The 144179-nt window shown below is 38.2% G+C and overlaps 1 protein-coding gene across 2 annotated transcripts; it reads right to left on the bottom strand.

Annotated features, from left to right (window-relative positions):
* Positions 1-31287: 31287 nt before the first annotated feature.
* MDFIC2 (MyoD family inhibitor domain containing 2) lies at positions 31288-130159 on the bottom strand (the record flags this gene model as incomplete). 2 transcript variants are annotated; one of them, XM_082637791.1, is made up of 4 exons in its annotated part: positions 31288-31679; positions 43938-44159; positions 74587-74625; positions 130072-130159. In XM_082637791.1, 4 exons carry the CDS (start codon positions 130157-130159, stop codon positions 31420-31422), a joined length of 609 nt encoding a protein of 202 aa, XP_082493917.1. In that variant the 3' UTR covers positions 31288-31419. The 2 variants fall into 2 exon arrangements, with proteins under 2 accessions (XP_082493917.1, XP_082493918.1); XM_082637792.1 differs by lacking the exon at positions 74587-74625.
* Between the last annotated feature and the right edge of the window lie 14020 nt (positions 130160-144179).

The raw sequence follows: 144179 nt of genomic DNA, 5'->3' as shown, positions 1-144179 counted from the left end.
TCCTTTGATAAAGACAAGTCTTTTGGTTGAAATTCTGATGTCTAAATTCCTGGAAAATGTCTGATTTTTTTTGTTTCAAAGAACTATAGGAGGTAAAATAAGGGGAAAATTTTCTACAATGTATGTTTCTATTTTCGGAAATCAAGAGTTGCTAAGTTGTTAATAAGGAAGACTAATTGTGATGACAGTGATGCATTGCTTCATTCATAAAAATGCTGCTGAATATTTGCAGTATATTGAGGGAGTTTGAGAACAGAGTGCTTGGCGTTTCTTTATAAGTTAGGTATTTAACACACCTAAACTCCTGTGCTTGCCTGTTCCTACTGAGTTCATTTCTTGGGTGTTGAACATTTTAGAAAGCAGGGTAGGAAGAAATAGGCTTGGGTCTCTGTCTAGCAGCCAAAGAAGATAGAACAATAACCTAGTTAAATTTTTGGAATGTATTTTGTAGGACTTTTATCTTTTGTTAAACGTATTTATTTATTCTGCAATCATTGAGCATTTCTTGGTGCAAATGTATTCTCGTAAAGATTTAATCGAGATGCAAGGATAGGAAATAATATCAGACAACATTCCACTCTGGCTATCTAGAATGGTGGTAAAGAAAGATTGACATTACATCTCAACTTGCCAGGCAAGAGTCCCATGATTTGATCATCTCCATGGCCTCAGGCACTGGGGGAGTATGGTAGCACAGGAGTGAAATTATACACTCAAGAAAAGGTAGGTGGCAATCATGTGATTGTGTGCTTCTGAATCACATGAGTGATATGTATGTAGTAAAATAGACAGAGGAGATACATATATATATATATATAAAGAGAGAGGAGTTTAAGTGAGAATCATCCCTAGTGGAATGGAATGCTCTACAGGGATTAGTGGAGCTAGAAGAATAGGTACTTTTGCGTGGCAGGGGGGCAGCGACCTGTGGTGAAGAAAATGATAATAGTGCAATATGCCAAATTAGGAATGCATAGGGACAGTTCCTTAACCAAAGGAGCTTGAAGCCAAGCTCATTTTGGAAGATCCTGGAAGTAATTTGGAGAGGTAGCTAATACTTCTAGCTACCAATCAGTGAGCACTTACTCTGTGCCTAACTTTGCTCAGTGCTTTACATGCCTTGCCTCTAATGGTCACCATGATCTCACAGGGAGACACCATTATTAATTCTGTTTTATAGACAAAAAGTGTAAGTCTTAGAGAGGTGAAATCGCTCACTGAAGTCACACAGCTGGTAAGTGGTAGAGTCAGATTTGAAGCATATCAGATAGTTCACCTTTCTCCAGGGTACTATTCCAAAATTTTTTAGTAAAATTATGCAACCATCACTGTTCTAAACCAGGTTTAGAACATGTTTTAGTATCCCCGTATGGTCACTTAATTTACTGTTAATTCCTCCTCTCTGCTCCCCCTCCCATCCCTAGGGACCACTAATCTACTTTCTGTTTTTATAGTTTTGTCTTTTCTGGACATTTCACATAAATGGAATCATAATTTAATCATATCCTATAATATGTGGCCTTTTGTAGCAGATTTCTTTGATTGAGCATAATGTTTTTGAGGTTTGTCAGTGTTGTGACTTGTTTCCATGGTTCATTCCTTTCTATTGCTGAATCATTTTCCATTGTAAGGATAAACCACATTTCGCTTATTTATTCACCAGTTGATGAACATTTAGGTTATTTCCAAGTTTTGCCTATTAGGAATAATGCTGCTGAGAACTTTCATGTATAAGCTTTTGTGTGGATATATGTTGTTGTCATTTCTCTTGGGTATATACTTAGGAGTGGAATTGCTGGGTTATCGGGTAACTCTATGTTGCCATATTGAGGAAGTTCTAAACTGTTTTCCAAAGTGACTGTCCCATTTTACATTTATGTCAGCAGTGTATGAGGGTTCCAGCTTCTCCACACTTTTGCCAGTGTTTATTATTGTCTATTTTTATTATGGCCATTCTAGTGAGTATCTAGAATTATATCTCAGTATGGTTTCTATTTGTGTTTTTCTAATGACTAATAATGTTGAGCATTTTTTCATGTGCTTATTAGCCATCTGTATATCTTCTTTGATGAAATGTCTATTTAAATCTTTTGCCCACTTTTGATAGAATTGTTTGTCTTATTTTTGAGTTCAAGAGTTCTTTGTATAAGTATGTTCCGGATATAAGTCCTTGGTCAGATACATATTTTGCAGATATTTTATCCCAGTCTGTTTCTTGTCTTTTCATTTTCTTAATGAAATCTCATGAAATGCAAACATTTTGAATTTTGGTGAAGTCCAATGTATCATTTTTTTTCTTTTACAGATTATGCTTCTGATGTAGTATCTAAGAATTTTTGCCTAATTCAAGGTCTTGAAGATATTCTCTTTTCTTCTAAAAATTGTATTGTTTTAGCTCTTAAAGTTTCTGATACATTTGGACATTTAAAGTTAATTTTTGTATATGTCATGAAATAAAAGGTCTGCGTTCTTTGCCCCTCCCCCTTTTTTTGTAGGTGGATAGTTTATTGTACTAGCACCATTTGTTTAAAAGGCTATTATTTCCCCAGTGCACTTCCTTGGTATGTTTGATGAGTATCCGTTATCCATAAATATAAAGATTCATTTCTGGATTCAACTGTGTTACTTTGATCTATATGTCCATCCTTATGCCAATTCCACAGTATCTTGATAACTGTAGTTATCAAGTTATAGTAAACTTCCAAATTGTGAAGTGAAAGCCCTCCAACTTTGTTTTTCTATTTCAAAATTGCTTTGGCTATTCTAGGTCTTCCCCATTTCCACATAGATTTTAGTATCAGCTTGTCGATTTTGGAAATCTGATGATAATTTGAGAGTGGTTGCATTGAATCTATAGATCACTTTGTGGATAATTACCATCTTAACAGTGTTGAGTATCATAGTCCATGAACATGGAATGTCCTTCCATTTATTTAGATTTTCTTCGATTTCTCTCAGCAGTATTTTGTAATTTTTAGTGTACAACTGTGGAACTTATTTTTGTTAAATTTATTCCTAAGCATTTTATTCTTTTTCATGCTGCAAAAAGAATAAAATTTATTGTGAAAGGTATTCTTAATTTTATTTTTGGACTGTTCATTGTATATGGAAATATAATTAATTTTTGTATATTGATCTTATATCTTGTGACCTTGCTGTATGTGTTTGTTAGCTCTAAAAATATTTTTTGTGTGTGTGGATTCCTTCAGATTTTCTGTATACAGGGCATATCATCTGCAAATACAGACATTTTACTTCTTCTTTCTAATCTGGAGGGTTTTAATTTCTTTTTCTTGACTGATTGCACTGGCTAGAACGTCTAGTAAAAGAAATGATGAGAAGGCATTTGAACCTTGTTCCCAGTCTTAGGGCACTTCCTTCATTTGTTCACAATCAGGTATGATATTCATTGTAAGTTTTTCATACATGTTAAGGAAGTTTCCTTCCATTCCAAACTTGTCAAAATCAGCTGTGGCAATTTAAGAAGTGGCAATTTTCTTTTTGAATCTTCAACACTGAATATTCACCTAGAGCAAAAATTTAGTAAATTCTAGATCATTGAGGTCCAAAGGTTGTACAATAAATGTCTTAACAGATTTTCTCTTCCTTTTCCTCCAGGGAAAGAGAATATTGGAAATACGTAAGGCTAGAAATTATTGTATTTTATGGATATTACTTGCTTTAGTTGATCTCTGAACTAGCCTTATCTTCTATATAAGCCCTGTCCAACAGAAATACAAGGTTAGCCTCAAATGTGAACTATATATGTAGTGTAAAATTTTCTAGTAGTTACGTTATAAAGGTGAAAAAAGTGCAGATAACATTATTTTTAATAATGTATTTTATTTAACCCAATATATCCAAAATATTATCAAATTTACATGTAAAAAAATTCTTTGTTTTTGTATTTAGCCTTTGAAATCTGGTGTATATTTTATACTTACAGCATATCTCAAGTTGGAACCGCCACATTTCAAGTGCTCTGTAGTTACATGCGGCTATTGGCTATGGTATTGGAGAGTGCAGTTCCATATACTTGCATATAAAACTGTAGTTAGGTAACAATATTAAATAAACATATTGGTGGAAACATAAATGGCTTGTTATTTGCTACAGAGTAATAGGTATGGAATATATAGTTGTTGATTTTTGCATTTAAATAACACATGAGCAGAATTTTAGCATCGTCTAATAGATAATCTTGTGACATGTTATACCTGAAAATAAAGACCATGCCTTAATACAGGATTTTCCAAAGTGCATTTGAGTCTATATTTTCACAGTGTTTGGACATGGTGAGCAATACACTGTCTTTTGAACAATATAAATCTAGTAAGATGCCTATAAGAACATGGTGACCGAGAGATTGACCTGAGAAAAATATGGCCAGTGTACTCCCTTCAACTTCCTCTTAGGAAACTCTGGATTTTCTCCTACTAGGAGATCTATATCTCTTGGATATTTGGTCAACGAAATGTGTCAGCTTTCTTGCCAGCATAAAGAGCATCAGAGGAACAAATGGGCATCACAAAACCAGATGAACATCAGCACTGACTGCATTATGACACTCTAGCTGCTAAATCTTTCATGGTAATGGGCCATGCTGGAGATGGCTGCCGTGATAGACTTCATTCTGGAAGAAGCCTGTGGTCATTGCAGGTGGTGCTAATGTCATCTTATCACTGAATTCAAAGGATCACTTGCACGGCCTGTAATGAGTATGGCTAAAGCTATTGATTTTGAACTCCATATGAATGTGAAAAAGACAATGGCTTTGAATCTTCGAGAGCCGCCCTCCTGGGAAACAGTACCACCTTCACAGAAGCAGTTTTAAGTAGTAAAAAATAAAGCTTTGTTTCTGTGCTCAACGCTATGTTCCATGAAAGACTCATATATTCTGAACTGAGGGCAAAGAGCATTCTCCTCATGCTTCCCTTTTCCATCTTTGGGTATCTTGGTTAGAGCATTCGATAGCAGGCTTAAAAGGTTCAAGGGCACAGGTTCAATCATCATACAGACTAGTGAACTTCAATATTTCCCAGCCACAGATCACCTTCCTTCCTCTAGCTGCTGTCTTGAATGAGTGTGTACTTGGTCCCAAGGGAATTGGTCTAGTAATGGAAACTTTATAACAACAAGGTGGAGATATCAGGGCCCCGTCCAGAAAGAGCTCAGCATCTAGCTGGGGAGAAAGATTCATTAAATAACTAAAATATAAAAGGAAAATTGCTATCACGAAAAGGGTTTTTGCACACATGTGTTTAATGTCACAGATCTGGGGGAGAAAAGAAAATTTGGATAAACTTTTGGTTTTGCTTATGTTGCTACCTATGAATAATCTTTCAAGGCAAAAATCCTTCTCACTTTTTAACATGGAAAATATCATTTGAAGAAGCTTAAAATAAACATGAGTATCGGATACACTATGAAGTCATTGAGTGAAGGCTATTCAGCCACAGCTTACAGGATATCAAAAAAAAAACATATGATGTTTTATACAAGGAGAATTTGTGGCTTAGACTTCAAAACTTCGTGGATTTAGGAAAATGTTTGTATTCTTATTTGGTTTGATTTAGGGAAATATTTCTTTAACATCTCCTTTTCATATTGTGCAATTCACAGTAGAGACATGTCTGTGAAATATTTACACATGATTTTTATTTGAAAAGAAGTAGCTGCTTGCTGCATGAAAGCTTCATGGCGAAGATTCCTTGCTCTCAAAAGAAAATTGAAGCAACATAAAAAGATTTCAAGGAGAGTTTAGAGAGGTCTTTTCTTTCTTCCTTTTTTTTTCTTTTCAAGAGGTAATTGATTTGCTCCCCAAAAGGGTCTTTCTAGAAGTCTAGGTAGACAATGCTCTAACCTTGTCAGAAGAGGATAATAAATTTAACGTTAGACTGGTTTGGAAGGAAAGACTTAGAATGAACTACATTTTATAGGAACAGAGCGCTGAGGGCCTGTTGTTAGTTTATAGGGCCTTGATTAGATAGGTTATTGATTTTGGCTGCTGGTGATATGGTTCATGTTCAGAAGGTATCAAACTCATGCTGAATAAAATAGAAGCAAACGCTTAAAAAAAAAAAAACAACAGAAAGTAGTGAGACACTGGCTAGCAGTCTAGTTTTTCTTCAAATGGAATGGGCAGCTGTGCCTTATTGCCTTTAGCCCCTCTGGAAGCAGTTATGTGTATTAAATACTGGAATAACTTGATATTTTAAAAGCTTATATGCTCATCCAAGTAAAATGGTTTTAGAAGACTACCGGGAGTTTCATGAGTTTATAGTTAAATCAATACCCAGATTTATGCCTTTTGGACAGAGAAACTTGAATTTAATTGAAAAAATGGATCTAATGAGGATAGACATATTTGGTGCAGATGTAGGAGAGGTTTTTTCTCCCCCTTATTATCTGAAAAATGAAACAGGTACTTTTGGTATGATAGATGAATATAGCTTTATAGGAAAATGACAAATGTTCAGAAACTTTAAAAGAAGATTTGTGATATTATATACAGGTTCCTGAATGTATGGAATCTGGTGGAATAATTTTTTGCCTCTTTTAAATTCTTGAATTTAAGATTCATTAATTATACAGAAAAGCACATAGTATTTTACTTTATACCGCACAGTTAATGGCCATATGGTATTAAATTGGCAGCCATACTGTGAAAAATAACAATTTTAAGCAGAATCACTTGCAGTCTAGATTTTCCTTTTTCTTGTTTTGCATTGACGATGCGTTACATAGAAATTTGTATTTTATTCACTAGCTAAATGGAGATAAAAACATTTTTAGAGAAAATTGTAAGGGACATTGTTAATTTTTTTTAGAGATACCTATAAATAAAAATTCTCTAGATATTCCTTTCTGTGTTCTCAGACGTCTTCCTGGCATTTTCCAAGTAAAAGGAGAAATCTTGTAAGAAAAATTAGCCAGTTCAGAGATGTTTTGATGATCTGCAGTTTATTTTCTACTAACCCTAATTCTTCACAGTCTTTGCCCACATTTTGCTTCGGGAAATATTCAAATACACTCTTCTTACACAAACAAAAATTCAATTTCATGGAGATTCTGTCTGTGTAATAACAGCAAGGTTAGACCTTGAAATGCAATGAAGCAAATTCAGCTTTTAGAAACATATGGACTCAAGTAAGTTTAAGAAAAATCATTTGAGGGCAGAATTTGGCTCTGTGATATTTTAATGCAGTGAAAGAGTTCCAGAAATAACTGCTTGCTTGCCTGCTGTCCAGAAAACACATGTTAAAAAAAATTCCCTTGTTACCTTTTCTCTCTTCTCTACTTCTCAGAAATGAAAAAGTCTTTTCTTTCAGGCAGCTCTATGAACATCGTAATTTTAAAAGTGGAATTTGTATATCAAAGTGTCAAAGACTATCCTAGGTTTTTCACAAGTGTGCAGAATTGATCACTAGTAAATCTGGGAGTACCTAAGAGTTATGTCTAGAAGGTTAGCTGAAGTTTAACTTCATTGCCATATATTTCTCCTGGAAGATATTGTGAATATAAGTTAAAAAAAAAAAACTTTCAGACATATCAAACCCATACTGTTCAGAGCATTTATAGGTTTTATGTATAATGCTATAAATAAAAATACATTTTCAAAATGTGCACTGTGGAAAATGGAAAATCTGAGTATTATTTTTGGCTGAAATAATTTTGAAAAAGCACAAAAAAACCGGACATTGGTGTAGGTTAAAAGGCACAGTCTTTTGGAAGAGTTTTACTCCCAGGTTTTTACTCAAATATGAATGATCTTCATTTAAAAAAAAAAAAAAAGTATGAGGGATGTTTATATTCCTCTACTGTAACCTCATGTAGTGTGTTTAGAAATTTGTTCCGTAGTCCTTTAAACCTTATCTACTTTTTTCAAAGTACATAATCATTATCCCAGAAAATCAAAATACTAATGAATGGATATTCAAAATGAACAAATCCTCTAATGCCCACCATGGATTCAGGAAGACACCTGGCAGATTAGACAAAGAGAGATACAGAATTAAGTTGAAGAAGCTTCAAGTTGCAGGTTTCTGTATTTTAAGGCTGTGTTGGAAGTGATTTAGTTGTGCTCATAAGTGATTTGAAAAGAAAGCAGTGACTTAGTTATTTTGTCGCTGGAATGTCATCTGACAAGGAGATACTATCTAAATGACAATAATTTAATCTAGACAGCTGATCTAATCCATTAGACATACGCTTCCCATTACAGAAAACTTTCTATTAAGCTTTGTTCAATTGTTTCATTTTTAAACATATTTTGCCTTTATCCAATAAGTAACCACAGGCCAGGTAAAATATTCTTAAATTCCCTACAGGCTGGTTAGTTATTGGAAACCAGACATATACCCCACCTCCCCAAGTTGTTAGTTTGCTTCATGAGTAGTCTTCTTTTCTTTCTTTCATTTTTTTTTTTTTTTTTAGGTGATAGTCTTGTTTTGGCTAGGGGAGTTCTCTGCATCAGACTAGAAAGAGGTTATGGTCCCACCTGCATCTGTGAGAAAGAGAAAACAAAGCTTCATTTTTAAGTCCTTGGAAATTCTGTGTCATTAAGATACTGCTACTGCCAGTTTTTTCGTGTTATTTAAAGGGGTAAAAAGTTTATTGCACTAGTTTGCTTATACGTGCTGGTTTATTTTCATGTAATTTGAAGAGACATCCTATTTCATAATAATAAATTACTTTTAATATGTCAGACCCCTGTTTGGGTTTGGGATGGCTTTTGGCTGCAGGTAAGAAAACTCAAAAAAGAATGGCTTGAACACAGTGGAGGGCTCAGGGCAAAGGCAGTACCTGTAAGACCTGCTCCTTTTAAAGATAACCATATTTTCCCCAAAAGCTCATTGAACAGAACGATTTCTCATGGCCCATTACAGCCAAATGTGAGGCTGGGAAATTCAGGATTTTAGCTGGGCACAAAATCTGAGTTCTTGATTTAAAATGGGAACAATATTAGGGAGATATATTTTCCATAATAGTTATTTGTTTAATAAACATCAGTTCAGGTCACATCTGAGATTTACAACTAAATTATTTTTTCTTTATTAGAAATTTTATTCTCTATGAATGTTCTACCTTAGTTAAGTTTGTCTCATAGCATCTTTATAAATTAATCTCATATTGGTCCTTTCCTACGTAGGGTGTTGAAACCGTCCCCATAAGATGATCCAGTTCTTTGCGGGGATTAGGGATACGTATGAATTATTGCTTGCAAACTTAACCACCAACAGCCTACTGCACTTTTCTTCTCAGATAAATATAAGAGGCCTAAATTTGTACTGATAGACATGTTATTACCCTATCGTATTAATACATTTAATAGATTGTAATACAAGCTACTGTTTCTTCAACTGTTTATTTTTCAGCATGAATTACCTTTCAAATAGCCTCTGTTCTCTTTGTTACCTGGCCTGTGTAGTGCTGCATTGATCAATTCAGTTTAATTCTTAAAAACATTTGTTGAATGCCTACTCTTTGCTGTGGTTTTTCAAAATCCATTTTTTAAAATGGTTTTTGAATATTTTGAGAAATGGTGTAAAATTTGCCCCAATTTTTCACAGCAGTGAAAAGCAAACTCCACTTTAACTAAAAAAGCAAGTGTGTATCATAACTTGTAAGTCACCTGTTTAGGCATTATATTATCCTGGACACTCCTCCCTCCACCACTACTGTTATATGTGCTTTTAATAAATACTAACATTTGTATATGCTCACACTGGATTATTCTTGCAAAAACTTTAAAAAATACTTTTCTCTGCAATGATTACTTGCAGTGACCATCCATCAAGATGACAAAACTTGATACTTCTTAAAATTTTGCCTACTTTGTTTTCACTATCTTGTTAATCACATTAGCCAAGTTAAAAACTGTATCTCTGTTTAATTTTGTTCTCTGAGGATAATAAAAGGTGTGTTCCCCCCACCCCAACACTCATAAAATTTTCTCCTGGAAGTGGTATTTTCTTTTCAGTATAAAAATAATTTTATACATTGAAATTTATAGGGGAATGATCCAGCTGTATCATAACATGTTATCAAGTTTCACATTTCTGTATCTGGGGAATGCAGAATGGCTGGCAATCAGAATGGCTGATTAAAAAAAAAAAAAAAAGACAAAAAGTACGAAACAAAAACAAACTGCCCAGGAAAGTGACTCAGTGTGGGGACTCCTAAATTATACCCTCTCTGTAGTTATTTGGGTGTCTTTTTGAAGAGGCATCCTGTCCCGTTTAATTTCTTACACCTTAACTAGGTGCTGAATGAGGTGCTCTTTTTTTGACTGATTTTCCTATTTTTTGGATGATTGTATTGGTTTGTATTTGTTCTCAGGCTTAAACCCAGGACCCCTACACCCAAGTGTTTAATAAGATGGTTTGGAGCACAGTGAGAATAGAAATTGTTTATGCTAGGAAACTACTGTTTCACCTTTTGGAAAAACTCTAAATGGTACATGTAATCATGTTTTGATCTCTTTTTAAGTCTGTTTTAAAGAGCTTAAGTAGCTGAGTAGAGAAAGAAAGGTGTCAGTTGCTTTATGAAGTGGTTGTATCTGAAACTCAGGCTCAGAGTTGAGCCAAAATAGAATAAACATGAAGGCATGTAGAGGAGAGGCACTGAACAAGATATAATAGTGGAGATAGAGGATCCTGGAAGTGGCCAAAGATATTTATTAACTCTAGATTTAGGTAAATAGCCTAAATCTAAATAGCCATTAATTATAAGAAGAACAATTATGTGAGTTAGAAGTATTCATGATATCTAAAAAGAATTTTCTTTTCAACTCTTCTCAGTAGTCTATTTTTCTTAAAGGATCTAGTTTTATTGTGTTCATATGCGTACAAATGAAAAATCTAGAAAAGGTTAATCTTCTGTCCTTTCAATTATCTACTCAATTAATATCAACACGGTCTAAGATCTTTTAGGCTGCTGTCTATGAAGGGGCCGCCACTGTCCTGGAACCACTTCTAATTATAGACCATAAAGTGGACATTCTAATTTCAGAATCATGAATCAAGCCAATTCCAACATATTTTTGTCTTATAGCTTGTCTCCAAAATTTTAATAAGTACTGCCCCTCACACTCCCATACATATTTTAATGTTTTCAAATTGAACTACATCTTAAAATCAATATGGACAGTTGATGCAGTGGTTTTCCTTTTATATCACAAAAGCGGGTATTTAATTGGCTTAAGTGTAAGGAAATTTATCACACTTAACAGAAGGTCTAGAGTTGAACAGGTTTGCTTTTTAATTGTCATAGTGGTTTAACAATATTAGGGAGCTTAGTTCTTAGTTCTTAGTTCTTTTCATCTCTTCTCTTCATCTCTTCTCTATGAATATAGATACAGCCTTGATTTAATCATGGCCATCAGTTGGCCATCAATAGCAACCAAGACACTTTAGTTCCTTATTTATGCCAAATGAGAATGACAAAGGGCACCTCTCCCCTTAGCCTAATATTTAAGTCTTCCTTTCAATCAGATTGGGTCAGTTTAGGTCACCTGGCCATCCTCGAACCAGTCAGATTCGTTTATTCTCATCAGGCTCTACCCGTGAAGCTTCACCTGTGTCCCATGAATTACATGAGCTATATGAGAGACAGGAGGTGCATGACTAAAATTAGAGGGGTTTTTTTGGTGAGAGAAAGAATAGATCTGGGTAGACAATTCATAGTGTCCGTCTTAGGGAAGTGGATATGTATGAGCTGAGCCCAGTCCAGAAATCTGTGCTAAAAAAAGAAAAAAATAATGATGATGGTCTGTATTGAGACTTCATAGATATCATCCAAGGATTTGGATTTATCCTTCCCATTCCCTCTGCAGTCTCCTCCAGAAACTCTGCCAAATGACTGGATAATAAATTCCTGATGAGATGATAATGGCTTAGAATAACTTCATTTGGTCAGCTTCTCAGGAGTATTGCATTATAACAAGGAACTCTTAGATAAAACTCTCTTTTGATGATGGTAAAAAGTTGGGCTCTGTGACTCCCTAAGAGAAAGCTAGCGGAAAGGTGGGGTATCCTGACCACTCATGGTTGCTCTTTTCACTGGGCCACCAAAACACTTTTCCACATAGTCATTACACTTAATTTTTTATTGTTTGCCATTCAAGAGCACATTTCATCCAGAGATATTTCTGTCCACGCTCCAAGACTTAAATTTACCACACACATAGTATCTCCATGCATTTGGGATTCACAGGTTAGATAAGAATTTGAATTCACCAAATTTACTAAGATACAAGATATAATGTCTGGAAGAGTTCTTCACACAGGTTTTTAAAGAGAGTCTATATGATCTTCGCTTTAAGATCTAAGGCTGAAATTTTAGGCTGTGCATTAAGGAGGTGGTATGTGCAAGAAAAATGATGCAGGTCTTTATCAAACATCCACTTGTCCTTCGGCGTTATCCGAAAAGATGAGAGAAAATATGTACATTCATGTATTCTCAGTGAAAGAAAATATCTGAAGAAAATAGTCTTTTTTTTTTTTTTTAACACTCCTTTGCTTTATCTGGACTTCTTTGTTTAAGAGATCAGCTTTTACTGTGATAATTTACATTTGTACACCTCCCTGATGGGCCAAATCTGATACTTCCCAGTTGCAGATCTTTCTGCATAGGATGTGTCATCTATGAATAATAGTTTGTTCAATCAGTATTTATTGAGTACCTACCATGAACTGTCTCTGATCCACAGGCTGAGAAAACAAAGATGAAAAACACACAGTTCCTGATTTCAAGATGGCCATAGGCTAGTGAGGGGAGAGAGTTGCCATAGGGTAAGTACAATGACAGGCGCGTGCCTGGGATATAGTGAGAAACAGACAAGAGACGTCAAGTTGTTGAAGGCCCTAGATGGGCACTGTATAGTATCTTGCCATTTGTTTTGACTTCTCTTGATTCTAAAAGAAGTTTGGTGAGCACAACCTGGCTTGGTATCTAGAAGTAATACTGCCAACCTTTGTTGAGAATTTACCTGACACTGGATGATGCGCTAAGTGTTTTACATGCATCATCTCGACTAGTCCTTACAGTTATCCTATGGGGAAGATCCCAGTATTATTCCCATTTTATAGAAGAGGTCAGGTCACATACGTGGCGAAGGTCAGGCTGGAGTTCAAGTCCACTTTTTTCATCTCCAGAATACATGCTCCAAAGTGTTCACTGTGGTACCTTTTGCAACTTTTTGTGTAAAGAGATCTTTATTTGTTCATGATATAGCTTAAAAATTGTTTGAACATATGGACAATATATGTGCGTGTTTGTATATCTGCAAAATATACAGTTGGATGGTCTCTATATGTACTTGCTGTGAAAAATGTATGGTGTATGTATATATCTATAAACACTCCCGCCCCATATGCTGAGCGTTATAGTTAGCAAGATGAACCAGTTGGCCGTTACACATGCTGGCAGGGCCATCCTAGGAGCAGTTGCTGGGGATGGATAGCACCCCATTCTCCAGGCCGCTTGTCTTATTGTCTTACGAGGGCTCTTCAAAACGGTTCCAGCCTCTTCTCCAATGCCAGCATTTCTGTAGCCAGTGGATATTTTCTGCTCCTCTCTTATGCTGGAGACGTGTGGAGGGGAGGCAGGGGCATTAAAATAATTCTCTGGTCGAGGCTCTGATACACTTAAGACGGCCCTCTTCCTGGAATATATAAATGCCTGCAAATCAGCGTTTCTTAAGATGCAGGATCCTTCCTGGAAATCCTGTTAAAGGACATACCCTGGCTACTTGTCTCAGACTGAATGAGAATATAGTGAGGCTCATGATTTTCACTGCTGAGATATTAGCATAAATCTCCCACTAATGCCCCTCTGCCTGTTAGTGGACAAATTGCTGCAAGAAAATACGTTAAACTGAGAAGGGACGAATGTTTTGCAACTGGGGTGTGGTAGTGGGAAGCCAGCACGTGTGGGGCATTTGCAGCTCGGCAAATACCGCTGGGGAGGCACTGAGGGTCTTCCCGTGTGGGTTATGAGAAATGATTAGATGCTTCTTGAGGAAAAAGGGTTTTTTTTGTGGCTCATGGAGCAATCATAGGACCTTTATAATGGATAGAGCAGTTTTGTCTTATGTTTTTTTCTCTGACATCATACAGCACAACTATCTCATGAAGCCTGAGGCAGGGTAACTGTCCCCGTTTTAAAGATGGGGAAATTGAGACCCAAGAGGTTAAGTGAGTGTGAAACTTAGAATGCCAAGGCTGGAAGGACTGCCGTGGTGCTCTGTCTTGTGGGTGCTGTCTGTCTTTTTTCCTTGTTCTTTCTCCTCCTCCCTTCTGAAGCCCCTGCTCCTCCTCTTTTTAGAAGTGAAATTTGTAGCCACTTAAACATTGACGAGAGCATAGTGCTCAATGAATGTATTTTTGGTGTGTGTTGAATGAATGTTCGATGGGTGTCAATGACATCATATATAGGACCAAAATACCTAAGAGTTACAGTGGCTGCAGGGCAAGAGCAGGCCAGCATCTTGTCCAGTCATCTTCTCTTGGCTGCCACCCTGTCTCCATTGACCCCCCAAAGCAACATATCAAATATACCCATAATGGTGTCCAATATCTCATTTTACTGGGAGTCTTGCTTGCTGAAGGCCAGTATCACTAGGATCTTTATTGACAAGCCCCGAGCTTTGCTTCTAAGCAGGTCTTTACTTGTTGATGAGAATGACTGTGTCTAGGGGTTGGAAGAAAATTTAGAGTTTACTTAAGCACCTACTGCGTGTTAGGATACTTCCTGTTATAGCTGAATGGAGCCAGTAAACTTCTATGTGAGATCTTGGATTATAATGTCAGGCTTGCTATGTCCAGAAGTCTTTAGGGAAAAGTTCAACTCAAAAGGAAGATGTCCTTGTTGAGCAGGTGGATGGATGTGGTAGCAGGTTGTTCATGCACAGTTTCAACTATCCTGTGGCCTTCATTTTCCTGCTGTTTCTTTTTTTCTCTTATCATGCGATGGGTTTTTGTTGTTCACTTAAGCTTGGGATGTGTGTGTTTGTGTGTGTGTGAAAAAAGAGAAAAATGGATAAAGGGGAGGGAGTTCTGATTTTTTTACTTTGAGTTTTCGAGTGATGAAATTATGAATTGGAAGTCGATTGTCCTTGAGGATAAATGGCTTTGAATAAACTTAGCTTTCAATCTTAGCTCTAAAAGAATCTTGGTCAGATGTCTTAACTGTTCTAAGCCGTAATTCTTCATATGTAAAATGAAGGTATTAATACCTTTGTATGGGTTTTTTTTATGAAGCTTGAACTAAATAATACGTATAAATTGTTTAGGCCAGTATCTACCACGTAGCAAGTTCTCGGGCCTGTGGGAGCTACTCTAATAATAACAATAATAACAAAATTATAACAATGACAAAATAGTAATCATGTTGATAGTTACTAATATACATGTATATTATATGTAATATACGTACAGTATATATAACACCCATATACATACTAGCATATACGTGTATGGGTGTCATATATATTTATTTATAACACCTAGGCATTAGAAAATAGATATCTAAGACCTGAAACCTTTTTACAAAGCCAGTGTCGCTTTTATATACCTACGTAGGCAAGAATCTCCTTTAATTGCGTCAGTGTCCAATCAAGCACATGTTCAAGTCCTTGGCTGAACTTTTAGCTGTGCTATTCCTCATAGAACAGTCAGGGAGTACCAAGGTAGATTGTGCTACCCTGTATCCATTCATTCTTCCACGAAATATTAAATCCGTGCCAACCGTGTACCAGGGAATATACTAGTTATGGGGTGTACAGGGGTATATAAAAGACATACTCCTCCTGTTCTTACTGTGGAGTTACAAATTTAATTATGTAGCATGAAGGAAAAGAAAAGTGCTAAGGGATGATGAAACAAAGGCCTCCTAATTTAAATCTAGGTTTCAGAGGGAAACGGTAAAAACCTGTGACCTGGAGGGCTGACTGAAGCTAGTCAGATGAAGGAACAGCCCACGCAAATGGCCTGAGGTAGAAAAGAGCCCCTTAAGTTGGGGAACTGACTGTTTTTCTGCTAAGGCTGGAAGCTTTGTGCAAGGATCATGGTGGGGAGCTTGGAATTAATCAGAGAACAATGGGAGATCACTGGAGGAGCAAGGAAGTGACAAGTTTTAGTCCCCGTTCCATTTTTAAGAGACTTCTTTTCACTGTCTCCCTACCAGCAGCTGCCCTCTTCTTGCTCCTTTCCCATCTACAGCAGCCCAGTGATGTTTCTGCCCTCTCTATCTAGTAAAACATGCCCAGAGAAAAGGATCTAATTTTCTCACTCCTGATAAGTTAAAGTGGCTGATGAAGCTGTATATTTTGTCTTGAGAGAACACTTAGATCTTAACAGAGATCCAAGTTTAAGCCAAAGGAATGAATCTCTGTGTGTGATTTTCTTTGCATCAACAACTCGATAAGCTGAAAGGGCTTCTTTTTCAGAGGAATGTGGCCTGCCTAACAGTGAGAGCTCAGAGATAAAGAGACCAGGGATCAAGTCCAAGCCCTGCTTCCTAGGAGTGTGACGGGTGACTTAATCTTCTTAACCCTCTGTTTCCTTAACTGTAAATGGGGAAAATAATTCATAGGGTTGTTGAATGAACTGAAAAAATGCATGGGAATCAGTACACCATTGTGGAACTTTTTATCTTTAACACTACTGTGCAGGGTCCGAGAAGCACCTCCCTTCCCCTGAATTCTCCTTCTTTTGAAAACATTATCACAACGTTTCAGGATAATTTCAAATTGACTTTCTCATGATCTGTATCATGTCATCTATGTTTAGACATTTTCACACTTTCATCCGAAAACATTTTGGGTGTTCTTCCTTTAAGAAACATATACTTTCTTCCACACACATTTTTGCATATTACAAACTGTCTCAACGTGTAAATTATTTCCTTGAAATAATTGGCAATTTGGTGTCGGTGATGGGCAGGGGTAATTCAACTGAGAGCTCAAGAGAGAGATTTCAGGGAGGGGGCTGGGGAGGAGGTGGTCTTCGGAGTCCATGGTGATATATGATAGGCTGAAATAAATGTCAAGTAGGCTCAAATGTTCAGAATTCCAGTACTAAGATTGGCTGGAGGTCCTCATTTTGCCTTCAGAGAAGGGACTGGGCAGGAAACAAGTGTCCAATGGTGGTAACAAGTTTTTCAATTCCCATGGCGTATGCCCTCCGAAAGCTTGCTTATCTCCCCAACCCCGCCCCATTCCACCAGCCCCCCTTCCAAAGAAAGGGGTAGGGGAGCTGCAAAACACTTGGCACAGGTGCAAGAAAGCTGAAAACGCCTGGCAGAGCTCTCAGGCGTCTTTTTCCACTCCGCACCAAATGTTTTACAGTCTTCGTGAGCCCATATAGATCCTGGCTTCTGCCCAGTCGTTTGTTTGAAACTGTAGGCTCCGAGAAAAGGCTCCACACTGCAGCTGGCCTTTAAACTGTATTTTATGGGGGAGAGCGTTCAGGGTACAGTTGGAATGAGGAGAGCTCGCCTTTGACGTTGGACGTAAAACTAACAGATTGGAGTGGGGTGGAGCTAACGCCCAGGAATTGTTGGTCTGTTCATTTTCCCAGAGAAGATTAAGCTTTTGGAAAGTTCACCTCAATCTCAGGGATTTCACGGGCTAATTTATAGGGAGGCCCCCCAAATGTGACTTGAGCCCAGTTTAGCTCAATTTTACCCAAACATGAATCTAATAGTTCCAAGTAATGGAGATGGCAGAATCATTCTTAGGGATGTAAATTTCTCGCTAATTTAGGGCAACTGTGGCTTCGCTCCCACCTACATACAAGTTCATTATGAATGAACAGTTACTAGTTAACGATTCATCTTTCTCCTTCTCTGTAGCCTTTTTTGCCTCCTTATCATGCTTATGGCTCATGATTTCAAAGGATTAATGACTAATTAGATTTTTTGGTCACTATATTTTAACGATGCAAAAGAAAAAGACTCCAACAGAAGGGTTAATTCAAAGTGAAATTTGAACATAAAAAGTCCCTCTTACTTAACAATTTAGGGAAAAGTAGGCATTTGCGTCCTCCTCAGACCTTTGGATTTACGTAACTATTCTTTGTTGAATACTTGCTGTGTCAACCACTCTCTTAAAGACAGGTAATGTACTTTTTCACTATATCTTCACTCTGAGGTCTGAGTTTGATCTCCCTGTTCTAGGTGAGGAAACTGAGGCATAGGAAATTTAAGTGACTTGCCCAAAGAAATGACTATGAATGTACATTATGGACTTATTTGTCTGGTCCTTTTGAAAAGTTTTCAGTAACTATGACGAACATAATATTCCCAGAATAAATGTTGCACCCACTTCGCTATTGTCAGTGGCTTGTGTGAAATGACTTACCCTGGAATGGAGTTAAAGAAAAATCCAATACTGCAGGAGCAGGGAGTTTCTCAGAGGTCATGACATTTCTTTCTCAAACAGAGGAATCATGGAGTATGCAGCTGAATCTCCGAGTTAACTAATTAGTTAATCTGGAAGTTACAGTTTCTTTATTTTTGGGGGAGCAGCTTTCTCTGAAAGCCAGCAGATACCCCATGTCCCCTGGGGTGCCAGAATTGTGACAAAAAGGTAGACCCTTCTTGAAGTAAGCTCGTCATCACATACATGGCGTAATGTGAGTCAGGGCCCCTGACGTTGTGATTCTATCCTGTTCTTATGAACGACATCAATAAATAAAGGAGTGTTTTCCCAGTTCTCAAACTGAGAGCAGGTAAAGAAAAAATAATAAGAAGAGCATGGATATCTATTTAGAGGGATGGTTAGACAGGGAAGGAGAGAGCACGTCGCATACCGTGAAACAAAGAGGAAGATAAGAAGAGAGAGTGTGTCACTGCTTCCCCGTGGCAGAATCAAAATCTTCTTTTGGATGTCATGTTGAAAAGAATCCCAAATCTCAGTTCTGTAAAGCAGATGGATATTCCATGTTGGTGCAGATTCCTGTCTGAAGCAGTGTGGTTACAAAGATGGGGTGGGTCATTTGATTTTCTCTGAAGAAGTCTTATGCAGCTATCTAAAAGAATTATAATACCCCACGAAGTGCACCATCCATGATGCTTTTAAAAGTGTTAAATAAAGGCTTCAACCAATGTCTCAAATCTATTTGCCCTTATTAATAGACATGATTCTTTGGCTAATATATGTTTGGGAAATGCTGAGTTCAACACATATGTATAGGTGTTTTAACTGCAGGACTTCTCAGAGCCTTTAATCTGCCCTATGAGTCTCCAAGAAGGAGTAATATTATACCCCTTGATCTTAGAATGCTTAGTCCACGAAGTATCTGCTTGAAACCACTGTGGTGCCCAACAGCCTTAGGGAAATGCTGGGATACTGTCACTTCGCTAAAGAAGGGTCTGACTTTTTCATTTTTAGGGTAATTGAGGCTAAGCCCCCATCTACCTAGACATTCATTGTGAATGAGTTTTTCACAGTTAAGTCTTCTTTCTCCCTCTCTTTAGTCCTTTTTGGTTTCTTATCATGCTTGGAGCACATAATTCCTAAGGATTAATAACTAATTAGATTTTCGACAACCATAAATTGAAGATGTAAAAGAAATGAAAGCAGTAGGGTAAGTCAGAACTGAAATTTGGAGTCTTGGCTTTCACTGAATAATTTAGCTGTAAGCCCTTGCTGGAATAACTATGTGTGTTTGTGTCAGCTTTGTGGGGAATCCTCGGGAAGAATCCTGAAATGGAGCCCGGGGTACCTCTTGGCACACTGTATTTTACTTCTCAAGTTGTCAGGTGAGACTAATGCATTGTGTACTGAGCTGAAGCATGATGGGCTGTTTGCTTTGCCCTTTTCCTGTAAGAAAGGACTGTCTACACCCAAAGAGAATGCTAGCGTATGCAAATCCCCTGCTGAGGCCCTTTCCCATTAGGTGTGAAGTTGCTTGCCCTGTTGATGTCTAGACCTCCATCGTAGATTGCAGAAACACTTATTCTATTGGATCCCAAACAGAAGCAAATTTTATCTTGAAGCTAATGAAACATACGCTTCCAGGGTCCTCTCTTGTGTGGAGCCCCTTTCAACACATGACTGTGTTTTTATAAAATTGCCCAAGCAAGATATGTTTGCAGTCTTGAGTCTTAAAATGATTCTCCCTAGTATTGAGCACCAAGCCACACAAAACGTGAATTTGCCTCCATTCCAAAGAAAGCCTTAATTGGATTTTCCCACACAAGGAAGGGCCGTATTAAAATTTCATCCATGGTCACATCTAACCTCAGGCATCATAATAAAAAGGCTCAAAACACCCCTTCCGTGTGCTGGAGTGTTCACCTGAAACTTTTGTGCAGGTGCTCAGCTGTAGCTGTGAGTGTCCATTCTGTCTTTTCTCCCCCCAGTTATGGGACTACAGCAGCTTCAGGGCCTAGAACTCTTCAGTGATCGAAGTTTCCCACCAACCTCTGGGCAGAGCGTTGAAAACCTTGCAGAGAATATCTGGACATTGTATAAACTTTACAGGACAGCAGAGAGCATGACTAACCCTTGAGTTGCCTCTGATACTTTTGGAAACTCGTTTTCATGATGAGTAAAAGAATCCAGTTTGCCAGATCCAGAACATACCACCTAAAGCCATCTAACTTCTATTTTAAACTCTTCTGTGGACATTCAAATAGGTCATGCTATAGTCCTGACCCAGCGCTGCCACGAGCTTGCAGTGTGACCTGCAAGACCCCTTCACTCCATCAGCACCTCAATACTCCCACCTGAAACACAGAAAGATCATTTCCTCATCACGTTGTATATTACCCAGAGCATGATAGGCTCTAATAACCAGAGGATTTCTTAAAAGTAGTTTCCCCTACCTTGTGTGACCATATATTCATCCATTGGAAGAGAAAATCAAAGCCTGAAAATGTTCTCCTCATATCCAGTGATGGAATTTTTATTTTGGAAAATAATAACAGTGTTATTTTGGAAAAAATTAACAGTTTTGTAATAGTTGGAAGGGGTTTGATTGCAATAGCGAGTTGGAGGGTGGTTATGCAGAGGATCAGAAACCTAACTGTGTAGACCATTCTTGGGTGAAATATGACATGATCAACACAGAAGAGCCCCCAGGAAGCTATCATGTTGTGACTCTGTTCCATGGGGTGATGAGAAATAAATGTTAACAGTATGTGTTGACCAAGCAGTACTCATGGAGTGTAGTCATAAAGGCAACTTTATATTTGTCTCTTACCATCTTTATATTTATTCAGCAAACGGAGTCCTTCCCTGGCCCTTGGATGTGAACTTAGGGAGGCCCCATGACATTCTGTTTAGTCTTCAGCAATAGACAGTCTTTACATCATAAACACAACCTCAGTTCATAACTTAGCTTGAGCAATAATAGCCATAGTTCTGAATTTTATTCGGTCAATGTTTTCTTCTGCTCTAGTTGGTGACTGCCGTGAGGACTGGCTGCTGGAGGAGAGGGTGTGTGGGTCTTTTCTCTTTCTCCAGCTGCCACTTTTCCTTCTCGACTCGCTTACTTGCTCTGGTTTCTGATTCTTCCAAGGTTGAGCAGGTTGAGGGGAGAGAAGAAGGGCTAGGAGGGTAGAAAACAACTAATTTGATTGATACCCTCATAAGATGGTGTCACCTTTTCTGAAACTGTCATACGTGTAAGATGCCAATTTCATTAATGCTGCCTTTTGTGGGTTCTTCAGAGAACCCATCATGGAGAACATTCTCCCACTTGCAGTTCCTTTGACCTGGGAAAGTGAACCCTGTTTCCCCAGGTCTTGGTGCTATACACCTAACTGCCTTTCTGCTGAAGTCTCATAGACACTTTGGGTGGCCCTGTGACACAGGATGTGAGGCAGTTCTTGAACCAACTCTCTCCCAGGTACCTCACCAATATGTAATCCATCAGAGGCACCCACACAACTCCTTGCCCACACTCACTCATGTGGGGGGCTTTCTTGGGGTGAAGGCCACTCTCTCTCACTCTGTTGACAAAGCAGCTCACCCTTCTGATTTCCTGGGTGGGAGTCGACACTGTTCACCTCTTCCCAATAAAACAAGGGGAACGCATCAAGCTCTCTGAGTGGTGACTTTGAAGTCCCTCTCACCAGATTAAGGAGGAGGACAGACCCTCCCACTGCCTACCTTTTGAAATTGGCCAATCTGGACTTCAACCATGGTCTTCTTACAGCTTAAGTGGCTAACAACATGTGCTTTGGATTCAAACAGAGTCCTGAGTTCAGATCTCCACTCTGCTATCATGTTCCCTTGGCGTGAGACAGTTATTTAAATACTACAAGCCTCACTTTCCTCTTCAGTAAAATTCCTCAGAGTTCGTTGAGGAGATTCAATGAGATAATACATGAAAGGCCATTCATACAGTGCTTGGCACATAATAAGTGCTTATTAAAGTTATCTATTGTAATGAGTATTATCCTAATTTTGGGGAAAAAGGGTACTGTATCATAAGAGAAGGAAAAATAAAGAGATATGGGAATTAGATACTGTGCTCGTTTCCTGGATAAGTAACCAGGGAATAATGAAAAAGATGGCATATGGCTAAGTCTCAAAAGATTGGTGTGATGTGGGCTATTACAGAAATAGAGCATAAACATCTCTCGTGTTATGGGAACAAGTGAGCTGCTAATAATAATTAGAGCTGAAAATTTTAATGAATGTACTCTATGTACTAAATCTACACTAAAGATTTTGCTGAATTATCTCTTTTTACCCCTTACAATGACCCATGGGGTAGGTGTTAATAGCCACATTTTACTGCTGTGAGACTCAGAGAGGTTTAGTTACTAATTCAATACATTTAGCTAGTAAGCAGTGGAGACAGGGCTGGTACCCACGTCTATCTTTAGACCTCAACCTTCTTATCTACTGTTACATGGCTATTTGAAGTCATTTAATGGAAGATACTTGCATTATAATTGGGCATTCTGGAGCAGGGATGTCCTGACAGCCCAAACACTCCAAGACCAGAAGGGAGGGCCCTTGGGATGGTGAACCTTTGGGATGCTCCTCTAACTGAGTGCCTAGGTAATATTCTGACCCCACCTACAGAAAAGGATCTAAGATCACTTTAAACCAAAGGATGTCCTCCATCCTCCCAACTCCCTCATCCCCTAGAAGGAAGCTTGAATTACTCATAATTGCTATGTTGGCAACAGATAACACCAGACAAACTGACAGGGATTTTTTTTTCTGCATCAGTGGTATTAGTTATAAAATTTCTGCTCTCTCTGGGCTTTCACAGGGCATCCTGATCATGGCATAGCTGTCTCCCTCATGCAGAAAGCCCCAGCAAGGGCAGAGAGAACTAAATTTCAAGCATGACTAATAATATATACCCTGGGTTCTAAGCCAATGCAAATGTGCTGAAAGATCATCAGATGAGTTTTCACTGATTATTCCTACAGGACCAATCCAGCTATTGAGAAGTCAGTTTCCATTATCCTTCCCCTTGCGGCAGAACTTGCCAGGGGCCTGGAATACAGTTTAGGCTCTAGTCAGATAGGATTTGCACTTCATCCAACCCTGAAAAGTCACTCCTTGGCTATTATTTTTCACTCTATTGTAAATAGCAAGAGGCAGATGAAAAAGTAAAAAATATGTTGGTTGGAAGATACTTATTCTCGCCTACCTAGGGCAATCAAAGAGGAGACATCAGCTCCAGATTTGGTAAGTAATAACTCACATTTGACTTTAATACACTGTGATAAACGTTGAGGAATATATCTTTTAAAACATAAAATGCTTTACCTCTGATTTAAAGTTTGGGGGATTGGTCCTGTGCCGTCAGCAGGTTAGATTTAGCATCTCTGGAAATTCCAGAGCAATTTTAAACTACTCTTTTTGATCACTTGCTGCAGCTCCAGCTTTCAAAGAGAATGAGATGTTTTGGGAATGAATTGTGATGGACTTATATGAAAATTTATATGACCAAGAATTGGATTTGTTCCCCTGGAATATTATAGATTATGTTTTATGTTGGAATTACATCAGTGTGCCGAGCAGCAGAAGGCTGGCTTAATGTAGCTAAAAATATACCTTGACTTTCCACTTGGAATAAAACTCTCCCCTCCCCAACCGGTTCCTTCCCTAATGAAAATAATGGCTTCATGACTCATAGACATGATAGACAGTAGGGAATATTTGAGTCTTAAACTGAGAAGAGTTTGAGAAAGGACTAATGGTCCTTTTCTAATTTCTTTCCCATCCATCTCTTCCATCTTGTTTTTCCTGTCACCATCCTATTTGAGGCCTTCAGCACCCCATGCCTCATTGCAATGGCTCCTTTGTCAGTCTCTAGTGTCTCCTTGCTTTAATTTGTCCCGTACATTGTGTCATGGTCCATCTTCCTCCTACACCACTTTAATCACGTAACTCCCTGCCATTCTTCAGTGGTTTTTCATTTGCCCCTAAGTACATCACAAAGTAACATCCAAGGCCCTTTCTAGATATGAACCTTGCCTCTCCCTCCTTTCCAAGCACTCACTTCCCAACCACCCACCTAGTCCAGGCCTCTACTAAGTCTTACCTGGAGCTGGGCAATAACCTCCCAACCGGTCACCAAATTTCTCTCATTCTTGCTTTCATTGAACCTACTGTTGCCCAGTATAAGTACCATTGGTGGCATGCAGGATGATTTTTGGTGCTACCGACACTTCTATTCTCAAAATTATGTCTAATACCTGGCTAGTACATGATTGTAAAAACGTTACTAGCAGGTCAAGACCATGAATTTATGCATATTATTGCTTAGAATGAGAGTCGTCAAAAACGTGAGCTAGGAGGTACCTTCATGAGGTCTGTGGATCTGTTGAGGCCCTTCTTCAGCATTTAGAACCCTATCTCTGCCTCATCTCCCCAGGAGCAGTTCCCCAGACTTGTCCCCTGAGCTAGGTGGTTTACTGCCTTGGCCACATGAGCAGATATTTGATGGTAACAATGGCGGAGTGACAGCATTGGCACGATCCTACCTTCTTGCCTTCCTCCCCCATCGCAGGGGCCTGCACGTCGTATTACAAAGCTGTACAGCCGTGATTTGAAACATTCATGCAGCTTTCTGAAGAGCCTCAATTACAAATGATGAGTAGCTTATCTGCTGGGAGAATCTTGTTCGATATTCTTATTTTTTTTAATATTTACGGGAACTTGATGTTCGGTGAAGACCCTTAGGCAGAAAGTGCTGAAAGAGGAAACAAAGAGGATGTTGGAGAGGGCTGAACGTAGTGAAAGCTCAGAATCCACAAAGTAAGTTGTGGCATTGTAAATTCACTGTAAGTACATTTGAGGGACTATACACCATAAAAGAGGTTACCGTGACCTTGGTTTCTGCATAGCTTTTGAGATAAAAGGTCTCAGAATCAGAATGCATTTGGTTGACATCGCGTTGTTGACTGATTAAAAACAATTCATGCTCTCAGGAATACTGATGAGGGCTGGCCTGGGTGTGTGTGCAGGATATGGACTCTGGAGGTAGAGATCAAAGTTGCTTTGCTAAAATGGAGCACTAAAATGTAAGCCTTCATAACCAGAGATGAATGGGGCACAGCTACTGGCATAAAGATTAAATTGCAATACATTCACTTTGCATTCACATAAAGATTAAATTGCAATACATTCATTTATTACTTATTGGGTACATATCTTAAAAGCATATTTTAAAAAAAGCATATTGAAGATGTTTCAGATTCTCATCATTGCACGGGATAACAACTTGGAAAACATTTACTATCCACGAATGGGTTTCTTTGAATAGTGTCATATTTTTCTGATTGCTTTTGCTTTAGAAGTGAATACTTGAACTGTATTTTGATTTGGTCACTTTTCATATGGACAACTTTTAGGCTTAGTGATTGACAGCATAAACTTTGGAATGAACAGACCTGGGTTCAAGCCTTGTGACGATTGCTTATTTGGTATGGACCTTGGGCACGTTACTTCATTTCTTTAGGTCTCTGTTTTCCCTAGGAAAATAGGGATGCTAGTAGAACCTGTGTCATAGGGCTGTTTAGAGAATTGCGATAATGTATATAAAGCACTTAATCAAATATTTTCTTTTCTTTATTTAAACATGTATTTCTTTATTTATTTTTAACAGCAGGTCCTTGTTGGTTATCTATTTTAAATATAGCAGTGTGTCAATCCCAAACTCCCAGTCTATCCTTCTTCCGTCTCCCCCCCCCAATATTTTCTATTTGATATTTTTCTCATCCGTAAAATAAATAAGAATAATGTAGTAACGGGAACACTTTCAGGCTCTCTGGTCTCCTCCTAACTATATACTAAGAGTGCGTGGTGAAGTTCAGGTGTTAGTAGATGGTATTGCAGTCCAGGTTTAAGAAATGCCTCAATTTCACCCTCCCACTCACCCTTTTTCCCTTACTGAATTTTGGCAGAGGGAGCTATTGATTATATGGAAAGCAAAACAGCTAGACGGGGAACAGACTCCCTTCTAGCGATGCAAGCACTAATCAGGGCAGGTCTTTCTAGCCAAGACTGAATCAGAAAATATGGTTTAGATGTGAAGGTGTAAGTGAAGGCCTCTGCTTACTACTTCTTGAATCAAGATGGCTCTTGGCTAAGGTGTTTCCTCAGTTGCCAACAGAGATGTGACATGACCAGCTTAGTCCAAGACAGGAACCTTAGACAGGAGGGAAAATGAGAGTGTCCTGTTTTAGAGCTGATCTTTAAACCAGGTTCCCCGACCTAAATTACACCACCAGGTAAAATGTGGCCCAGTGAATGTCCTGGCTTCTGACCAAAGAGGTCAATAATCATTCCTCTCTTGGAGTCAGGGAGGGAGCTGAAGGATCACCATTTCCCTACATTCCTTCTCAAATGGGGAGTCTGTTGAACTAGGGCTGCTAGACTTAGCAAATAGAAATATAGGACAACCACTTAAATTTGAATTTCAGATAAACAAGGAATCATTTCATAGTACAAGTGTGTCACATGCAATGTTTGGGACATGCTTATACTAAAATATTTTTGTTACTTATCTGAAATTTAAAGTTAACTGGGCATCCTCTCTCTTACATGGCAAGTCTGTTTCCAACAGTTTTTTTAAGGTCAATTTGGTGATGGTTCATTGAGATGGATAGAAAGGCTCGCAGAGCTCTTTGGGAGGTTACCTTGTGTGTTGTAGGATGTTTATTAGCATTCCTAGCTTCTAATCACTAAAGGCTAATCGCATCCTTCCTCTGTCCATTGTGACAACCAAATATGTCTCCAGACATTGCCAAATGATTGCCAAATCACCCCTAATTGAGAACCACTGCTTTAGAGATAGTGGCAAAAGCGAGGCTGTGAAGCATATCAAGATGGTAGACCTGGATAAAGGTGGTACTTTCATCCAGTCAAGATGGTAGACCAGAAGGTGGCACTTTTATCCAATCAAGATGGTAGGCCAGAAGGAGGCACTTTTATCCAATCAAGATGGTAGGCCAGAAGGAGGCACTTTTATCCAATCAAGATGGTAGGCCAGAAGGAGGCACTTTTATCCAGTGCTGATACAGGTCCTGTCCCTTCCTCGGTTTTCTTCCCTCCCCACATTCTGGACTTCTTCACAGTAATGTAAGGAGCTGTCTAGACATACGTAGAGGATCTCACTAATACAGTTTTGGTCCAGTGTTGATTATGATCACTGGAAAATTATTCGTTATTCACTCTGCCTTTCTAAACAGCTCACGTGAGGCTCTATATGGCAACTCTTCAGATTTTAACTCAGGTATATTTTTCAAAGAACACCCAACAAACTATTAAACCAAAAACGTAAATTTTATAATTTTATCACAGGTCATCAGTTTGTGTACCCTTGGTGAACTTAGCATTTGATGGGCAAAATTCTTATAGTCAAAGTGCCTCTCTTAAGTGTATGTATTATTCTTTTGCTTCATTTTGTAGAGGGAGAAATTTGGAGGCATTGGATAATGAATTCTGTCCTTCAAACGTTTCCACCTTCACATTTATCCTTGAAAAAATGCTGATATGCCTTCATGTGATGTTTCCTATTTGTAAAGGTTCCCTGACTATGTTGTCTTACTTCTTTGGAAAAAACTGAAGCGACTTTTGCTTTATTAACTTTGATTGTCCAGCATTGATAATTAATTTTGTAGGCCTATCAGCTTATGTAGTGGGAAAATTTCATTAGCAAGTTAAATGTAACTTCGTTTTTTCATGGCTTTCCATATTTTGTAGGCTTTTAGAGAAGCAATGGTTTTATAAAAATCCATTGAGCAAAGCAAAGACAACGTACTTATCTAGTTATATTGCTGTGGGGGAAAAAAATTCTCTTCTGGCATCCCTCTAAAGTTTGTATGTTCTCAGATCTCTCTTATCTAGTGTGCTTCCTTAAATCTGAATATTCTTTTCCCTTAAAAGCCCACCTTAAAGAACAACATTATCTTTATTTGTGATCACCGGCCTTCATCATTGCAGAGAAAAAAGTCTGAGCCTTCTCAGATTCTGATATTTGTATTTAATCAATAACCACATTCCTTTTTCATCTGTCTTACCTCTGCAATTGCATTTTCCCAGCTGCGTATATTTTATTGTGTAAGAATTCAATTGAAAGAGCCATTCATGTTTGCAAAAAGGATGATGTTTTATTATTGGTGATAAAGAAAAGAAATTGCACTCTTTGTATAACTGATCCTTTCTGTTAGAGCATGGAGCATGGTGAATTCTGAAAGTGAGGAATAAGTTAACAAACCGTGGTAAGAGAGGCCACAGAAAGATCTTGTAGTATTCTGACCACCGTATAAAATAAGACCTGACAATTCTTTTTTTTTTTTTTTGCGGTACATGGGCATCTCACTGTTGTGGCCTCTCCCGTTGCGGAGCACAGGCTCCGGACGCGCAGGCTCGGTGGCCATGGCACACGGGCCCAGCCGCTCCGCGGCACGTGGGATCTTCCCAGACCGGGGCACGAACCCGTGTCCCCTGCATCGGCAGGCGGACTCTCAACCACTGCGCCACCAGGGAAGCCCAAGACCTGACAATTCTTAACGTCTCTAATTGACAGGCGTTCAATTCACATTCGAAATGGACCATCTTTGCCCAATTTGAGGGAATGTAGACTAGAAAGAATAAGGGGATGATGGTCAAAATAAATAACACCGATATGACATGGCCTGATCAATGACACCAGGTACCATATTATTGGGACAGGATCCCAGAGACCCCGTGCAGGTCCAGGTGTTCTTCCTTGACTGGCTGGATCGGGGGGAGGTGGGTGGGTGCTTGGAGAGGGGCCAGGTGGCTGGGGGTACAGGGGGAAGCCCTAAGGAGGTTCACGGTAGCAGTTGTTGATGAGCCAGTCTAGTAGTAGTTTAATATTTGAACGGTTGGAGTAGCTGTACCACTGTGTAGAGCTGGACTAAGAAGTGGAGAATCCTGGGGTGGTACAGTGTCATCAGACAATTAGACCACAGGTTTGAGTTCCCGACACTGCCATTAAATCACTATATGGTCTTGGATAAGTCAGTTCTTGGGGTCCTCTATTTTCTCTTATGAAAAATGAAAATACTGGGTAAGAACAGCTCTAAGTACCCTTCTTAGGAGTTTACAGTTTTCCCTCATAAAGATCTACAAGTTCTATGCATAGAGAATAGAGTTGTCTCTGAGCTTCTGAAAAGCACTGAGACCAGAGTGTTTCATTAGGGGTGGGCAATCACATGCTCTGTACTTTGTGGAAAACATGATAGTCAAACAGGGATGAAGCCTGCATTAACCATGGATGCTCTGTGCTATCAGGAACAAGACAAGAGCAGTTCAATGCCTTTGGATGGGAATTTCAGCATTTTGAGGAAATTACTGCAGAGTAGAAGAATGTGCTAGTTGACTACAGAAACAAAACAAGTGTAGCGGGCTTCCCTGATGGCGCAGTGGTTGGGAGTCTGCCTGCTGATGCAGGGGACACAGGTTCGTGCCCCGGTCCAGGAGGATCCCACATGCCGCGGAGCGGCTGGGCCCGTGAGCCATGGCCGCTGAGCCTGCGCGTCCGGAGCCTGTGCTACCACAACGGGAGAGGCCATAGCAGTGAGAGGCCCGTGTACCGCAAAAAAAAAAACAAAGCAAGTGTAGCTTTTGTCCAAAATTACTTAAGTCAGGCAAAGACAGGTATTTTGGAATTTGTTGTTGTTGTTTGCCTAAATCATAAAAAGTTCCCTCAACTCTTCATTTTATTTTTGTGTTCTTTGTCAGTTATTGATATAGTGTGCTTTTTTATATTCAGTGAAGATGTCCATGGGAATATTTAAGCACATGTTTGTGAGCAACACCATGCCTATAGAAAGTAAATTCCAAAGTAACTTCAACCTGCACAAATTATTTTAATTCGTTTGAGTTGGAAGTCACTTTCTACGTTTGTATCACATCTTTAAAAAAATTTTTGTAAGTATGAGGAAGTGCTCAACATAATTATGAATCTCTTGAATTATCAGAAAAAGAAAAAAAATATGGTTTCTGAAGCACATGCTGTATTAGGAAACTTAGTGCTGAATGAGTACCTGCACATGTATTTCTTTCAGGTGCCTACACAACTCATCGTTCAGTAAAATGAAATGGTTCTGTTTTAATATCCTGCTGCTTATTGTACCTGACAGACAGAAATGAGGAAAATGACAAATTGATGATCTGGGGTCATTTTCTTGAAACTTGCACATAATTCCCATTTCTGCTCATTAGAATAAAGAAAAGCCTTTCTGTAACAAATTAAGAACATGCATAACCTGTTATGACATAGTCATAGACATATAATAATACGGTCTAGAATTACAGTACTCTCTCAAAGTACATCATATTCAAAATTCACTGGATATGTCTTGGAGACATCTGTAGTAATTACAGGAACACGGTTTCTAATTCATTTAATTCCCTTTCCTACCTAAACTGAACATATAAGTGAATTTTAAGAGGCTGTACAAATAAATTTTTAATTACAAAATGATGTTATGCAATGCATTATTAATAATAACCAACAATGCATAATGTTTATACATGAGTCCATTAGAAGGACAAGCTAATGTACGTCAGTTCTAAAAGAATGTGCTAATTTGTCCTGAATTTGTGAATGAAGTTGAATCCATGATGCAAGCCAATGAGTGCAATAACAGAATGGTTTCACATGCTGTTTTACAGTTAAGAAACATCTTGTACCTATGGCATTTAAGAGGTTTTTAAGATTTGTTCATCACATGTGATCAAGATCTGATTTTTCAGTGAGCCATGCGGTTGGGAAATTTGGAATAAGGCCATTGAGTTGACAATACTAGCTTTTTCCCAGACAGGTGCAGAATAAAATGGTCTGGAGCATCCAAGAAATGTATACAGTCCTTGCATTTTAGCACATAGAAATCACAGTCTCACTGTAATGGAGTTTCCCCCGGGGGCCAAAGGGTCTGCGGGGATGTGGTTCCTTTGTCATGCTAGTGGTTACAGATTTCTGAAATCTCCATGGCCAGCTCCAGACACTCACTGGTCTCCTGGCAAGAGTCAAAAAGGCTGCAGTCTATGTCACAGTTGCAGTTGCAGTCATTCCGGGAGTGGCTTTCATCTGAGGTGTGGCGATACCTGTGAGAGGGGCAGCACAAATTGGTACACACCGTTTCACACGTATCCGGGAGCATCAGGAGACAATCCAAAAACTGGCAAAACAGACAGGTGAGGATGAGGGAGGCACAGTCCTCTGTTTAAAGAAGAAGAAAGACAATTACAGGTGGCCCCTCTGGGGGCGCCTGTGAAGAGGAGGCATGTGCAGTGGTGTGCTTGATAACTTTATAGCCAGCTCTTAATTATTTATCCGTATGAGGGACGATGTACACCAGTTAGCCTCTCCAGCTCCCCCTCCCCCATCCAGTACTCACTCTACTTAATTAATTGCTTCATTAACTTCCTGCGCATTTCCTATTGATTCCACATAATCTGGTTATTGAAAGTGCTGTCACTTTCCTAAACTCCTTTATTTACGTTGCCTGCAGAGGTGCTGGGAAGCCGCACAATTAGCTGCCTATCTGGAAGCCTTGCTGTGGTCTGAAAAACAGCAAGTCCTCCCCAAGTGCAGGGAGCTTGCAGCAGCAGTTAGATTTGGGGACAATGAGAGATCATACACATCTCTGGGTTCTCGTCACAAGGCTTTCTTATTTGTTTGATGTGGATTCCAGTAAATCTGCCACACCCATACTCAAATGTGAGTGAAAAGCACATTTCAAAACGTAACATAAATGATTTTTTAAATAATCATAGTTGTTTCGGGTTGTATTTTATTTTTAATCCCCGTCTTCTTTTTCCTCCAGTTATGTAAAGCCTTGATTTTTATATCAATTTAAATGAAATATGTCATCGTGTACACCTAAAATGGTATAAATCTTATCAATCCTCTTTAAGAAAATTGGTTTAAAAATTTACTATGCAGACTTGTAAAAATGTGAAAAGTATCTCTAAGGCATTGAAGGTAATTGGTAATTCTAGCCAAACAGCTGTGATGGGTTATAGATTATTGTATTTTTTGTTTCCATAAAGGGAATTAGTTAGAAGATGTAGCAGTTCTCTTGTTAAATTATAACTTCTTAACATCTTCCTTCCTTCCTTCCTTCCTCCCTCCCTCCCTCCCTCCCTCCCTCCGTTCCTTCCTTCATTTCTTTTTTTTAACATCTTGATTGGAGTATAATTGCTTTACATTGTGGTCTTAGTTTCTGCTGTATAACAAAATGAATCAGCTATACGTATACATATATCCCCATATCCCCTCCCTCTTGCATCTCCCTCCCACCCTCCCTATCCCACCCCTCTAGGTGGTCACAAAGCACCGAGCTGATCTCCCTGTGCTATGTGGCTACTTCTCACTAGCTATCTATTTTACATTTGGTAGTGTATATATGTCCATGCCACTCTCTCACTTCGTCCCAGCTTACCCTTCCCCCTCCCTGTGTCCTCAAATCCATTCTCTACATCTGTGTCTTTATTCCTCTCCTGCCCCTAGGTTCTTCAGGACTTTTTTTTTTTTTCTTTTAGATTCCATATATATGTGTTAGCATACGGTATTTGTTTTTCTCCTTCTGACTTACTTCACTCTGTATGACAGATTCTAGGTCCATCCACCTCACTACAAATAACTCAGTTTGGTTTCCTTTTACGGCTGAGTAATATTCCATTCTGTATATGTGCCACATCTTCTTTATCCATTCATCTGTTGATGGACACTTAGGTTGCTTCCACGTCCTGTCTATTGTAAATAGGGCTGCAGTGAACATTGTGGTACGTGACTCTTTTTGAATTACGGTTTCCTCAGGGTATATGCCCAGTAGTGAGATTGCTGGGTCATATAGTAGTTCTATTTTTAGTTTTTTAGGGAGCCTCCATACTGTTCTCCATAGTGGCTGTGTCAATTTACATTCCTGCCAACAGTGCAAGAGGGTTCCCTTTTCTCTGCACCCTCTACAGCATTTAGCATTTGTAGACCTTTCGATGATGGCCATTCTGACTGGTGTGAGGTGATATCTCATTGTAGTTTAGATTTGCATTTCTCTAATGATTAGTGATGTTGAGCATCCTTTCATGTGTTTGTTGGCAATCTGTATATCTTCTTTGGAGAAATGTCTATTTAGGTCTTCTGCCCATTTTTGGATTGGGTTGTTTGTTTTTTTGATATTGAGCTGCATGAGCTGCCTGTATATTTTGGAGATTAATCCTTTGTCAGTTGCTTCATTTGCAAATATTTTCTCCCGTACTGAGGGTTGTCTTTTGGTCTTGTTTATAGTTTCCTTTGCTGTGCAAAAGCTTTTAAGTTTCATTAGGTCCCATTTGTTTATTTTTGTTTTTATTTCCATTTCTCTAGGAGGTGGGTCCAAAAGGATCTTGCTGTGATTTATGTCATAGAGTGTTCTGCCTATGTTTTCCTCTAAGAGATTGATAGTGTCTGGCCTTACATTTAGGTCTTTAATCCATTTTGAGTGTATTTTTGTGTATGGTGTTAAGGAGTGTTCTAATTTCATACTTTTACATGTACCTGTCCAGTTTTCCCAACACCACTTATTGAAGAGGCTGTCTTGTATACTCTTGCCTCCTTTATCAAAGATAAGGTGACCATAGGTACGTAGGTTTATCTCTGGGCTTTCTATCCTGTTGCATTGATCTATACTTCTGTTTTTGTGCCAGTACCATGCTGTGTTGATTACTGTAGCTTTCTAGTATAGTCTGAAGTCAGGGAGCCTGATTCCTCCAGCTCCATTTTTCTTTCTCAAGATTGCTTTGGCTATTAGGGGCCTTTTGTGTTTCCATACAAATTGTGAAATTTTTTGTTCTAATTCTGTGAAAAATGCCATTGGTAGTTTGATAGGGATTGCATTGAATCTGTAGATTGCTTTGGGTAGTATAGTCATTTTCACTCTGTTGATTCTTCCAGTCCAAGAACATGGTGTATCTCTCCATCTGTTTGTATCATCTTTAATTTCTTTCATCAGTGTCTTATAGTTTTCTGCATACAGGTCTTTTGTCTCCTTAGGTAGGTTTATTCCTAGGTATTTTATTCTTTTTGTTGCAGTGGTAAATAGGAGTGTTTCCTTAATTTCTCTTTCAGTTTTTCATCGTAAGTGTACAGGACTGCCAGAGATTTCTGTGCATTAATTTTGTATCCTGCTACTTTACCAGATTCATTGATTAGCTCTAGTAGTTTTCTGGTAGCATCTTTAGGATTCTCTATGTATGGTATCACGTCATCTGCAAACAGAGACACTTTTACTACTTCTTTTCCAATTTGGATTCCTTTTATTTCTTTTTCTTCTCTGATTGCTGTGGCTAAAACTTCCAAAACTATGTTGAATAACAGTGGTGAGATTGGGCAACCTTGTCTTGTTCCTGATCTTAGTGGAAATGGTTTCAGTTTATCACCATTGAGAACGATGTTGGCTGTGGGTTTGTCATATATGGCCTTTATTATTATGTTGAGGTAAGTTCCCTCTATGCCTACTTTCTGGAGAGTTTTTGTCATAAATGGGTGTTGAAGTTTGTCAAAAGCTTTTTCTGCATCTGTTGAGATGATCCTATGGTTTTTCTCCTTCAGTTTGTTAATATGGTGTATCACGTTGATTGATTTGTGTATATTGAAGAATCCTTGCATTCTGGGGTAAACCCCACTTGACCATGGTGTTTGATCCTTTTAATGTGCTGCTGGATTCTGTTTGCTAGTTTCTGTTTCCTTTCTTTCTTTTTCTTTCTTTTTCCTTCCTTCCCTCATCCCTCCCTCCTTTCTTTCTTTCTCTCTCTCCCTCCCTCCCTCCCTTCCTTCCTTCCTTTCTTCCTTTTTTTAGTTAAGAAAGTCTCAGAAACTTGTGAGGGTTTTGGAAAAGGGTAGGTAAGTGTTCATGTGATATAGCATCTAATTAATTAAAATCAGCGTCCTGAAGACTTGATGGTTGAAAGTAACATTCTAGCATGAATTGGAGAAAAATTCTTTCCTCCTGATGGGCTTATCAATCAATTAACATTAAACTTTTTGTAATCTATTTTTCCCCCATTAAGAATGTCAGTAACCTTTGGTTTTCAGACTTCAGTTGACTGTAACTGTACAAGCCTGCAGGAGGGATTTCGCTCTTTGCCTCATCTGTCAGAGTGATCTAAGTGTTCTTAGAGCTCCCTTCATTGATTTCAAACAGTGTTTTCCAGAAAACTTTTTTCTTTTCTTATTCATATACTTCTTAGTGTTTAAGAGAAGGGAGAACGTGGCAACTTGCTCTGAAAGGGAACAAATATTTTAAAGAAAACCATTCTTATTTCTTTAAAAAACATCTATAAAGGTCTCAAGTGAGTTCTGTATATAGGTAAACAGAAATCTGCCTTCATCCCTGTGTTCCTCCCCCTCCCCCCGCCTCTCACCCTCCATTTCTTTCTTCCCCGTAAGACAGTGGTAAAGAACCACACCATGACTTTTATGACGACTTTAATTGCCATATATTGTTGCAGGTGCTGTGGCCATTACTCAGTATTTGTAGTTTAGGCGGACTGTTCCATAGTATGTCTGTGGTGTGTGTACTCATCTCTTTGCCAGACTGGGTGTATTTTTATTCACTCAGAGCCAGTTTCTAGCATGTGGCCAACTCACCCGTAACTCATAAGTCACTATAAATCTCCCGCAGAAATTCAGGAGTGAGTGAGCGCTGTACATAGACTCTATTCTGCGTATGCATTTCTGAAGAGGGCGTGTTGGTGGTCAAAGATTTCAGGCATAAAACCTCGTCACGTTTTTTGCAATTCCAAGACTGCTGCTATAGCAGCCCCTGGCAAAGAAGAAGTTCTCAGGAGAAAATATTCCAAGCAAATGCTCCCTGATCTTTTAGGCTAGAGACTCAGGTCCATGACCATATAAAAATGATTTTCCCACTAGGTCCTGTCCTTTGTAGGTGCGAGACTCAAAGTTTGGCTTGGAAGTAAGTCAGGTTGGGTATAGGGTGTTCTGTGGGGATGGGAGCTGGTGTTTCCCATCAGAGTGTGAAAACCTGTTTGTAAAATGGCCTTATAATTTCCTGTGGACGTATAACCGTTTGGTTCAAATCCTCTTGCCAACGTCTCCTCAAATTGGCAGACTCCGGAGGTCTCCGCTTCTGATGTATACTGTAGATTTTATTTATAAAAAAATATATGTTGGCCTAATCCTTTGGTCAAGTTGGCATTTGTTTCCTTCCATCTCTCTATTTTGCACTGGAGAATAGAGCCCATTTTTTTCTGTTTATAAGTCAGTCCTTTTTATTTGGTTGTAAAAGGCAGAGCCTCTTGCCTAGAGAAACACGGCAACATTAATGAATTGAAAACAGATTTTTCCCCATTTTCAAGTGTGTTCCACACTGTTCCTAAAAGACATATTAAATAATTCTACGCGAGCAGGCAAAACTGTTCTGCATATGGCCAGTTTATGTTTGCACAAAAGTAACGTAAGCAGTTCAGAGGAAAATTGACACACTGTTTGAAAAGAGAGTTGGACTTTCCATTCTCCTGAATGGGTATATTTTCCTTTGCCTGCCGTATTCCTTGGGACTTTAATGTTTAATAAACTTGATGTTCAGAGTCATAGCCTATGATTAGTACTCCTCTCGGCCCATCCAAAACATCATCCCTGCATCCAGCTGCCTGCTTCCCATCTCTTCAGCTCTGTGCTCAGAACATCTCACACTTACCAAGGCCGCATTACGTCATGGGTGTCCCTCTTTCCCGCATCCCACAAACCTGTCTCTTCCCTCGTTTTCTCTTGTGAATGGCTCCCGAACACGCAGATGAATTGGCACAAATCTGGGACTCATTCTTGTCATTTTCCTTTTCCTCATCATACCCTTCCCAGCCAGTTCTTTCCTGAGTTCTGCTGATTCTCTCTCAAATTCCTATTTGAAACCCATCAGCCTCTATCCACCATCCTATAGCCTGTAGCCACCATCAGCCATCACCAGGTCAACAGAAACAGCCTCCTGTCCTGACACTGCTTCCACATGAGCCCACCTCAAATTCATCAGCCCCTGTGATACTGTTCATCATTAATTAGAACATCTCACTCTCCCTTTAGAGTCAAGTCCTAAATCCTTGCCGTAGCCTGCAAGCTCCTGTGTGATCAAGTTCCTGCCTATTTCTCTGCCTTCCAGTTCTAGTGTCCTCCTAACTCACTGCACTCCAGCCCCACTGGTTAAATTTCAGTTCCTGGGATGCACGTAGCTCAGGGCCTTTGTACATGCTCTGTCTCTGGCCTGTGTTGCACACTCTCCCCTCACAACTTTACCATCTCGTACTCAACCTTTGGCTCTTTAGCTTAAAATACCTTCCCTGTAAATCACATCCTTGCAGAAACTCTCATAGCACCCTGCTTTGTTTTTTTCTTCATAGCACTGACCACAGGATAGTATACTAATTAGTTTATTGATTAGTTCCCCCCCCCACTAAAACCTAAGTTACAAGAATGGCTTATCTCTAGTTGAATGAATGAATAAATGAACAATAAGAGATAAACAGCATGGTCCCCACTTTTTAGATGTAAGGACTAAGGCTTAGGGATTGTCACTGACTGTCCTAAAACTTTCACCTGTATGGTGGTGGAGCAAGGAATTAATCTAACTCTGAATCCAAAATCTGTGCTCTCTTTCTCATTGTTAGATGTGTCAGCTGGTTCGTGTAAAGCAAATTTGCAGTCCTGTACACTTTACAAACATCTCACATGGGTCCTGAGATAACTCTCAATTGAGTACTATTACTGTTCTATAGATGAGGAAACTGTGGCTCAGAAAATTTAAGAAATACAGGAAGTGGTGGGGCTGTCATGTGAACCTAGATTGTCTCCTCCAGAGCCCTTAACTCTGAAGCTGACCTGCGCTTCATAACACACACGCTTTCTTTGGTCGCATTCAAGCCTGGCACCAGATGCTCTAGGCCTCCTGGTGACCTGTTCTCCCTTCCATTCCCCTCTCACCCTACTCCCCTCTGTATTCCCAAGACTGGTAAGGTGTGTTTTGCAGGTTCTTCCAGGTGGCTTCTGGCTAGCTCCAGCCAATAGGAGGCAGCTATAGGAAATGGGAGGGTGGGAGAAAGGAAAGCCTGGGGTATATCTCCTTCCTTCTCTCTGCTTTGTATTTTCCCTTTGGTTTTATCTTTTTCTGGATGCCCTTCTCTTTGTGACTTCTGCTAATGCCACTTACTAGTGGTCTGTCTACTAATAGTTAGTTGCTAGTGGCCAATGAGCTAATGCCAGTAGTAGTGATTTACTAGTGCCCTAGAGAGACCAAGGAAAGAGGCGGCAGAGCTTTCCTGTTGTCGGTAATTTCCTCACGTAGCTTTTCACTTCTCCCTATACCTTTGTAACACATTCCCAAGTATTAAATTTCTTTTATTGGACTACCTGGCATCATGGCATAGGCTCTAGTTGCTGCTGTCAGAGTACCCATCTCATTTCCTACTTCTTCCTTCCTTAAACCTGGATTAAAGGAGGTTTAAGATGTATCCAAGACCTGCAGGCCATTCACCTGGAAGTGGTGTTGGCCTTTGAGCAAGAAGCCATGATAAAAACCCTCTCTTAAGTTGGTTTCATTTCCTCTTTACACCCTTAGGGTACATTGAGGATGTGGAGGCTATAACATGCTAAGTGATATCCTTAGGACCCTGAAGGACTACTGCAGCTTCTAAAGGTGCTAAATGTTAACTGGATAGTGGCTACTTAAGAGGGAGAATCTTTCTGTTTTGTATATACATTCATTTGTATTACTTTTAGATTCCACATATGAATTCTATCATATAGTGTTTGTCTTTCTCTGTCTGATTTACTTCACTAAGCAGAATATTCTCTAGGATCATCCACGTTGCTGCAAGTGGCAGTATTTCATTCTTTTTTACGGCTGAGTAATATTCCCTTGTATATGTATACCACATTTTAATGTGGTTACCAAAGGGGAGATGGAAGGGGGCCACAAATTAGAGGTATGGGCTTCACAGATACAAACTACTATGTATAAAATAGATAAACAGCAAGAATATACTGTACAGCATAGAGAATTATACCCATTAACTTGTAATAACCTATAATGGGATATAATCTACAAAAATACTGAATCACTATGCTGTACACCTGAAACTAATACAGTATTGTAAATCAAGTATACTTCAATTTAAAAAAGAACAAAAAAGGGGACAATGGAGGAAGAATCTGCCTCATAAGAATGGATCATGTTTAATCATAGTGGAAAAGGTAACAGTGCGAAGGAGTTTCCACTCATATACCTGAGGTCGGCCCCACATTCACGGTCCTGTAATCCCTGAGTTTGTCTTTCCAGCTTTCAGTGTTCTTGCCACCATGATTCCCCGGGGACAGGAGGAGGGAGGAACAAGAGGTAGCTGTGGCTGCCCTCTGTGGTCCCTGGCGCATTCCTCAACTCCAGAAACATGCTTCCTGCATCTTTGGGAATCATTTTCCAAAGTGGCAAGAACATGGTTCTTCTAAAGGTGACCCCAGATAAACAACAGTCTCCCTTCCTCTCCCCCCAAAACAACGTAAGAGAAAAAAAGACAAGATGAACCTGGTCCACCCCCAGTATTCTCATATGTTAATGGTTAATGTGCTGTCCCTGAGAGAATTTGGCATAATAACAAGATTCATGACACCCTGGCTCCAACTGATCACTAAAAGTTTTTGGTCAAAGAGTATCAAAATTGGGACTTCCCTGGTGGTGCAGTGATTAAGAATCTGCCTGCCAATGCAGGGGACACGGGTTCGAGCCCTGGTCTGGGAAGATCCCACATGCCGCGGAGCAACTAAGCCCGTGCGCCACAACTACTGAGCCTGCGCTCTAGAGCCCGTGAGCCACAACTACTGAGCCCACGTTCTGCAATTACTGAAGCCCGTACACCTAGAGCCCGTGCTGCGCAACAAGAGAAGCTGCCACAATGAGAAGCCTGCGCATCGCAAGGAAGAGTAGCCCCGCTCTCTGCAACTAGAGAAAGTCCGCGTGCAACAACAGAGACCCAACGCAGCCAAATGAATGAATGAATGAATAAATAAATAAATAAATAAACCAAAAAAGTATAAAAATTGGTTCCCACTCCCCCAACATTTAGTTCTTTAAAAAAATGTCTGTAATACAGAATGGGAATAAATAAAGTGTGACTGCCTTTCTCTAGCTGGGGTATCATCCCTGATGTTATCAATTTTAATAGCTACTTAAATATGTCAAGATCTATTTAAGTTCAGACAAGCACAACTAACATTCAAGTCAGTTCTTTAGAACTAGAATGACTGGATTTGGGTGATACTTAGTAAATTTTTGCTTATGTTTTTTTCTGAGCAAATGAACTGAAATAATTATAAAATTGAAACATTTTATAAGATGACACTATTCCATTTAATTGTATGAAATTTACAGTGTAGAAAATGTAATCATTTTATTCAGTAGTCCATGGTGTAATTAAGACTGTTCTTTTGAGGTATCTTGTATTTATGATTTTCCCCTTCCACCTGGATGAGACATCTCAAATTCAAAATTACACATCAATTAGGTATAGTCTCAGGATTCTTTTTAAGGAGGCTGTTTTCTCATATCATGTGTATCCCTGGTTTTCTCATCCACGGGGATGCTTCTGCAATCCGAACATAGAAGCAGAAGCAGAGACACAGATAGCGCTCTGTACTTTTTCCATTTTCTTCAGGAAAGGGACCACACAGGATGAGGCACAATTTAATGTCGCAGCGCATAGTGTGTGATGTGCAGTAAAGATCATTTTAAATTCCCATCAGAGCACACACCATGAACTGTGCTAATGGATGTAACACATTTTACAAAATCTGCATGTGTGAGGCTTCTGCATCCTGTTTTAAGTGGGGCAATGTATATAAATAATAGATATTAGCAATTAAGCATCCATTCCTATGCACTCATTTATATATTTGAAAATAAATTAACCACAAACTACATAAAAGTGGATGCAATCTTCTCTTTTCCCTTCTGTTTCCCCTGCTGTTCCTGAAAGATATTTCTGTATTTATCTCAGTATGAACAGTGACCCCAGCTCTCAATTTCTGCATCCTTAAATTAATTACTATCAAAAATTTCCTAAAATGCAGTGAGTCTGACTTAACTCTTTATTTCCTTGATGTTTTCTATCTAGGATAATGAGAGGTTCTTAGCACTATTTGTGGGCCCTGGTCGAGGTGTTTTACTCTCTTTTTTAACCAGGTACCAAAAACTCTTACCTCAGTGGGGGGATTTTTTTTTTTTTTTCGCAGTGTGGGAAACGAGGATGAGCTATTACCTGTGTTGTCAGCTTAATACTGGAATTTTCTGGGTCGTAGTAGCCTCTGTCCAGGCCCTAAGAAAACAGTCTAATTCAGTGGTCTTCATGAATCTCCTTTGCTCTTTTGAAGAAAGAGTAGCTGGTTCTTTTCCTACATGAGGCTCCTCAGTATGTGTTGCCATTTTAATGGAGTAGTCATTTTGGTCTTCCCTGAGAATACAAGGGTTCAGATATCATGCTAGCTGTATTGGTCCTTCTCATTCTGCCAGGATACCTGATAAGACAGGTCAGAGTGGTTCCAGAGGGGCACTCTCCTGTATTGTGTGGATACATATTATGGTAATTCGTAATTCTGGGATCATTACAACCAAGATCCATTACAAGTAAAAATCCATGCATCCCTTACATGATCTGATAAAATAAAATTCTCTATTGTCAAAATGCAGAGAACTCACCTCTGTTGCCTGTTTTCTTTTCTTTTCTTTTTTTTTTTTTTTTTTGTGGTACGTGGGCCTCTCACTGTTGTGGCCTCTCCCATTGCGGAACACAGGCTCCGGACATGCAGGCTCAGCGGCCATGGCTCACGGGCCCAGCCGCTCCGCGGCATGTGGGACCCTCCCGGACCGGGGCATGAACCCGTGTCCCCTGCATCGGCGGACTCTCAAGCACTGCACCACCAGGGAAACCCTTGCCTGTTTTCTTGATTAGCGTCAAGCTCTAACAAAACCAGAAACTTGGACATCATCTTGGACTCAAGGTCATACCTGGCAGCCTATTGGCCAAAGTTAGCTGAAAGCTGTGTATTGTTGGGAGTGTCTGGGGCTTCATAAAAGAAATAGAACTATTGCCAACACTTAAAAATTGGGAGGTTTCCTGTAACACTCTAGTTCTGGCAGGTCTGAACCTCTTTTTCCTTCTGGCAACAATTAGCTGGAGCTGAGCAGAGGCAGTGTTCTCCTCCTTGCCACAGTCCTCACCCATCCCTGTCATACATCTGGAGGTCCTTCCTTATTTGCATTGTCTCCTGGCAACTGCAGGCAATTGTGTCTTCTAGTCTAAAGCCTCCATGGCAATGTTTTCACGAGATCATATATAACGTGTGTTAGAAACCTCTCCCCTTACTTTTTAAAACCATAATCATAATAAAAGCAGAAGTCGAACATCTGTTCTGTGAGAGGTTCTGTACTGGTTGTTTCACCCATGTTATTTCATTTGATCTTCAAAACACCCTATTGCGTGTTACTAGCTCCATTATATAACTGAGTCTGAGATTTAGAGATGGTAAAAAACTTAATCCAGTCTTACACAGTGAATAAATTTCAGAGCCAGGAATTAAACTGATGTGATTTCAAAGTTCCTGTTATACAAAGTTTATTTCACTTTTTTAATGTTATTTTGAAAAAGTAAATATGAATTTAAATATAGACCAGAAACTGTACCTTTTTATGTTTTCCTTTGAGAAACTTCAAGGTTTCTTTAAATGCAAATGTCAGTATGGAACATTACACAATTCCTGAATGGTTTATGTCTCCTATGAAGGTCAGTGCAAAGTTAACACGAGTAAAATTCCATATGTCTTGGTGTGGAGTCCATGACCTTGAACTTGACTGTGCTGATCATTTAGCATAAATTCAATTTGAAATTGGTTTTGCAAATGCAACATGCTTCTTATGTCATATATAGAGGTGGTTTGGTGTAGCTTTGCACTGATTCGAATGCCTAGAAGGTGATGTTACCTAGAGGAACCAACCCTTTTCCACAGGCTGCTGGTGTAAGCATCCTTGTATTTTATTGCAGTCTATATTTATACTTTTCCAGCTTTACAATGCTATTCCACCCTGTCTTCTTCTCCTCTCAGCCTAGAGTCGCAGGTTGAATAGTCCCAGATGCAAGAAGAGAAGAAAATTGGCCATTTTTTAGTCCACTTCATAGCTCCATAGCAAGAATGATTTTACCTCACTCCGGCTATTTAAAACACTTTGCCTCAAACTCCCAGCTTTGAGAGCAAACAACCTGCCAAGCACCTCATAATTGCAAGGTGACCTTGACATGTGTCATTCCTCAGAGTTTTCAAATTGAAGCCTTCCTGTTTAATATTCATAAAGACTTTTTTTTTCTAACAGCATATATGATGGTTTTCCAGGGGCTGGGGTTTGGGGAGCTTTATTTAGAAATGGGTTGATTGTGAGAAACATACCATCAGTGTCTCTTGGATGAACTGAAGGATGAGTTTGGAGGTAGGAAAATTTCGTTTGGCATTCTTCAAGGGAGGACAGTGATATGCTGGATTCTGACAGTTTTTTCTCACTGGGGGTTTCCTTGGCTGGTCCATCTGTGATTTTGAATTCGGATACTGAATTTATAACGATGGTATTAATGGCTTTCTCGTCTGCCTGCTTTTCATTTGTGAGTTGCGTATCTAGATGAAAAAAGAAAACACACATACACAGACCTGCTTATAGTTGACGTGACCTCGCGATCCAAGAAGGGACATTTGCAGAAAAATTCACGTTCTAGACTGTTATAAGATTAAAATCTTATTTAGAAGCATGAAGCGTTATTGGACAGGATTATCTTGAATGAAAATATATGTAAGAATAAAAGTTCAATAATTATAAAATCTTACCCATATTACAAGTTTCACCTCTCCCAGTAATTTGTACCACTTATTTCAAAAACACAGATGGTTTTTATAGTGATGGGTGGGGAGAATCAAGGCATTCATTCACTAGGATTAACAAAATCTCATAGAATGTTGTCAGCTTATTGTCATAATGTTTTATGGATCTCAGAAGTAGTAGAAGCGTCTTAAATGCTGTTCAGTAATGTATATGATCTCAATCAAGTTGTTTTATTTCTTTGTGTCTGCAAACCTCAGTTTCCTCCCCTGTATAAGAAAAGTGGTCACACATAACCATCCTATAAGCTCATTTCTACATCTGCCCTTAAAGACTCTTACTTTGCCAGTCTTTTCTCTGCCTTGCCATTTGTTAGATGTCTATGAGGTGATAGTCTTTGTGGCTTTGGGGGTGCACTTCTTGGGAACAAGCTTTTATTTCCATGTAACCACCTAGCAGGGAACCTAGAGCAAAGTCCTTGACTGAGATTCTGGTTTGGAGAGGCACAGAGAAGGCTGAAAAGACCTAGGTGCTTCGTGTATTTCAGAACTCCCATACTCATTTACTGGTTCCCGCAGAATAATTGAGGGTCTGTTAGAAAACAGGCACTGGTCTCGAAACTGGGGATTAAGTGCTGACTAAGACAGGCACGGTCCCTGGCTTTCAGAAACATCCAGACGGGGTAGTGATGCAGGCAGTGTATAGCTCACCTACACCAATTAAATCATCCTAAGATGGAGAGAAGAGTTAACAGAAGGTATTCTCAAACCTGCATCCAGGATGACGCCCAGGGACTTCTTCAGACCTACACAAGCCTCAGTCCTGGTGATCTGGCAGCACTGTTGGGAGATGGTGAAGATGCCTCCTGGAGAACTGCCTTTTCCGTCACTAGCCCAATGCCTGATTCAGTGATGCTCACAGAGTGACTGAAATCAATAAAGCAGTTGGCAAACTGGTTTAATTTTACTGCACTTAGGCAGCTCCGTGCAGGAAATACATTCTTGCCAAGTCCGTTTTCATTGTCCTTCCAGAAATTGCTTCTTAGTTTGAGGTAGATGGAAATCTCTGCTTGATCCAGCCTCCCAGGACAGTGGTAGACGTGTCTACAGAGTAGAATCATCTAGGAAACCTTCTAAAAGTTTGGAATTTTTTTAAAGCTCAGGCAATCCCTCCTCCCCCTCAAGAGATTAGATCACATTCCCTGAGGGATTTTTGAAGCTCCCTGAGTGATTCCAACATGCAGAAAAGTTTGGGAACCACTGCCACAGGGGCCTTCTGCTTTCGAGAGTGGAGAAAGGAGAGGACAGCCCACTGATACATACATCAGTGATTTTCAGAAGCTAATCGTGAGACAGTTGCTCTCCAAAGGCTCCTAACTGGCCCGGGAGCTGACGGTATTGCACGCACAATTGTCTTAGGCCATTTTTGTTGCTTTCTGAGCCTCCAAACAGCTTTGGCTTTCAACAGTGTTTCATTTTTATTCCCTCCCTCTTAGGCTGCTAGCTTTAAATCTCTTGGTTGCAGTTTGATTCACCTTAAAAGGGATTGGCAGAAATAGGGGTTCAGAAAAACATCTATTGTTGATAGCAATTAATGTAATATTGAATAGATAGAATTAGTTCAACAGATTGGGAAAGTCTTGGGTTCCTTTAACCCAAGAGAGATTCACCAAATTAATGGTATAGTGATGATAACGATGATGATGACGATGATGACAAAAATAATAGTTTATTTTTCTTGCTTGTATATCAAAGTGTCAAGTAACCAGCTTTAATCACAAATAGTCATTCAAATTATGCCTTCAGTACTTAGAGAAGAACTGATATTTGGGGCCAGATAATTCTTTGTCACAGGGAGATCATAGGACGTTTAGCAGCATCCCTGTCCTCTACCTACTTGATGCCAGTAACACCAGTTGCCCTAGGACATGACAAACAAAAGGTCTTGGATATTGCCACATTTCCTCCATGGGGCAAAATCACCAATTTTGAATATCAACCCACTGCTTTATACACGCACACACACACCCACACACACACCACAGAGTTGTATACCTTGTATGTCAAGTTCTCTGTTACCACTATGTACCTTATTTAATTTAAGCATCACAAAGACTCTAGGAGGTAGATACTATCAGCCTCCCAGGACAGATGGGAAATGTATAAATTGGTACCCCAAGTTAACAGATGAATGATTGTAACCAAGGCTTAGTTTATTTAGATAAGTTCCCTAAGGCTTCCTTGTTAGTAAATGGTAGAGCTGGGATTTGAACCCAGGCTGTTTGGATTCCAAAAGCTTTGCTCTTGTCCCTGTCTCTTTATATTATTCAACATTTTCTCCAATTTGTTCTTAGCTTTTATCTCTGCTTCCTCACTATTGGGACTGCACATCAGCAAAACCCTCTTCACTCTAAATCCCGTGATGTGTCACCTACCTGAAATCAAGCCTTGCAAGTAACGTTGCTTTACAGACATACCTAAGCAGTCTTTGCAAAGCAAGACTACTTTCTTGCACACTTAGGGAATCCTGCCTCTTTAGTTACAGCTGCTGTATCCCGTACATTAACGAGCATTTCAGGAAGAGCTGATAGATAACAAAACTTTGATGAGTATAGAGATTACAGCAGCTATTTACTACAGAATTAATTGACAGTCAGTTCAAATTATCACACGTAGTCAGGCTGCATGCAATGTAAATTGCTTTTGCACAAAGTAATTCAGTAACAAAAAAAAAGTTGGATAGAGGTTACTGGAATATAAGAACATGCGGAGAATACAGTATACAGCCAAGTGGTATATGATTCTCTTTTTAATTTCTCGACACTTTTAAGTATAGCATTTTGAATCTAAGTGGTGTGCTACATTAAGCAACCATTTGGAGACACTGGGCTTGTACTGAGAGAATTTTATGGAGAAGTTAAACTGCCATTCATAAAGTTATTTTAATTCTATAATCTCTGTTTATATTTTTATTTTTTTTTTTCATTCCCCACTGGGAGCTATCTGTTACTCATTAGAAAATCATCTGACAAACACACATTTCAGAACCCAGTCTGTTCAACCCAGAATTCTGACATCTGAAATGAGTCACAATTTTTGGGTGAATGTTACTGACATCTTCCATCTTTTATAGATGGAATACTAACAGTAATTTCCCCAGATTCCTTCTTTTGCGGTGTTATTTGACTTTGTACCCAAAGTATTATAAAGTAGCATAAGCTAAAAGGAGAAACACATAAAAAGTGGTATCACATCTTCTGCAGAGAAAACTATTTTGGAATTAAATAAGGAACTCGTGAAACTAAATTTGGGATGTTATACATAGTTCTTGACATTAACTTAGAGAAAATAATTTTTTTCAACAGGAAAAAATCACCAAAATTAGGACAAAAATTAGAAGTTCAACTGTACTTCATGGGAAAGAAATTAAAGTGTGTACTGAAAGTCAGGGAAATAGAAAATTTCTGTTTGGGCTAGAAGTAATTGCAGAAGCAATGGGCATAAACTTAAGTAACAGAGACGACAGACAGTAAATTAATTTTTTATTACCATTGAGCAAATGCTGTTAATTTAATTCAATTAACATTTATTGAGTACCCACATGCAATGGATGAATCAATGTGACAGGAGCTATTAATTTATTTACTTTGTCATTAATGAAACATTTTACTGATTTTCATTTTTGCTCACTAAGTGTGACTTTAGAATTTTTGCATTGGTGCATCTTCTGAGTCTGTCTATATATGAATTCAAATCATGAGTAAGTAGCATCTCTTCTCCCCGCTGCTCCTCCCATCCTATTCTTGTTTTCCCCCTCCCTTCCCTTCCCATTCCTCTGTCTGGGTTTACTTCTTTGACCTTTCCTATCTTGATTATTGGTTTCTTTTTTCCCTCCCATTCCTTCAATGTAGTTTTTCCTCACACTTTGTTCTCTTGGCTCCTTTCTTTGTTCCTTGGTCTTAAAGTCTGTATTCGTTCACACTCACAACTTATTTTCTTTGTGCACTTGGGCCCCAAATCTCTATGCAGTTAGCCAGCTAGCCACAAAAACTATGTGCCTAGCTGTACTGGGTGCTTGGGAATTCAAAGACTAAGAGCAAATAGTCCTCAAGAGATCCAGAGTCATCACAAATTGCAGTCTCAAACTTGCAACTGACTATTGGATGTTTTATTTGAATTACTGGCTAAATCCTTACAATTACTGTGTCTCTTTCTATTGGCCCCTCATTCTCCTCCTCAAACTTGGTAATCCTGGATATCCCTGGAGAATTCACAGTTCAATTTCTTTTCATAGTACTGTCATTTTGCCAGTTTCATGAGCTTAAAAATATTTGATTTGCCCCATCTCTCCGTTCAATGACCTTCCAGTTTTTCTTTATTATTCCTTCTAAATATCTCACAAGTCCATCTCTGTTTTTTCATTTAAAACACTACCACTCAGGTTTAATCTTCTGTGCCCTCAAACCTGGACTCCAAGGCATACCTTGGAGATATTGTTGGTTCTGTTGCAGACGGCCACAATAAAGGAAATACTGCGATAAAGCAAGTCACACGAATTTTTTGCTCTCCCAGTGCATATAAAAGTTCTGTTTACACTATAGTGTAGTCTATTAAGTGTGCAACAGCATTATGTCTAAAAACACAAGGTACATACGTTACTTAAAAATGCTTCACTGCTGAAAAATGCTAACCGTCAGTGAGTTGTCTTCTTTTTGCCATAGTCGTAGCAAAGATCATTGATCCCAGATCACCATGACAAATACAGTAATAATGAAAAAGTTGGAAATATTGTGAGAATTATCAAAATGTGGCACAGAGACACGAAGTGAGAAAATGCTGTTGGAAGAAATGACTCTGATAGACTTGTTTGATGCAGGGTTGCCACAAGCCATCAATTTATAAAAAACACAATATCTGTGAAGCACTATACAGCAAAGCACCATGAAACAAGGTCAGCCTGTGTTTCAGTAATCATTGATCTCAACTATAATAACAACTCTCCTAAGACATCTTACTCAATGTAATCAAAATGATGTCGTGAGCAGTACTCTTATCATATTACTCATGAAAAAGCAAAACAAAACAAAGCAGACGCACATCATGCATACACACAAAATGTCAGTAGCTCTTTCTTTCCCATTCTCTTATTCTCAATTAACTTATCCATTCTACTGACAAATTGCCTTGACAAAAGTTGCTTGTTGTTAAGTTTTTCTTGTGAACACTAAACTCCACAAGCCTCTGTGAAAATTATTAGATACGATGTTAAGGCAGCGTGATTTTAGTTTTAATTCTAGACCAAAACGTTTAAGGTGAGTGTGTATTTCAAATGTTTGGACCATTTTTAAAGCTGTAATGGTAAATTATATTTTCCTTTGGATTTAAACTATACTCTAGCTTAGAATTTAGTACTGTGATTATCTGTGGTTGAAATCAGATCGAAACAGACAAGTGACATTTCAAAGTGTAAGCTACTAAACCATTAATAAATAATTATGGTTAGTAAGCTGACACTGTAGAGGTAAAAAAAAGTTATTTCCTTTGTATGTAAAGTTTGTAAAGTTCACACAAATGTCAGAAATTATATTTTGTTATTGTTGGACTCTATGGACTTTCTTCTCCACAGCTTGGTAGGTAATGACACAATACACAAAGTAGCGAAAAGCATACAACATGATCACACATGATGAAAATTATTAGAATGAGCTAGAATCATTTTCTTTATGTATAGAGCATTATTTTTCTTACATTGAGTTAAATTTGAGATTTGATACTATGGCTAAAGACAGAACAAAATGAGGACGATAAGGATTCCCTAGTAGTCACAAAAGCATAATAAAAGGTAACTGATACTCAAAGAAGGTGTTTTTAAAAAAAACAAAACAAAAAACCCACATTTTCTTTTTTGGAAGCTGAGTGGGGTAATTTTCTCAAGGTGAGGGTTGAAGGCTTCCTAAAATGTTCTCACCTTTTGAAATGAGTGGCAGTAAGTAATTCATGGAGCATTCCAGTGTTACATCCTGTTAGTTAGATTGGACAAAAAATCTTGGGTTCATTACATCTGTTTTTGTTTTTTTTTTTGCGGTACGCGGGCCTCTCACTGTTGTGGCCTCTCCCGTTGTGGAGCACAGGCTCCAGACACGCAGGCTCAGCGGCCATGGCTCACGGGCCCAGCCGCTCTGCAGCATGTGGGATCCTCCTGGACTGGGGCTCAAACCCATGTCCCCTGCATCGGCAGGCGGACTCTCAACCACTGCGCCACCAGGGAAGCCCTACATCTGTTTTTTCATGGGGGAGGGGTAAATGAACTAAGAATATTATACTGGACCTTCTTTTTCTTTAATTTTTCAAATGCCAGCTCTAGTTAGATGTCCTTTAAAGACATTCAGGTTTTTTGTTTGTTTGTTTTGTTTTTTAAGACATTCAGGTTAAAGCAGCAGTTTTACATATCATTGTTTTGCTTTGTCTTCTGCAGCAATTCAACTGAAACTCTGCTTCAAAAAACATTAGATAAAATGTTTATCAGGGGCCGTGACAAGAGGACATTTTAAGTCTTTTCAGTCAGCCTTAGTAAATCTTTTTTTTTTATAGAGAGAAAAAGCAAAAGAATATTATTCCTCCAGATGTCAAAGCAATGAGTGTTCAAGGTAAAAAGGATTCATGGGGAAGAAAGTTCTAAGAGAAAGTTGAACGTGGCCCCCTCCTCAGGCTTCCCTGATACCTGCAAAGCAACTTTAGTCTTTTGGGGCCTAAGTGGGATTTTTGGCCTAATGTTTCTAGATAATTACCTGCGTTTTCTGCTTGCCACTATACTTTGCACCGGTAGGCAGACATAGGCTAAGTGATATACTTTTATAGCTTGATCCTAAACTTTAACAAGGAGCAATTCAGTCCTAGGAAGTGGTTGAATCTTCTTTAGACATGAAAACAGTTTGCAATTATGAGTCTCCATTTCATTTTCATGCAGTTAGCTTCAGTTTAACGTTAGTATAAAGTGTCTCAAGAAATAGAGATTATGTTACCTTAGGAAAAAAATAATTGGTTAGCAGTTTTTATAGCTTGATGCACTTGGATTAGTAATAGGTTAAGAGCTCTGAAAAAAATAAATGAAGCCAATCAGGCTATAAACTCATGTATAATTGGTGTTGTGTATACATTTGATTTCTTTTTTTACTGTTATGTTTGAATATAAATGTTAAAAATTAAATTATAATTATTCACGATCATCTCTATTATGTTAAAACCATCACAATTTATCATCCCAACTATTTGAATGTCACTGAAAGTCTCTTACTTGCATTATCTCATTTGACGCTCACAACAGTATTGCAAAGTATTATTATCACCATTATATGAATGAGGAAGTAGATGGAGTGTCAGAGATTTTAATGGTTTGCCCAAGATTACCCGGCTGGTAAGGGGCAGGGCTAGTACTTGAACTTATGCCTTCTAATTCCTATGACAGTCAAACTTTCACAAATTGCTTTATGGAACCAGGCACTCTGATATGAGATCAAGACACTTTTCTTAAGTATAACTCCTTTGTCCTTTCTGATTTTCCTTTCTCTAGGCTAAGCGATTTTGCTGGTGTTTGATTAGGAAGCACGTTCTGTGTTTGCTCAAAACCAGAATTCTTACAAATGATTGCATTTTCCAAACTTATCCCTCAAAGACCATTTCAAGTGTCATCTCCTAGGTGAAGCTTCCTACACTGCCCCCCACTCCAACTGAAATTGTTACCTTTGGGAGCCCCCAGAGACATGGGTTGGTCCTCATTATAGCCTATACCTCCATTTATTGTACTGTGGCTAATTGTGGATGTATTTCTCTTCCCTTTTCTGTTGTGAGCTCCTTAAAGAAATGTGACCTCCATTCATCTTTGATTTTCCAGTACCTAGCACAGTGTCTGGCAGAAAGCAACCGTTAAGTAAATTTCAGATGACTGATGAACTGACTGACAGATTGAGCGTGGGGTGTCTCAGCTTTCAGTTGACAGTTGACTCATTTTCCCTGGGACAGGTGTTTCTGAGCACATCTTCCATTGGTCTTCCTCTCCCACTATCGCTATGCCAGTTGATCCTGATGAAAGTCTAAAAATTCTCTCTTTTGAGCTAAAATACATGTTGATTTTTATTTTGATGTGAAAGCAACATTTGCATTTGTATCTATAAAACTGTGAAGAATACAAAAAGACACAAAGAAAATAAAATCCCCTGTAATTCTACCATTATTAGCACATTATTTCATTTGTTTCACAAAAAGACAATGGAAAAATCTGGTGTATATATAGCATATATATCTACATATATGTCAGATTTATAATATATAAAATATTAAAATTAGAATATTTATCTAATTTTAATATATTATTATATATGCAATATATATGTATATATTGTATATAGTGTTTCCAAGATGTGCCACTCACTCTTCTAGGAACTTTGCATGTATTAACTCATTTAATACTCCCAGAAACCTTATGTGTTAAGTACTACTAGTATCATCCCCAGTTTTTGGATGAGGACCCAAGAGCACCGGGATATAAAGTAACTTACCCAAGGTCACCCAACTAAAAAGTGATGGGGTTGGGATTATAATTAAGGCAGCCTGGCTACGGGTCTGTGCTTCTAACCATCATGCTATATTGTCTGTCTAGATAGAGGTTTTAAAAGAAAATCAATATTGCAATTTTATTGAATATATTGTATCATGTATGTTACAATTATTTCATGAATATTTCCCTGTATCCTAAAGATTATTTAAAAACATACATCTCAGCTCAAAAGTTACCTCCTCAAAGAAGCCTTCCCTACACTAAATCTAAAGCAGTGGTTCTCAATTGGGGCAGATTTTGCTACCGGGGGCACTTGGCAATGGTTGGAGACGTGTTTTACTGTCATGATTGGGATGAGTGTTTTTAGTGATTAATTGCCAGGGATGCTGCTAAACATCCTGCAATGCACAGGAATCCTCCCTGCCTCTCCCCACGACAAAAAAAAAAAAAAAAAAAAAAAAAAAAAAAAAAAGCCTACACAAGGAATATTGTTTCCTCTGAATTTGAGAAATCCTTGTATAAACTAATCTCAAGCCCTCACCACCAGCCATTTCTACTACATCACAATTTCATTGTCTTCATGGTGCTTTCCATTATTCTGAAAATGTTTTGTTTATGTATTTGTTTACGTGATTATGGAGTATATGTCTCTTCTACCCTTGACTAAAATATCACCTTTATGAAAGCTTTGTCTATATTAATTAATTGCAATCTCCTAGAAGGGTGCCTGGAACATAATAGGTACTTAATAAATAAGAAGTCAAATAATGCATAACATTTCTTGCATGACATATCATAAATTATTTAACATTCCACCATTCAATAAAACTGTAAATTGTTGCCAATTTTTGCTATTATAAATATTCTTAAACACAATTTTCATGAATCTTTTCATGTATCTATTCATTTATGCAGGTTTAATTCATAAGTAAGGACTTAATTGGATTAATGGCCAAATTTCTAAAGCTTTTCGTATAATTTACTAATTGCCTTCCAAAAGGATCATGTCAATTTATACCCACACCAGTAGTGATTGGGGGAAGTTTGCATACTCTTTTCTGGCTGACTCTAGGTTTTACCAATAAAATAATTTATTTTTATCAATTCAAACAGAACTTTGAGCCAAGTCTTCGGTTTTCTATATCTGAAAAGACAGTCTTTCACTATCATGAGAAGTGCGAGGTTTTTTTTTCATATCCACTGCCTTTCTGAAGAATTTTTGCTCCACAACTAGATTCATGGGTAATTCTGAGCTCTGCTGCATTATATGGAATTAGACAGTGAAAGACATTCATTTTGGGTTTATAGATCTATACGTTTTGTTCAAAAATATTTATTGGATGATTGACGTTTGGTTTTTGTTTATTTAGCTGGTTCTTGCTTTTGTGTCCTGAGGGCTCTGAGGTGACATGTCTGTTGACAGACTGTGCAAGATCCCTGTTGGCTTGTAGGCCTTGACAGGTTCATACCCATTCATAACATGCCTATATAAATGTAGGATAGGGATGAGATCTATACAGAGAGCCTGGAGGCTAGAAGTCAAGCCACACTAGGAGGAAGGGCAAGAGGTAACAAGATGGAGTAAGTAGAGAAGCAAAGCACATGCTCATTTACAACTCCTTTGGCCCATTGTATGTGCCCAGTGTATTATGGCATCTATCAGAAGCCTAACTGGGCTTTATGATCTATTTTCCTGGTAGCCCATCTGGTGGAAGTTTAGTCCAATGGTCTCCCTCCTAGGGAAGGTACAAGTCTATCCAATGTGGATTAGAGCAGCTACTGACTTTTTTTTAAAGAAAGTTATCATATAATAGTTATTTTGGTATATTTTATACCATACATAGCAGTTAATGTGGCAACTTATATATCCCTTGCATGCGCGCGTGTGTGTGTGTGTGTGTGAGTGTGTATACGTGTACGCATACCTACCTAAAGTGGGTCTTGCTCTTTTCCCCCCTTTTTTACTAGTAAAGGTTTGCAAGAAAAACTCTGGAGACCGCTGGTCTAAGTAGTAGACTGAGGTCAGCCCTCTACATCCCTCTCCACCTGAAGGAAAATCCGTTTTCTTAGGCTTCCTTTTGGTACCGAGGGTGTGGCACACTGGAAGACTGACAGCCACAGCAGCTGCAGTAGTGGCCTGAGTAGACTTTTCCTCTGAGTTTCTATAGTGGTAACAGGATTAACAGACTCTATTCTGGAAGTACTTGGGTGGCATAACACCTCCCAGCAGAACTATTCCTGACAAGGACGTGCAGATGGAAATGCATATTTATGTCACTTAAAGCCTACCAGAGACACAAGGATTTCAGCTATAACAATAAATAGAAAAAAAAATTCTCCAGAGTTTTTGGTAACCCATACTCAAGTGTACTGACGGTGCTTGGCGAAAGACCTATGGTTTGCTCCTTGTCCAAGCGTAAAATATTCAGTATTCCAGCACGTGAAGGTAGACTATTCTGAATATAGTTTAGAATACTTAAAGCAGACTAGCACAAAGTTAGGTGACATTTTCAGGTCTTAAAAATAACAGAACAATTCTATGAAGTGTTTGGACCATTTGAAGGAAAAAACAAAAGTCTCCTTTAAAAAAATATCCACTTATTCCATGTATTAATCATGATAGGTTTTAAAAAATTATTTCCACAGGCCAAATAGTCACTGTAGTCACAACTTCCAAGTTTAAAATATTGTCTTTATAGCAATCCTTGATAGAATTTCTCCTAGCTTCCTTCTTAAACACCTCTGACAATATAGAAAAAGAAAAATGCTCACGTCCACAAAATATGGGCTTGCTTGTTCTGGGAAGAATTAACACAACAAATCTACTCATTAGAATTAAACTAAAGAATCCAATCAGTCTGGCGCTTCAGCTAGCTCAGCTGAGAGGGCAGTGAACACCCTCTGTCTCCCCACCGTGCCCCAACACCTTGCCTGGTCCAGTAATGAATATTCTGTATCATTTGGAAAATTGAGCTGCCCTCTCCTTTGAAGAGCTGTGCTTTTTGATCTGACCAGCGAGCTATAGTTCTTTATCACTCTAACCAATCCAGGTATGATTTTTTACAATAAACAGAAAATTTTCAAAGATTGAGATTCTGATTAGATTGCCTGAAGAAATCTGTGAAGAAAAGAGAAGAAAATATTAAGGAGCAAACAAATGGAGGTGAAAAGCCTGCAGGATAGATCCAGAGGGACACAGTGAATTAAGAGATTCTGGGGCTTCCCTGGTGGCGCAGTGGTTGAGAGCCTGCCTGCCGATGCAGGGGACACGGGTTCGTGCCCCGGTCCGGGGGGGATCCCACATGCCGCGGAGCGGCTGGGCTCGTGAGCCATGGCCGCTGGGCCTGCGCGTCCGGAGCCTGTGCTCTGCAACGGGAGAGGCCACAACAGTGAGAGGCCTGCGTACCACAAAAAAAAAAAAAAAAAGAGATTCTGAAGAAGTCAAAATTATAATGACAGAATTAAAATCTGCGTTCTGGGCAGTAAAACAGAGAATTGACCCTACAGAAAATATCAGTAGTCATGTAGAGAGTAAATATGAACAACTTTCCCATAGTTTAAAAGTAAAGGATAAAGGACTGAACTTATGATGACAAAAATGGTGTTAGATACAGAGGTCAGAGCACATAGATCTCACCCAAGAGTTAATAGTTTCCTAAAGAAGAAACCAAAACAATTTAAATATAAGCTTTGTTTAAAGATAATCTTGATGTGTATGTCTTCAGTAGAAACAATTTATGAGTGTCTACCTCACTGTCTAAAATTTAGTAAAAAAGAGACCAATAATCCTACAAAGTATTTTAAATTATAAAAATAAAGATATTTTTCAAGCACCCAGACAAGAAAACTAGATCATATAAGAAAGAATTGTTCTGAGGTTGTCCCCAAATCATTTTTGCCAAAGCTCAGTGCCAAAAAACAGTGGTGCAACATTTCTTAAATTTTGAGGAAAGATTAGGCCTTGACAATTTTATCCTCAGTCAATTTGTCTTTTCTGTGGGAAGGTCTACTAAGGTATTCTCATAATACATTATCAGAAGAAAATAGTCTACTCTAAAGAAAACTAACAAAACCTTTTTTGAAAACATTATTTAAAGTTATATTTTCACTTCCAGAGAAAGCAAAAGCAAAAGTAGGAAGTCAGGTTTTGAGATGCTGAGGCAAGGAAAGAATGACAGTTGTCTTGAGGAGCGATCCGTGGTTATTACAAAATTAAAATTACAATGAAAACATTGAGGTGCATGTCCTTATTCACAACTAACACTGGAGGTGATGGAGCCAGAAACCAGGAAGCGTGTAGAACTCTTTGGTCTCCTTATCAGATGGTACCTGGGTGTAATTATAAAGCAACCTTTGCAGGATTCATTTTTATTCTTCATTATAGCAGTTACCTGGAAATTATACGTAAGAAAGATTCTCAGATAAAACCTCCACTCACAAAAGTGTTTTCTGAATTTTCCAAATGCCTGTAACGAGCATGAGTTTTCCAAATTTTCAGAATCTTTCACGTTTTCTTAAATGAGCATATTGACACAAAAGGCCTTTGTAAAAACTAAGAAAAATATATTTCTTCATTGAAAAAAAATTCCTTTTCAAAATGACCAATTAAAAATGGGGAACTTTAAAATGAATGCTATAAAATACTGATGCAACAATATGGATTAGAAACCAAGATAGTCTAATAGAAACGTTAGTGTCTGGAGTGGTCAGTGTGTACACGTCAATAATTTTATTCTTTGGAAAATATTAGTATAAGTATTTCCTTTGTTTAATGAAAGGAATGATGAAGGCAAGTATTGTATGTCTTTATTCTTTAGTGATTCTCTAAAATATTTTTATAAAGAAAGGCGGAAGAGAGAATTCAGGCATTTTGGAGAAGATCCTGGCGCTAGTGAATGTTTAGATGAGGAACCCATCTCAGAACCCTATGGGATGCCAAAAAGGTCAGAATCAGGGCAGCGAGCAGCACAGTAGTAATACAGCTATCCGGGACTTTCAGTTCACACAGTTTGTTCAGAGCCACTGTCTCTTTTTTTTTATTTTTATTTTTTTCACTGTCTCTTTTGATCTGCAAATCCTTTCCTCCCAACAGCATCCTCTCCACACATAGACATTTGTGACTCCCAATTTTGTGAATGCCCTTTACAAGTGCCATTCTCTCTGCTTAGGGTTCCCTTCCCTCTTTCCCCACCTTACTCAACTCCTCATCCCTCAGACCTGCAGGACATGGTACTTTATTTATTTAACAGCTATCTGTCATCTGCTCCTGTACTCCGAAACCCTGCCAGATACAGGGAATATGGGGATTAATGAAACCCATTTCCCATCCTCATGGGCATCTCACCTTCTCTGAAGCCTTCCTTGACTTGTGACAAAGGTTCTTTCTGTGCTTCCAAGACATTCTGTTATGTGTGTGTCTTCCTTTTCTGTGAGGAAGGGGGTCCATGCCTTGGTATTCCTGACCTTAGCAGAGCATTTGGCATAAAGATTGAATGAATGTAGATAGGTGTCTGTTTACTAAGTGGTAGGCAGTGAAATGTTTAAATTCTGGTTCCCCTGGCCTCTAGTCTCTTTCTCTTTCCGCTATATTATACTGCATCCAAAAGAGGTACAATAATAGCCAGGACAGGTGACATATTTTCAGGTAAGTTTTCAGATATGAAATTCTTTGGAAACTGAGTCAAATTATAGAATTTTAGATGTTGGATAAATCATAGATGTCAGTTTCATCTTCCAGACACCGATTCATCCATCCATTCATTCACTTAGCACCTGCTGTAATAATGAAAAAAAGGACACCTAACAGTCGCTCCACACTGTGAGAAGCTTTGGCTAAATGCTTTAAATGAATTCTCCTTTAACCCTCACAATAACCCAAATGAGGAGGTTATTATAAGTACAGTTTTCCTAGCGAGGAAAATGCAGTTTAGAGGGGAAGGGGGCTGTGCTTTATTCATTGGTGTGTTCCTAAGCTAGTAAAGATTGGAGTAGGAATTTGAATTTGGGCATTTGGAAGCTACGGTCCTTCCTCTTAACAAAGATGCAGGAGGTACAAAGATGAATGTGGCGTGGTTGTGCCTTTGGGGTCTTTATGGTCTATTTATAGGAGGCAAACTTGTCAACAGATAGATTGCCCACAGGTATCCCTTCTCTGCCATCTGTAACCTGATTTTTGTACCAATGAAATTCCCCTTAATGACTAATAGCTGGTCAGACATCCCCAGTGAGGCCAAGGTTCAAATGAAGGGGCAGAAAGGACAATGTATGATGGAAGACAAGGCAGTTTGGCTCGTGTCCCACTCCCTGGGACTCTGATGCATATGATGATGTTAGGCTGTCATTGTTAAGGAGATCTCCCATATTTACAGCGCATCACGAAATTAGATGATGACTGTTGGTTCTCATCCTATCAGTTGGGTAGATTAATCTCCTGATTCTCTTTAAGAGCCTCTATCAATTAGGTTGTCATAGAAAAAGAACCCCTGAGCCTGGCTGAAATCCTCTGTGTCTAGCAGGTGAGTGCTCTGACTCTCACTTAGAAAATAACAATAGTATTAACCATGATGTCATCCACGCTTTATGCTTTAGGTTGCTGTAGGTGCTTTTATGGTCCACACACTCCCCCCCAGGTTTACAGGACAAAGAAGCACTGCCGGTCTCTTTCTTTGGAAATCTAAGAACTCAAGTAGGAGAACAGTCATAGCCGTGGAGAGTTGGAGGCTTGGGTAAAATTTGAGTTGTTCTTGGTAACTGGAGATGAAGACTCTTTGAGATTCTAGGTCCTCAGCATCTGAAATGCTTTTGTGTTTCCATAAAGATAAAACTAGGCATTTTAGCTCTTTGTTAAGAGCGCATTGGCATTTGTATTTTTGTCAAATGAGTTATATGAAACTATGCATTTTAAATCACTTTAAAGAATTGATATTTGCGGATTTGTTTGTGTCTGTGTGCTTATAATTTAGTGCTTTGGATGGGTAGGCTTTCAACGAAGCAATTCATTACTACCACTACATCTGTTTTGGATTAATCTCACTTTAATTGAATGCCAGATACATTTGCAAGAACTCAAAAAGTTGAAAACAGTAACAGAAACTCTAAAGGAATAATACTTAAGGTGGAACCACAGGGCCTCCTGAGTTACGTGAACTTCCTTACAACGTAGCTAATGGGATATTAAAACCTGAAATGAGCCAGCCACACTTTGAGGTTGTCCCTTGGTGATACACAAACAGGTATAAGTATACAAGGTGTTTCCAATTCAATAATTGTGGCAGACTGGAACGAGGATTTTTTGTTTCTCTAGGAGAGCTCTGTAAGTCATCAGAAGATACTGCTGATGTTTTAAAGGAAGTACCTTTGCTCTTGTCAAGGTTGCTCTGAAAGGAATACCTTTATAGGTGATCAGCTTGTTGAGTCCAGCTGGTAACTGTGCAATAGTTTATACATCATTTTAGCATGAGCCCACCTAGATCTTGTTTTCTAATACCTAGGAGAGTGGTCCCCAAAATTTTTGTGTAGCTATTATGAGCCCCAAAGCAACTGAAATTCAGAGAGATGAAGCAAATTGTCTGAGGTCACACGACCAAGACTCAAACCCAGTTTGTTCTGATTCCAAAGTCCTCTCTCTTGTTACCATCTATCTCTGCACAGATTCCTTCAGATCAGCTGAGATGAGTGCAGAGTGCCGATAATAAACACTCGCATCCAATACTTCGGGCACACATATGTTTAAGAAGATGTTTGAGTTAGAATTAGAAATGATTCTCTCTTTTCCTTTCCGAGCAAAAGTTACTCTTCTAGATTACAAAGAGACTAGTTGCCATGCATCAATTAGGAAAGATTGAAATGCTCTTCTAGAAAATGAGTCATCTATTAAATTCTCGTACTGTAGAATGAGACTTAAAGGCCAGTGCCCTGTCCTAGGTTCATCACCAGAACTTAACTCTGAGATATTTCTTTTCCCAACCTACTACCCAATTCTAAGAGCATCCTAGGATAGAACCAGGTCAACATGGTTACAGGCAGTCGATTTAATTCACATACAAGTGAGCAAATGACGACGCTGGGCTTCTTTGGTTTCTTTTGGTTTTTTTTTTTTTTTTTTTCTTCTCAGAGGTGAATTTACTTTTATCACTTTTTGGGACCCAATCTTTGACCCTCTTTGACTGTGCTCTTTCTGTGGTACCTGTTAGTCAATCTGACTTTTGTAACTTCTCCCCCCATCCCCCCTCCCCAGTCCTTGTGGTTTTCTTTCTTTCTTGACTTAGCTGATATGCTCTCTGCGTTGGATATGTACAAGAGTGCAATATCTCTAGTCGTTATATATTTCCTCATGTATCTTACTCTTTATTCTTTATCACAGCAGACGTTGTAGAAAACACCAGGTTTATGTAAAAGCCAAATCCTCATCTGTATCCTTATCACTAACAAGCAGAGGGAAAATATTGAGTGTGGATGAAATGGGATTAGTAAACTGCAAGAAATAGCCAAAATATGTTTTCTTCTAAGTTTGTAAGTGGACTTTTTGCTTACTGGTTCAGTGTCCCTTGAGTTGAATTCTACACGGACCAGATACCCTGCGTTCTTCCTTGGTCTCACGAGTATTTATGATGGTGGATGAATAACCCTGGTACATGTGCAGAAATGACTCTAGCCCTCAATGGCTGAGGTGTTTTGCTTTATTACGTTCTTCCATCTATTCTGGAGGCCCTTTGGATGGGCTCCAGATGTTTCATAAAAGGTGGCACTTTTTCTAAAGACCAACGCGTAGTTTTCTCATTGGCAGCATTTCATGAGTGTTCTCTGAAGATAGGAAAGCACCCTGCAGAGGACGCATGTAACACAACGCTATGACTTCCACGATGCTCACTCAGGGCCTGACTTTACAACTGCCCCTTTGCCTTCCCAGTGCCCAAGGCATTAATGGGGTCAGTTAGAGAGCTTCCTTCAACACTTGGGGGTCTTCCCTCTGAGACTTCAGTGGAGATAAACACCAGGAGAAAATTCTTCCCTGTGGTTTTTTTTTTTTCCCATTCATTTAGAGGTTCACTCAGCAAAATGCCATTTCCAATTCTGTTCTCTATTAAAACACTGCGGTTGATAACATTACTGTAATTTTTGTAGTATGTTTTTTCCCTCTTAACCATCCAACAAAGAAAGGAGATGTACGAAAATGTATGTTAAGTGAAAACATAATATTGTATCTTCTATGACTTTCGCAAAGGGTGTTAAAACAGGTTCATTAGTGTTGCCTAAATGTAAGGTTTCCATGAGGATTTTGGATAAGTGACATGACAGAGTTGATACGTGCGCTCAAGACAATGGAGGTTAAAACTGTTTTGAAAATATATTTCTCTAATATATCTCGCATGTTGAGCAAGTTACAGAATAAATACATGGTAGATAGTTTTCAATGTAAGAAGAGAATTTTCAAGGCAGGTCTGTCTTTTCATGAGATGCCTTTTGTGCCATGATGAGCTAGCCAACAAAAGAATTTGGGGGGGAGGTCAATAAGAGAAAGTAATTTATAATACTGATATGTCAATATGTGTTTCAATAAATTTTTCCCCAGATTTTCTTGAATTCTCGTCATTGTAAGAATTATAATTATATGTCTTCCTCCCACTTTCAAAGTGGCACAAGGCGCCCGTATGCAGTTCTGCTGTCGTCGTCACTAGAATAGAAATGTCAGGACTCAGTTAACAATGCTTTATTATTCACATGGATCTTTTTTTTTTTACAGTGTTCTTTATCTCAGAAACATTGTAAATCAGATATCTACCTCCCACTCTTCTGTTCACTTGCAAATTTGTATTATTCTAGTTGAAGAAAGCAGTGGTGTGTCAGGAGTCAATGTGTACTGTTTATGTTCTTCCTGCTTCAAAATCCTGCTCTCCATAAAAAGGGAAGATGCCAGAAGCATGCCTAATTCTAACTTCTTTATACATGTTTGTAAGAAAACTTTCTCTTGTGGATCAAAAGAAGTTCGGTGTTTCTGCAATCCATGAAGATGAAACAATGGAAGGAAAATATATTTATCATAGAAAGAAAACAGTACTTTAGATGCGTTATGTCACTTGCTTCTATCTCAGTGTCTCCCTTTGGAGCTATGTATGTGGCTTTTACTGCAGCATTGCTGTGTTCAGTTCAAGATGTATGGTGGTGCTTTTATTGAAATAACTTCAAACTCTCCTTTTTAGACAAAAGTTACTAGTGGAAAGAGTGTTGGCCTCCTAGGACTTAAAAATCACGCTATCAAATCTTTGTTTCATCACCAACTATCAAGGTTTTTTTTTTTTTGATATGATACTTAACACGATTTAAAACAGTTTAAGACGTGTGAAACATAGCACCTTATTCCTGAATTCAGAAGTATGATATTCATGTGGATTAACCACACTGATAAAAAAAAAAAGATCCCTCAGAAAATATCATGCAATATCCACCTAACAGATGAATTTGAAGCAAGACAGCAATCAGTAATTTACTCATTCATCTGTGAAACATTTATGGATTCTTTACGTAGTACTTAGCAGTATGCTTACTGCTGGTAGATACACGAAGGTGAATAAGACCTGGTCCCTGTCTTCTGAGTTTACCCTTCAGTGTGGTGAGAGGCACTCAGATGACTTCAATAGCATATGATAAATGGATAATAAGGTTAGGTGGTACATAGTTCTCTGGGTGTGAAATTCAGGAATTTCTAATAATGCTTGGTGTATTGCAGCAGATAGATGTCTAAAAAGAGATGACGTTTTCACTGGATCTCAAAAAATTAGTATTCAGCTGCCAGGTGGCCACTGATATTCAAGAAAGAAGAAAAAGTTTGTAAAACATGGGAAGTGTGAAAAACAGTACTTAGTAGAGCATGGGGGGAAAAGGGAAAAGAGAGAAGAAGGACTGTGAGAGTTAAGGTGGAGTTTTTTTATGTATATCTGTGGATTTTAGACGTTAGCCATTGGGGCAGTGGTTCTTGATTTAGGGGGAATGGACCCCAAGGAAGTATGTGAACGCTTTCCTTGGAAAAATGCACCATACACAAACATATAATGCAGATTCCTGACCCCTCGCCCCCCAAACACGCAAACTATATCAAAGTTCCCTTGACTCCTGTTTAAGAGCATGAAAGAAATGTTTTAAGCAGAAATAAAACAAGATCATATATTTGTCTTAGAAAGTCCAATATGGAGGATGAACTATAGAGAAAGTAAACTGGAATCCAGGATTCTAGCTATTCTTATTTTATTCCATCACATTACCTGTAAACCAATTACAACCTTTTCCTTACACTATTTTTTCCGGGGCCAAAACTATAATATCAGTCTCTCTGAATTTTTCTGTGCCTCTTCTTGCCCAAGAGATGAGAACATTTCCAAAAAATGTGTGATTAAAAGGCCAAATGTTGTAAAGAAGGCAAGGATACTTCAGGATGGAAAACAAACCTCTGAGTTTGGTAATTTGGTGACAATTTGCTAGAGGAATTTCAATAGGTGGGTGAAGGCAGAAGACAGATTAAAGTAGGATGAATGGGGCAAAACAGAAATAAGAAATTTAGAACAATGGAACATATAGTACTCTCTCAATAAGTAATAATAGCTAAATATTTCTAGAGGCTTTTGTTGTGCCAGAAGATGTTCCAAGACTTTTCATGTGTAAGCTTATATGATCCTCACCACAACCCTGTGGGCTAAGGACTATTACTATCCAGTTTATATATGAGGGGGCTGAGGCACAGATAGGTAATATAAGTTATGAAGTGTAATTGCAGGTGAATGGCAGAGCTGGGATTTATACTCAGGAAGTCTGGTTCCAGAAAAGAAGATGAGCTTTTAATTATCATGGTGCCCTGCCTATGATAAAGTAGACTTAATAGGCAAGAAATAACATTCTTAGTATGTATAATATACTAAGAATAATATAATAAGTAATATTATAAGTTATAATAAGTAATATAATAAGTAATATTGATAATATAGTGGTATTATAATGGTAAGAGAATATGCAGTATACATTAAATGCAAAGGAGAAACTTTAATGATATCAGTTTGAATAGGTCACCACAATTATTAGGATTTAGTGTGAAATATTTTAATATTTGGAACTGAATAAGGTGCTAACAGTAGTCTTTACTACCCTTAAGTTTAAGAAGTTTTGTTATAAAGAAAGACATTTTTTAGAGGTGAATATTTATAATAAGATGTAAAATAGACAATAATGCAAAAATCCTGAAGAAAATGTAACACTATATTTTCACAGTGAATGAATGGAAAAACCTTGATAAAAAATCTTGTAATCAAAGTTTAACTTGAAAAGTCACCCACCTTTAGCATAAGTATTTTTCTTGTATCTTAGAAGGAACTATTTGTCTTGTAATTTTATTAGGCTGCCAAAAGAAAAGTTTCACTAAGAGAGATTCAGAGATGGCCTTTTTTTTTTTTTTTTTTTTTACCATAGCATGCAAGTTTTGGGAGAAGGATCTTTGATAGGCTTGTTCTAAGTTGTCTTTTCTCTTCAAGTGATAGTATATGAATACATGAAGGAAAGAAAAATATTTCCAAAGTCAATTTACTGGAAACTGGTGCAAGGTTCAAGATTGTTTACTTTTTAAAAGGTATGGTGTTAAATGTTGAAAATTGAAAAAAAAAGATTTTTATACTTTTATAAAGGTAAATGTATATTCCTCCTGTTTATTTTTTTATGACTCATTTATTCTTTGATAGCACTGAAGTTCCATTTGTATTTTGGTTTTCTTTATTGACTAAGATGTATAGCTGGATTTACCTCGAAATTCCTTAATTCATTCAGTGAATGGTATTGCCTGCTATGTGGTAGATATTATTATACTAGGGGAGGAGAAACTCAGATAAAAGACATAAGTCAGTTTTCAAATCACTTCCAAAGAGCAGATTCTGCTAAGGAGACACTGAGAATTCCATGTAACAAATGCTCTGACAGAGGTTACAGGGATACTGGTGAGGGGCACCCAGCTCAGTCTCCATCATAGAAGAGGTCTTCCCAGAGAAGATGAGTCAAGAGCGGAATCTGAGGAAGAGTAGGAAGAATGCACATTTTCTTTTGTTAAAAAAAGAAAAAGAGGGCTTCCTTGGTGGCGCAGTGGTTGAGAGTCCGCCTGCCGATGCAGGGGACACGGGTTCGTGCCCCGGTCCAGGAGGATCCCACATGCCGCGGAGCGGCTCGGCCCGTGAGCCATGGCCGCTGAGCCTGCGCGTCCGGAGCCTGTGCTCCTCAATGGGAGAGGCCACAACAGTGAGAGGCCCGTGTACCGCAAAAAAAAAAAAAAAAAAAAAGAAAAAGAAAAAAAAAAGTAAAACTTTTTATGAAAAATGAGTTCAGTTATCAGCATTCTGGTACATATGTTAGACAGGGAATCAGCAAAGAAGAGTGAGGAGGAATAGTCAGAGGGTAGAAGAAAAACCCAGACACAGCCAAGGAAGGTGAGTGTATAAAAGAATTTAGTGGTCAACAGCGCCAGTGAGTCTAACAAAGGACATTATATATTCAGAAAGCTCCTAATTTGCATAAATTGGCATACGTGGTGCTTCAAATATGGCCAAGGAAACTACTCTCAATTGTACTGACTTTAGCTAATAAAGATTTATGTTGGTGACAGAGACTGGCTGTCTACTGAGCCGAATCTTCTTCTTTCTGGATGCACAGTAAAAGTATGTTTTTTGGCCTCCTTGCATCTAGGTGGGATCATGTACATAGTTCTGTGCAAAGGGATGCGGCCAGAAATAATGTGCCTCACTTCCAGTTTATCCCCTAAAATACGCCCTGTGATTCTCCACATTTTGTTCTTTACTTCTTGGATGGATATAAGCAAAGAATACAGTAGAAAACTCTGAGGGGGCTTCAAGGGATGGCAGAGCCACAAGAGAAAAAATGCTTGGATCCCTGAGTCACCATGTGGTAGGAGACAACTGAGAAGTGTTTATCTGCATTGAACTTTGGGTGGCCACAAGTGAACGTTTATTAAGTTAGGCCATGGAAACTTGGGGGTTGTTTACAGCAGCTACTGTTAATCAATCTGGTTAATAACGTGTTAATTTGGAATACAACTCATAAGTAATCAATAAATATGTGTCAGTAATTATTATAGAATAATAACGATTTACTATTTATAGGGTTGCAGGATTGATACAAAATACAATATATTTATCACTTAATTTTCTCCTATAAGAAATGTACTTAGTAGATACTGTAACAGTGGTACTATGTAGTTGTATAATAGTAGGTACTGTTACTGCCATCACACAATAATGGTTAAGAAACTGAGGCTCAGAGAGTTGGAGACATTTTACTTAAGATCATAGAATTAACAATATCGTGGCCAGGATTTGAATCCATACTGTCAGATATGGGAGCTGTCCTCTTCACTGTATATTGTCTCCCATTGGTAGATACCGTAATACAAATTGAGCAACTAATATCACGTATTATTTCTTTCCTGAAGGGGAACATAGTTTAATGACACCCAGTTCCCTTTATCCTGCAGAATAATGCAGAAGATCCATTTCACCCTTAGGATGACAACAGAAATTCTTTTCACCAGTATGTCCCTTCATAAAAATATGTATTTATTTGTGTGATAGTATCAAAATCTTTATTTTTGACCACTAGAACTATTATTTGGTTCTCAAAATCTCTGTCAACTTGTTACCGTTATGCAAATAATAGATGACTCATATATATATATATTTTAAACTCTAGCCAAATGGATGTTTGAATGACAACAGAAATCTCTCTAGAAATTGGCTGATAGATATTCTCTATTGATTATTTATTATTTAATATCTGGTTTAATTTAATGAAACAAACCTGAGCTGTGATCACAGCAAACTATAGTTTATAACTCGAGGATTCTAGTTTTTGGGTGGAAATCTCTTTTAAGTGGAGGTTTATCTATGGAACAATTCATCTTGCTTGAGTTTTAAAGACAGTGCTCCATGGTGAATCCAAGAGCCAAATGTATATTCAAATATAAGGATGCTGCATGCCCACCACCTACCTGGCTTGTGTTATCATCCAAGAGGATCTGAACAAACAAAGGTCTTTATTAAAAAGGTGAACTTCACTATGGAGAACAGTATGGAAGTTCCTTAAAAAACTAAAAATAGAACTACCATACATTCCAGCAATCCCACTCAGGCATATACCCTGAGAAAACCATAATTCAAACAGTCATGTACCTCAATGTTCATTGCAGCACTGTTCACAATAGCCAGGACATGGAAGTAACCTAAGTGTCCATCGACAGATGAATGGATAAAGATGTGACACATATATACAATGGAATATTACTCAGCCATAAAAAGAAATGAAATTGAGTTATTTGTAGTGAGGTGGATGGACCTAGAGTCTGTCATACAAAGTGAAGTAAGTCAGAAAGAGAGAAACAAATACTGTATGCCAACACATACATATGGAATCTAAAAAAAAAAAAAAAAAAAAAAAAGGGCCTGAAGAACCTAGGGGCAGGACAGGAATAAAGACACAGACTTAGAGAATAGACTTGAGGACATGGGGAGGGGGAAGGGTAAGCTGGGACGAAGTGAGAGAGTGGCATGGACATATATATACACTACCAAATGTAAAATAGCTAGCTAGTGGGAAGCAGCCGCATAGCACAGGGAGATCAGCTTGGTGCTTTGTGACCACCTAAAGGGGTGGGATAGGGACGGTGGGAGGGAGACACAAGAGGGAGAAGATATGGGGATATGTGTATATGTATAGCTGATTCACTTTGTTGTAAAGCAGAAACTAACACACCATTGTAAAGCAATTATACTCCAATAAAGATGTTAAAAAGAATTGAGCATTGAGGATGAAATGTAAGATCTTTTTATTTCTTCACATTTCTGCTCTTATAAGAGTCATCTAAAGTGAGCATTTCTACAAGTCTCCATTCTGACCAGGGCATGTATTCTGGATAATGTCTCTATACATATATCTACTATATAGTTGTATAACTTACTATTGATTTAGCATTTATTTAAATGTAAGCAATAAAGTACTTTAAATTGTTATAGACAAAAGAAAATCAATAAGTAATCACCAAAGAAGAATATCTGTTCTGCTCCCTGAAACAATATATTGTCTATAAAATGTATTTATGTTAGGAAAAAAAAAAGGTGAATTTCAATTTGAATAAAAAGACCACACCCTGATCACATTTTGCTCCTTTTCCCTGCTCTCCGGCAGCTGGATTGACACTTAGGAGGGACCAGCAGCCACGAAGCACAGCAACACTGGTCCATCCTGTCTTGCCATTGCTCTGCATTTGTAACAAATACTTTTCTTTTACCTTTCCTGACAAAACAGCCCTATTGTTATCAACTGTAAATGTATTAAAAGCTCACAAGGGCATTTTAGTAAGTGTATCATGCCTGAAAAATACTATTGCCTGACAGGTTCCCATTGGCAAGTGAAAAGAGGTTTTATTGAAGGAAACAGCAGTAGCAAACAGCGAGCAGTGCACAGGAGGGTAATTGTTCTTTTAATATTGGAGGCGCACGTTCACTTAAGACGAGGGCTCCTACCCGTGCCTCATCCACACCCAGAGGACCCGCCAGACAAGCAGCCCCTCAGCCTCTCTCTGGGATCAAGCTGTCAATGCAAACTTGCATTATTTCCCTTTTTCTGAGCTAAGTAAGCTCTACCCCCAGAGCTCCCGATGCCTTCCTGAGTGAAAGCTCTAAAAGAGCTCCCTTCTAAATTGCATCACTCGCCCAGCGCTCTTCAAACTGACAGAACAAAAGAGCCAAATTCCAAAAGTCTGGTCTGAGTGACTTGTTAGTTGCGTTGGTTGATTACCTCTTAATGGGCTCTGAGAATGGGCTGTGGTCGTTTTGACGCTGCTTAAGGAAACCTTGCAGAGTTCTTTTCTACTTAGTTCCTAATTAAGGTCGATTTGCTTAATCAGCAAAACACACACTAAGCAGGGAGAGAGAGAGAGAGAGACTCCAGAAGGAAGTTCTTACTACCATCCCCCTCCCCTTCCAATCAGTGACAATAAAATTACTTGGACCAGGAGTTACAAAAATAAATTCTCATTGGAAAGGACTAAACAGGACGGCTGTGATGTGTGTGTGTGTGTGTGTGTGTGTGTGTGTGTGTCTTTTTCCCTTCCAGAGCTGATGCAACACCAAATAGTAGTGTTTCCTTGCCGGCTCTTTAGCGCTGTGAGTTCCCAAAGCCTTATTGTCTGCTCCTTCCGCCTGCTTCCCCCCCACCCCAGCCATTAATGAATACATTCAGCCAGCCAGGGTCACTTTATTATTCTGACATAATGAACTGGGGATGTGATTTCCAAGTTCTGAGGCTGACACTGGCAGGGTGACGCTCTCACCTCGAGGTGCCGCAACTGTATACTCGACACACTTGGAAGAATAAATATTGATCTGCTTTCCGAGGATGTGTGGCCATGTGAAATGTTAATGCTTTTAAACGGCTTTGGACATACAAAGCAGCTATTATTACCACTATTATTATAAGGTATAAAATCTCAGAGAGTATCTCATCTTTACCCTTTATCCTCATGATTAGTGCGTCTGTGTTGAGTGCCCGCTGTATTCACATCACTACTCATGTGACTGGATAGGATGATGACATTCACAGACAAAGACACTAATTTTGAGACGCCCCAATAAGGAAGGTAAGGATGATTCTCAACAGTAATGTGTATACGTATTCCGTGGGCTTCCAATGACGAATGTTTATTCTCTCACGGGGCCTCATTTATTATTGGGTTGGAGATTTTCCATTTGTCTTCCCAGGATGATTCATTCTTTTGTATGGAAGGAAGGAAAAGACCATTTAAAGCCATAACTGGCTATGAAAGTTTGGGGCCCTAAAAAGGTTGGGGTTAATATCTAACCTTTGGTTTGGCAAAAGCACTTCTGGGAAAGTTTAGGTACTAAAAGTGAGATTCCCCCCAAGCCTCGGTGTAGGAGATAGTCATAATGAAACTGCTCTGCATAAGAAAAGGTGAACTTTGTGGTTTGGGTGGTACTGGTGAAGCTTGACAGAAATAAGAGTGCAGCAAGATGGCGGGAGGCAAGGACTCAGCATGGAATAAGGGCCACTGAGAACGGCCAAGTGACATAGTTAACGCTATGGCTGTCTAATAGCTAATTTTAAATTGCTTGCTGGCTGGTGTTTTGCTGATAAAGCCCTCCTCCCCATTGTTTTCTCACTTTTGTAAAACTTTAGTAAAAATCGATTACCCACATAACCTATTGTTGATGGAATAAAGAGGTTGAAATCATATCCCCTGAAACCAGCTGAGGCCCCATGTAGATCTGAGATGGGAGAAGTATTTGCAGTGAGTGACTTGGGATTGCGTATGAGATGATTCCACCTTTCTCAAGGATTCTAGATACTTGAAGAGAGGGCTGGGCTGCCACCTGAGTTATACATTTGTTTTTTTTTACTAAGTTATTCATTCAACTAATGTTTATTGAGTATCCACTGTATGCCAGGGACTCTGATGCAGATTGACTGGGAATACAAAAGAGAGTAGTACTGTTAAGACCCGTGCTTAGTACAGTTTATGGCTGTTAAGTAATGGGATGCACGTGTATCTACTTTGCAGCAATTTGGAAATTTATAAGGATCCTTTGTCATCTGCCCACATACTAGTGTTTCTATTCTCTTGCCCACTTCTTCCTTCCTTCCTTTATTTTAGGCACATTCATTTCTTTATTGGATCCTAGTTTTTCAGATTTTACTCAAGTTGTTTTCACATGTAACCTCCCCCCTAGTCACACCTTGCCAAGTCCTCTTTACAGCCTTGGATATCCTCAGCCTGAAGAAACCTCACATTTTTCTGATTTAATTGGTCTGGAGTTCAGTCGAAGCATCACAGTTTGTAACAACTGCCAAGATGATTCTAGTGTGTAGCCAGGGTCGAGAACCAATGTCTAGAAGTGTGCACATAAAATCTTACTGGTACAGTTTCCTATGATTGCATTTTGCAGCAGCATTTCCCAGTTCCTTTATATCTTCTTCTATCCCCTATCAGAGGAAAAGGGACCCTCCTCCTTTTAAAGATAACCTTCTGCCTCAGGAGTTTGCATCTCCTTCTCTTTCTCCATCCATAGGAAGCATCTGTATTCACCATCATCCTCTTTCCCTGTATTTTCACTCTCTCTACTGACTCCATCCTGCCTCTGCATGCTTGCTTAGGTACACCGTAGCCTGAAAATCCTTCTTAAGCTAATTTTTCCATCACCCAATTCCTCAGAGGAGTCCTTAACGCAAGCGATTTTACCATCTACTCGTTCCTTAATCCTTCACAATTGGCTTCCATCCCCACAAAAGTAAACCTGATCTTTCAAAGCCCATGCGGTAATACATGCTGGCTGCTTAATACATATTGGTTGAGTGAATAAGTGAATGAATACATGACTTTCCAATCATCAAATCAGTGATCTTGCATCAGTTTCCCCCCTCCTTGATGACGTGGCTTAGCAGGCCCATGACTCTGTCCCTGTCTTCTTTAGCATAGAATGCTGTTGCTGCTGTTGTTTTTATTCTCGTGTTTCTTCTGTGACCCCTTGGTTGGCCACTTTGCAGCATTACACAGGCTTATGGGTTGTGGTCGTAGATAAACTTGGCGTTCAAATCAAGTCCCTGCCACTTCATAGCTGTATGACTTGGGACACATTGCCCACCTCACTAAGCCTCATGTCTTCATCCACAGAGAGGAGATGATAATGACATTGTTTTAAGGTTGACGTGATGCTTCAATGCCATTGCAAAGTCACGAAGCATTCAGTTCATGTTAGTGGGCGTTCTCATTCCAGTGGTTATAAGTCCCTGTGGGCAGTCACCATGCCATTTTTTCCACCACTCTATTCTGTCCTCAAAACCTACAGTGTTTGGCTCAGGGTCCTTGAAAAAAATTAGTTGTGAATGAATGAGCCAATGCATTGCTTCTCTTCTCTTAATGGATGATCCTTCTCAAAGCTTGGCCTTAGGCCCTCTTCACTCTTTCCCTTGCTGACATCATTTATTCCCTGATGACCTTTTGACCTCATTCATTACTTCACTTCTCGTCTTCATGTAGATGACTGCCACATCTAACCTGAAATCTGACTCTGCTTGTTGTGATCTCCATATCCAGATGTGGTGTCTTTAAGACACTTTGCAAGCAAACATCCCTAAAGGCATTTCTTTGATATCTTAAAATCCCTCATACTCAGAAAAGAACTTGTCTTTCTTCTCTCTCCCTAACTCTTATTATTCATTTATATATATTCATTATTATATATGTTCATTATATGTATTTGGAATAACCTCCTATATAAAATATATTTATTTAGGCTATATATTTGTTTAATTTATATATACATATACACCTACAAAATATATGTATTTATCTATGTAATGACCTCCAAAGAGTTCTACCTGCCTATTTGTTTATTGGCTTGAAGATAATCCCACCTGCCAAATGTTACTCTTCCTAATGTTTTGCTCAGGGTATTGGCTATCTACCCCACTGACAACCAAAAATAACAAGAACATTCATTTTAAAAAGTTCACACTCCTTATGCTGCCAGTGTTATTTTGGTCCTTATTTTGATCAAAAACTTCCTTCTATGTAAACAATATTTATTTATTAGGCAAGCAACATGTAGATAAAATTTTATTGTGGAAAAAAAAGAGATTAAATGTTACGGAAGTATAAAAGCAAAGGAAAATTCCCACCTCGTGCTGCTTGCTTCATTCTTACTACTCTTTATGGAGGTTGTTCCTATTTTCAGTTTGGGATAACTCATTTCTAGACCTTTTATCTACATTAACGAACATATGCATGTCTGATTTTTACTTAATGTAAATGGGCCGTACTGTATTTGTCAACGTGACATTGGATTTTTTTTTCCCCTCAGTAATGCGTCGTGCTCCTTTAGCCCTGTCTCTTCCTGAAGAACTGGAGCACAGTACTGCCTGCTACTGGAGAACCATGACCCATTGGATTTTTTTTTCCCCTCAGTAATGCGTCGTGCTCCTTTAGCCCTGTCTCTTCCTGAAGAACTGGAGCACAGTACTGCCTCCTACTGGAGAACCATGACATATTTAGGCAGACTTTCATTGCTGAATGCTTAAAAGCTACCTTGCTATTTATTCCCCATTCTTCTGTGTCATCTTTTCACTAAGCGAGAAAGCACATTTCAACTTTTCTGTCTTGGCCTCTTTGTACATGCCTAACAGTGAAACTTCTACTTATGCCCCCAAACCCAGCTCAGATGTTAATTATACATGGAGTCCTCTTTGCAAATTCCAGCTTCAAGTGATATCTTTGAGAGATTCCTCAGTCCTTAGAGGACAGAGACTGAGGTTTTTGTCATCCCTCAACGCTGAACATAGGGTCCTAAACATAGACTCTGAATCCATGTATTGTATAAATGAGTACATGATTTTTAAACTTTTGTGACCTACCATGTTTGCAGAGATAGGGTATAAGCACCTTCAAGGTAAGAACTGATTGCAGTATGCCTTGAATAATGCAAATGTGTGATGATGTGTGTGCCAGTGCTGTGGCCACTATACTGTGGATGTGGACAAAGATGGAGTCCTTCCCTTATCATATTGCACCAAAAGTACCCATTAGCCAGTATAGGAAGCTATTACAAAGAAATAAAATGAACCTACCAGGGTCTTCCAGAGGATTTTGAATTGAGCTGGATGGTCCTAAAAGAAGGGAAATTAAAAATAATTATTTGAGTGGATATCCATTTTTTTGCCTTTCCAGGATCCCTTTACTCCCTTTATCAGGAAAGAGAAACCCACTTTCCAACGGAGGACCTATTCCATGTAGCTTGAGTGGAATGGTCTTGTCCATCAGAGCTCCGTGTACAGAGACATGGTAACCCATGTCCTCTGTTTCCCAGCCATAGAGGTTTGTTGTGGGATGGCTCTAAGAACCAGGCAGTACCAATCAGGTTGCTCCCTGAGACTTGAGATTAGCCTGCTGGAAGTGAGGGTTCTCTCCTCCTTTGTGAGGTAGAAAGATAATGTAGGCTTGTGACTGACAGAAGCCATCTTTCCTGCCTTGTGTAAAAAGCCTGAGAATAAAGCCAAATCAGGGAGCCAAAGAGCCAAGAAAAAGTAAAGACAAAGTACTGAATTCATCATTTGGGTCCCTGGATTCACTTACATCTGAAGCTTATCTACTCCTGGACATCCTAGATATGTGAATCTACAAACTCCCTTTACCTATGCTAGTTGGCTTTCTGTGTTCTGTAATGGAAAGAGGCCCACGACATTATATAGGAGGCTTTATTCATTTTAAATATTTTCTTCTGACATTTGTTTTCCTTCCCATCTCTCTTTAGAGGATGTATGCTGATGAAATTCTCTAAATTCAATTGTTTAATCTCTGCTTTCTAACTCCCAAAACACTCACAGAGTAGAAATGTTAAATTATGTGGAGGTATGCCAAAAATGACCTACAAAAATGATTAAAATTGGAGGCTGGATCTTATGCTAAAATAACTGGTAAGAAATAAAGAAACTGAGGTGTGGTTTCTGCTAACCTGGTCTTTCAATCAGTTCTGTTCAATTTATATGAGTGAGAAGAGGGGACAAAAATTTATGTGTATTTAGTTTCTACTCAATTTCTTTCATGAAATTTACCCATTTCATGTAGATATTGTGATCCTGACTTGGAAGATTTTTTTAAAATCCAGATGATTTTCAGAGTTTCATTCTTCTCCAAGGTCACTAGTTAGTTAGGTATGGTCGAGTTAAGGTTAGGATCCAGTTGGGTCTGACCTCTGAGCCCTCCCTCTCCACCATCTGGAATGCCATACAATTAGGAAGAATGTTGGCCCTTTGATCTCAAAGCATATTTCCAACAAGTCAACTGCTTTGACATTCATGGCTTGGCATTATTGTTTTCAGGAAAATTATGTTCTGGGGAGAAGTGTATTGCTATATAGGGAGTTTGAGATTTGAATTTGGAGACATGAATTCTAGTCCTGTGATTTTTTTCCACTAAAGAGCTCTGGGATTATGCAACTCAATCTTTTTAGATCTTAGTTTCCTCCTCTGTCAAATAAAAGATGTGAGGGCTGATCATCTCTCAAGTCTATCCTAGTCCTCTTCTACTGGTAAGCACTTCCCAGAACCCTATACCTCCAATATTAGAGATGGTAACACCTTGTGTTATGATTATATGCTATATGCAGTGATGTCTTGTTTAGTTCAGTATTTCCCAGCAACGAGCCCAGCGTATGGCAAATAATAGATGATGAACAAATACCTGTTGAATAAATAGATGAGGGAAAGAAGTCTATTCACTTTTGTGTACAGAATACTACGTTTTATATATTTTTTTCAACTGACCAAAAGAGTGATCTTTGAAATTGCAGAAAATACCTCTAATTTTGCTGGTGAGAAGTAAAAATAAGCTAATGGTAGATTTGAGTACTACAATATGCGATCCATCACTGTGGATTTTAAAGAGGACTTTCCTTTAATTCAAAGCTCAAGATAAGCAAAGAGTTAACTGAAATTTTTCAGATGGAGATGTACTTTAAAGTATAGAATGGTCATTCTAGGTGGCCATTGTAATTCAGCTTTTAAGGCTTGGTAACTGAGCCATCTTGGTGAACCTTCTGTGTGAGTGAAGTTTTCCTTAATCGGCTTTTCCTATATTATTTCATCCTGGGAAAGAAAAGCAGTAGCTAAGCCAGAAACAAGCAGGATAACAAAAAAAGGAGTCTGTGGCCAAAGCAACAGAATTACTTTTCTTTTCTTTTCTTTTCTCTCTCTCTTTTTTTTTTTTCCTTTCACTTGCGTTTATAAAGGAGAAGTAAGAAACATAATTTTTTGTCTTTGTTTAGACATTGGACAATACAAATCACAAGAACGTTTATTTTTGACATCCTATTTTTTAGGTGTTCTTTGGGATTTGGACCCTAATTAAAAAATATGTGTTTCCTAGCCCTTCTTACTGTGAAAATCCTTGGCAATGTAAACAGATGCACTGGTTGGCTTTTAATTCTGACACCAGACTGTCTGAAATAATAGCTCTAAGAAAGTGTGAATTCTTTCATTCCTCAATCTTTAATTATAAGTACTTAATTTGTTTCTCTTTCTACTGCTGACTGTCATACCAATCTGGTTTATTTTTTATCTGGCTAAACATGGTACACCTTAGAAGCCCCTCATTTTGAAAAGTTTATTCTGCATGGGAAGACAAAAACAAGCTAAAAGTTTGAGTTATTTTCATATTCCAGGTCACATCACTGTGACAACTAAGATGTTAAGTGGTGTTCTAAAATTTTGAGTAATACAGGCCTTTAAGATGACAGAATTAGGATCTTGATAAGCAGTTTGAAAACACTGAATGTTTCTCATAAAAATTGACTCATCATTTGAAAAATGAGCCAAGTTAATAGCTTACTAACTCATCTTGACCTTTCGCAGTCAAAGATATTCTTCATTTTTGTGTCCACCATTTTTTACATCTTATAACCAATTTGCTGTCACATCATTTTTAGCCATGGGACTGACTGTGGTGATACTGACTTCTGTAATTAGGTGAGGTACCATGTATGGCACATTAGCCAAAAAAGTCATCAGTTGGTGGAAGTGGGAGCATTTTTGAAGACTTGCTAGGTCTGAGCTTTCTGATTATTGTCATATTTCCACTTTTAAAACTTCACTGTGTTGAGATGTGTTTTTATTTTTCTAAGGGCAAAAATAAGATCAAAGAAAGACAGATCCTTGCTGGAACTCATGATAAACATAATGAAGAAAGTCTTGTGTTGTTCCTCCAGTTGGTTTCTTTCCAAGTTTATCTCTATATATGCATTTACATTTTGAGATACTTTCATCAATTATTTTGGAGCCTAATACTAAAGATGTTAAATCCCCTTTGTAAATATGATGGAAAGAATGATTATGGTTAAAATGTAATGTGCTTTAGGTTAGGAATTGTTAAGCCGTTTTTATTATGATGTCACTTTTATTCTCGTAACAATCCTATAAGGTATTATTATTACTATCCTCATTATAGAGGTGAGGAAATGGAGATTTTACCCAAGTTCACAGAGCCAGGAAGCTGTGGAAGCAGGGATTTGAACCCAGGAAGGGTTCCTGCTGCTGCTAGACTTTACTACTATTAATTTACCTAATGTTTTACACACATGGCCCCATTTAATCCTTTCCCAAAACCATTAATATAAGTACTGTTATACACCCATTTTATGGATGGAGAAAGTGGAACTCTGATAACGGAATTTGCTCAAAGTCACTCAGTTTGCCCATCTCACTAAGTAGGAGAGATCAGCTTGGAAGTGAGGTCTGCCTGATTGCAATAAGCCTGTGCTCAAAACCTTTATTCTAAATTGCATAATAATGTTTATCTAGGGCTTCAGAGTTTACTATCTAAATCTAGTAGAAAGCACCAAAAAATTCTTTGGTGTGCAATGATTGAAGTAAACTATTTTAGGTGCCAGAAAGACTTTAAGATAAAGGTAAGGGCCAGTGAAGTAATTGCTGGTTTTGATTTTTTTTTTTTTTTAACAGTGATGAAAAGGAGTCTTGGGGGATACGTATTTCTGGTGGTAAAAGCAGAGGCTGGGGATTTGGGCTCCTGGGTTATCTTCCTAATTCCCTTTCACATGACACATCATTTAATTCATTTGCCTCCAATTTATCTCCCCTAAAATCAAGTTGGTCATGATAACATCTCTTCAGGAACTCTGGGAAAAAAAGATGGTGACGTTCTCTTGACCTTTTTGCGAAAAATGCAGCCACTCTTTTGTCCATGTTTTACTTTTTTCCCATGAGTCAAAAATTTGTTTATGTGGAATTAGAGTTTTGAGAATATGAAGTCTCAGTGGCCCTTGGGTTCATGACCATGCTTTAGGGCAATAGCTTGCACAGCCATGATAGCTTCTAAGTTGTTTCCTGTTTTTCTTGGTCTTACTGCAATCCTTGCCAAAGCTTCCCTTCTCCTCTGCTGCGTTAGTAATGCAAAATGAAATTCATTGTGCCCATTATATCTGTTAAATGGTTTCCATTTTAACTTGAGAAAAATGTATTGACGTTCATGTGTTTGGCATGGAAAGTGTGTATATCTATCGAAGATAGCAACTTGTCTGTTGGAATTACAGTGCATTATGTATAATGCTGCTTTTAGCTGTGCATGTACATTTCCTGGAATCTTATTGTGTCAGAGCTTGGAAAGTTTACACAAGCATTGGTAATCTAATTTTTGTCTGGTGGGTGGCTGTGGAAATATGGAGTATTTAAAAAAGCAAATGTCTTGGCCATCTGTGCCAGGCAGGGGTGTCTAGTCAGGTGGGGTAAAAGCACTCATCAAAAACAAAGGTTTTAAAAATATTGCCCCAGGTCTAACCTAAATATTAATTTCCCAAGAGCAGAGAGATATAACAGTTACTGTAACACGGTTTTGAGCATATTTCTGGTTATTCTTTTTAGGCGTTCTAATTGTAAGGTGGAGGAATCTGTTTTATCTTTCTCCTGCCTCTTAACAATAATCCTTCTCTAGACTATATTGTTTCCCGTGTCTTTTGTCTTCTGCAGACATGAGTCTTTGGCTCATGAACATCTTGTTAAGGTCTGTGGAGGATTAGGGGCTGTGATGCAATTTTCTTGCGGAGTCTTTTGATTGGAGATTTTTCAGTTGGTTTGTCTTGGAGGCCTTTGAAATGTGTCCTCTCAAGCCATGACTTTCATTTTTCTTTGTTCTCCTCAGAATTGGGGTTGTATTTTGCGCCACTGTTCCTGGGGTCTAGGTAAATGAACTGTATTATTTAATAGGCGAGTGTGAAATCCCGTGAGCAGTCCCCGGACTGCTCCCTGCCTCTCGGAGTTGCTAAAGTCCTGCTCACTGCACTCCTGCTGTACTGTGATGTAGGTTTTGTTCTTTAGCTTTACGTGTATTTCACTCAGCCATCTAAAGCCGGGTTTCTTAACTTCGGCGCTATTGTCATTTGGGGTGGGTAGCTCTTTGTCGTGGAGGTTGTCTTGTGCACAGTGGGGAGAGTAGCAGCGGAGCTGGCCTCTACTCACCAAGTGTTAGTAACACCTTCCCCCAATGTCTGCAGGTATTCCTGATGTCCCCTGGGGGGCGTGAAATCACCCCATTTGAGAATCACTGATCTAAAGCAAGGTTGAAAGACAAGGCTGGCGTGGTGTAAAGGAATTTCCATAAAAAGCACTGAACTCAGGCAATGCAATGACAATGCTGAGAGAGCTTTGTGTCTTGGAGGTTATGTGGAGAAACTGTATCACACATCCCTGGAGAAAATACTGTAATAATTGTCTATAGTTTCTTAGACTGAGTAACAGAGGAGGTAAGGGTCACCTTTTAAACTGCTTTGCTTCTGATCTGCTAATTATCTCCTCACCCTGTGATGCCTTTTATCTCCTCTCTAAGCAACTTGACTCACACAAGGAAGATTCTAATTCTTTGCAGACTTTCACCTTAACTACTTTTCTACCCTAACCTCCCTGCTCTTCTGTTTCCCCCACTGGTTTTCTTTGGCTCCAGTGGGAACATGGTGCCCATTTATTTCTTCAATCCACTTCACCATCTAATAGTACATTCTCTTCTGAGGATGAATTTTAACAAGATGCTTTTTACTCCATAATACACTCCAGTAAAGAACTAATGTTTACCGCGATGAGTATCCTCTATTCCAACTGAAAAGCGGAGATGCCGCTGACCACTGCCGCTGTTCACTTTCTCCCGTTTAACTTTTTCTCAATGCCGCTTTGAGTGAGTTACATCTGTTATATTTAATGGCAATCTTATGGGCTTGTCCAAAGGGCATCTATTTGCTACTGAAATAACACTGAAGATAACACGCAAACGAATGAAGTCATCAGATGTATCTGATGATAATATCGAGGTTATTTTTTATTTTTTTAAATGCTGTGAAAGCTGTGGAGGGATGCTAACAAATCTATTTGATCAATATATGGGATGTAAAAAGGAAGAGGAGACAAGATTGACTGATGAATAAAACGAAACTGACACAAACAGGCTGACAGCCAGCTGTAAGTCTCTTTAGGGCAAATGCAATTAACTTAGAATAATAGACTCAAATTTGATGGTTAGAAATGCATTTTTATTAACAATCACAGGCTGAATCATTATGCTCTTATGAATAAAATGGTACTTATATTTCATGCATGTGTGTGCATGCATATATAAATATATATACATATGTCTCTCTATGTATATATCCATGCCTCTCACATTCCTGTGTGCTCTGCTTACAATTTGGGTGGAAAAGTTGATTTTTAGAATAATGTACTTTAAAAAGGAAATTCATTCATAAATTGTCTCCGGGACTATAAATTCTGAATATTCTCCCAAATTACATATATAAAAATCATGCTACTTATCTGGTGCTATTAGACATAAAGCCAGTGAGTGAGCCCTGGTCCCAGAACTGCTGGTCCTTTGGGGATTTGGAATTGCAATCAGGGATTTACAGATTTCATTTTGAAGAGGAGAAGTCATTACTAGAAACCTAAGCTCATTTCCTCTCCTTTAATAGCTATTTTAAATCATTCATTTAGAAAATACATTAACTATTTAGGGTACTTGCAATGCGTTTCTCTTGGCATTGTCTGCATTTTTTAAAGAGGTTTTTTTTTTTTCTAAAATTATTTCAAAAAAAGATGAGAATTAGAAGAAAAAGGCCAAATGACTTGGGTGATATAAAATTACTTTTGCATAATATTTCCCTCTCTCATTTCGTAAGAGGAAACAACTTAAAACTTTAACAAAATATTAGAATATTATAAGCAAACTTTTTAATGCCATAGAGATAAAATAGGTGTGTGATCCTTGGAAACTTACAGACTGGACTTTAAATTTGGTTAAGGAATGGCATATGGTTGATGGCCTCTTTAAATGAATTTGTTCATTTAAATCAAAATCAGTTTTAATTCTGTACTACTTGCTTAATATTGATTCCCACCTTAACTAGGAAGTGGATTAAAAAAGGATATGAGATTACAGGAAAAAATAAGGGACTTTAATTTCTACAAAGAATTCAGAATGTGGAGTCTTGCATAACCCTGCAAACTCCTTTAGATACATATTTTTTCAAATGCAAAATAAAGCTCCCTGAGTTATGTAATTGCTATTCTTCAAAAGGACATCATGAAGGTTGACAATTTAAAATGTACTCTTCCTGTCACCATCCAATTTTGTAAAATGTCTACTGATGGTGTAAAAAACAATCTCTGCAGAAGAGGGCTGCCACTGCCAGTTTAGGACACTGGCTTTGTTATTAGCGTAGGCATATTAGATCATCCTCTTGCTCTTCCTGCCTGCTTTGTTCTTTTGATATGGCAGGGAACTGAAATTGACAACAGCCTACATTTATATAACAATAACTTGCATTGTTAAATATATATATGTAGATAGACAGATAGAGAGTTCTTTTATTCCCCAAAGATATCAAAGTTCACTACACACCATGAAGAAAACCACAGAAATATGCAGATGCTTCTGGGGTGAACCATGGCAACTATTTAAAAGCATAAAGTATTGACAGCCTCAAGATTCTGGAATAGTTCATAGTCTTTTTTAATTTCGGCTATTTTTACCCCTTTAGAAAATTTCTGTTTTCTTCAGGAGAAGAGAAGGATAAAGGTCACATTTTGTTACTTGTGTGATAAACCAGAAATAGTTTAGGAAAGTGAGCTGGGAACTCAGCTGTCCAAGCCTGCAGGCTTGAGAAGCAATGTTGTGGTAAACACAAGGCCGAGGAGACTGCTTTGTATCTCAGTCACTGTGTGATCCACTGTGTTCGTTAAGACCACATACAGTGCACTCAAAGTGGGGTGTCTGAGGATTGGATGGGCACCCCTATAAATAGGGTTACCATGTTAAATTTAAAAATACCAAATAAAAATACAGGATGGCCAGTGAAATTTGCATTTCTGGTAGATGATGCAAAAGTTTTAGGAGAAGGAGGTCCCACGCAATATGTGGGACATACTTAATACTAAAAACTTACGCATCATTTAGCTGAAATTTAAACTTAACTAGGCATCCTGCATTTGATCTGGCTATCTTCACCATAAAAGCAAGGCTTCGTGTATTGTTTAGAAAGTAGATTATAATTGGGGAAAGAAGGTTTTAGAGAAAAACCAGTAGAACTTTAACTTTTTCTTATCCTTACAACAACCTTACCATCGTAAAGATTGTAAATCTCTTTCCTCCTCACAGAATGGTAATGCACAATATTATGTTGAGACATGACTCTCCGCTCAAAAATTTATAATTATAGGTCCTGGACAGAATATTCTTTAACAATGTAAGGCTTAGGTCCTATCATAATAATTGGTGTCTGTCTGTTTCCCTAACTGCCATAAAGGATAGATAATTGTTTTTAAATGTGTTTTCCTGGGTACTGAATATGGAGTCAAGCAAATGGTGGGAGTTTAATCCACACTGCTTGAATGAATTTATTCCCTCACCATTGAATTGATTTTCTCTTTCCTTCTAACTTTTTGTCATTTCCCTCCTTTTTCAGACATAATGATAATATTTCCTCTATAGTTGAATTTCCATTTTGAGATATCCTTTAGCCTGCATAGGGTGAAATGTCATACCATCTTAGCAGTAGGGTATAGGCAATATTTCTTACAAGGATGGAACTAGATTAAATCTGGAAGGTTGAGGGTGACTTTCATGGTGATGGGGAGACTTAGTGAAGTAATTTTTTAAGGCCACCAGGAAAGTTGTATTATAGAAACATTTAAGTTCAGATATTCAACTATACTCTTGAGCACTTCATATGTGTTCTTTTTTTTTTTTTTTTTTTTTTTTGCGGTACACGGGCCTCTCACTGTTGTGGCCTCTCCTGGACGCTCAGGCTCAGCGGCCATGGCTCACGGGCCCAGCCGATCCACAGCATGTGGGATCTTCCCGGACCAGGGCACGAACCCGTGTCCCCTGCATCGGCAGGTGGACTCTCAACCACTGCACCACCAGGGAAGCCCCATATGTATTCTTTATTATGTAAAGTATATTATCTATTGTATGAATGAATGAAGAATTTTCTTAGAGGACATCTTTTAAGATTTTTTTTTTTGACGTGGACCACTTTTAAAGTCTTTATTGAATTTGTTACAATATCGCTTCTGTTTTATGTGTTTTGTTTTTTTGGCCACAAGGCATCTTAACTCCTCGACCAGGGATGGAACCCATACCCCCTGCATTGGAAAGCGAAGGCTTAACCACTGGACCTCCAGGGAAGTCCCTCTTAGGGGACTTTAAATATATAGAATTTTTATCTTAGGCACTGTACCAAGTTCTGAACCACAGACCCAAGCAGCAACTCCATTGTATTAGAATTTTGATATATAACACTATGTCTCTTTTAAAACTCAGAATTTTGTGACTCTTTAATAGCAAAAGGTGAATCTTTTTATCCCCATCATCATTATCATTGGTTTTGTTCCTATTATATACACGCTATGGGCTCTTGCCAAGGAAGTATAAAGTGAGGGACGTGTGGGGTGAGGGAAGTAAGAAGTAGAATGAGGTAGAGCCTTAAGAAAGATTCAAGGTTACAAGCGTGCAGAATGGAATTATGGTCATCAAGAAAACAGAAACTGGAAGTTCAGCAGGAACAAAAATAACACCCGCGTTTCTTTTTTCTTAAACGTAAGTTTCCATCTATTTTCTGTGATAAAGAGATGCTTACTCGTCTTTTAGATTAGGTTAGACATTACATTAACAAAGTAGAATTTTCAGTTAACTTCATCAAAAGAAAAGTCCCAACAAGCCAGTTTAATCCATCTTTATACTATTTGAAGGGTAGGGAGGAGAGTGCTAGAGGACATAGGCTAACATTTACTAACATCTCCTGCATGCAGGCACTGTGCCAGGCAGTGGGCATGCTAAACCATAATCTCTGACCTCAGGACTCTTTGACTCATGATCTAGCGGGAGAGATACACAAGGAAGTGAATGATTGCAATGCACTGTAATTAAGTGCTATAAAGACAGAGTATGTTGTACAGACATGGTCCCGTGTAGAATCTTATCAACCTTCTAAAGCAATTGCAGGAATGTCTTCACTGGGGAGATAATGCTTGAGATGGGTTCTGAAGAATTACCAACTGGCCAAAAAAAGTGAAAAGACATTTTATGTAGAGGACGCAACAGTTGCCAAAGTGTTGAGTCTGAAGCAGCATTAGAAGCAGTCTGGTTTCACTGGAGTATAGAAGTAATTCCAGGAAATGAGACTTAAGAAATAGGCATAACTCAGTACTTGGAGGCCCCATAAAGTTTAATATGGTCAAATTTAGAAAGAGAATGCTGGCCGCAGATTGGAAGAGACAAGGCTAGGTTAGAAGAGCAGTGTTTGAGCTCTTGCAGTCAGTAGTTCAGGTGAGAGGTAATGAAGGCTTAAACAAGATGTCAGTTTCTAACTGGAGATGCACAAGATGTAACAAGCCAAAGAACTAAACAGCTGCACATTCTGAGAAGTGGAGATAACCCTGGTCAGCATCAAACAGGATTACATTGAATAAGGCTGCCATAGGTGATAAGTGTGCTGATGGTGGCCTATATGACTCAGAGGAAATGATACCAAGAGAAGGAAAGTGAGTCTACTTTGGTAAAATCAGTCACCTTTAAAGGAAACGGGATAGGTAGCTTTACATGCATTGTTCTAAGTGACAACTTCACAGCCATCTTTTCCCCCCCGCCCCCATGGAGTTTTATCCCATGTGGCTGAAGAAGAACCTGAAGCTCAGAGATGTTAGATGTAATATTGTAAATTCACAGAGCTAGGAAATGATGGTGTGGAGCTCCCTGCTCCAGTCCACCCAATCACAAAGTCCCTGATCTCTCCTTTAAATTGCAGAGCCTCGGGTTGACTTCAGAGTGATGCATGTGTTTGGACCACGTTGTCTCTACATCAGAGACACTTTAAGTAATCTCTGCAGGAGTTTGAAGTGGTTTCAAGAGGTTTGTGTCTTTACTATTTCCTAACCAGTTTGAGAGGCCAGAAATGGATTCATTCATTCTTTCACTCAATATTTATTGAGTGCCTACTTTCTTATTTTTAGTCATAATTTGGAGCTACCTCAGGCTTTAGCGTCTAAGGGAAGGAACTGCTCATACTGTGCAAATATGAGCACTGGTTTGGATACAGTTGAGGAGATGCCACCATTGTTGTGACCCCCAAGTTCCAGGAGAAAAGGGAACAGAAAATCATTACATTTCAAATTTTCCCTTCGTATCTTTCTTTTTGGATGAATCGTCCTTTTCCCCTCCCTCTTTCATGACTGCCCCTTTAGGTCTTAGTGAATTTTTCCCTAAAATATAGTATTGTAGGTGCCCCTGCTGTGAAAATGTAAAGAAATGTAGTGTTTTGGGCCATGGGAGAGTTGCCAAGTCCAGAGTACCAGCCCGGTGAGAGTCATCCTCTGTTGATTTCCCCCTTTGCCTTTTTTGGATGGTGATGAGACACTCGTGTGGCATGAAGCCTGTTTGCTCCTTGCTGTATTTATTTTGTTAAGATTAGAGTTGCTAAGCTACGGTAGTCATTTCAAATTGTAACTGCTGATGCCAGTGGTCATAAGATAAAGAACTAAAATTCCTTTATTTGCTAAGCCTAATAAAAAACATTCTTGAGGGGGTGAAGGAGTTTTCTGGCAAAAAAGTGAGCAGTATGCCAAGTGGCCTAAGTTTTAGCACATAAAATTAGATCTGCTAGTCCAGCTGATGTTGAGCTATTTCAGTCAGAAATCAAGAGCGAACTTCTGCCTTCGAGTTGTTTATGAAATTATTGTTTTTAAACAAAGGAATGGTCAGGTTGTGCACATTTTGTGTCCCCTCTTCTATTTAGTGGTTTAAGCCAAGGGATTTCTTTTTCAGTCTGTTGCTAGTTATTCCTCTCTGTTCAATAAATATTTTGAGGAATTTGAAGTTTCAACATTTTCTCGCAACTTCTTGAGTTGGGCCCCTTAATTCTTCTCATTTTGTGTAGCTAACGCCCTGAATCTCTCTTATTGTATTTATTAATTCTACTCTCGTAGTACATAATTTATGTCACTTGTAGCTTTATTGTTGTCAATGACATTATTTAAGTAACTGAGAAGTTACCATACCCTATGTTTCAGATTTAATCATTACTGACAAGAAAGCATTCTGTGTTTTTCTTCATAATGAATAATTTTTTTAAAAACTCAGAATGTTTTCCAACCAAATCCAGTCAATTCTGGGACATTCCTCTGAGCTTCTAGGTAAATATTTTCAACTAATACGTAAAAGAAAAACTATTAAACTATTTGGGTGGAAAAATAGTCTCAGAGAAGCCAGTTTGGCAAGGTTTATTCTATGAATGTGTGTAATTTCAAATTACTGTGTGTTTTTATTTCACAAAAATGTCCAGCTTCCCCAGAACACTTCAAATGCTAATATCCAGAGTTTCCACTGGCAATCCTTTGTTTGTCCTGGAAGCATCTTGCAATTTGGGACCAAGAAAATACTGTGTTCCCTTTGGATTTATAGACATAAACATATGTATTTCCTCTTCAGCACACAGTTCTTTTCAGGGGAAGCCAGGTTTAATGGGCAGGTTGTCAAATAATAAGGATTCACCAAAACTACAGAGCACGTTTGGCTGAAAAAGTGAACTTTGATAAAATTTAATCTATTTAGAGAAAGATAAACTATAAAATAGTGACTCATCCTGATGTGATTTGATTAAAAGTAATATTTTGTGAAATCACCATTTAAATGCCTTTCCAGAGAGACCTAGAAACTGTGTTGTATACTGTGGAATTGTATTCATTAAGCCGAACTTCTAATACCCAGTGGAGCCTTATTCCACAACAAGCCTGTGGTTAATTGTAATTCCATTAGAGAAATTGCAGAAAGGTGGTTTCTGCCCACATCTTTGGAGACGGACTGACTCTTCAGGTTCTGTGGTTATTGCTGTCTCAGGATTTTGAGATGCCAGCCCTTTGTAGTTTCAGTTCTAACATCTGAGTTCTTAGAACTTAATGTCCTGAAGGTAAAGTCGTTTACCACAGTCTTCAGCCTTCATATTCTACGTTGGTAGCTCATCTTTGCCATAATAAGGGCACCATCTGAAATTTTATTTTACCTATGTATACTGAGGTCTCAGATTATAGATATACCATGTCTCTACTTTCATATAATAGTGGGTGTATTTAGATTGATTTACTGGTCTAAAATTTTCACTCCCCTAAAAAAGTATTTTACCTGCAGAACATTGCTCTGGCTCATCATGGGTGGTGGAGTGTACATCGAGAGTTTAGTACTGTGACTTGACTGGGCAAAGATAAGGAATGAGATGTGAGCAGCGTGCTTGCAAATGCGGGCTCCTGCCGTTTGCATTGAGAATAACATGCCTAAAAGTTGCCAGTCCACGAATGATGAGAGACGTGGGGCAAGACGGGACCCAGCCTACAGCTTTGAGCTAAGCCCTACTGTACCCAGCCTACATTAGCCAAACTGTAGCTGACTCATAGATACACAAGCAAGAAATAAATGCTCACTGACATTCGTCACTGATATGTGGGGTAGTTTGTTACATAGTATTATTATGGCAGTGTCTGACTGAGACACTATGTCGGATTATAGTTCCTTAACCTGTGTCTTCAAAACAACATTCTGCATAGGTGAGCAGGTGAAGGAAGACATCTACTCTTTTCTTAAGTCTTTTGGTTCTGTGCTACCTTTAAAGCTGTTTGACTTCAGCTCCATACAGATTTGAAACATTTCAATAAATTTATGAGTTGTGTGTAAGTGATCAATGCCCAAACCTCTTCCTTGGTGAAATAGAACAAAATAGGAGATTTTTACAAGCTCGAAATAATTTTTGAAATGGAGCTACACACAGTCTGGGTGTAATTCTTACCCAGTATATCACGTAGGTTTAAAGTATATGCTGTAATTGTCCACTGGATTACGGTGGCACATTACCAGTGGTCCATAAGCCTTTCACAGATGCTGCTACTTCATTTGCATCAATGTATGACCTTTTTTTTTAATGGGTAGTAGAGGAGGGGACAAGTCTTAACTGAGGGTATAAGCTATTATAGTAATAGCTGGCAAATGGATTATTGAACTAAGTAGTTCACTTAAGGTAGATTAGAGAGTAATAGGTTGGAAGTATAATTCAAGTGTTTCAATCTCAAAACTTAAGCAAAGACAGGCAGAGAACATAAATCAATAAAGTGGTCCAGGTGATAGGAATGGGACATGACTGGTAAACTGGAGAACATGTACCCCATTTATAGGAGGTGGGTATTTGGCTCTAACTAGTTTTGTCATGCAGGCACTGCATTGTCTTTGAACACCGACTATGTGTCAAAACTATTCTAGATTCTACAGATACAACAGTAAACAAAACAAACAGAAATCTTCATGGGATTAATATTCTGGTTCATGAAACAGACCATAAAAAATTAAATAAGTAAAATGAAAAATATTTTAGATGGGTATAAGTGCTAAGGGAAAAAAAAAAAAACAGCAGAAAAGTGAGGTTCCGTAAAACATCCAACAACACTATGCCATAACCCATTTTAGAGAAATTTGAAATTCTCGCATCAAATAAACCTAAAAGGAAACATTCTGTTCCATGAGATGAAAATATTTAAATATATTAAAATGCACAATCACATCTAAAAACAAAACAAAATCCAGAAGCTTTTCTGTTTTGCTCATTGGTAAAATTGAGCTAGTTCAGTAGAATTAAAGAAGAGGGTTAACAAATACAGAGGTAAGATTAATTATGAATCTGTATAGTTTTATTCAAATAGCAAGAATTTAGTAGGCATGTTTATATTTTTAATATTCTTTTCAGAACATTAAAATTTTTGGTAATTGTACATAACAAAACCTAGTTCCAATTACACACAAAAAATTGTATGCTAAATAGTAATGATAAAACATTAGTGTCAGTTGCATGATTTTAACAGCTGTAATGCCTGCTTTTGAATTCTCTTGGATTTAATGGATAAATTAAAGTCATATTTTAAGACTACTTAAAAGAATCTTTTTTAAAAAAGCTCAACCACAAACATTCAAAAATTGCTTATTTTTATTCAGTCTGTGCAATTATTCTCAATTATTATTTTGTTTTATACAAGTTTTACATTATTATAAACAGATGTGAGTATGATCCGAAATAATATAATCCATCTTAGGTACAAAGGATATAGAACAAAAATAAACTCTTTTGGGGCTTTCCTTCTGTTAAACATTGGAGAAAATGAATTTTCATGTAGAAGTCTTTGGAACAATAAATACAAGTCTATTTTCCCCAATGGTGAAGTGGCAAAGGTAGTTGCACTTAAAAACCAAAATGTGGAAAGCAATTTTCTTCTATGAAATCAGTTAATTACGAAGAAGTTCATTACTTAAGTTTATCACAGTGATAGAAAAAGATATTCTTTCTCTTGAGATTACAAAGTGAAAATTAGAAGTCCTATCATCACTCAATCACTCTACCCCAATGGAGATGTTCAGTCACTTCCCGCCCCATAGTAGTTAAATTGTGGGCAATTTCTTGTGTTTTTCTTTACATGATTTCTGCATATATAGCACTTCCCATTTTTATTTTATTTTATTATTTATTTATTTTTAAATTTTAAAAAATAAATTTATTTATTTATTTATTTTGGGCTGTGTTGGGTCTTTGTTGCAGTGCGCGGGCTTTTCTCTAGTTGCTGTGAGCAGGGGCTACTCTTCGTTTCAGTACATGGACTTCTTGTTGCGGTGGCTTCTCTTGTTGTGGAGCACAGGCTCTAGGTACACGCGGGCTTCAGTAGTTGTGGCTCGCGGGCTCTAGAGTACAGGCTTAGTAGTTGTGGCACACAAGCTTAGTTGCTTCGCGGCATGTGGGATCTTCCTGGAACAGGGCTCGAACCCATGTGCCCTGCATAGGCAGGTGGATTCTCAACCACTGCGCCACCAGGGAAGCCCTCATTTTTATTTTAAAAGTGAGAGCTTATTATATACAGTGGTCTTTATTTTACCCTTTTTCTACTTTAACATTTTCTTTAATGATCTTATAGTATTCCTCTGCATTTGACCAGTAATATGGCATTTAGCTTGTTTCCTATAGTTTTATAATACAGTCAGCCCTCTGTGTTTATGAGTTTCGCATCTTTGGACTCAAACAGCCGTGAGTTGGAAATATGTGGAAAAAGAAATTCCAGAACTTTCAAAAAGCAAAACTTGACTTATGTAGAGTTTACACTGTATTTACAACTATTTACACAACATGTACATTGTGTTAGGTATTATAAGTAATCTAGATATGATTTAAAGTATATGGGAGGATGTACATAGGTTATATGCAAATACTATGCCATTTTATATAAGGGACATTAGCATTGGCAGATTTTGGTGTCTGCCGGGTCCATGAAACCAATCCCCTATTAATACTGAGGGAGGACTGTAGTAATTTTTGGAATGATTGGGGAACCAGCTTGAAGAAGAAAGAAGTGCAGATGAAAGTAGTGGGCCAATTAAAGGTAAATAGTTCAATTAAAAAAATAGTAAACTGGTTCTTAAACCATGCTGCGTCTTTGGTATCAAGGAAGTTATTTTGAGATATGTCATTACAAGAAAAGTAAAAGAAATTTAAAAATTTTAGTAAACTACAGGATAAAGAGTAGATTATACTAATGACTGATACATTTTTTTATAAAACAAAACTATGAAAAATACTTTGTGATTTTATGGGTGTCACCAGGCACACAAATAGAAGGGCCATAGATGAGTCTAAGCTGTTCTTGACATTTGGTTCATAATAAGCAGATATGGAACAAGTGTGAGGGTACCTAAGGCAAGTTGAGGAATAGGACTGCTTGTTTACTCCTGAATCACAGCAAAGGAAACCATAAACAAGATGAAAAGACAGTCCTCAGAATGGGAGAAAATATTTGCAAACAAATCAATGGACAAAGGATTAATCTCCAAAATACATAAACAGCTCATGCAGCTCAATATTAAAAAAACAAACAACCCAGTCCAAAAATGGACAGAAGACCTAAATAGACATTTCACCAAGGAAGACATACAGATGGCCAAGAAGCACATGAAAAGCTGCTCAACATCACTAATTATTAGAGAAACGCAAATCAAAACTACAATGAGGTATCGCCTCACACCAGTTAGAATGGGCATCATCAGAAAGTCTACAAACAACAAATGCTGGAGAGGGTATGGAGAAAAGGGAACCCTCTTGCACTCTTGGTGAGAATGTAAGTTGATACAGCCACTGTGGAGAACAGTATGGAGATTCCTTAAAAGACTAAAAATAGCATTACTGTATGACCCAGCAATCCCACTATTGGGCATATACCCAGAGAAAACAATAATTCAAAAGACACATGCACCCCAGTGTTCACTGCAGCACTATTTACAATAGCCAGGTCATGGAAGCAACCTAAATGCCCATCGACAGACAAATGGGTAAAGATGTGGTACATACATACAATGGAATATTACTCAGCCATAAAATGGAACGAAATTGGGTCCTTTGTAGAGACGTGGATGGACATAAAGACTGTCATACAGAGTGAAGTCAGAAAGAGAAAAACAAATATCATATATTAATGCATATATGTGGAATCTAGAAAAGTGGTACAGAGGAACCAGTTTGCAAGGCAGAAATAGAGACACAGATGCAGAGAGCAAATGTATGGACACCAAGGGGGGAAAGCAGCCAGAGGGGGATGGGAGTGGTGGTGGGATGAATTGGGAGATTAGGATTGACATGTATACACTAAAATGTATAAAATAGATAACTAATAAGAACCTGCTGTATAAAAAAATAAATGAAATTCAAAAAGAAAAAAGGATAACATGTATCTCTGTTACAGATTCTCTGAGTCATATAGAAATGTGCTCATCATTTGAGAGATGTCTGGCCTTCTTATTAACCCTCCCTATAATGATCCAGTGTATAAACTAACCTCTAAGGTTTTTTTAAGATAGGATACTGGACTTCCCTGGTGGCGCAGTGGTGAAGAATCTGCTTGCCAATGCAGGGGAAACGGGTTCAAGCCCTGGTCCGGGAAGATCCCACATGCCTCAGAGCAGCTAAGCCCATGCACCACAACTACTGAGCCTGCGCTCTAGAGCCCACGAGCCACAACTGCTGAGCCTGCGTGCCACAACTATTGAAGCCCGTGAACCTAGAGCCCGTGCTCCACAACAAGAGAAGCCACTGCAATGAGAAGCCCACGCACTGCAACGAAGAGTAGTTCCTGCTCGCCACAACTAGAGAAAGCCTGTGTGCAGCAACGAAGACCCAACGCAGCCAAAAAAAATTAATAAATTTATTTAAAAAAAAAAAGATAGGATGCTGACGGTAAAATGTAACTATTAAAAGCTTGTAATCCCAATTCTAATTTAGGGCAGTATACTCACTCTTTGAGGGTCTCAGGACCCCATTGTTCAATTCTTCTAAATGTTGGAATCCTAGTGACTAATGAAATTAATATAACATTGGAAAATTGCTGCCATTTTCTGTTCCATCAGTAAAATAAATAATGCATTATTCAGTAGGGCCTAAAGTTGTGAAATATGTCCCTCCTTTTCCAGGAGTAGGGGGAAGCAATGGAAAGGGTGGAATGATATTATTGGTATTGGTCCTCTAGTTTATTCTGACTGTGAGAAATTCCCCTATTAATCACTTACTTTCAAGTTGAGAGCCTCTAAACATGTTTTATCACACTGACACTGCAATTCAGAGTAGATAGGCTATTTCCCCTATGTTGGCAACTAGAAACTTAAATGAACTTCTGTAGATGGATACTTGGAATTTAGCAGATGCTTTCAGTTCCTTGGGAAATGGATTAAAGTTTGTCCCCACTGTGAAGCCCAAGGAAAAGCCAGACTTTGTGACTAAGCAAATGAGAGAAGGACACGGCCAGTGGTGGGGAGAATATCTGGTCAGTATTATAAAATTCACAGATATGATGGTAAAAAATCAACATTAGAGCGTAGAATGGAAAAGGAAAGAGAATATTTGTAGTGTTTATGGAAGGGTAAACCAGCACAACTTTCCTAGAAGGTAATTTGATAACATACGTTATGATTATTGTTAGGAATTGGTTAACTCTGCTTTTTGTCTTCTGAATACCCCTCCCCCTCTGCCCCCACCCACTCAGTATTGGAAAGGGGTTTCCTTGGCAAACTCTTCCTAATCTCTTAAAACCTGTTGTGTTTTTTTACTCAGGGCAGTTCAAGAATAGACTTCCTGGGGAATTTCTTGATGGAATCAACAGGGAAGAATCTTTTCCTTTGGGACCATGAGCTTTAATGAATTAGGTTTAGGAATGCCAGTGGCCATTTTCCCTCCTAGAGAGAGAACCTGTTTGTGGCAGGAGAGAGTATCGCTAAGAGGAAAAAGGAATCGTAGACAAGCTGTAAAATGGAGGTAGGGAGGTAGAGGCAGAGGGAGAGGGAGAGAGAAGGAAGGAGTGGAGAGAGAGAAAGAATTGGAAAATGAATTTGAAGAAAATACCACTTACAGTAGCATCAAAAACCATAAAATACTGAGGAATGAATTTAAGGACATATGTGTGCATGACCTGTACACTAAACTCTACAAAACAATAGATTTTTGTTAACAGTTTTAGACTATCAAAACAATCTGTTGTTTTGATAATCTAAACAATAGATTTTAGTTCAACTTCTGAAAAGTAGACTTAGGAATTTGAGCTTTGGTTCTCATTTCTAAGCATTCTTTTTCAAACGATTAAATTCTCAGTGTCTGTCCCGGCTCCTTTGCAGCCAATTGAAAAAAAAAGTTATTGATTCTAGTAACTCCTTTAGAGAAGTATCTCAATGTAGTATCCACTTTACATGTGATAATTTGCTTCAGAAATGTTTTTCTCTCATTTACCAAAGAAATTAAGGTATTATTACCAAATTTTTGGTATCAATGGATTTATAAACTCTCAATATATGAGAATTATGAATTATTTTTTTCTGAAGCACATATCATATATGCCTACTATTAATAATTTACAATGGAAGTGATTAAAACATGGTGCTCTCTTTTGAACCAGAAGACTTCAGCTTCCTATATATTACAAAGCTCAAAGATAAAGAGAAATTGAGAAAAATACTTTTTTTTTTTTTTTTTTTGCGGTACGCGGGCCTCTCAATGTTGTGGCCTCTCCCGTTGCAGAGCAGAGGCTCCAGATGCGCAGGCTCAGCGGCCATGGCTCACGGGCCCAGCTGCTCTGCGGCATGTGGGATCTTCCCGGACCGGGGCACGAACCTGCGTCCCCTGCATCGGCAGGCAGACTCTCAACCACTGTGCCACCAGGGAAGCCCGAAAAATACTTTTATAGTGGGAGATCTTAATATCCTTTTATCAGTCTGTCAGAGGTTAAAAAATACATATATTTTTGCATAAAAAGGAAATAAACAGTGGAGTAATAAAACTTACGTATTCTTTTTAAACATTTGTGGAATATTTGTTTGAAATATCCACATTCAGTATTTCAAAAAATTAAAAGGTGGTCCCCTATCACGTGGTAGGTCATAAGAAAATACCAATAAATTCCTCAAGTAGAAAATGTACAGGTCATATTTTACTATAGTGAAATAAAATTAGAAATTAATGACAATTTTAAAAAGATATGCCTAGCCAACTGGAAGTTTAAATACTATTCTCCAAATTGTTATTAGGACAAAGAAGAAATCAAAACACAATTATACTGTGTTTAGAAACAAAGGCAGTGATACTAAATAACCAAGTTTAAAGCATGAGTCAAATATAAACTTAAGGAAAATTACTACTCTTAAGTGACAGTTACTTATGTAAGTATTCAACTCAAGAAAATTTAAAAAGAAAATGATCCTAAGGGAAGGAGAAGAAAGGGGAAACAGGTTGAATGAGAAATAAGAATTGGACAAGAATGCAAGGATAAATGAATCAGAGAGTTTATTTTTCCTCCAGGGAAGGAAAGCCACCGAGAACACAAAGTTCTGAGAAATATAGTAATGCAAACCACACAGTTATACAAATAAATTAGAAATTTTAGATTATTTTAAAATTTGGAAAACGTAGACAAACAGAATAGACTAAGAGCTTTGGAAAAAGTGGTTGAAGTCTCAACTGTTAGTTGATTTTAAGGATGATTCCTTTCACATTTCTAAGGTACAACTATTAATTCCAGCGCTTTATAAAATATTTAAAGCAGGGAAAATAAATAAGAACAGCTTGTAATCGTTTTATAAAGAATATATAGTCCTGAACCCCAAATGATAAACAAGCAAACAAACCCAAAAAAGAAAAACGCAGAGCAGTCCCATATAAATGCAGGATCTGTCTCAGGGCTAAATGTTTGTTTCAGTCATTAGTAGATCTGTGGCTGATTATCATAGTGTAGGTCTTGGGCTATTTTAATTATTGAAACTTTCTCTGGTACATGTAGGCTGCTACCTTAGTCCTACTCCAGTGTCTGCAAAAGGTTGCCTGGAATTGCACAGCTTGTGAATGTTTTCTCTTTGTGTACACCTGAGTGAGTGGCTTTGCAGGGCTAAGTTTTAATACATTGCAATTTAATTCCTGCAATTAGATCGTAGGTCATTTCTCAGAGCTGGGAAGTTGTTCACACCTTGAGGGCACCAGTTATTCATCATTAATCTAGCTTAGGATTTCCAAACTCAACATGACCAGGGGACATGAAAAGGGCCTGGGAGAAAGCAAGGCGAACTGGAGAGTATTATGCATGGCTAAATGGAGTTGTGGTTAATCCTTTCCAGCTAACTGGTGCCATTTGGGGTGCAGATTAAGTGCCATCAGATATTTGCTTTTCAAAGAAGCCAGAAGTCTGAAATTTCTATGAAAAGTTTCTGATGTTTAAATATTGGTAATTAATTCAAATATTTAACAAGAATTACAGTGCAAAAATTACATTGCACTGGACTTGCAGATTTGATCAAATGTGGCCCATAGCCCATCATTTTGCAAATTCTGGCCTAGTCCATTACCTTCATTTTACAGCTGAGAAAACTGAGACCCGTGTAAGTAACTGACCTATCTAAGGAGGCCTCACAGAGAGTTGGGGGCAGGGGTGACCCTTGAATCTCAGCCTCTTGACTCACACTCGCCAAAGCTGTGTTGTAGTGAAAATCCTATCAAAAGGCACAAAAGAGTGCCATGCTACCTCTGCATGGCATTGGTTAAAATTGTGATTGTTCCATCACATTTTTAAAAGGAATAATGACAATCCCCATCACAAGCCAGGGGTTGTTCAGCACATTTATTTTGGTCAAGTTTGTTTAAGTATAATTTACATATAATACAAGGTACCTCTTCTATGTGTGTGGTGGGATCTTGGCAAATGAAAACACCGACATGATCAAGATGCAGAACATTTCCATCTCCCCCAAAGCTCTCCCATTCCCCTTTGTAGTTACCATGCCCCGCACCAGACAGCCCCAGGGAACCACTAATCTGTTTTCTGTCCCTCTAAATTAAATCTGCCTTTTCCTGAACTTAATGTAAGTGGAGCCATACAGTGTGTACTCTTTTGTGTCTGTTTTCTTTTGCTCACCATAATGTTTCTGAGATTGATGCATTTTGCTGAGTTCATTCATTTGTAATGCTGAGGTGTGTAGTCCGTTGTATGAATAAACCACAATTCATTTATCTATTCTACTCTGATGGTCACTTGAATGTTTCCTCTTCGGAGCTAAAATGAAGAAAGTTACTGTGAACACTCATGTGCAGGCCTTTCTGTGGGCATATATCTTCATTTCTTCTCTTGGGTAAATACCTAGGGGTGGAATTGCTGGGTTGTATGATAAGTTTATGTTCAACTTTGTAAAAAACTTCTCAGCACATTGTGAGTCTAGATAGACTATGTAGCAATGCTGAAATACCAAAACCCTCTTCTCCTTCCTCTAAATTCTTCCACGCTTTCCTCCAGGTTTTCATTGAAAAGCACAAATGAATGTTTCCTGGGTCACTGGGTTAGAATTTTCTTTCAGCAAGATTTTGGGAAGGAAAGGAGATGGAAAAGAGATCAGAGGAGATCACTCAAATAACTAAGAGAGACAGCCAGCAGGTAACATTCTGCAATAGCTCTCCAAAGAGCCCTTCCTGGTCATGTGCCTTCTAGTTGGTGCCATTAAGGCCTCCGTCCAGGTCACATAATAACCTCCCTCCTCATTTAACTTCATAGATTCTTTGTCACACTCCTGACTACCTTTTGCCAAAGGGAGTCCAGCCTGAGTTTCGCCTGAGAAAGGTTATGTGTAAAAGGAAGATGAATAAGATCCTAAGAGGACTGCCAAATCTAGGATTTACCCCAGTGATCAGGGAGACATGAAAGGTATGCATGAGGTTTCACGCAGATGTGAATGCTTGTCCCAGAGGTAGAATAACAAGTGTGCTAAACCCAGCGAGTTCATTAAAACTTACTTGACTCCACAATTTCTCTGAAGATTACTCTCAAGAAAATATGTGTTTATATAGTACTCATCACCTCGCTTTTCTTCTTAAAGATGAGATGCTAAGACCTTTAATCCGAAGGGAAGTCTTAAAAGCCTCAGGATGAGATCACAGAATTGTTTCTCTCCAGGAGTATTTTAGGATGATTGCCATCACCCGGGAGATGCTCCAGAAAAATCCTCCCTAAAACAGTAAACTCCAGATAATACAATAGTATCATCTAATTGGGAAAAAGTCAATCCTTGTGTAAAGTCTGTGTTATGAGGATCTTTTTTTTTAAAAAAAGAAGTGAGGTGTCTTGTTTTTGGTTATAAGTGCATTTTGCTAGTGTCAGAGGGGGAGAAAGGCAAGCCTTAGAAATACTTGGCACACATATGTTGCCATTCTCCATCTATTGTGCCAATGGCAGGCATTACGAATTGATCATAGTTTTTTTTTTTTTTGATCATAGTTTTTTAAAGGGTAGCTTTTTCAGAGTTGGTTAGTAGTCACATTTACAGAGAGGTCCAGAATTTGCTTTTTGATACCAAAATTTATTGGCCTTTTCAGAGCAAGAGGTTGGTATAAATATTATAATTAAAATGAAGAAATAGCTGCATGTGGGGTGTGTGTATGTGTGTAGTGAGAGAGAGAGAGAGCTGATTATTTGAATCTCAGGGAGTTCAATTAGGCAATTCAGGTTATAATATTTTGGTGCTTTTGATTGCAGATAAACTATGATCGATGAAAATGAAACAAGGTTTAGAGTCATCATATTCAACAAAATAAACTTAACTCTTGGAAAACAGAGTGAATATCTGACAGAAATGAGCATTGATATATAATTTTTCAATGACATTATTCATCAGCTTGGTGTTATAAGATACATTTGCAAAGTATTTTCTGGAAATAATGTTAAACTGAGTAAAGAACTTAGGAACTTCCAAATTGAATATGCATTAAGGAATGTTATAAAAATTATTAGAGGGCCTCCCTGGTGGCGCAGTGGTTGAGAGTCCGCCTGCCGATGCAGGGGATACGGGTTCGTGCCCCGGTCTGGGAGGATCCCATATGCCGCGGAGCGGCTGGGCCCGTGAGCCATGGCCGCTGGGCCTGCGCGTCCGGAGCCTGTGCTCCGCAACGGGAGAGGCCACAACAGTGAGAGGCCCGCATACCGCAAAAAGAAAAAAAAAAAAAAAAAAATTATTAGATGTTGCTAGTGATTTAACTTTAAAACCCAATTATTTTTTACTATTCCTCCTGTAAGCTCTGGGTTAGTTTTGTTCAAGATTTTTGCCTGTTTTGCAATATAAGTTATATAAAAAGGGAGAATAAAATCTATTACCATTTGTCTGTAAGGAGGAAGATTCTCAGTACTTTGTCTTCCAAAGCAAACTGCAAAAATAAGCTGCCTCTTCAGGGTGATATAAGTCTGCAGCTATCACTCATAACTTCCAAACAAAAATTCCCATAGTTAACAGAAATGCCTCCTCATCATTCTAACTGATCTTATAATTATATCAATGTTAGAAATTTTAACTTAAAAAGAAAGTGGATATTAAAAAAATTATTACCTATTTTATATATTGCGCTTCCAAATAGTATTCATGATGATGAAAACTACACGCCTTGGAATGGTACAGCCTGCTTTTAAACCCTGGCCTTGCCATTGGTTAGCTTTGTGACCTTGGGTAAGTCGCTTACCCCACCTCCCATACCTCAGTATCCTCATCTGTCAATTAGGGATAATAATAATACTTACCTCATAGGGTTGTTACAAGGATTAAATAAGTTTATATTTGTGAAGTACTTAGAGCAGTGTCTAGCATAAGATATGTATGTATATATGTGTGTGTATATATACATATATGTACACGCTATATGAGGGCTTGGTGAATAAAATAAATTTCATTCAAAATAGGTAGTTTTTTGCTAAAAAATTCTAAAAGTCATGTTTTACCCCATCAATGTTTAATTAGGCAATAATTACTTAAAATCAGGTTATTTATTATTGATACCATTCATGTTAAGTAATCAACTTTGTTTAGTATTCTTAATCAAAATGTCGTAGATAAGATTACTCAGGAGTTTATTCCCCGACAATTAATTTTTTTTTTTTTTTTTTTTTTTTTTTTTTGCTGTACGCGGGCCTCTCACTGCTGTGGCCTCTCCCGTTGCGGAGCACAGGCTCCGGACACACAGGCTCCGCGGCCATGGCTCGCGGGCCCAGCCGCTCCGCGGCATGTGGGATCTTCCGGGATCGGGGCACGAACCCGTGTCCCCTGCATCGGCAGGCGGACTCTCAACCACTGCGCCACCAGGGAAGCCCCCGACAATTAATTTTTAAAAATATTTTGATGAAGAACATTTAAAACTTAAAAATATTATATGTACTTTTTTTTTGATAGTACAACCATACTTATTTAAGATAATATGTCCTCTATGTGGACAGGATTTTTGCTGGTTTTGTTCCTCCTGTATTTCAGTGTCTAGAATAGTGTTTGGTATATAGTAGGTGTTCAATAAATATTTATTTAATGAAAAATACGTTTTCCTAATAATGAATTAGAAAAGTGGCTGGTGAATGAATTATATGGAATTTTAAGGCTTATGATTCATTCAATATTTATTTAGTAAATATTTACCAAATATCTAATTTGTGCTCTTCTCAACACCCACTTGGAGATACTGTGGTGAATAAAGCAGGTTTAACCCTATGACAGGGATCTTACAGTCTAGTGCAGAGGTTGGTAAACTATGGACCAGGGGTCAAATGCAGCCTCTCTCTTTTTTTTTAATAAAGTTTTATTGGAACATGGTGACACTATATATTGTCTATGCTGTTACACTATAATGGCAGTTGAATAGCTGTGACATAGACCATATGGTCTGCAAATTTGAAAATATTGACTGTCTGGCCCATTACAGAAAAATTTCACCAACCCCTGATCCGGTAGATGGTAATTTTGTCAAATTATCCTCCAGAAAGTTTATGTCCTCAACTGTAATCCAGAAGTTCTCACATTAACAAGCTAAACATAGCTTGGTTTTTACTGGACTTATTTATTCTTTCTTAAGAAACTCCTTAGAAGCAAGTCATTTTGAGCATAGCATGCATGAATAATCACCAAATCTGAAATTTAGTGGAATCAGAAATAGTGAAATTTACTTTGAGATGTGAGAAATATTGGCTGAGCCAGTGTGACTGACGGAGCCCTCAGCAGTTTTATTGAACTTCCCTTCTGTCCTCATAAGGCCTGAGAAGGCTTCAACAACTGAAGTAGCCCATATCTCCAGCTGCCTGGAAATAAGATTTTTAAAAATACTGGAGTTGTTGAAAGCAGTAGTATATGACTTTACATATGAAATCCATTTTGTTTATTCCGAAACTAACCAAAATTACCTTAATGACTTATGTAAACGAGAATATCAGTTCTTTGACTTTTTCCCCTCAGTCCTGGCCTCACACAAGCACGCTGATGATTAGTTGTCAGATTGCTTACATGGTATGAAGGCTTTTTAGACACTGTAAGGGCGGCTCTTGATTCACTTGATGGTATTGAGAATGAGCCGTGAGAGCTGCTCTCGGGACGAACAGACCGCTTTTATCAGCGCTTAGAGCCATTACTGGTGTCATACGGGGCACATTGGCCTCATGCAAGCAATACTGCCGTGTCATACTGCAAGACTGCTGCTTGGTTTTATGGTTTATTTCTTCTAATGAAGGTATGGCCGGGTTTGGGGATTGGTCCCACCATCTCCTGAGCTGCAGAGCCTGATGCCACCACAGTCTGTGGTTTACTTGAGGAACAGAGAGGGATGTACTTAATGGTGGGTGGGAACTTACCTATTGCCCTAGGCATGTGCCCATTTGTTACATAAATGCTTGTTGAGTTCTACTACTGTGTGCCAGGTGTAGGGGATGAAAGGGTGAGACAGATCTGATCAATGTAGAACTGGTTTTGATCAGAGGTTGATGATTGAGGGCCTGCTGGCTAGTTTCATTGGCCTCCTTAATGTTTTAAATTAAATTTTCATTGAGATATAACTTATATAGAATAAAGTACACAAATCTTTTTTTTTTTTTTTGCGGTACGCGGGCCTCTCACTGCTGTGGCCTCTCCCGTTGAGGAGCACAGGCTCTGGACACGCAGGCCCAGCGGCCGTGGCTCACGGGCCCAGCCGCTCCGCGGCACGTGGGATCCCCTCGGAGCGGGGCACGAACCCATGTCCCCTGCATTGGCAGGCGGACTCACAACCACTGCGCCACCAGGGAAGCCCAAGTACACAAATCTTAAGTGTACAGATTGTTTTAAGTTTTCATGTACACCCATGTAACCACTGTCCATCAAGATAAAGAACACTTTCAGCACCCTAGACAGTTCCCATGTGACCCACTCCCTGTTGGCACCTTTGCCCCCAAGAGTAACTGTTATCCTGACTTCTGTCACCATAGATTACTTTTGCCTGTTCTACCTATAAATGGGATTATGTGATGTATATTCTTCTATACCTAACTTTATTTGCTCACCATCCTGTTTGGCAAGATTCATTCATGTTTTTATGTGTACAAGTGGTTCATTCTTTTTGCTGATGTGTAGTGTTCCATTGCAGGACTACACCAGAATTTATTTACCCATGTTATTGTTGGGGGACTTGGAGGCTCTTCCAAGTGATAGGTTGTTTTGAATAAAGCTGCTTTGAACGCTCTTGTGTATTATTTTGGTGGACGTAAACACTCAGTTCTCCTGGTTATAAATCTAGGAGTAGAGTTGCTACGTTGTAGAATGAGCATATTTTTAGCTTTAGGTAAATAAAGCTTAGCAGTTTTCCTAAAATAGTTCCAGTTTGTACATCCGTCAGCGGCATATGAGAATTCTAGTTGCTCTGTGTTGTTGTCAGTACTTGATATTGTCAGTTGCAACATTTTAATAGATGTGAATGCCTTTATGTGCTGCATGTGTAGAAAATTCAAGAAAAAATATACTTGGCTTGGGAATATGTTTTCTAAGTATACTTGAGCATCTGTGCGGAATATCATGGGGCATGGGGGAGGTGGTAAGAACACCAGTTTTGGGATCAGAGGAATTTAGGTTGACATCTTTGTCTCTACCTATTTATAAATGAGTGGCTGGGGTAAAATAACTTATGTTCCCTATGCCTCGGATTTCTTTTTTTGTAAAGCATAGCAAAACACCCTAAATCAAAGGGTTGTCATGAAGACAAGTGAAATAACACATGTAAAGTAGTGAGACAGTGCCCGACACATAGCCGGGACTCAATGAATAGTTCCTTTCCCCTCTTCTTAGTGGTCTGGGTGGTCAAGCAAAACAGTGAAGCTGCTCCAGAAAGATCCATCTATATATAGCTGCCTGTCAGCTTCTCATTTTCTACCTTGTCAAGCTTTCTCTCCTCCCTAATATCCTCAGTTGCCCAAGCCAGACTCCTGAATGTCTCCTCCTCTATTCATTCCTCTGCCTCACGCACTCCATGCACTAATGACAACGAGCATCCTTCCACTTTTTAATTTACCAAGTGCTTTGTGCCAAACCCTGTGATAAATGCTTTACACATATTGCTTCATTAGAACCTTGCATAGTGCGTATTATTCTTTCCATTTCACAGATGGGAAGAGACTGAGAGTTTGAAAGATCAAAGTATCCTTAATAATTTGAGTAGGTGGTAGATAATTTGAGTAGGTGGTAGAACTAGGATTTGAAACCATATCTCCTTGACTCAGCTGCTCATTTGATTAACTACAATTCAACATAGCAAACGAGTTAGAAAGTCCTCTTGACCGTATCTACAATACATCCCCGAATATGCAATTTCATCTTTATACCCCTTATCACGTGCAGATTTTGTACACATTCTCAGCCTCCCTTGACAATGTTCTTCTTGCCAAATGAGTCACCCTGCCGTCACCTTTACTGGCACCGCCTGCTGAGCTCCCAGTTCAGACAGAACCAGAGTTGAAGGCTGAGATTTGCATGGGTCTCTTGCACCGCATGCTGAGTCCTGTTTACATTAAGCAACTCTTCTGTTTCTGCATTTACACGAAATGCACACCATGAGGTGTGGAATGGGGTTTTCCAAATAGTTGTCAACGGGGTGGATTATACATACAGGCAGATAAATTCCTCACCCTTTGTCCTTTAGCGGACTGCTCTGGAGTATCGTTTCTCCTTGTATACCTTCTCCAGAAGTCCCGTGGGCTGCATGGCAACCCACCTGTTACGACATGATGTGGTTGTTTGTGAAGTGGTGACCAGCATGTTAAGGCATCGTAATACATCACATTGCCTTGCATCCTTTCTTCCCTTGCTTACCGGATTAGTTTCTTGGTGCTGCTATAACAAATTACAACCTTGGTGGCTTAAAACCACAGAAATTTATTCCCTCCTAGTTCTTGAGGCCAGAAGTCTGAAATCAGTTTCACTGCAACAGAGTTGGGTCAGCATGGTTTTACTCCCTCTGGAGGCTCTAGGGGAGCATCAGTTTTGAAAGCCTCTTTCAGCTTGTGGTGGCTGACTGTAGCCCTTAACTTGTGGCTGCTTCACTCCCATCTCTGTCTCTGTGGTTGCATCCCCTCCTTCTCTTCTGCATGTGTCACATCTCCCTCTGCCTGTCTCTTATAAAGACACTTATGATTGAGTTTAGGGCCCACTCAGGTAATCCAAGATAATCTCTACTGGTTACTATCCTTAATTTAATCACATCTGAAAATATCCTTTTTTCCTTACAAGGTAACATTTAAAAGGTTTCAGGGATTAGGATCTGTTATCTTTGGGTGGTCATTATTCAGTCTCCTACACTTACCTTATTTCTTCACCTTCACCACCATAGGTATGCACCTCTCAAGTAAGCCATCAGCACTTTACCCTTACCTCAAGCTCTGATTTCTAGAGCAGTTGAGTGAAGGCATTATCTTTGCCATTAACTTGATTCCAGCCATCACTACTTCTTGCCTGTATTCTTGCTGCCAAAACTCACATCTGATTACATCATTCCCTTGCATAAATTTCTTCAAGGCAACCCCCCATGGACTTTGTGTCAACATTCAAACACTTTGGCTTATTATACAAAGGCATTCAAGGACCTCCTGATCTGTTCTATTATCTCTCATCCTTTGTTATTTGACTCTCCCCAGTGTAATGGCTAAGATCACAGGCTTCAGTTAAACATCATTTGCCTCAATTCTGCCTTTACCATTTACTAACTGAGTAATCTTGAATAGGCCCGTTCGTTTCTCTGGTTCTCACTTTCCTTAAAGTTCCTTTCATGGTGATTGGGGTCATAAAATGAGATCACATATGTGCTTGGCACAGGATAAATGTTGAAAAAAAGTTGCTTTGGTTATGTCATATTGCATGTGGGAATCTAAAAGTCAGATAATATTTTATGTATCTAGGTATATATTCATAATGGTTTCTCTCCCTGAGGGATCCTCACCGCCATTGCTCTCTGCCCCTCCCCCATAAGTTAACTCTTTCTTGTTTTTGGAACTCAGTTCAAGAATCATCTTCTCTGCCAAGCTTTCCCTGACCCCATTAGCTTTCCAAAATTCTCGTATATGTAAGCCACTAGGGTACCTTGTTTGAAATGCAGATTCTTTAGCCCTGGCCACAGAAATTCTGGTTCATCATATCTGAGCTAGCCTCATGGAATCTTCAATTTTATAATGCACTTTGGTTGATTTCACCGTGTGTGGCTCCTTGACCTACTTTAACACCCTGTGTACCACACATGGTGAGTCCCAGCTTGCGTGGAAGCCCTCTTAGACAGACATACCATTCAAGAAGATGTGTCCAACCCCATGGAATCTGTCCCACCAAATTCTGAAATGCGTCCTATCCTGACAACCGAAGTTTTATATGTCAGATCATGATACTTATACATACTAATGATTACTCATTCCTTTTGAGCTAAAATTTAAAGGCTGCTATGATCTGACTTCTGATCCTCTCTGACCTTAGCTCTTAACACTCAGCCTGGCTCATCCTACTTCACTGGCCTTGAACACGTTGAGAATTCTCTTGACTCAGAGAGACTTTGCACTTGTTACTTACCATGATGGAAATTCTTTTCCTCCAGATACAAATGTGGCTCTTGCCCTCATTTCATTCTGGTCCCTGCTGGGGTGTTACCTAATCAGAGAGTCCTTCCTTGACTACTCTATTTATACCCTACCTGCTTCTACTCCTTAACCATTTTATCACCAGAAATACCGTATACCTGTTTGCTTATTGTCTGCCATTCTCCACTAAGATACAAACATCATGACTATTTTGTTCTCTCCTTCCACAGTGCCTAGCATAGTGTCAGGTAAATGGAGGTGTTCAGTAAATATTTGTAAAATAAATGAACCTGCCAACATTTTCTCACCAGTACAAAATAGGGAAAGGGAGAATTAGAAGATGAGTCTTATAACAATTGTGTGTTCAGGACAGGCCTGTTGACAAGACTAATTCTGGTAACAAGACAGAATGGAGCGAGAGATGGAAGAAACAGTTGAATATATCCTGATCATCAAAGCTTTTGAGGTTCATGGCTTGGGAACCTCGGTAGAATTCTCTCCACCAGTGGCTTTTGGGGTGATTAATAATCAAGCAATAGAATCCATTTCTCTTGGCACAGAGAGTAGCACTAGATGGCTGGGAGCATAAGTGATCCTGTGGCAGGAGATGCCCGTGAATCCCAGCTTTATTAAGGAAGGAAGACACTGGAATAGATTTGCAGAAGCCTTGTAAAATCAGCAGTGCTCTGACTGATTCTCTTTTGGTTGGCCTGCATTTTTAATCCACTGTGCCTGGAGCATAGTAAATGCTCAATAACGACAGTATAAATAGGCCTAGATTTGGCAGAAGCTGGGACGGAATGGTTACTGTTGAGACTGATGGATATCATTATTATTTCTGGGAACTGTAGACACATGCAAAGAATAGGGACCTTGAAGACAGTCAGAGCTCAGTTCACATCCCACATGTGTCACTTACTAGCTAGCAGATCTCAGTCTCTCCTATTGCTGGTTACCTCTTCTGTGTGACAGACATGATTGTGTCACCCAACTCCATGGTGTTTGCACGGGATTGATGCTTGGGTTAGACCTTTTGTAGCTATGATCATAATAAAAGTTAGGGTTTGAATGTCTGAATCTCCAGGGGGATTCAAGTTAGAATCCTGATTTCATACAGAGTAAGAGAGATTAAAGAGTATGTGGTACTTAGTTTTTAAAAGAAAAAAAGAAAAAGGATCTGAGGCAAAGATGGCCGTATGTTAACATCTGTTCAATCTGGGTGGTGAGTAAATAATATCTTTTTAAAAGAATGTGTAAAATGTCAAAAATCAAGTAGTTAATATACGTCTGTTAATAATCTTACATGATGATTCCAGGATTAACAACTCTGCTTCTGATCCCTGATCTGTAGTCTTCTTACCCTCATACAAAAGGCCTTTACATGTTTTTGGGTGGCAGTGATACTGGCTAGTGGCTTTTTAAAATCCTGAATAAAACTTGGATTTAAAGCCCAATTAGACTGGTTTTCATGAGTCTGACTCTTAAAACTGTTACCTTGTTGTTGTTAAAGTTCCATGAAAGCTAGAGTCATGTTGTGCTTCATTTATAGTTTTTATTTCATTAGACAGGCTTAATGAACATTAAGCAGCAGGAAAAGTGACAAGGCCAGGATATCTGTACTTGTTAATCCCTGTGATTTATTTCTGTAATCCTGCCCTACAATTTTATAGAATTGTATTTGGAATTTGCAATTCCAGTTGGTAAACTATCAGAATTGGTATTTGACTCTTTGTATGTTTCCTTGCAAAACTCTGTTAACCTATGTGAAAACAAAGCAAAAACAAACAAAAAAAGAATTCCTTGAAGAGTGACAAACATCAAGAGTTAATGAATTGGTATAGCTGATCCATGTTTTTGAAGTTTCATTGACAATGTTATGTGGGTTAAACTTAAATCACTGTGGTTCCAAATTACTTGCTTCTTACTAAGGAAAAGAATATTCTTAAAGTAATTTTACTTATCTCTGGAGGAAACACACCCAGTGCAAAAAAAAAAAAAAGTATTTTTCACATATTTTAATGGGTAGCATCTTGGGCTCTGGACCATGTGAGGTTTGCACTCCAGTTCCCCACCTACCATGTATTGATCTTGGGCAAGTTGATTATATTATCTAGATTTCAGTTTTCTCAACTGTTTCTCAGTTTTTTGCGGATAATAATAGCAGCCATCTCACATGAATTTTGAGAGAATTTCGTGACTTAAGACATGTAAGTAATTAGTACAGTGCTGGACAGATTGTTAGCTTGCAATATATTACACTGTTATTGTTATTATAACTAATAAATCAAGTTACTAATAACTGCAGGCAGAACTCCTATCTCCCTTCTCTGGACTGACCTAGAATCTTGAACATAGATCTGTTCCTGCACTTGTCACAGTGTCCTGTGCTTTTTCTCTTTCTTCGAGCTTATCTCCTGCTACACTCTGAGATTCTCCTGAGACAGGACAGTTCCCTTAGCACAGTATCACAACATCAGTAGCCAGGAAATCGTTGGCAAGCATCCTGTCATTCTCCCCTCCGGTACTCAGTACAGCGTTGCTACCCTTACCCCACTCAGAATGCTCTTCAGCACAGCCCTCCTAGGAGTTACTGACAGCCGATTAGAACCAAAGAGTTCAAGATCAATGTATTTGTTACTCGTATAGTAGATGCTCATCAGATAGTAAATAATACGTAATATTTCCCTTGTCTATTTATTTATTCATTGTTTATTGTGGAAAAAAATGTAAAGAGAATTTTTTAGAGCAGTTTTAGGTTTACAACAAAATTGAGAGGGCGCACAGAGATTTCCCGCCTACGCCTGTCCCTCTGCAGGCATAGCTTGCTCCGTTACAAACCTCACTCACTAGAATAGTACCTTTTTTCTGTTTTTTAACGGAAGGTGAACGTAACCTTCTTCCAAAATGTACAGTCGGCAGATCTTGTCTTTGGCTTCCTAGCAGAACGTAGGAGTGTAATACTTTGTGTTCTCCCATTCTTTACCTCTTAAATTTTGTCCAGTGATTTATTTTTATTGTCATTCACTTAAGTTTTACCTATCACATACAAGACATGATGGTTTCAAAGCTGAATAAATAATCAGTCTTCCCTCAGAAAGCTAAACACCACTGTAATATAAATATTACTCTACAATTAAATTTGTATGTTTCAACCTCTCCTGTTACACTTGTATCTCTGTGGCCTCCTTTTGACATGGGGAAAGTTACTCCACGTCTCTGAATTTAAGCTTTTTTTCATGAAACGAAGATAATAATAACCTACCTCACAGAGTTGTTTTAAGAATTAAGTGAGATAATACACAATGTGATTTTCCTTCATAATATTAACAATTGTATTTAACCGATTATTTACATTATATAATATCTGCCTTACTAAACCAGTGTCTCTCAGTGTAGTTACTGTGCCTGCCTTGTTTCCTTTTATAGCTACAGTTTCAACTAGTGTGCTTGACACCTTGTAAATGCAATTACTCTTACTTTACTGTTCATCACTATTAACCATAATAAGGGTGAATCTGGAAGCATTTGCAGAGTTGGAGTTCAAGCTGTGTTTGTCTGGCTCCTTTAATTTGAGAGATATTGAGAAAAGAAAGTTCACAAACTTGTGATTTCTTTTTTATGTAGGAGTCTTTCATATCTATTATGTATTTTTATGTATTTTTTATGTAGGAATATCTTGTATTGGGATGAATTTTCTTCTCTTTGAGCAATAGCACTTTTAAACCACCTTAAAATTTGACAAAATCAAAATTCATTTCCAGTATTTTCGCCTATGAAATGTCCTCTTTAATGATGTGCAAACGTTTAAAAGTACATATTTGATGATGTATATACTACATATATACCTACATATAGATATATGTGTTATTTATCTATAATTTGCAGGTAAAAAACAATTACTTTCCTTTCCGTGGTTACACATTGGAATTGTAATTTAAAAATAGAAGTTTTGGGCTTCCCTGGTGGCGTAGTGGTTGAGAGTCCACCTGCCGATGCAGGGGACACGGGTTCGTGCCCCAGTCCGGGAAGATCCCACATGCCGCAGAGCGGCTTGGCCCGTGAGCCATGGCCTCTGAGCCTGCGCGTCCGGAGCCTGTGCTCCGCAACGGGAGAGGCCACAACAGTGAGAGGCCCGCGTACCGCAATAAATAAATAGATAGATAGAAGTTTTGTTCAAAAATTTTCTTTTGAAGGTAGAATTACCCTGGTGGGTATAAGTCTGATATAATTAACTTTTCCAAAATAAGCTTAGAATATTTTTGATTCAAAATTATCAAACATATGCAGGAGAAACATATGCACAATTGATTTCTGAAAATTTAAGAATTTATCTTTTTGAAAGAAGTGAAAGCTGTTTGTGGAAAGTGTAATCGACTTTGATTTTTGCTGTTTGAGAAGAAATAAGTAGCATATTGTATGACGGGAGGGGCAGAGGTTCAGTCTTAGCTGATTCTGCTTCCACCCCCTTTACTTTTTAGATTTTTGGAAGTGTTCTGCTCATTTGCATTTCCTTAGTTCAGGGGTCCTTAACATTTTTTTTTGAGCCATGGAAGTCTGGTGAAGGCTATAAACCACTTCTCAGAGTCATGTTTTAAATGCATAAAAATAAAATCCATAGGATTATAAGGAAACCAATTACATATAGTTATCAAAATATTTAAAAATTGTTGATATAGTAATACATGTGCATCTTTATCACATAAATTCAATAAGTACAGAAATTGAACAACTAATGATGGGATAAAAATAAACAACATTTTGAGATATCAGTTACAATTGTAAGGTGATGTGAAAATATCCATGATTTCTGTTGTTCACATAATCACAGTTGTTGCCAATTATTGTGATGTTGCCTTTATGATTGAGGGGAATTCTAAAGTTTAGTTAGAGGTCAGTGAAAACAAAACACTTCTGCTTTAGTTGGTTGTTACAGTGATATAAAACTGTGTTAGCTTGGGATTTGTCCCCAGATAAGATTTTTTTGGTACAACACTAGACTTCACTAGAAGTTAACAGGATTTCTTTTTTTATGACATTAATATTCATCCAGAAAGTCTTAAGGAAGAAAAAAAGGTGAATGAATATCTGACTCTTACTGAAAAGAGAGGGAAAAAGGGCCTCCTTATGAGCTTGCTTATATTTGCTAATTGGTAAAATTAACTGTGCTGTTTTCTATTTCGTCACTTTATTTACTTTTGTGTTACACATTGAGGCCTAAAGAGACTCTTGGAGCCAGAAAGAAAGAGTGGAGTTATCTGATGAAAGAGGGAGCATAAAAATGTAAAAAGCACAAGCTATCACTCAGGAATATGAATATAAGATCAAGGGTGGTACTTTGGGCAACAGTTGAATGAATTTTTAATATTTATCAATTTTTATTAAGAGTACGGCTTGGTTTTACAAAGACATTGTCATGTTTTAAGTTTTCTCATCTGAGTTTCTTTTTCTCAGTGCTTTAGAAATGTCACTTGTTCAAAATAGTATTGCTCTAGCATTTGAAACTTGGTTCATGGAAATTTATATTTCTCTTTAGAATGAAAAATATATCATTCTTTAGAATAAAAAGTACATTGATTTTTCTCATACTATTCTTTATAAAATACACCCTCTTTTGCTAATGAAATCTGTCTACTCTAGTTCATTAATAGACCCTACAGTACAATGTGTGAAAATGCTTTGATTCAATTCTATTTCATTTTGACAATATTTGTAAGCACTTACTGTTGATAAATACTGTTGTAGGTATGTAGGGGAATATAGAAAGGAATAAGAAACCACACATTCCCTGATGGTTTCCATAGAGTCAAGAAAAGGGAGAAAAAGACCTAAAAAGTGACTATGAGAAAAAAAAGGTGAAAGTAATAATGACAGTAGTTATTATTGGGTTCTCAGTACTTTTCATTCATTATTATTCATTCTGCAAAGTAGCCTTCAGCCGCAAATAACAGAAAATTCCAACTAAAACTTGCCTAAAAAAAAGGTCATTTATTTCTCACATGTCAATTTCAGAGGTAGGTTGGCTCAAGGGCTGATTACATCAACTGCTTGACAACACTCCTAAGATTTTTGTTTCCTTTTTTTCCCCTGTGTTAATTTATTAGGTCAGACGCATGACTTTATTATTAGGCTGACTTCCCTTTAGGACCATAAGGTGGCTTCCCGCTTTCAGGCGTCACATAAAGACTCGACAGCATCCAAAAGTGGAAAGAACCTTTCTTGTAAACTTCCTTCGGGTCCCCCAAAACCTAAAACCTGAACAAAACTGAATAAATAAACAAACAAACAAATAAACAAAGCAGTCAACTCACCTTTCCTTATACAAAATAAAACAAAACAAAAACCTCTACCAAAAGTCTCCAGCAGATACACGTCTCATTGTCCTGAATTATTTCACAAACTTGTCTAAAACGATTACCGGTAAGGTCGATTGGGACCACCATGATTGGGTTAAACCAATCAGAATTCATTTCACTCCTGGGACTGTTGATGGAGCCAGCCTCCCTGGAAATGCATGGCTGTGATGAAATAGGTGGGTTTCTGAGCAAAATTGAGGTTCCTTAGAACAAGGGGAAAACGGATGTTGGGTAGGCAATCCACTGTGTATGCAGCCTTTATTATTTTTGATTTATAGCTTTGGAAACTGAAGCTCAAAGATGTTACGTGATTTGACTAAGATTACTGTTTAATTAGGAGTAGAACCAGATTTTAAATACAGGTCAGTGTGGTTCCAAAGACTCGGCTCTTGACAGCATCATTCCCAATGGTATAAATACTGCAATGGAAATATTTCAAAGTGCTGTATTTTTGATCCATGATACCTCTTGATTCATGTTGAATATCTCAGTTGCTGCATTTTTGTTGTTGATACGGGCCTTACTTAATGAAACTAAGTATGGTTTGATAAAAAAACACATGCCCCTATTTATTTTCTCTTTGCTTCTCATACCTGCTCCTTATATTCTTTCACCTTAATGGAAACAACAAAGGTAAATTATGTGTAAAAATAGAAACAAGCTTGATTTGCAAACCTCACAGCCTCTGTGTACCCCATTTAAGACTGTGTTTAATGTGTGAATCACCTTGTTAAAGACATCAACAGAATTCTACATCTGTTTTACATCTTAGATTTCATTCCAAGCAGCAGTATTTTTACTGATGGGGAAAGGGTGAAAGCCTTGTTTATCAAAACATTTTCTTTACTTTGTAATGAGGTGAAGAGAAAATGAATGAGTAGTTTATACCTACTACAACCTTAGATTTCCTTTTCCCATAAGCCCCCGAACAACTTGAAATTTAAAACATAAAAGGCCATGAAGCTTCACTTAAACCCTATGCTTGTTTTCCCTCTCCAGATCTTCAGCTTATTGTCTCCCTAAGAGACTGAAAGAACTCTAAACATGCTGCTTCCTCCCTATTAACTTCTGCACCCAGAGCCCACCAGAAAATATGATGGAATACATGTTAGTTAACCGAAGTCCAAGAAATAGTCAACTCCAATTTCTAGATCCCAACACTTCTAACACCTGGACATTGGTTGACATACTTCTTCAATTAAGCTAATTAACAAAAAACCAAACCCATTTAGTTATGTAACTCACAGCAAGTGAAGGATACACTACAGTTCCTGTGTTTCCAACTGAGCAAAGAGCTTGGTAATTGACCCAGCAACTTGCATTCTGTCTTTGACATCTGTCTCCTTCATCCCCAGAACCAAGTTACCAGGAAGTCCTGACAATTGTCATTTTCAACGAATCCTCATATTTTCTCTTGTCATTCATATTGTCGTTTAAAAAATTTCTACTTCGGCTACAGCAGAACCCTTCTATCTGCTTTCCGCCTCTCCCAACCACACTGCTGCCAGAGTGGTCTTTAAAAAAGGCAAATCTAATAATGGTCTCTCTGTGTTTAAGGCTGTTTAATATTTTCCATTGCCCTTCAAGTAACTTCTTTCACATAGTTAATAAGTACACTGTGATCTGCCTCTCTGGTCTAGCCTGTTGCCAGGCTTTGGTCCAATACCCTCCTCTCCAACCCCTACCCCCAGTATATTATGGTTTTGCCAATGGTTTTTGATTGACTAATTAGTGTATATATTATTCCTTATGGAAATCTGAAATGACACAAACCTATTTCTCTCTGATCTCTGCTTATTTTTAAAAAGAGGACAAATGAAATTTACATTTAAGCACAATTCTCTCCTTGTTGAATTTAATATTGGACAATTTTAATAATTGTGCAAATTATTTTGTCTGACTCTGAGTAATTGGTTATTGTAAAATGAGTCCTTACAGAAACAAAGCAAAAGAACCAAAGACCCAACCTGTTTACTTGAATATGCTAGGCAGAGTTTAGATAAAGGTTGTAAGAAAATTACTTCAGACCACAGAGACTAGATGTCTTGGTGAAAATGAACAGTTTAGATATTTGAGCCACTAGAGGGCTGTAATTAGACTCTACTTCTGTTTAACCCTCAAGTTATTCATTTAGCTTCTCTTATTACTAATGCCAATTTCATATAATCACTGTAGTTTCAATTGGTTAGACAGAAATAATGCTTTTCATTGCGTATGTCTGGGTGCCTTGTGGAGCAGTAAGTGTATTTGTGTAATCAGAATTCTTTGAGTTGCATTAAACTTCTTAGAGGGTGGGAAAATATTTGACTCACTTTCCTCCATTATGTGAAATGAGAAATTAAAATTCTCCCCTAAGCATTTTGTTATTGTTGTTGTTTTACGTTGGTGGGGTAGATGGTAAGAATTCAGGTAATTTGTTAAGTGTCATTGGATTACCTAAAAAAATAGCTTTATTTATAATTTTAACTAAAAATATTATTATTGTAAACTAGCAGGCTTCTGATCACCAAAGTACAATTGAATTTAGTTTATGGTTGAAAAATACAATGGATGAAGTATCCATCATGTCTGCAGTACATTGTGTTTGTTTCTGGCTTCAAGCTTTTACAGAATGGTGTCTTTTATTCTTTGCTAAATCCTACTATTTAAAGATTTAAGGGGACAAATTTTTAAAAATTCTGAACATAACAAGGAAAATTAAGGTCACATCTAAGGTTGACCGTGGGATGCTACTTGCTGAATATGAGAAAGCAGGGCTATGTGTAATGTAATTTTCTTGCTGGAGAGATGGTAAGACCAGATAAGGATATTTGAAAATTAAAGTTAGATTTGGCATCCAAATATCCTTAGGTCTGCAGGTTTTTGATCTGTTTATTAGCCATGCAAAAATATATTGCTGTTTCTTAATCTGATCATGGTTGATTCTGCCGCTGGAGTTATTTTTCCCCCACACTTTGATGTGATATGTTTTATTTTCAAGTGCTCGTTTCAGAAAGATCAGCAAACAAAATAAGATTTCCACTTCCCTCCTCCATCAGCCATATTTTTTCTTTAGTTAGCCAACATCAGTGGGAAGATATTAACATGATTAACTCTCTTGTGTCTTAAATGACTGGATATTATGGGAACTGAACTCCAACTTTTATCTCTTAAATATGAATGCAGCAATATTACAATGTTGTAATTCATTCTGAACTATTTAATCACTACAGTCTGTAGATAAGTTGGCTTCTGAATCTTTGCCTAATGTCATAACTAAGTCCTCTTTCCCATTTAAATCACCATGTCTTTGCTAAAGACAGGTGTTTAGAGAATCCAACTAAATGAATTAGAGGTTTAAGGATGCATTATCAGGCTCCTCTGGTGGCACAGTGGTTAAGAATCTGCCTGCCAACTCAGGAGACACGGGTTTGATCCCTGGCCCAGGAAGATCGCACATGCCACGGAGCAACTAAGCCCATGTGCCACAACTACTGAGCCTGCGCTCTAGAGCCCGTGAGCCACAATTACTGAGCCTGTGTGCCACAACTACTGAAGCCCATGCGCCTAGAGCCTGTGCTCCACAACAAGAGAAGCCACGGCAGTGAGAAGCCCATGCCCCACAACAAAGAGTAGCCCCCGCTCACCGTAACTAGAGAAAGCCCGCGCGCAGCGAAGACCCAACACAGCCAAAAATAAAATAAATAATTTTAAAAAAATAAAAAAATAAAGATACATTATCCACAAGGCTTCCCCAAACTTTTTCAGTTTTCTTTAATTTTATTTGTCATAATGAGTGCAGGTGAGGGGTTATTGGTTATCTACCTTCAAGTATATTTCAGAGCAGCAGAGTCTATGGTGAACAGACACTGGATTTAGGATCAGCATGCCTGGCTTGAGATCTGGTTCTGTGATCTGTTACTTGTGTGACTTTAGACCTCATTTTAAAAATTTCTCTGACCTTTACTTTCTTCCTGAGCATGGCTGTTATGAACATAAAGTGAAGCACTGTTGTGCAGTACGTTGCATACGGTTCCCTGACAACCAAAGATAAGGTGTGAGGATGCGCAAGGTGCTTCTGGTTAATCCATTTAAAAGGAAATCGCAATAGATGCTATAGTGTATTCTTTTGAGATTTCAAAGCAAGAAATTGGAAACAACCTAAATATCCGAAAGTAAGGAAATGTTGACATATATTTTTTGACTTCAGTAATGGAGTACTTACTATGTGTATAGCCATTGACATGGTGCTATAAATCTGTATTTGTTAACCTGAAAAGGTATTGACATTCATTTATGAGTAAGAAAAGCACAATATTAATTATATTGCATAATCAAATTTCATTAAATTTACTAGTGTGTGTATATACACTTTGGTACACATATAAAACATATAAGGAAAGATGTACAGTGGCTACCCCTAGGTGTTAAGATTTGGAGTAATCTTTTGCCATTTGCGTTTTCTAATTTTTCTGAAACAGATTACTTACATAAGGGGACACACACACACACACACACACACACACACACACACACAGAAGCAATCCAGTTTCAACCCTGAGGTTTTCTAGAATCTCTGACAACTCCTCCTTCTCTTACCCTCTAACATCTAGTCCATGGCCAAGGCATTGGGGCCAGCACTCTCTTGGGTGCCAGCCCCTTTGTTCCCATTGTCCTGGCAACCAGTAGCCCAGTGCAGAAGTCATTCTTTCTCATCTGTGGATGCAACACTCTGTTTCTACCCTTCCCCTCAATTTATATGCTTCTAATCCATTTAAATAAAGATGCTCAAATCACAAATGTTTTCTAAAGCACAGAGTTTTCTGCCATCTTTAGGTCCTGTCCGCCTTCCCAACCCCCAGACCAGATACATTTGATAGCTTCTCTTTGTCCTAGAACTTTCCAAATATGCTCTTCAGCCTAGTATTAAAAGTCCGTCATGATAGAGCCAATGTTTATTTCCTACTGTGACACACATACCCTTTACCCAGGAAAACGTAACTACTGTTCTCTGAACACCCCAGACTTTCCTGTCTCCACTTTAGACCATAGTATTCCATCAGTTTGTAATGCTACTGCCTACTCTACTTATGATTTATAGCCCAGCCACATCCCCGATTTTTCTGAATTGTAGATGTGTTCTTTCTTATATCATATATCACTTCTGAGTATCATATCGTCTTTGGAATTTACTTATGTATTCTTTCATTTATTCATATCACTTTTGAGCATCTGCTCTGTTCCAGGGGCTATCTGGATGCTCAAATATAGAAGTAAATGCCCTTGAGCAATTAGCAATCTAATACTTAACATTTCTGCTTTATTAAATCTGTTGGCTTATGGTGCAGTTTCCTTAACTACTACTGGCCTCTGCAATATCACATATACACTGATTGCGGGCACCTAGAGTGTTATTTATGTCTGATTCTCTCCTAAGAAGCTACTATGTTGTCTTACAAAGAGAAGATAGTCAATAAATATATTGTTAGAAGGCCAGAGAGAAGGATGGAATAAAATATTTTGTTCCATATACATATGTATTATATATAACTATGTATATTATATGTATGTAATATATAATTATATATATAATTCTTAACCATGTAACTTTTCCCTGTTCAGTGTTTTTACAAATTAAGTTCGATTTCCAGTTAGCACTGTTAACCTGTGAAGTGATGAGAACAAGTTACTTCTCCTAGCTGCTAGGGGACTACAAGACAAGACTGATGTCCTTAAGTAAAACTGAAGCAACGAGTACATTCTTCTATTAGAGAGGAAGTGATGAATTGAGTTTAGAACTCAGACTTCGTAATTTGTCCTAGAATCTAGAGGCCTGAGGGTAGCTTCTTAATTAATGGTTGTTGGCCTACAGAATTTAGAGGTTTAACAGTGTATTGGACACCCCAGTGCATTCATGACCTATGAATATATTTTGCCTCCAAGTTGTGTTGTTATTTTTTTTTTTTAAGTCCTTAATGCAGTTTTCCCTCTTCACTAAATAAGTCATTCACATTAGAATATCCCTTGGAAAAGTGAACTCCCTTACTATTTATTAAGTATCTTTATCTCTTCATGTTATAGTTTTTCCTCATTTTAAAATGTGGACATCAGTTGTTTTTCTTTTCTTTTTTCTTTTAAGAAAAAAGGCTGGGTAATAAATTGAAGAATATTTACAAAAAGTTCTTTTCTTTTAAGAGACTATGTAAGAAATCTAAGTTAATATTTTTAAATGAATCCTGTTTTCAAGGGAATCTTTAGTGCAGTTGTTTTAGCCGAAATCTGCTAAATCCATTAAATATATAGCAAACCAACAAGCTCTGTTTTAATCTTAAGAGAAATCTTTATCTGAGGAATTAGGTATACCCGTATGGTTTGGTGTGTGAGAGAATGATACTGAAAAGTTCCATCCAAATTGGTTGTGCACATTGTACTATATTTCATATAAAGTTGAAAAGCTTGCTCTTGTCTGAATCCTGGCACACAGGATATGTTGTTGATATTTTGTTTTTCCAACTGAATTATAAGTTCCTTGGGCCCAAGAATCATGACATATTATTTGTGTTAAGTCATTGCGTTGCAGGAAATCAAAACATTCGTTGATTTGGTCTACTTAATTGTATATTATTTTGCAAAACAAATGCCTCTTTTATGGTATGAATACTTTGTCTTATCAATCTGAGTTTTCATATAGTGGTCTAAGAAATTAGTTTTAAGACACGTGTATAGAGTGGAATCTTTCTTTTTTTATTGAACGTAGATGGAATATAATTTTTCATGAATTTTTTCTTCAGAAGAGTTTATTTATAGAAACTTTACATATTTTAATGAAATTTACATTCAGGATGTTTTAGTGTTGACATATATCTTTTGTCAACTCTGGGAGGAATTTGGTTTCCAGTCTATAATGCTGAATATTCTAAATATAATAAAGAAAATAAAATCAGCAAATGAAGGAGCTGAAATGCAGATTTTCCGCTCCTATTGTCAGTTGTTTGAGATTAGACATCATGAAGCACCTTTCTTACCTTCTGCAAGGTAGCTGTGTCTTTTCAAATCCATCCTAGTGTGGAAATTCAGCTCAAGAGGAGAAATTGCCTGATGTCTTATTTAATACTACGCCTCTAGGAGTTATCCCTTCTCTTTTTTTCTTGAAGGTATACGCTGGCAAAACTATGTCATTGCCCTTGCTTTTTGTCTTTGCTGCGCATTTACATTTCGACAGGCTTAAATAATGGCTAACATGGTTGAAGTGATTTATGTCTGTAGACTGATGTCTTCATTTGCTCTCTTCACATTCCTTTTTGTACTAACGGTCTGGTGCACACCTAACGCAGGTACGTTTTATGAGAGTATATTCCCTCTACATGCTGTTCCTAAGCCGAAAGAAGTGGGCCATAATCATATAAACATAAAGTACCTCTTTGTGGAATTTACAAGAAATGGAATGTCCTTATTCCTGAGCCACAGAACATAGGGGACTGTTTCTCTCCCTATGAGATTGCTCTTTATACTAATGTTGATTAGGTGAACCACACCAACAGCCGTTGTGACATAGAGGAAAATGAGTCTCCTGAAAAATCTCAGTTGAAACGAGTAAATCTCTTGAAGTTTCTAGTTAGCTACAACCTTCATTTTCCTGTTGAGACAGGAAAGATTGGTTCCCAGTTTCCACAGATGGCTTCACTCCGAGTTCATAAAATTGCAGTTAATAATGGTGAGCTAAGATCATTCTGGATTTGATGTACTGCCCTATCATCATTGAAAGAGAGTGTTTAAATCTGCTGTTTAACAACTTATAGGGACTTTGCACTGATTAATTCATCTGGTCATAGTCTCAAGGCTGACATGGCATCTTCTAGGCCTTCCATTCCGTTGGGATCAACATCATCATTTTATAAGAAATGAACTTACCACTTTATAGGCTTAGTTGGAAAGAAATTTCAACCATCAGCTGTAGGATGTGCCATGTGAATTTAATTTGTTGACCTATGAGAACACAGATCTCATCTTTTACTGGACTTTCTCAACATAAAATAAGGTTATCAGAGAAACAAAATGATTCTGACATTTGAACTTCGGTAGAAGACCAATACATTTAAAGTAAATACGCTACTTCCTGAAATGTTCAGTGTTCCATCAGCAGCACATGTCAGGTTCTTAAGAAAATATTATCCCTTGTGGAGCAAAGCACTGAAAATCGTGGGTACTGTCTCTTAGAGTAGACATTATTTGGAAGCCACACAGCATCTGTTCTCCTTTCATTCTGGTGCTAGCATACTGAATTTCTTCTGAAGAAACATCTCTCCCCCATTATGCGTAGCCTTGTGGCGCTGTCAGTCACGGTTTCCTGCCCTGCCTAGCCAGGGTGGGGACTCATGGACAAATCTGTTGAGCTTTCTTCCTTGAGATTTGGAGTCTTGAGTACAGGGGGATGAGAGGACAGAAAAAGTGCGTGGAGCTAATGTTTTAGGAATGGTGACCTGAATATATTGTTAAATCTTGCTATCTGGATCACCAGAGCTAGATTACTTCCTGTCCATCCTGGACCTGAATTTTCCGTGTAGACTGCAAACTGACTCCCAGCCTTCCAATAAATACTGCTCTTCATTAATTTAACTAGAAAAAGTATCTGTTACTTTCCTCTCAAAAACGATGTGATGATTAATTTTAGGTGTCAAGTTGGCTGGGCTAAGGGATACCCAGGGAGCTGGTAAAACATTATTTCTGGGTGTGTACATGAAGTTATTTCAGGGAATAGATTGGCACTTGAATTGATAGTCTGATTAGAGAAAACCTCTTTCCAGAGTAGGTTAAGGGATAAATAGAACAAAAAGAAAGAGGAAGGGCATATTTTCTGTCTCCACTGGAGCTAAGACATCCATCTCCTGCCCGTGGACATCAGAACCCCTACTTCTCAGAACTCCTTACTTGGACCAGGATTTACACCACTGGCTCTCAGAACTTGGGGCTTGGCCTGGAGCTACTCCACCTGCTTTCCTGAGCCTCCAGCTTCCAGACAGCAGATCGTGGGACTGCTCAGCCTCCATAATTGTATAAACAAGCGCCTCATAATAAATCCTTTATTATCTATCTATCCATCCATTCATCTATCTTCTATCTATCTATCTGTCTATCTACCTACCTATCCTATTGGTTCTGATTCTCTGGAGAACTAATACAAACTATTAAAGCTTCATTTTATCATTGTTAGATCTTGAAAGTAGTATGTTATCCTTTCATAGTCCTTTACCTAATTTTCTTTTGAGAATAAAATGCAGTGGGTTATATTTTACTACAAGATAAAATATATCTCTAGTAGGCATTTCCAGGGTAGAGAGTTCATTGGAATCCAAGATGCTGACTGACCAAGGTCTCTGAAAGGCTTGAGGCTTGGTTCGTAGGCAAACTCCCCGCACTCATCAAATGCCAACCTTCCTTTGGGTCAAGATGCTCCAGCCCTTCTTGTTTTTGTTCACTTCATGGAACATGCCATGTTCTTTCCTGCCTTGAAAGAAATTGTATTTCTACTTGAAATTGTATTTCATTTCCTGTGCTCTCCCATCAGTAGATGCTTTCTCAATCTTCGGGTCTAAAGCAAAATCTCTAGCCAGCTTTCCCTGTCAGCGTTACTTAAACTGGGCACTGATCTCATATATCCTGTTGCCCAATTGATAATCTTCACGGGGATTATCTTCAGCATTTCACACTTAACCTGACCCACCCAGATCTTCTGATTCTCCCATCTCCTGCCAGTTTTTCTCTTATTCTTTTTTTTTTTATTTTCGGTAGGTGGGCCTCTCACTGCTGTGGCCTCTCCCGTTGCGGAGCACAGGCTCCGGACGCGCAGGCTCAGCGGCCACGGCTCACGGGCCCAGCCGCTCCACGGCATGTGGAATCTTCCCGGACCGGGGCACGAACCCGTGTCCCCTGCATCGGCAGGCGGACTCTCAACCACTGCGCCACCAGGGAAGCCCTCTCTTATTCTTCATGCAGCATTACCATCATGCAGTGTCTCAAGCCAGGAGTCAGCCTTGCCTCCTTTCTTTCTGTTGGCCCACACCAGGGCACCAGCCAATTAAGTTGGCTCTACCTCCAAAATAGGTCCTGAATCCTATTCTACCTCTTTCATCTTCACAGTTTTATCCTATCCCACTTACTATCTTTTGCTTGGTTAACTGCAGTGTCTTCTGTTTTATTTCCGAGTACGCTCTTTACCACATCCAGTATAAATGAGTCCTTTTATTCCCCTGCTTAGAATCTGCAGTGCCTTCTAATTCAAATTAAGGAAAAACACCTAAATTCCTGACTGTGACCAGCAAGGTTCTACATTATTTGCAACTTGAGCCCTTTTCTTCCCCTTTCCCTTCCTTACTCCCTCATTTCCTTTTTTTTCTTCCTTCCCTTTCTTCCTCCTTCCTTCCTTCTCATCCAGCCATTCTGAGCCATACTATCTTTAAACAGGATCTTTTTCCTGTTGGAATGCTCTTCCCAGATTTTTGCACAGCTGGCTTCTTCTTGTCATTTAAGTCTCCACTCAAATCTCTCTCCTTCAGAACTTCTCTGACCACTGATTGTCAAGGACAGTTCCCCACACCAATTTCTATCACATCATCTTGTTTTAAAGCTTCAAAACAATTACCCTGTGAAATTATCTTGTGCTTATTTTACTTCTTTATGTGACTTGCAAGGACATATTTTCACATATAATTTCTCCTTTCAGCTCTGGTTAAAAACAGCACAACATTCTATTTGACTATTACCTTCTTCTTACCTGTATTTTGGTTATTAGGTAACACATTTTCACAAGTTCATGGAGACCTCAGAAACAAGAGCTAATGATTCTGTTTCCTGTGTGTACATAGTAAAAGGAAACTAAGATATGCTATTGGTGGAAATTAACAATTTAAAATAGGCGTTAGTGTGGCTTAATTTTTAAGCTAGACACACAAAAGTAGCCCTTTTAAAAATGAAAATGATCTGAATAAGTGAATTAGCATGGATTAATATTTAGTCATTATAATAAAGCACTGAAATACATGAGTTCCTTGAGGGCCAAACCTGTGGTGTTTTCATTTTTTTGACATCTTTGTTTCTTCGCCTAATATGTTATCTGTGAATTCAAGAGGAGCTTCATCAAATGCTTGTGGAATTGTATAAAGTATGCATTTTGGAATTGTCTTAATGCTCAAGATCTGAAATTATTTTTCTGAGCAAACAAAGTGAACTGTCTTCACTTAGAATCAAGGGAAGCTGAGTGAATTTATGAATGTCAATAAATGTAAGATTTATACTTTCCCTATCTCATTTGCAAACAAACCTTAATCAAGAATGAGCTGGGGGGACTTCCCTGGTGGTCCAGTGGCTAAGACTCCGAGCTCCCAATGCGGGGGGCCTGGGTTCAATCCCTGGTCAAAGGAGCTAAACCCCACATGCCGCAACTAAAGATCCCACATGCCGCAACTAGGACCTGGCACAGCCAAATAAGTAAATATTTAAAAAAACACTGAACAACTATTTCTAGAATTGAAAAAAAAAAACCAAAAAAAAGAATGAGCTGGGATTTTTGTGTTATGGATTTGAGGTTTTGCATTATATTGAGAAGGAAATTTGTGTAACATGGCTTTTTGGACCTCTTGGATGTTTTCCAGTATCTTGGAATATTAGTCTCTAATACTCCTGAATCTTGATTAAATAATAACCACTGTATTCAAGATGCCAACTCATTGGTGACTTGACTCCTCTACATCAATATTAAATAAGTTTAGGGAAGTCTCCTTTAAAATGTCTCTAAATAATAATTTTGAAATCACCAAAGACAGTAGTCACCATGTGACTGCTTACAGAAAAGGATCTGTAGTTTGTTCTGAGTTACTACAGAATTCTCAACTCCCAGGCTCTTTTCTTCCTGACCTTTTTGGAAAGTGAGAGAAAGCTTATTCATTGCCCTCTCCCTGTCCCCACCCCCTGGCCATTTTTTAAAAATCAAGTATTTTCTCTAATATGAATTTTCCCTCTGGGGCCCACCCAATGTAGCAGGTATGGGACCGAGTCAGCATCAGGTTAGAAGATTATAAAACTATGCTTCGTACATTGAGGGCACACTTGTAACTTGGGATAATTTTATTCTTCCCTCTATTTATTACACTCATAAAGAGACTGCTCCACTAAAACCGTTACAGAGAGCTAGTCTTCTGAAGGACAAACGGTTTTATTTCGATCTGCTTAACTTCACACTTTTTAGGTCACACCATTGTTTTGACTTGGTGTGTGTGTATATATATATATATATATATATATATATATATATATATATTTATGGAAAACCAGTTTTTAGGAAATTGTACTAGATTTTGTTAAGAGATACAAGCTCTTAGAACAGAAGTTACACACTGGTAGCCCATGGGCTGAAATATACTCACAGAACCTGGTTTCATTTGTTCTGCATGGCCCTTTCTTGTAATTGTTGTTTGTTGTTGTTAATTGTTATTATTTAACCTTTAGAAATCAGGAGATTTCATATAGAAATCCACTTTCTCCTGAAAAATCAGGAGACACTCTAAGAAATCGTGTGCAGTTCAAACACTGGTGATGCTGTGATTTTAAACTGCAGATGGCAACAATTTAAAGGTTTCCATCCCTTCATTCTGATGTTTCTCTTCCCTATCAAATAGTGTAAGGAACGAGCCCTGAAATGCTTACCCAAGAATGCTCCCTGGTTTAATGGGGTGTTACATGCCATCTTATTCCACCTGTAATTCCCCCCCCCCCAATTTCTATGTTATATCAATTTTTCCTTTGTAACCTTTTTCACGTTTGGGCCTATTTTCTTCTCCTTGTTATGACTTTCATGCTGGTCGTGTTGTCCTCACTTCAGGGCTACTGAATGCATTGCTGTCTTAGCCATCAACATCCCCCTTGCCTTAAAGTTTCCTCTGCCTGCCTAATCCCACTTTGCACTCCAGTTACAGATTTAAATGACGCTTCAGTATATTAGTCCCTGACCTCAGACCTGCAGTGACAACTTAGAACCCATGTCCAACTAATGACTTAACCTATAGTTGGAACTCAGTCTTTCTGGCCTCCTTGTTTTGTGTTAATCCATACGCAGGTAACTAGTCCAAATGCCCATTTCCCTAGTGCCAAAGCGGGCATCATGCAGCCTGTGATTTGCACCCAGCATTACTCCTCTTCACCTGTGCCAATAGAGGATGACCACCTTCAAGACTGGCCTTTCTAGACCACTTTGGTCCACAGTTACACAGTACAGTTCATCTTGCCTGGTGCATATTTCACAATCATATTTTGTTTCTCTGATTTTCTTAAAACAGGGTTTCCCCAGGTATGGTCCCTGAACATGTTACTTCATGTTACTTGCTCTTAAGCATTTATCTGGGCTCCACCTATATCCTCCTGAATTCCTTAAGTTGGGACCCAGGAATCTGATCAATCTAAAATTTGAGAAGTCAGGAATTTAAAGGCAAGATGATGAATAATGGTACAAGATTGCCAGGTAGTTTGATAGAAGGTAAAATAGGATTCAGTTAACTTGACTCCGGGTGCATTTTCAGGTTTATTGGTGTGTTTCTTAAACACTATTTACCCTAATTGTTAATAAAAGCTCTGGATGTTGCTTTAAGCAGCTCTTTGACACCATTGCCGAGGCCATCAGGCCCATGGTCCATAGGAGAGAAAGTAGAAGGCAAATAAGAACCTCTTCACCTTTCAGGGGAAAGCAGAACAATTAGATAAAATTCTTGAGTGCAGGGCTGTGTTTCTTTCCTTCTTTCATATTTTAAAATTGTTCTCTGTTATGCTCATGCCTTGTCTCCAGTGATACCGCTGTTAATAAATGTTGACTCGAATTGGATAAATTGACTGAATGTTTGAAGGTGAGAAGTTAGAGTATCAGTACTCAGGTTGACAGTGGTGGTGTTAACTCCTGTTGGTCCCATGCTCACTCTGAGGTCAGGTACTGTGCTCAGTGGTTTATGTAGATTATGCCAGCGAGTGCTTGCTGCAACCCTAATAGGGCAGTGCTGTGATTCCCTATGTTTTAAACGTGGCCAGTATTCAGCTGGAATTGCAGAGGGAGGCAAGAGGCACTGTGACGGGAGAAGCAATTACTTTTGCTCGTCATGCAAAAAACTTTTGAACCACTTTCCAGTCTCTTCAGTCAGTCCTTCCTGTCTGTGGGTTCTGCAACTGTGGATACAGAGGGCTGACTGTACCATGCCATTTTGTGTAAGAGACTTGAGCATCCTTGGATTTTGGTATCTGCAAAAGGTCCTGGAACCAATCCTCCTGCAGATACCGAGGGATGACTGTATTTCTTTTTCTTTTTTAAGGGGGAGGGGGGTTGATAAATTTCAAATACTGATAACTGTTGGAGAAGGCATTGTGACAAAGTGGTTTAAGGCAAAGAACAGAATTTGGAAGATTTGGGTTCAAGATTCAGTTTGCCACTTAACAGCTCTGTGAGTTTGAGCAAGATCTAGTTTCTCTGAGCCTCGGTCTTTTAATCTGTAAAATGGGACAATACTACTGCACACCAAATGGTTGTAGGGACCACGGGAAGGAATTTATATAAAATGCTGTGAGAGAAACAATGGCAGGAATGACTGAAGCGTCAAGAAGGACCTCTGTGTTTGCTGTCCATGCTGAACTTTGGCTGAACACTCAAAAATAAAGCTGCTGAATAGTTGCTGAATTGCCAAAAGGAAACAATAATGCTGAGAACTGGACTTTCTTTGGACTAGGAAACCCTACCTTTCCCTAGTAAGGGATGAGAGGTGCTTGATAACCCAGTTGTATATATGGAACAAATTTACCCTCCAATCCAAATCACTGTTAAGCAACTTGTCTAAGCCTGCATGAACTTCCTCCTTTTTTCCATAAAACCCCCTGCCCGTTTTCCTCTGTTGAGACACTATTCTGGATTCCTCCGGGATCTGTGCTTCCCCAAATTGCAATTCTAAGATCCCAAATAAACTGCCTCTTTGCATCTTTATAGAGGTCCTTTCTGTTGACAAAGCTATTAAAATATACAACGCTGGTACTAGTGCAGATTGTTCGAAGTGTGAACCAGGATCTCAAAAAAACATTGTATTATTTTGAATCATGCTTTAAAGAGGAAAGAAAGACACAAAAGTAATAAGATCTCTCCCCCATAATTTCACAAAGTAGGTGTTCTAGTCCTTGGCTAAGGAATCTGAAGCTCAGAGAGGTTAAGCAACATGGCACAGCCAAACAGCTAGTAAACAGCCGAGCTGAAAATTTAAACCTTCACCTGCCTGACTTTAAATCCTCTGCTCTTCCCATCGCACCAGCTTGCTTTAAAAAGAAAAAGAAAAAGAAAAAAAAAAAGCCAACATAGATCCTTTTTCTTAACATTAAAAAAAAAAAAAAGACATTTATGTTCAAAAACTAACTCATCCTGGTAATTCCCAATTAAGATGTTGTCATCTTGCATCTGGCTCGAATCCCTTTTATGATACAGTAAAAATAATTTGAGTGTAGCTTAAGTGAAGTGTCCAAATGGGCTAAAACAGGTCACCTAGGAAGTTAGATTTTGTAGATTATAAGAATTTAATCCTAAATTGTACTTAATGGAGACAATTTTTTAAAATGGAAATTCTTCAGGAAACAAATGACTGGTATATCAATTTTTGTCATTATTTCTCTATGAGACATCTATAGCATGGGCAATTGAAGCAAAAGAAATAAGATAAACTACACTATAAGTCACAGTGAAGAACTTCTCTGTCTTTGCGGGCTTGGTCTTCTCAAGAAAAACACAGAGGGATCTTTAGCCTGAGTTCAGTTTTTTTACTTCTATATTGTTCTTTTTAAGATTCTATTTAAAAGATTGTTTAATAAAAAGAAGTGAGAGAATTTCTTAGCTCTGTGGCTTTTTGAAGGGAATGATTCTGAGAATACATATCTGTACCCACTTTTATCCTGAAATAAAGCCTTCACTGGAGATGAGTTCCAGCTATTAAATTTGATTATGGGGCCCTGGGGCAAAAGGATAATCTTTTTTTAAAAAAGTAAACAGTTAAAAAATGAGGATGGGGTAAAGCAGGATTAAGAATAAGAGTGGATGGAAGAGTACGTGTGAAGGTGGAGGTGTTGATTTAAACACTGTAGGAAAACTTTCTGAGCACAGATCATGTCCTGACAAGTAACTTAAACATCTTTTCTATGAAACACTGTGTAAGGTGGTAGTTCAACTTATATGCTATGGAGTCACACAGTCTGGGATCAAATGCCCGCTCTGTTACTTCCTAAGTTTGTAATTTTAGGCAATTGACTTAAACTCTTTGAGACTCCATTTTCTTACCTGAATAACAGGAGCGATTAATGCTTCCTAGGGTTGTTGTGATGATTCAGCATAATCATTAATACACATTGTCATCGTGTTTGATGTCATGATGATGATTATTATTGGTGTTGTAGAACTTACTTGACATATATATTAAAGTCTCCTGTTACCTTAGAAAACAATTTGGAGGCATGGCAACAACTTAAGAGCTGTCTTTTAACAACAGAATAGATTCGGGAAATGAGGTAAAAGATGCAACTTATCTATTTAGATAGAATATCAAGTTGGTTTCCTTTTAAAGATGTTCATAAAAAGATTAAAGACATTAAAGATGTTCATAAAAAGAAAAGATTATGAAACCAAACCTTCTAGTAAATAATCATGAGTTTATATGTATTTTCGAAGTGCACATATTTGTACTTCTCCTAGGAGGACATATCGATTTGTGTGTGTATTTCAAGCAAGCATCTTACGCACGTCGTGCTTGTGGCTGACAGTGCTCTCCCGGGGGAAGGTGGCTTCTGTAATTGCAGTGAATGGCAATTCTATTTGTAGACATGACTTCCTACAGCCTGCACTCCTTTCTGTGATTATTATTTAAAAAATACTTGTCCTCAAATTATTTCATCTTCCTGGCTACAAGGGAGAAAATTCTCCAGCACAACAAGAACCTCACAGGTAACATGTATTTGAATTGAAAATGTATATCCTCTTACCCATAAAATCATCTGAGTGACCTCTGCAGTCTAAGGAATACAAAAAGCATTTCAATACTAAACACCCTCAAACTACCACTTGGGCCAAAAAAAAAAGAAAGAAAGAAAATCAGAAGTATTAATGTCATTTGAAATGCTGGGACATTTTTCTTCCTTCTTCCACACTCTTTTTTGCTTATAAACAAAAGCACAATTCTCACATCGATAGAAAATCAACAGCAAGAGGACTTACCTTCCTTCAACCAAGAAATGTTATTTTTGTCATTTTCAAAATGCTCAGCTGTTCTGACTTTTATCTTTTCCAGCTCAGTTTCTGACATCTAAGTGGAAACAGAATTGGTTATATAAAAAATTCATTAAGAACCCAAATTTATAACACGGAGCCTTATATTTAGAGACGACTATCATAATATAGGAACATTTTATCTCTGTAGTTTTTCAGCTCCCTGTCTAGCGTTAAGTCTTACATTTTATCCATGTATAGTATTTTACAACACTGACATTGAAAACGAAACTTTAGATGATATTTCACCTTTTAGCAGTCAAGATTGCTGTAAGCTCTGATTTCTGAACACGAAAGAAAAACAGATGAACAAGTAGCCCCAGATTTGTCAAAACCCAAACATTCAGTGACTGTTCTAATGCATTTCTTAATAGCCTAGAGAAAAGCATGCTGCAAAGTGACGTGCAAAGCTAGAAAGACTAATAAACACCAAAGGACTTTTCAGCAATGTGCTGGGTAGGAGAACCTTATGACCTCAGCCAGGCCAAGCTGAGCTTCCTGAAGGTGTTGAGACCTATTAGGCATTCTCAGTACGTTGCACTTGACTTCCTCCATGGCTTGATCGCAGTGAGCTAGGATGCCCCACTTGCATCAGCAGCTCGGTGTACTTACCTGTTTGTTCCTAAGGGAGGAGGCCCAAGGTGTGGGACGGGGGAGCAGCGTGCCGATGCTCTGGGCAGCCTCCCTGCTTGTCTCTCAATGTCCAGCATTCCTCTGCCCTGCTAGAAGTGAGCGAAGAAGCAAATACGCTCCCTCCCTGGGTGGTGCTAGATTTGTATTGCTGCCAGAAGCATCCAACTTGCGGCTGAGAGGTTTTTTTTTTTTTAAGGTAATGTAAAGCCTGTGGTTCAAAACAATAAAAACCTTCTCCAGGCCAGCACTTATTTAAAATGACACTCTGCAAAACAGGGTGAAAAGAAGGAACTCTTTTCAAATGGATGGAGTTTCTCCAGTCTCCTTCTTTCCACACCCGCCATTCATCACTTACAGTTAATATTAAGGATGTAGAAAGAAGAGATTGAAAAATATACGTAGGCTATTTGGGTTAAGAGAAAAGGAAGAGAAACCTCTCAGGGTTTATTTTCTAGAAGTTCACCCTGCAGCTGCTGTTTCAAAAGGCAAGTTTTTCTAACATTTTATAGACAACAAGAAAACATTTCACATTCTTTTGAGAGTCTGCAGGTATTCCCAAAAGAATTTGGAATCACATTCCAAAGAGGATTTGTCATTAGATTCTTAGGCAAAGACAGTACTGTTTTCAACAGAAGGTTAACAGCAGACAGCATAACCCATAACCCTTAGGAATGCATGATAATAAATAGTCCAACATTCCTAAATGTTGTTGTTGGTTTTATTTTATTTTTATTGGAGTACAGTTGCTTTACAATGTTGTGTTAGTTTCTACTGTCCAGCCAAGTGAATCAGCTATACCTATATACATATCCCCTCTTTTCATCATAAAAAATAATCTTTATTTTTTAACCCAAAGTGGTTTGCCTCCTCCAGTGTCTTTACCTGGAAACTGTCTGTTATCTGATGGACTTGTATCCATTTCACCTCTTTTCCCAACTTCATTCCTTCTTCTACTTTGCTTCCAGTTTTGCGTGAAAATTGACTGAACAACATAGTTTTTAAAAACAATAAAACTGGGAGCAAAAGATAAATTTCAGATTCCTTACATAGCCAAGGAAGACCTTGACCGGTCAGAATCTATAACATCATTTTCAAACTGTGGCTTAAAGTTTTAAGATTTCTCCGAGGTGCCTATCCTTTCCCTTTAACCTAATTGCAATGCTGCTATTCTTGAACTCACCTGCTTTTGTTATGAACATTTCAGAATGTTGCCTCAAAAGCCCACCTCCGCCCCCATCTTGAAGCCTTCTTGATGTCTAGAAACAGTCATTCCCTTCTCTGATCCCCCTAGGGACTCCTGGCATCATCACCTCCATTGTGGTCTTCTGTAAACCTGTCTTATCTTCCTGACAAGGTTAGAAACACCTCCACCCCAACCCCCCAGGGCTCAACCTCTGTCTCTGCATTTTATGCATCTTGCTCAGCGTAGGACATGATCACCTATAGATTAACAATGGTTGGATAAACAAAACCAGCATATCAAAAACACCAGTGGTGTTTTCCTTGTCCCAAAGTCATAGGAAACACCTGATTACGATGTTTCTCTAGGTTGTCTCTTTTCTCTAGTTATAGCACTTTATGTCCCTTCATCATAAATTGGAGACTTAATCTAATGCCCTTAATAGTTCGGGCATTGTCCTTTGGAAAAGCAAATTATCTAAATTTTATGTATTCTTAGGGTCAGAGAGATGTTTGCTAAATGACAATCACAGTGATCTTAAAACAATAGAGACATCATTGGAGCTAAAGAAACCTAAGATGCAAACACTGTCCAGATGAGAAGAAATAGTCAAGTGTTCAGGCGAGAATGAGTGAGCTGAAACACTGCTGATCACATTATTCCTCCTAGTTTATTTTCAGTTGTATTTTAATCATAGACCATATGAGTATCCATGTTATTCCTCAACAGAAACTATTTTTTTTTAGATTCAAAATGGTTTTAGATCTCTGTAAGTTTACAAATTGTATAACCTCTTCTTCCGTGCAATTTCTAAGGCAGAGAATCCATTCCTACCTTGAGTGTGTGATGATGAAGCCTCTCCTTGGATTCTGTGATTATGTTTACATATTTTATTTATGTTCAACTAAACTAGTTTCTAATTATCTGTCCCCAGAGCAACATATAACTCAAATCCTGTCCACATTTCTTACTTTGAAGGTTATGGTTTACTCTTGATTTTTCTTTTGATTTTTCTTGATTTATGCTTTGATTTTTCTTGATTTATACATATTTTTCAATTTGTTTTATACATATCTTTCCACTTGTTTTACTTTTGCAATTACTGTGATACAATTATTTGTATTTGTTAAGTAAATTGCAAACTTTAAAATCCTTTGGAAGAATAGTTCTGAGGAGGGAATTTTTATGAAGATAACATTCATTTCTAATTTGGAAATATTATCCAGTTTTGACTGATATATTTTATTTTATTTTATTTATATATATTTATTTGTTTATTTATTTTACATCTTTATTGGAGTATAATTGCTTTACAATGGTGTGTTAGTTTCTGCTTTATAACAAAGTGAATCAGTTATACATATACATACGTTCCCATATCTCTTCCCTCTGTGTCTCCCTCCCTCCCACCCTCCCTATCCACCCCTCTGGGTGGTCACAAAGCACCGAGCTGATCTCCCTATGCTATGCGGCTGCTTCCCACTAGCTATCTGTTTTACCTTTGGTAGTGTATATATGTCCATGCCACTCTCTCAGTTTGTCACAGCTTACCCTTCCCCCTCCCCATATCCTCAAGTCCATCCTCTAGTAGGTCTGTGTCTTTATTCCTGGCTTACCCCTAGGTTCTTCATGACATTTTTTTTCTTAGATTCCATATATATGTGTTAGCATATGGTATTTGTCTTTCTCTTTCTGACTTGCTTCACTCTGTATGACAGACTCTAGGTCCATCCACCTCACTACAAATAACTCAATTTCTTTTTATGGCTGAGTAATATTCTATTGTATATATGTGCCACATCTTCTTTACCCATTCATCTGATGATGGACACTTAGATTGTTTCCATCTCCTGGCTATTGTAAATAGAGCTGCAATGAACATTGTGGTACATGACTCTTTTTGAATTATGGTTTTCTCAGGGTATATGCCCACTAGTGGGATTGCTGGGTCATATGGTAGTTCTATTTGTAGTTTTTTAAGGAACCTCCATACCGTTCTCCATAGTGGCTGTACCAATTCACATTCCCACCAGCAGTGCAAGAGGGGTCCCTTTTCTCCACACCCTCTCCAGCATTTATTGTTTCTAGATTTTTTGATGATGGCCATTCTGACCAGTGCGAGATGATATCTCATTGTAGTTTTGATTTGCATTTCTCTAATGATTAATGATGTTGAGCATTCTTTCATGTGTTTGTTGGCAATCTGTATATCTTCTTTGGAGACTGACTGATATATTTTAAACATGTCCTAACAGTTAAAAATTTTCTGTTGTTCTATTTTATCATTTTTCTCTGCTTAGACTTTCACTGCCCTTTGATTTCACTTTTGCACTTTGAATTGGCTTTTGTCTTGAAGAGTGGATGACGTTATTTGAATTTTCTATGTGGAATTTTAATTTTCATTTTGAAGATGCCATTTTTTGAAGTTAGCTCATTTAAAATTCCTTTCCTGTCTTTGTTTTAGCAATCATTTAAAATGAGAACTGTAGACATTAATAAGCATGGTATTTAATTTTTTGCATCTACTTCATCAGGAAAGATGATAAAAGTAAGCATCAAGTACTCTATCCTGAACCAGTTGTATATCACTAGTGTCCCTGTTGGTTGGACATTGCATTAGGATATTCCATACTGATGCCAACCTTTAAATCATTCATTCACCCACCTAGAGATGTACTTGGGTCACAGAATTCTCCATATGGGTGATGGAGTGTGATTTGGACTGGGTTTTAGTCTCTTGAGCTAGACTGGGCCTTGGGATGAATAAGATAAACCACAGTGGATGATAGAAAGTAAAAAGGAGTTAAGTCCAGTGGGTCCCAGGCAGAGCAGACTTGGAAATAGATGGTCCAACATGAAACCCAGAAGTGACTGGCCAGCCTCAGAGGTCAGACTGGTTTGACTAAGCTCCAAGGAGAATAAACATGTTATTGAAAGGATCCCCTGTCCAAATTATGTTTGTTGTGCTCATTTCAAATAATGAGCTAAATAATTCAGACCCAGGAATGTGGTCTCCAGGCTCAAGTTTTCTTGTTAAATTGTTTTTTTTGTTTTCTCTTCTGAAAGGAGATAATTTGAATTATCCATTTCCCTTTATTTTGACTCATGCAGCAGTAATAATTCCATTCCCTTTATTTTGACTCATGCAGCAGTATTTCTAGTTCCTAATCAAAATCCGATCCAGAAATAGAATCTTTAAGGGCACACTATCCAGCATAAAGCTATCTTTGCCAAAAAAAAAAAAAAAAAATCCCTGCAAGATCGTCATATGTTTCATCTTCTTGTTTCTTTTAAAATAAAATTGAATGTGTGAAGCTAGAGCCTTCTTTAACAAATAATTATGTGCTATCATATTAGTCTTTTGTGATTGTCTTCAAAATCATTGCATTGTCCCTTGCCATTGTTTGTATAACAGTGACATTATATGTATAATGCACAAAATGATATTAATCATTGTGTAGAGAAGTCAGCAACTTAGATTATTGGATTTGAGGACTCTTGTAGAGTCTTTCTGGATTGGTGGATTGGGTCCAGATGGAAACAGTATAGGATGGGTGCTTACCCTTCGAAAGTATGTTTTCTGCTACAGAATGGAATCTCTATATTACTTAGTATAGTTAATGAAAAAGTTTTCAGTAGCCATTCTAATGACCAATGTATGCCATCACGTTTTACATTTTAAAATTCTCTTTGAGATTATGTGGCCTTGATACAAAAATACACATGGAGTAAATAAACATTGGTTTAAAGTATCAGTGGTAAAGACAAATAAAACAAGAAGAAAATTCCTTATTTGTAACACACGCTCTCCCAGCAGAAAGTTACAGTTAACACCACAAGGCATACCAATTCAAGGATTTATTAGATGTTAGATCTCATCAAAAGTTTAGGTTTAAGAAATAACACTCAGGGATATAAAATGCATTAAGTTTTATCCGTGTTTCATGCCAAACCATTAAAAAAGCTGTTTACCTTGACCAAATTATTTTTATGCCTTACAGAGTTTCTGTTACTGACATAGACCTTGGTTGGCACTGAGAAAAGATATAAGAATAAACATGTGAATGACACTTGCTAGTGGGTTATGAAGATTTTTGTTTCCTCAGGATTACAGTATAAATCTTTTAATTTACTACTGTCCTGTTAGTGTAAATATTGTTCCACTTCATGTTAAAAGTAGTAACTTTATAACTATGTAATGCAATTAACACACTCTCACCTTTGTACTATTATTTCTATATGCTGTACATTTACAAATGTTATAATCTGATGGGCAGTGTTCCTGTGTGTGCATGTGTGTGTGGGTGTGTGTATTTAAATAGTCAACTGTCTTTTAAATAAATTAGGAAAAGAAAAAATAGAGATTTTAAAAAACGTTTACCCACACAGTTGCCATTTCTGGTTTTCTTCAATTCCTTCTAGTAGACCTGAATTTTCATTTGATTTCATTCCTCTTCAGCGTAAAGAACTTTCTTTACCATTTCTTGAAGTTCGGGTCTGCTGGTGACATACTCTTTCAGCTTTTGTTTATCTAAAAATGTCTTGAGTTCATTCTCCTTAGTAAAGGATATTTACCCTGAGTGTAGATTTCTTGTTTGCTAGTTTCCTTCCCTCCTTCCCTCCTCCTTTCCTCCCTTCCTCCCTCCCTCCCACTGTCCCTCCCTCCATCTCTCCCTCCCTTCCTTCCTTCATTTTAATTTTGACATCCTTCCTGTTGTTGTACCCCTATATCTAACATGCCTTTTTCCCTCTCTGATCACTTGAATTTTTTTTTTAATCTTTGATTTTCAGCAGCTTGTCTGTGATGTGTTTAGATGTAGTTTTTTAAAAAAGTTTTTTCTGCTTCAATTTTGCTGAGATTCTAGATTCTGCAAGTTGATGTTTTTCTCCAAGTTCAAGACATTTGGGGCCATCATTTCTTCAAATATCTTTTCTCTTCCCTTCTCTGTCTTCTCTTCCAACAGCATTCCAATTACACATGTGTTAGACCACTTACTATTTTCACAAAGGTCACAGAGGCTGTACTTATTTTTTCCCCAGCCTCTTGTCTCTCTTCTTCAGATTGAATACTCTTTGTAGAATTGCTTTTGATGTCACTAGCCTTTTCTTCTATACTCCCCAATCTACTACTACTAAAGCAATCTTGTATATTTTTCATTTTAAACATACTTTAAGTTCTAGAATTTACATTACATTTGGTTCTTTCTAATAGTTCCTACATTTTTGCTGATAATACTCATTTATTGTCACCAGTTTTTCCTTTAATTTCTTGATCATATTATTATAGCTAGCTTAAAGTCAGCATTTGGTAACCCCAACATTTGGATCTTCTCTTGACTGCTTGCTTTCTTGGTTATTCAAATGGCTAATAATCTTTTATTGTATATTAAATATTTTGGATGATACGTTTTGGAGATTCTGGACAACACTGCATTCTTTTAAAGGGTAATGAATTTTGTTCTAGCAAACAGTTAAACTACTGGTATATCCTTTGGATCCTGTCAGGCTTGGTTTTATGTTTCGTTAGGGTTGACTCAATTTCAGTTTTTTTCTTAGACTTACGATGTAGCTCCGGCTAAAATATCTGGTTATTAATGGCTGAGACATGTCGTTTTTCAGGGCTCAGTTAAATGCCCAGGTGCTCAGTGAGATATCTCTAGTCTAGTTGGGCCAGAGTGTGCTCTAACACTGTATTAGCCCTCATACATGCATTCATTACTCAGTCCCGCAGAAGCTAATTTTTGCAAGGTACTTCAAGTCTCATCCTATGCATGCACAACCCAGCCCCTAGCCAGGAATGCTAGGGTGAACTCTGCCCCTTACCTGCTTCATGCAGCTCCCTCTTCTCCAGAGCCCTGCACCGAACATTATAGTCACTTCAATAGGCCGAACTCCAGTCTCTGCCTCTTCACTTCAACAACTTTGCTACTCTACTTTGGCCCCATCTATTCAGTACTTGCACTTTGGTAGGGAAAGGCTTGCCAAGTCAAGAGCTGGAGCAAATATGTAGCTCGTCTTTTGTTTTTACTTACTCTCAAGAATTATACTACTGTTCTGCTTGTTGTCTGATGCTTAAAAATAGCTTCTTCATTTATTTTGTCAGGTTTTTAAACTATAAATGAAGACATGCAAGTCCAGTATCATTTATTCCATTGAGACCAAAAGTTAAAGAAATTTTGCACATTCCTTTATCTCTATCCTTCCAGTCGATCAGACATCAGAGACAGGTTTCAACATCCCCTGGTGTGGGGCAGATGAGTCTAGAACAAAGGATGACTCCTTTTTGAGATTCAAATTTCATTTTATTTTAAGTTCATAGAAGCATCAGTAGTTTTGAAAGCAAGTCCTTTTTATGATACGTACCAAAGGACTGAGATCACATTTAAACCATAAATCATATGTTAGGTAAGACTACAAAATTGCTTCAAAGTAGTGTTTGAGCTAATCACCCCACCAAATTAAATTTTGACAAGTGAGTAGGAAGGGAATTTGAAGGGGATGTGTGACTGTGGTTTAGATGCTGGATGTTCGTTAAATAGGAATTTGGTGCATTATTGTTTTAGTTAATTCTTGAAAGATTGGGACAGTAGGATCCCTGGATAATCTGGGGATTACTAGGGCAGAATAGTTCTTTGCCCAGTTTCCTAGAAGTACCTTAGTAGTTTTCAAGACTTAGAGAAAAATGTTTGCATCCAGCATGACATCTAAATATCAATAGCAGATGGAAAGACTAGGTGAAGAGATTTGAGTATTTCCATAATACAGTGTATTCTGAGAACACCTGGGGAGAATTCCAAACTTCGTCGAAGTTTGAGAGAAGTGCTGAGGACCAGTAAACAGAAACAAGGCTCTTGGTCCCAATAAGAGATGCCATTCATGGGTGCTGCATAGTAGACAATCCAAACTAGCAGCAGTGGAAGGATTATGGATTTGGGGAGAAGAAATCGTGGGGAAAGAGATGATCCCCAAAGACTATCAGGAAGCGTTCTCTCTAAGTGAAGACCAGCAATGACAGAGGATTATCATGTACTAGATTTGCTATCCAAGGGGAAGTTAAGGGGGGATTGTATATAGCCTGAAAGCCTCTCTTTGAAGCTGGAAGAGATTGAATTAGCTTGACTTTGTAAGTTTGTTTTCAACCATCAGTAGGAATGTTGGCACAAATGCTAAGTTAATATCAGTTAAAGAGAAATAAAAACACCATATGTTTTGTTGATCTGAAGACATAGCCTTGCTCTATACTTCCATTCCCACTACTCTCCTGAGATCTCTAAAGATGAGTTCACCAATGTAGGCAACATTTAGAAATGCCTTTTAGGAGTCTATTTAGAAAGGCTTCCTTCTTAGATAATGACCACCATCACTCACAGAGGTGGGTCCATCACCCTATTCCTTGGCCATAACAGGTGGTATCAGAAATAGGTGGTTCAAGCTGGCCAATCCAATATCCTCTCGCCCAAAATTTGGACTTGGGATCCAATCATTAGGGTTTAACACAGGATGGCCTGTTTGGGTTGTGAGAAAGAGGAAAAATTGGGCAATCAGGAGAGCACAGTGGGCAACTTATTTGTTCCAGTTTCTTCATCTTTAAAGTAGATATAATAATTATGGTATCTACTTTGAAGTTGTTGGGGGTGGTGGTTAAATATTAATGAATGTAAAGAGCTTGGAAAAGAGCCTGAACATACATTAAACATTCAGTAAAGACTTAGAAATTATGTTTATTATGAGTGAATTATTTTTCAACTCCATTGAGGTATAGTTGAAACACAAAAAGTGACACATATTTAAAGCATGTGGTTTGGTCAGATTTGACATGTGTATGAACCCATTAAACAATCACTGTAATCAAGATAACAAACATCCCCATCACGCCAAAAGTCTCCTCATCCGTTGGTAATCCAACCTTCTCTCCACCCCCATTCTCAGACAAATACAAATCCTCTTTTTGTTATTCTCCATAGATTAGTTTGCATTTTCTAGAATTAAATCTAAATGGAATCATATACTATGGTTTGTTTTTTTTTTTTTTTTTTGGTTTGTTTTGCTAGATTTTTAAATTCAGCACAATGATCCTGAGATTCATCTATATTGTTGTGTCAATAGTGCACTTTTATTGCATTCCATTGTATGGGCATACCACAATTTGTTGATCTATTCACCTGTTGATGGGTGTTTGAGTAGTTTCCTGTTACAGCTATTACAAATAAAACTGTTGTAAACACTTATGTATCCATACAAGTCTGTGGTTTTACTTTTTGTTTGGTTTTAGTATTTATCAAATTAAAAAATTTTAAGGGGAAAATGAGAAAAAAAACCCAATAAATAAAATTATGATTAGAAAATACAGTTTTAAAAATAGTGTTCATTAGCTTGCAAATTAATTTCACCCTCAAATATACAACTTGACTTTCCAGAGACTAGTTGACATCCAAATGGAGTTTACAACTGTCTCATCTTTATATTTGACCACTGTGAGGTCTTTGTTGAACTACTATCTGCTAGAAAACCTTCTACGGAGGAAAAAGGTGGCTTATAAGATTCAAGACAATAAGACCAGACACGGCCCCTTAACCTCTCAAAATTGTATTGTAGAAATGAAGAGGCATATTGTCTTCCCAGAAATGTGCACTATTGTTTTTTTAAAAGATAATTGAACTTTTCATACAGTTAGAACATGTAGTGCAATTTATTTGAAAAAGAAATTGCAGAAATAGCAACTTTGCTTTCTTACTGGAAACCTAGATATTTTGAAATATTTGGATGATAGCAATTACAGCCATATAGAATGTTGCTTACTGAGTTTGTATTAGAAATTACTTAAAATTATTTATTAATGAGAAGGGATTGATTTATTGGATTCTTACAGTACCTTTTGCTAAATTCTTAATAATTATTTTAAATAATTATGTAAACTAGTGGATATTATTGGTGGAGGTATGATAATGCTTAAAACAAAGTCCTCTTTAATCAGTACATTATGTCATTCAGATGTACTCTTGAAACATTAACATCTGGAAATGTCTGTCTCTGGGGGAGAGACATTTCTTGACTACATGTAGCTATTTCCCTCCTATTTGAGTCTCGTCATTGTCAAGTTCTTTGTCATCTTCTTGGCTGTGTGTTGGCTTTTTGAGTTCCAAGATCTCCTTTGCCAAGTAGGATGGACAACCGTGATTTCTTTCGTACAGTACTTGGTTTTCTACCTACATCAGTGAGGAATACTGTTGTTTTTTTTTTAATCCCTGGAGAGAAAGAAAAAAATATTTTATCTTGATCAGTCTTTTCTCCAGACCACCTCTCATGGGTCAGTCTTAAAGCAGGACATTTAAATAAAATGAACTTCAAATACAATCCCAGTTTAATAGGACTTTTGGATTCAAAGAGAAATTCTAACATTTGATCAGCTATTCACAAATGATGTCTTTGTATCCTTTAAAGAACTATAAAGCAAATAAAAAGTTGTAAGCTGTTTTATTTGATGTTATCTGAGATAAAATAATTCTTTGAAGAGCTGTAGAGACTAATTGGAAAAGAATATCAGTATGTCCCTAAATTATGAACTTAATAAAGTTAAAACCACACAGGACTTACATAGGTAAGCCACAGTGATCTAAGAATACACAATTGTTAATGTTCTACAAGCTCTAAGGGGAAAAATGAGTTTTCTTAGAGAAGAGATGAGAAGGTTTTAGTGGACAGAGATTTAAAAAAAGGAATGATTGAAAAAGGGAAAAGAGTAGGGTACAGATAATAAAAGGGGAAATTCTCCTTCCACAACTTAGATGGAATTTATCCAGCTTCTCTGCAGGGTATCTACTTCCTCAGAGTTGGAGGTAGTGACAACCAACGCAGTTTCCAATCCAAACTCATGGCTTCCAGCTCAAGCTCATGGGTGTCAGTTTATCCTTTTTATCCTCTGCTTTACATACCTTCTTGTCTTCCTGATAACCTGCTCCACCCACTTGAAACTCCAGCATCAGAAGCAAAACAACAACTTTATAGAGACTAATCGACTTCGCAAATTCTGTAAGTTCAAATCCCTGTAACAGATCCCTTACTATATAAACCTTACTATATAAAAGGTTCTGCTTCTCTGATTGAACTCTGACTGATAAAGTGCTCCATTCACATTGCACCATGTAAATGGCGCCAACTGCTATAGTCCTGTAGCGTACTGCCTAGGGGCCGAATCAGCAGCTCTGAAAGTCTGTATTCCCATAGCCTAAGTGGCTTAAAAACTAGAATCACTTGTTTCTCATATATTGCTCCATTAATAGGTGGGAAAATCGACTTCGTAGCCAAATACATTTGAAAAACATTGAACTCATTCCTCACCACTGTACTGAGATCCTACCACCTTCACACAGTAAAGGCTCTGTAAATCCACGCACTAAAATAATTTGTTCAGTCCATCCTTCTCCAAACTTATTTGACCATGGAATCATTTTCCAAGTAGCTCCTGTTAACATAACCCTGCAAACGGTGGTTACGAAACACACTTTGAGAAATATTGGAATACATTCTGATAAGCTCAGTCATTTAACATTTGATTCTCATCATTTCTAAGTGCTAAGAACAGAATTAATGTAACTTAAAATCCTACTTAGGCAGTCAAAATTCAATGCATCCAGGGGATGTGATCATAAGGATGCAATGAAGAACATTGCCTGCTGATATGCAATGTAACTCCTTCCACCTTTTCAGGAGATCTTGAACCACAGGAGAAAGGCTGGTGGCAGAAAATGCATGCTGGTTTAGGAAAGGCACAGTGCACTGCGCCATGACAACGAAAAGAGGTCATAGGGGGAATATTTCTTCTCCTCTCTCCATTCTTTTTCCCTCTTAGTGTTGAGTTAGAAGATGAATATGTGAATGGCAAAAAAGGCAATGAGATAATGAACAGAAGGCATGGAATATTGAAAGCTGGAACCAGGTTAGCCTTGAGTGAAACGGAGGAAAGTCAGGCTCAGAGCAGACCACACACTTCATTTGTATCTTAACAAATGTTTACATGTAGATGAGACATTTCCATGGCACACTAGTTGCTGCAAGGCCAGCAAGGCAAAACTCTAAAATAGACAAGGTTAATTTTTGATGCACTTGTTTTCTCTTGGTGAAGCAAGCAGTGGTTCTCAAAAGGAGTCCTTTGGGTGGCTGCAATGACTAGGGAACATGAGTGGCATATCAAGGACAGGAACCTTGGGTGCTGAACATCCTGTTATGTAAGGAGGATCCCGCACAATAAAGAAATGACCTCCCCAAAATGAGTTGCCTCTCTGTTGAGATACATGGAAAGTACTTCAGCTGGGTCTATTTCCTTTCCTATTTCAGCGATTTCACTATGTGTATATCTCAACGAGGTGTGGAGATCCACACCTAGCTGATTAGCTGATAGAAGTTACTGCAGGAAGATTGAATAAGAGTCAACTTTCAAGTGTTCATTTACACTTCAAAAGAGGAAATAATCAACTACAGAGAGTCTCTAACTAATTGATGCTGTGAGAGGGAAAAATATATTACAATATTTTATTAGAATAGTAATGTAGTCCTCTTATATGGAGAGAAATTTTGAGACACTTCCTTCCTTTGCAATTTGCTAATTTCAAATTCTATTCACAATACTCCCTTTCCAAGAAATCATTTGTGAGTGGCTGATATTGCACCTGTACGACATCATCCTTTAACCTTTGTAAATACATGTTTATAAAAGCAAACAGCCAGTACTTGGAGAGAACTGGTAGGTATATCTGATTATAAATCATGTCTCTGTCAAAGTAAAGGAAGTCTTGTCTGAACTATTAAACTCTCTATGAAAAATAGGTAATGAGACCAAGTGGCAGTTTCTGATTTTTCCTTCTTGCCTACACATGACCAAAACAAAAATATTTCACGTTCTTGCTTGGTTATTGGTGTAATAGTCCCTTTATGCATTATTATTTTATATCTTGGACTAAGAGCTCCAAAGGTAGAAGAATAGGAGTAGCTGATGAGTTATAACACTAGCCGTATGTATCTAAGGAAGCTCTGCACTCTGAAATGTGCCATTATCTCCACCCTAAAGATAAAACCTGAGGCTCAGAAGGCTTAAATATCTACTGCGTTCAATGCTGAGAACTAGTGGAAGTCAGAATTGACTCCAGGTCATCTTAGTATCTAAACTTATACTTTATTACTCTACCCTACAGTGTACAGGTATTTTTAGTTTGCCTTATAGGCTGTCCTACATGAGTATGTATGTTCT

This window comes from Mesoplodon mirus (assembly GCF_964341445.2).
Source record: "Mesoplodon mirus genome assembly, chromosome: 12".
NCBI classification, from domain to species: Eukaryota; Metazoa; Chordata; class Mammalia; order Artiodactyla; family Ziphiidae; genus Mesoplodon; species Mesoplodon mirus.
The sequence above is the reverse complement of the archived record's forward strand: the minus strand, read 5'-3'. Positions and strand labels throughout refer to the sequence as shown.